The sequence below is a fragment of the Lucilia sericata genome, unplaced genomic scaffold (assembly GCF_015586225.1).
Source record: "Lucilia sericata isolate MDLA Ls3-8-SP2 unplaced genomic scaffold, ASM1558622v1 Contig000295F_arrow, whole genome shotgun sequence".
In the NCBI taxonomy this organism is placed as follows: domain Eukaryota; kingdom Metazoa; phylum Arthropoda; class Insecta; order Diptera; family Calliphoridae; genus Lucilia; species Lucilia sericata.
Genome location: NW_023994320.1, coordinates 10,387 through 132,282, shown reverse-complemented (window position 1 = coordinate 132,282; position 121,896 = coordinate 10,387). Strand labels below are relative to the sequence as shown.

General features: G+C 30.9%; 3 protein-coding genes across 3 annotated transcripts; 1 reads left to right on the top strand and 2 right to left on the bottom strand.

Annotated features, from left to right (window-relative positions):
• Nucleotides 1-743: 743 nt before the first annotated feature.
• LOC119603351 lies at nucleotides 744-100,844 on the top strand (the record flags this gene model as incomplete). Its single annotated transcript, XM_037955359.1, has 10 exons — nucleotides 744-1,894; nucleotides 14,107-14,244; nucleotides 20,136-20,249; nucleotides 25,370-25,566; nucleotides 26,063-26,237; nucleotides 26,337-26,474; nucleotides 28,223-28,354; nucleotides 34,934-35,077; nucleotides 61,115-61,830; nucleotides 100,570-100,844. Coding segments are annotated over exons 1-10 (2,527 nt in total), but the record flags the coding sequence as incomplete, so codon positions are not given.
• LOC119603354 (glycine-rich protein DOT1-like) lies at nucleotides 76,473-77,163 on the bottom strand. Its single transcript, XM_037955361.1, has 2 exons — nucleotides 77,075-77,163; nucleotides 76,473-76,998 (listed from the first exon to the last, which is right to left on the bottom strand). The coding sequence occupies exons 1-2, from the start codon at nucleotides 77,087-77,089 to the stop codon at nucleotides 76,540-76,542; spliced, it is 474 nt and encodes a 157-aa protein (XP_037811289.1). The 5' UTR covers nucleotides 77,090-77,163; the 3' UTR covers nucleotides 76,473-76,539.
• Nucleotides 82,188-82,812, bottom strand: LOC119603355 (antifungal protein-like). The gene is made up of 2 exons (XM_037955362.1): nucleotides 82,614-82,812; nucleotides 82,188-82,538 (listed from the first exon to the last, which is right to left on the bottom strand). The coding sequence occupies exons 1-2, from the start codon at nucleotides 82,626-82,628 to the stop codon at nucleotides 82,266-82,268; spliced, it is 288 nt and encodes a 95-aa protein (XP_037811290.1). The 5' UTR covers nucleotides 82,629-82,812; the 3' UTR covers nucleotides 82,188-82,265.
• Nucleotides 100,845-121,896: the final 21,052 nt, after the last annotated feature.

Below are 121,896 nucleotides of genomic sequence, written 5' to 3'. Positions count from 1 at the left end.
ACTAACTAACTAACTCACTAACTAACTAACTAACTAACTAACTAACTAACTAACTAACTAACTCACTTACGTAGGTGTATGACCCTATAAACACTTTTGATTGTGTAAGAGACAGCATTTTCACTGATTTTTATTAGAATTAGAATTTAGCAATTTTATTAGAATTAAAGAAATCATTTTATTTATTGTATATTGTAACAAATTTACTTATTATTCTTAAATGGGTAGATTGTAAAAAAATAAATTATTTATACTTACTATACTTACAAAATCATATACAACACATAAATTTATTTACATAAAAAAATTTTAATATACTTTTTTCTCTCTTATTATTTCAGATGCAATATTACATTAAATGATCAAATGTCACCAACTTTCATTCAAAGGAAAAGAAAAAATTGAAATAAAAATACAAAGAAAACCTTTTACTATTATTAAAATAATCAAACGAAAATATTTTATGACACAACATACAAATCTGCAAAAGAAATTTTCTTTTATATTAAAAAAAAATCCAATGATAGTGAATAAAAATGAAAAGTAATAATATTTTAAACAGAACTAGGAAAATCAATAAACAAGAAAATTAAAATTTGTAAAACTATACTTGTTGAAAATGATGATAGAAAATAACTTAAGACTCTTTCAGAATTGCTCAAATTTAATTTTTTTCATGTTCAGTTTTACAGTTTCATGCAAAATTATAAGATAAAATAAAAATCAGACAACATTATCATAATTTAAGAACGTGGTATATTTAATTGACATTCGATTACGTGTCTCATGAAATAGTGATGAGAATTCAAGTAAACTACGTGCTGTCATATAACGATTTGTAATCTGAAATTACACAAATAAAAACAAGTAAAACAAAATTTTATCTAACGTCTAACAACTAACACCACGAAACCAAACCAACAAAATATGTATGTACTATATAAACATCTTTGTATAACACATAGTTAACGTAACGGAAACGCAAACGTGCTTAAAGTTTAGACCAAGGCATGAGTGTGTATGTCTGTATACCATAAAAGTTTTGAAATAAAATTTGACTACCAAACCAACAATCAACGAAACCAAAGTAATTCGTTAGTGAAAATCCAAAACAACAAATACCATGATATTAAAGTGAAATTGTTGCTAACTTGCAACAAGCGTACCAACCTACAATAAAACTCCCCCCTAAAAAAATCAAAAATGATTTTAAGAATTCTACAATTGTAAAGTAAAAAATCTAACGTTCGTTTCGGTACCTTTTTTGGTTGTCCTTCACCTTTTTTTTCAATTTATTTTGCATTTAGTGTTTTTTGGCATCTAAATCGAATTTTACCTAGTTCTTGACATCCAAATGTACCATAAAAGTGCGAGTATTTTAACCAAAACGTGACACATGGCTATGTACTATTATGCTAGTAAAATATCAGCCATTGCTTGTGGTACACGTTGTAGACAAACGGTTTTACAAAAATCTCGCGGTCAACGTGATCGTGATAAAAATCATCATCACAATCATACACAGCACCTCCATCATCATCATCCACACCATAACAATCGCCATCATGCCGGTTCGTATGGTACCGATTGTACAACAGATACCGATGATGAATTGGACTCCGATGGCATTTGTATTCGCATGCAAACGCGTAGCGATAACAATGAATATAATGGCAGTGGTAGTGGTATGGCTTCGGATGGCCGCATTTATGTTACTAATACAAATGATAATGGCACGACGGAAACATCGGTGTCCACACTGGTGGCTGCTGCAAATGGTACGACGAATGTTAGCAGCGGCACTAACAACAATACGGATGGCATCCGGTATAGAAGGCGTTATAGTGAACAATTGGATGCATACGATATTGAGCTTGGGTTTCAAAAGTTTGAGGTAAGTTATACTATTGTTCATATAAAATGTTTTGCCATTTTGTTTTATGAAAACAAAAGAAGAATGTTAAAGAACGAACAAGATATATGAAATTTAAACTTCTTAATATTAGTAGCGAATAATTTAGATAAAATTGTACATACAATTAATATTCTTTAACCGGTGGGTTCTGTCGGGTCATTTCTTTTAGATTCTTACAAAGGTGAAGCAGAAGGTACCAAAAAGGTAAAAGTAACATAAATCCCTATGAATTTTTACCATTTCATGATACTTTTTTTTAAACTTACTACAAGTTTTATATAGAAAGACGGACGGACATGACTTAATTGACTCAGGCTCAGACATAACTTAATCTGGACAGACGGACATCGATAAATCGGCTTCACTATCAATAAGAATTCAAAATATATACACTTTATAGGGTCACAAAATTGGTGACCTGCCCTTTCCTACCAGTGTCATTTGACATCTGATCTGACTAGAGAACCTTACCTAAGTGATATCTCGAGAATCGGTGGCCCGCAGGGCATTAGAGAGTTTCTTTCGGATAGTTATGGTTGAACCCAAATCACGGGAAGAGAGTGTTGATTTAAAAACTGATGAAATCTACGTTTCCAAATATTGAATATTTCTTTTTTTCTATAAGTCTATAATATCCGTCGGATGCATAAACATCATGGGAAGAGAGTGTTGATTTAAAAACTGATGAAATCTACGTTTCCAAATATTGAATATTTCCTTTTTTCTATAAGTCTATAATATCCGTCGGATGCATAAACATCATTAAGTGGAGTGAACTTAAACACAAATTATTACACGTAGTTAAACAATTACATAATTTCAATCAACCATTACGATTCATATTAAATCAATTTAAAGCATATTCCGGAAAAAATGTTTCTTTTTTTTGTGCCTTTTATTCAAGTGAAATAAAATACTTTTTTGCTTCAATAACTATTAACCTTCGAAATAATATTATATTCTTAATTAAACACATTTGTATTTGATGATGTGTAAATTAACTTGTAAACATGAGAACATTTCCATAGTGACTAATTAAACACATTCAAACAAGAATATTTATTTACACATAAATATATACATACATACATATATATATTTTTACAATTACAATAATTTGTATTCAAGAAAGTGTTTACCGTACAGAAGCTAAATGTAATAATTAACCATGAAAAACAATTTTCACTATTGTACAAGTTTACATACATATATATCTACACTGAACATAAATATTTAATTGTACTTAAAAGTTATTTTTATTGTATTTCTTCTTTAATGGAACATGAAAAATCTTAATATATAAATATTTGCCAATGTCTAAAAAATTTTACATGTTTGTCTAAAAAAACCGAAAAAATACGTTAAATAAAAAATGTGTTCTTCAATATTTGAAAATCAATAACTCATTCATTTCGTATTCAAACTCTTATGTCAATAATAATAAAAAATCTACTACGATTTGTTTGTCACGCTAAATTTTAGTGTTCTTACACAGCACACTACTAAAGGAAATAGGATATGATTCGTTTATGCCAATATTAGTACCTATCATAGGTTATACTAAGAGACAAATAACAATTTTCTTATTTGTTTTAACGAAACTGTCCGTAAATCGAAACCCTGAGACCAAGTTATACTTTTCTGAAGCTGTGCTGAATACTAATCTGATTTTCTCCAACACATCTGGGATTTGAGATATCGTGTCCTGAACCTACACCACTTTATTGGGAAGGGAATATTGGGTTTGTGCTGATGTATGTTATGCATAAAAATATTGAATCTATACCCACCTAAAGGTATACCAATAGGATTATAATAATTTTCTGAATCGATTTAGCTATGTCCGTCCGTCTATCCATCTGACCGCCCGTCCGTCCAACCATGTAAACCTTGTAATCAACAGGTCGCAATTTTTAAGATAATTTGATAAAATTTTGGCACAAAAGTTTCCTTTGATCCAAGGACGGAGCCTATTGAAAATGGTTAAAATCTAGTCATTTTTTCACTTAGCCCCCAAACAACCGTACCTCCAAAATAGAGATTTTAAGCCCATTATTATATTAAATGTTCCAGTATCTCTGCAAAAATCAGCAAAACTTTGTTTAATATAAGTCAAAATAATACTGTCGGTTTTCGTAAAAATCGGGATTCATTTGAATCTAGCCCCCAAAATATTTCGGAATTAAGGTATAAACTATAAAAATAATCCTATTTTTTAACATACACACTGTTGTAGGATAGCATACGGTCGGCCATGACATACTATACATTCTCACTTGTTATAAATTCCACTACCATCAGTGGTGATAGAGGGTATATATAACCTTGTCATTCCGTGTATAACACCAAGAAATATTCATCTGAGACCCAACAAAGTATATATATTCTGGGTCCTTATCAAATTCTGAGTCGATTTAGCTATGTCCGTATGTCCGTCTGTAGGTGCAAAACACGCTCACGATAAAACGAAGTAATAAAGTTTAACCAAATTCACCCAAAATGTTCTTCATTTTCCTAAGTTGTTTGGTATTGAAAATGGGCAAAATCGGTTCACACCGGGAAAAGCTATGAATCAAAATTTAAAACAACCTCGAAAAAAATAAGCGTTTTTTACACATTCTGATGTAATTTTCTCGAAAACTATGCAAGATAATTCCATGAAAATCACCGTACATCCGTTTCTACACAAGACCTTGATACCTGCTGAAAATTGCTAGAATCCGTCCACAATTTCATATACCTCCCATACAAAAGTACATATTCCCGGAAAATGGTTTTTTGTTAATAACTTCCGTTTCAATGTCCATATCTTCACAAAATTTCACAAATTAAAATCTTATATCAATAGAATTCATACAAAGAAAAAATTTTTTGCATCGGTCCATAAATCACTTAAACGCACATAATTCATCACTAAATTAAGATATCCATATTTTTATATTGGTACAAGTATTGTTCCTATATACACAAATATTCCGATCGGTCCATAATTGGTCATAGCGCCCATACAAGGTCCTCTTACGAAAATCTTTTAAACGCATATTACTCATTAATAAATAAAGCTATATTGATACAAAATTTGGCACAAATATTAATTTTATATACAAAACTTCTATTTCAAGATTTTTTTTACGATCGGTTCATAGTATGGGTGCGATACTTAAAGAATTTTTTACGATCGGTCTATAATTGGTCATATTTCCCATACTAGGTCCTGTCCCGAAAATCACTTTAACCGTATTTAACTAGTTGCATTATCAATTTGTGTAGAACAATATTATATATATTTTTTACGCACATGCAAATTATTAAATATTGCTAAAGCATATTTTAGGGCGCTATAAAAATATAAAAGAAAATGGAGTCTCTAATATTGGAATTGTAACAGATTTTAGCTGTTTAAATCTTGGGGTTTTTCTATTTAAGACATGAGAAAACTTATTTCTACAAATATTTGATCAATTAAAAAAGTATTAATATAAAAGTAGCTGGTGGAGGATATTTAAGATTCGGCTCAGCCGAATATAGCACTCTAACTTGTTTTTGTCAATATTTTACATTTAAGTATTGTATTTTATTACACAAACACATAAAAGTACGTACTTCAGTTTATGCATGGTTTTGACAAAAACATTTTTTTTATGATAAACATTTATCGTATTGCGTCAATTACACGTCGTATCATTAAATTAAATTATATTAGTAATATAATATTATATGGTTTTGTTGGAAAATCGAATGATTTTTTTGTAGTAGTAATTCTAGATCATAAAATATTTATCGATTTAAGTAGACAAAATTGAAGATTTTTTGTAAAGTGTGTGGTAAATATGAATTGAGACATACATATGTTAGTATTTATATGATTATATCACTATTTCAATTTTAATAAATGTTACAATTATCAAACTAATAATATTTTTTATACCTCACACGCTTGTGCTGTTATTTGTATCGCACAAATACAACACAAATTGGCATAGAATAAATTTCTGTGTCGATTATAACTGTCAGTCAATCCATGTAAATTTGCAGCCAAGGATAATTAGAAGTACTACTGTGTAAAAACTTCGCCAAATTTGGAAAACAACAACTCATGTAGCCTCATCTTTCTAACTCCATTTAAAAACATAAAATCGTTTGTACGATTACACCGATCGTGCTAGACCATTTCTGGTATTAGTTGAAAGATGTATGTATGCGAAAAAAGTTCGCTGGGATATGTTTTCATCTTTCTCTCTAACAATTTAAACATTTGTACATGTTGTTGAAATATTATTTTCTTTCATATACATATATGATTAGTTTTTAATTTATATTTAATAAACAATCAATAACAATAAAAACCATAAAATAATGACATAATTTTTGGTAAAAAAAAAATTGTGAAATATTTAATTAAAAAGTCATCATACGCCAAATTTTAATCGTTCATTTTGATGTCCAAAACAAATGTCAATTTTTTCATTATTTTATAATTGGCAATTACAATTGTAAATGACATGAAATAAATAGATTTTAAAATAAACATTAAATTTTATTCTAAAAATATCTACATATGTATATATATGTTATTATTTAATTAAAATTTTATTGCTTTAATTAAAATTGTGAAAAATATAGCATTTGCATACATAGATATTTATGTACATATTTATTACATTATTCTAAAAATTCAACTTATTTTTCCTGCACTTAAAAATGTATTGTATGTTTGATTGTGTCTTATTTTTGGCTAAAGGCTGGCGGCATGGAGAAGCTTTTAATTACATATGTATATAAAATTGAAATATTTTTCAAAAATATACAAAGGTTTTTCAGATAACCAACCCATTACAAAATGGCCCAGTCTAATGTACATTGATACTCTAGACCGTAAATAATTAAAATATTAAAATGTATGTATGTATTGTCAACTGATAAAATACAAACATAAAGAAAAAATATATTATTCAGAGTCCTTATTAAATTCTAAGACGGTCTAGCAATGTCCGTCCGTCCGTCTGTCTGTCTGTCTGTCTGTCTGTCTGTCTGTCTGTCTGTCCAAAGCATGATAGAGTCCAAACGGAAAGAGCTAGAGGGTTGAAATTTTCCACAAGTATTCCTTATAGGTATGGTGTATTTGGTTTTGAAAATGCGCAATTTCGGATAACATTTTCGTATAGCCCCCGAATAACAACTTTAACAGCATAATTGCTTTAAAAGTAAGATTATGGCGATGAAATTCGACACAGATAAGTTTCATATGAGCCAAAATCTTTTTACCAAATTATATGAGGATCGATCCATAATTGAACCTACCCCCCATAAAAGGACTCTTTCAGAAAATGAGTTTGACTATCATTACTGGCTAAAAAAAACGAGTATCGCAATGAAAATTGACATATGTAAGTTTCTTAAGAACCAACACCCATATAAGGTGCCCTCCATAAAAAATGACTATAACGCTCACTACTGGCCTAAAAATTATAGTTTCTATTGATATAAGTAAGTTACTTAAGAACCACACCTTTCTACTAACTTTTATGAGAATCGGCCCATAATTGGCCCTTCCCCCCATATAAGGTCTCCTTCAGAAATAGACTTTAACGCTCATTACTGGCCTAAAAAATCGAGTTTCTTATAAACCAAAACCTCTCTACCAATTTTATTAAGGATCAATCTATACGCCCATAAAAGGTCTCTTTCAGAAAATGAGTTTAACGGTCATTGAAATTTGACATAAGTAAGTTTCTTAAGAACCAACACCTCTTTGCTGATAAATGGCCCATAAATGACTCTATCCCCATATATGATCCCCTTCAGAAAATGACTTTAACGCTCGTTACTGGCTAAAAAATACGAGAATAGCGATTAAATTTGACATAAGTAAGTTTCTTTCAAGTCAACACGTCTCTACTGACTTTTATGAGAATAGGCAAATAATCGACCCAACATCCCATATAAGGTCCCCATCAGCAAATGACTTTATAGCGAGTATGGCGATAAAAGTCGACATAAACAAGGTATATAAGATTCGACATACCCAAATATGTATGACACTCTTACTTGTTCATCTTTTTTTTTTATTGCCCATATTTCTCATACATATACATAAGTAAATATAAATCTATCAATTTAATTCCCATACAGTTTACAAATATACCCATCACTTAAATTTTATAGAAAAAATGTTCAAAAATATGCAATATATTTTTTTCATGTTTCATTTATTATAATAAATTTTGCAAAATTTTTGTCTACATATTTACATGAATAGCAATTTCTTATACCTCAAATCCATTATTTATCTATAAGAATATTCTGTTCTTTATATAATACGTTACCAGTAAATTTTCTTTGAACATCTCTTTTAATATTGTAGGTATATCATGTGTAAAGTAAAATATACACACGTCATAATGCTTACAAATACATCGAAAGGGGTTTAGAACTTGACAAATTCTCTGTTATTTGTAAAATATTTGATATATAAAAGAATTTAGGTAAATATTTTTCTTATAAATATCTATTAACTCTTAACATGACTTTGAGGTATTTTTACTAGTTATAGAATTTGGCAATTTGTAAAATTTATTTACCATGACTGGTATTTATTAAAAGAAAATAAATATTCTTGAATATAAATAAATATAAGCTAATATACATAGCTTGAGGTACAATTTTTCTAGAGTTTGTGTACTATTATGTTTTATAAATAAAAACCAATAATTTTTCTTCAAAAACCAACAAATTTTTTAAATTCTATGAGATTATCCATTGATAATAATTATACCCTACACCACTATAGTGGGATGGGTATTATGCGTTTGTGCTGATGTTTGCGACACCCAAAAATATTGGTCCTACACCACCTTAAAGTATACCAATCTGCACAGAATCACTTCCTGATTGGATTAAGCTATGTCCGTCAGTCCGTTTGTCTGTCTATGTAAACCATGTGCGCACTCTACAGGTTGCAATTTTTGATTGAGATATTTTGATGAAGTTTGAAACATGCGCTTCCAAACACGAACGCTATTGAAAATGGTTAAAATCGGTCCTTTATTTCACCTAGCCCCCATAAAACCGGACCCCCGAATAGGGCTTTTGACCTCATAATTATGTTAAATGTTTTATATAAGTGTTAATAATTCAAGCGATTTTCGTAAAGATCCAGCGTTATTTGATCCTAGCCCCCATACAAAGTCACATTCAGAAAATGATTTGAACGTCCACAGTTCACTTATAAACACAAGTATATCGATGAAATTTGGCACAAATAAGTTTTATATAAATATAAATCCCGACATTAAATTTTATAAGGATCGGCTAAATTTCTGCCCTAGCCCCCATACAACCGGACCTACCGATTTAGGTCTTTTAGCTGATAACTTCGATATACTACTATATTTCCAAAAATCATTATAAATAAATTTGATATAATTATACACTAATACTGTCGATTTTCATAATAATCGGGCCTGATTTGACTGTAGCCCCTTTACAAAGTCCCCTTCTGAAAATGACTTGAATGCCCACAACTCACTTATAAATTTAGCAAAAATAAGTTTAATGTAAACATAATTCACGACAATAATTTTTATAAGGATCGGCTCAATTTCTGTCCTAGCCCCCATACAACCGGACCTTCCGATTTGGGCCTTTTATCTTTTAACTATGTCTAATATACTACTATCTATCCAAAAATCAGCATAATTAAGTTTGATATAATTAAAAATATCACTGTCTATTTTTGTAATGATCGGGCCCCATTTAACCACAGACATTCTGAAAATGACTTGAATGTCCACATGTCCATATGATGAAATTTTGCAGAAATAAATTTTATACAACCGGAACTTCCAATTTGGGTCTATTATCTCTTAACTACGTCTAATATACTACTATATATCCAAAAATCGGCACAATGTGCCGATGTATGTAACACTCAAACCTATTTGTCCTTATGTATACCAGTCGGTTCAGAATCACTTTCTGATTCGATTAAGCTATGTCCGTCTTTGTGACCGTGTAAACCTTATGTGCACGCTAAAGCTCGCAATTTCCAATATAATTTGTTAAAATTTGTCACATACTCTTCTTTGGATCCAATGATGAAGGTTGTTGAAAATTATTGTAATTGAATTTTAATTTCCCCTAGTCAGCATGCAACCGTACAAACACTATTTGGTAAGATTCAACATAAATGCTTTAATATTCGCAATTGGTGTAGGGTATCATATGGTCGGCCACGCCCGACTATAGTTTCTTACTTGTTTTTCATATTTTTTAATGTTTGTATATTGATTTCTCAGATATACGAATTTTTGTATTCAATCCGTATGGGTGGTGTCAAGATCCCCTTATGAAAATTCGCACATTTTTCCCCTAAATATTCTCATAGATGCTAAAGGTCTTTGTGCAAAATTTTAAGATTTCATCTACAATAGTTTCCCAGATATGGGAGGTGTCACGCCCCCTATTTCTAGTTTAGTGTGCTAAACATTCATGTTGATTCTAAAGTGTGTCTTGAGAGGAATGAAGGCTCTAGCTGTTATATCGGGAATAATGACATCTAAATATATTTAAGCCCGAATTCGGAAATTTTATATGAAAACTATTCAGTTTTTGTTATTGTTTTTCATACAAAATTTTAAATATTCTTTCTGAATAGGGTCCTAAAAGGGATAAGATTTGATTATTTAATTTATCATATTATATCGTATTATTAGTTTAGATTTAAATTATTTCAAATCTGTAAACAAACTAACTAATTTATTACCAAACATTCATTTATATTTCATGAAATACATAAATACAAGTTTAAACAAGTTTAATAATATTAAATTAAATTGCAAAATTCGTACCAACAATTAATAATAGTTTTTCCAACGAAACATTCCTCTTGTAACAATTACGCAAACATTTATTTAAATCATAAGAATTTTTCACTATAATATAAACATAGAGGAGACAAAAACAAATTTTAAATATCATTTAATCTGATAATCTTACATATATAATGTACAATACTGTACATTCATCTATACACAAATGCATTTCTGTTTTTAGTATAACCAGGTCTGTCTATCTAATCTAAAATTATGGAAATTCCATTATTCAGTTAATGCAAAAATGGATTTCTGCACTTAACTACATAAATTCCAAAATAAACACTGTCCTCTCTCATACAAAATTTTCAAATAGAGTAGATTTTTAATAACAATTTTACTTCCTTTTCTATAACAACAAATACGGAAATGGAAATTTTCATTGTGTAATGGCTTTTAGCATGTAAAGGACATGATTGCAACTGTTCATACTAGTAGCACAACCACTATATATATAAAATGGTTTACATACCTACATACATAAAGAGTTAAACCATAACTAGTATTCCAGCATAGTTTTTGGTAATATAAAGAGTAGTTTTAGCTATACTGGGAGTATACATATGAATGTATGTATATAATAGCAGAAGAAATCTTCTTAAGATGAAACTGTAAAATTCATTTAGCTGTGCTTACACAAACGAAAATACATACATATACTATATGAAAAGATAGAAATAAATGAATGTTATAAAGATAAGAAGACAGGCCAATTTACAAGAACATGTAGTTGATGACAAAGCCACAAACTGTATTTTTCTTTTATTTTTGAAATTCTTTTACTACCACACTACATCTGCTCTTAGATTTCAATTCATGACAAAGTTATGCACTCTTGCCAGTAGTAGCGTTAGGAAAAATAATTTAATTTTATGCTTGTGTATGTATGTATTATGTTGGCTGTAAAATTTAGATTAAACAAACAAAAATGTTATATTCGTCTATTCCGAATTTTATATACCCACCATCAAGGCGTCTGATAATTAACAAGTGAAAGAGTTACAATCGGCTAGTGGGTATATGAGATACGCCGAACCGTATGCCGTAAAAGGAATGCCCCCTATAAACATCAGGGTAATATTTGGAATATGGATTAAGTCAATTGTAAACCGAACTCTTTTGAACTAACAAAATATTAATTTTTAAAAACAAAATATTTATTTCAATTTTTAAACCGTGAGCGTATGAGTAATTTTCTGATATGCATCAATTATGAACCGATACTCATAAAATTTTGTGTTTGTTTGTATAGAATTTAAATAAGCAAAACCCTTTCCTAAAGGGAACCTTTTATAAGGTCAGTTAGAGATCATTCCTCATTAAATTTGGAATGAAGAATTATGTTCTTAAGTAAGTATAAACTTTTTATGTCGATTTTCATCGCTGTACTCGTAATTTTCTGAATCCTCCTCATCAAATTTTCTGAAGAGGACCTTATATGAGGGGTGGGGTCAATTATTGACCTATCCTCATAACTTTTTGTAGACCGATTTTGGTTCATATAAAACCTGTTTACATTCAATATCTTCGCTATACTCGCATTTTTATGCCAGTTCCCTAAAGGGAACTTATATGGGGGTAGGGTGAGTTACCGACACTTTCCGCATGAAATTCGGTAACAAGATTAACGTTCGTATAAAAGTTTCTTACGTCGAATTTCATAACCGTATTTCTTAACTCGCATATTTAAGCCAGCAATGATCGTTTAAGTAATTTTTTGAAGGGGACCTTATATGTGGGTAGGGTTAATTATTGACCGATCCACATACAGCTTGTGTCGTATTTTTTAACCATTAATGAGCGTTAAAGTAAATTTCTGAAGAGGACCTTGTAAGGGCGGTAGGGTCAATTATGGACCGATCCTTACTACATTTGATAGAGAGATTTAGTGGTGAGATTTTGGCTTATATGAAATTTATTTGTGTCGAATTTCATCGCTATACTCGTACTTCTAAAACAGTTATGCCTGTTAAAGCTGTTTTTTGGTCCACTTGTATGGGGTCTATCCGAAAACGTGAACCGATATATCTTATTTTCAATACCTAAAAACCTTATCAATAGACAATATTTAAGCAAAATTTCAATACCTCTAGTCTGCTGGGATTATAAACTGGTGTTTACAATTCATTGCCTGGCCTAGTCCTTGCATGAATTGAAAAGAGGTCTAGCCAGAGCAGCACATAATCTAGTACTACTGGTGGCCAGTTGCTCACCGGACTTTTCCTGGCTGGTCAGTTGATTGAGTTCCTTTGGGATCCACGTAGTGGCTGTGGTTGAAACCTAAATCGCAGTAAGGGGGTGCTTTGTAAAAAGACTGATACACGGTGAAAAATAGTTTTCATGATGAATTTCTGCTATCGTTCCTAGATGCTAGGAGCGGTACAAACTACAGAGCATGACAGTGGATTAATAAAATGATGGATTTGAGCTGATAATGCAAAGATTGGGTATTCGAAGTGGACTTTTTCTGGTGATTTCTGATGTGTACTCTGATTCGATAGAGCGAATGGAGTAATTGATGGATTTGACGGATGGAGTGATTGCTGATAATGCAAAGATTGGGTATTCGAAGTGGACTTTTTCTGGTGATTTCTGATGTGTACTCTGATTCGATAGAGCGAATGGAGTAATTGATGGATTTGACGGATGGAGTGATTGGTGGCTTAGCAAGACATGAGGCAGAATTGTGGTGTAAGGTCATCACTGCCCTTTCTTTAATTTATCGGAGATTTTCCTTCATGGTTGAGTGTATTAAAGTTTACTCTAAAACATGCTCAACTTATCACAGTGGGTCTTTGTGGCCCCTGAAATAAAGCTTGTCATTTAAAATGATCCGTGTTTCGGACTACCAATTACTTCCCCTAGATGCTGTTGCCAAATCAACAGAGCCATCTCAGAATGTGGTTGAGCGACATATAAGGTTTTTCCTTTGTCGGGTTTAGATTGAGCTTGGTCATGACACCTGTTCTTCCTCAACTGGACTACTATGGCAAGAGATTAGAAAGACTAATTAATTTATTATAATTAAATAAATGTTATCAAGATTATCATGCCTTCAATAGATAGACAGACGGACATGGCTAGATCATCTTAGAATCTCATAAGCAGCCAGAAACTATAAATTTCCGTGTTACAAATGGAATGACAAAATCAATGTACCACCATATTTTTTGAGGGTGAATAAAACCTAAACTATATGTTTAACAAATTTATATAAATTTAAAAATGTTTTTAGTCCATAGAAATTAAGTCGTTAGTATAAATATTTATAATAATTTTTTACATATAAAACAAATTGTTTCTTCTTCTTTCTTGTAGGTTTCCTCTACAAACACAACTAAAAATTCTATCAACGGTTACGGTTTGGGTTACACAAATCTGGCCAATAATGATTTAGTACAGTATGATGTACCCAAGAATACACACAAACGTAGTCAATGTGATGTCAATTTTGAGGTAGGTTTCTATAATTTAAATACGTATACAACAAGTACGAAAGTGTAGTTGGGAAAGCCTAAGTAAATGATAAATACAACAACTGAAAATGTATATCTAAAGTAAACTTTAGGACGGTTGTGGTAAATATTTCTACTGTATTTTGACTAAGGTATTTTCTTCATCAACTAAATATGGTTTATGAAAAATATTAAAATTTCATAATATTTTTTTATTAACTCTTAAAATTCTTTATTTTCATTGTTTCCGTTTGTCGTATAAAGCGAATTAACGCCAACAAAGTAAAACTTATCCAACTTATTAAATAATATGTATCACTCAAAATTAAGTGTTAAAGTGTGAAATATAAAAAAATGTCACACACATTTTTATACCCTCCACCACCATCAGTGGTGATAGAGGGTATATATAACTTTGTCATTCCGTGTGTAACACCAAGAAATATTCATCTGAGACCCAACAAAGTATATATATTCTGGGTCCTTATCAAATTCTGAGTCGATTTAGCTATGTCCGTCTGTCCGTCTGTCCGTCTGTCCGTCTGTCTGTGTAAAACACGCTCACGATAAAACGAAGCAATAGAGCTTAACCAAATTCACCCAAAATGTTCTTCATTTTCCTAAGTTGTTTGGTATTGCAAATGGGCAAAATCGGTTCACACCGGGAAAAGTTATGAATCAAAATTTAAAACAACCTCGGAAAAAAATAAGCATTTTTTACACATTCTGATGTAGTTTTCTCGAAAACTATGCAAGATAATTCCATGGAAATCACCATACATTCGTTTCTGCACAAGATCTTGATGCCTGCTGAAAATTACCAGAATCGGTCCACAATTTCATATACCTCCCATACAAAAGTACATATTCCCGGAAAATTGGTTTTTTGTTAATAACTTCCGCCACAATGCCGATATCTTCACAAAATTTTACAAATTAAAATCTTATATCAATAGAATTCTTTCAGAGGAAAAATTTTATGGATCGCTCCATAATTGGACATAGCTCCCATACAAGGTCCCCTCCCGAAAATCACTTAAACGCGCATAACTCATTACTGAATTAAGATATCCAAATAAAATTTGGTATAAGTATTGCCCATATGCATAGAAATATTACTGTGAAATTTTTTTCCGATCGGTCCATAATTGGTCATAGCTCCCATACAAGGTCCCCTCCCGAAAATTAGTTAAACACGCATAACTCATTTCTAAATTAAGATATCCATATAAAATTTGGTGCAAGTATTACTCGTATGCACAGAAATTTTACTGTGAAATTTTTTTTCGATCGGTCCATAATTGGTCATAGCTCCCATACAAGGCCCCCTCCCGAAAATCACTTAAACGCGCAAAACTCATTACTGAATTAAGATATCCATATAAAATTTGGTATAAGTATTGGTTATATGCATAGAAATATTACTGTGAAATTTTTTTCCGATCGGTCGATAATTGGTCATAGCTCCCATACAAGGTCCCCTCCCAAAAATCACTTAAACGCGCATAACTCATTACTAAATGAAGATATCCATATAAAATTTGGTATAAGTATTGCCCATATGCATAGAAATATTTTATTTTTTTTCCCATCGGTCTATAATTGATCATAGCTCCCATACAAGGTCCCCTCCCGAAAATCACTTAAACGCGCATAACTCATTACTAAATTAAGATATCAATATAAAATTTGGCACAAGTATTACTCATATTCACAGAAATATTACTGTGACATTTTTTTTTCGATCGGTCCCTAATTGGTCATAGCTCCCATACAAGGTCCCCTCCCGAAAATCACTTAAACGCGCATAATTCATTACTAAATTAAGATATCCATACAAAATTTGGTATAAGTATTGCCCATATGCATAGAAATATTACTGTGAAAGTTTTTTCCGATCGGTCCATAATTGGTCATAGCTCCCATACAAGTTCACCTCCCGAAAATCACTTAAACGCGTATAACTCATTACTTAATTAAGATACCCATATAAAATTTGGTTCAAATATTACTGATATGTACAGAAATATTACAGATAAAATTTTTTTCCGATCGGTCCATAACTGGTCATAGCTCCCATACAAGGTCCCTTCCCGAAAATCACTTAAACGCGTATAACTAATTACTAAATTAAGATATCCATATAAAGTTTGGCAGAAATATTGCTCATATACAGAGAAATATTACTCTGAAGTTGTTTTCCTATCGATCCATAATTGATCATAGCTCCCATACAAGGTCCCTTTCAGAAAAACACTTAAAGGCACATAACTCATTACCAAAAAATGATATTAATAAATACTATTTTTGTTCATAAATACTATTTTGCAATGCAAAAACCCTTAATGTCATTTCAAAATTTTTTCACAATCGGTTCATCCTTGGTCATAGCTCCCATACAAGGTTCCTTCCCGAAAATGACTTAAACGCACATAACTCATTACCAAATCTTGATATCCATACATTTAGCAAAAATATTGCTCTTATATACATAAATTAAACTATAAAATTGTTTTACGATCGGTCCATATTTGGTCATAACTCTCATACTAGATCCCCTCCAGAAAATCGCTTAAATGCACAATATTCATGATATAAATACAAAATTTTGAAATTTTGTCTTTATATACTTAATTGGTCATAGCTCCCATACAAGGTCCTTTTATGAAAAGCTCCTAAAGGCACATTTCTCATTACCAAATAAAGCCATTGATACAACATTTGGCACAAATAATAGTTTTGTATACAAAAATTATATTTCAAGATTTTTTCTCGATAGGTTCATAACATGGGTGCGGTGGGTTCCATACAAGGTTCCCTTCAGAAATTGACTAAAACGCACATTACTTATTACTAAATTACGATATAGATACAAAATTTTACTGAAATATAGTTTTTATGTACAGAAATTTTGCTTAAAGAATTTTTTACGATCGGTCTATATTTGGTCATATCTCTCATACTAGGTCCTGTCCCTAAAAGCGCTTTAACCGTATTTAACTATTTGCATTATCAATTTGTGTAGAACAAAATTATATATGTATGTATTTTGAAAATCCTTAAATCTTTCACACACATGCATACATGTAAATACTAAATATCGCTAAGGCATATCTTAGGGCGCTATAAAAATTTAAAAGAAAGTGGCGTTTCTAATGTTCAATAAATCTTGGAATTGTAGTAGATTTAAGCTGTTTAAATCTTGGGATTTTTCTATTTAAGACATGAGAAAACTTATTTCTACAAATATTTTATTAATTAATACAAAAGTTGCTGGTGGAGGGTATTTAAGATTCGGCTCAGCCGAATATAGCACTCTAACTTGTTTTTACAAACTTTTTACTACCTTCATATGCATAGGAGCACGGTTGTGCACAAATAACATATTTTATTTTAACATATTTACCACTGTTACAATGTGGGAAAAATATGATTAAATAAAAGAACATGTTTTAGCTGTATGAGTATACATATGTTATACTCATACAGTTAATACTGTGATTTAATTTAATTAAAACACCACATAATCAGTCAACTGTCATATACATGCATATACTTCTTCCATAAAACATTTGTATATGTACATTAGGGTGGTTCTAGAAAGATAACTTAATGTTATTTCCAAATAAAATTACATTTTAATTCAATCTAATAATATGATTCTTGTTTGTCTTTTTATCAATATTTCAATAGCTGTATCAAAGAATATTTCTAAAGATCCTTTTTCGAGGAGTTTGTTAACTTTAGTAGCTTTATATGTTACGTGCTATGCCTGCTTTATTTAGTTCTCATAAAAAATATACAAATACAGCAACATATAACATAACAAATTTATTTTGTGGTTGAGTTCTAATTTTTTTTATATATTTTCATGGTTTTTTTCAGAGATTTGATCATTTCTTACTTATATTATGGGTGCTTACTGGATTCTAACACTGTCTAATCCGTCTGTCTGTCCGTTTGTCCCTACCCCCATGTAATTTTATAATAAAAAATCAAAAAATACCAGTCCTAAAACGAAAAGGTACCAGAATGTCTAATTTTAAAGATTTCAAACCAGGGTGCATAAAAGCCAAAAAGTACCAGTCATAGAACGAAATAGTACCAAAAATCCTTTCCTGCAGATTTTCTCTAACTTAAGACTCTTAATATTTAATTTTATGTTTCTAGGTTCATGAAGAAGGAAAAAGTACTAAAAAGTCCCCTTTTATATGTTATCGCTCATTTAATTTTATGTCTATATGTTTAATATGGTAGTAAATTCAAAAAGTATTTTTTGAAGAACGAAAAAGTACCAAAAAGTCCCCTTTTATAGGTTCTCACTTAATCCGGGTTCTACATTTTTATTTCATATTTCTAGGTTCAATATTATTGAAAATTAAAAAAGTACCTTTTGAAAAATGGACCGAATTTTCTGATTTTAAATAGCGTTCTATTCGATGAATTATTTAATTATTGAATATTCGGACAACCCCCGGTGCATGTTTCCTTGATGTACGACCCGCATCTTGGTGTATTGCAATCCCGGTTGGAGCGGCGGGAGAGATGTGCTCAACTGAGGTTTGGCAAAACGGAGTGGGGCGATTTAATTTATCAGCGATTTTCCTTCATGATTTAGTGTGTTAGAATTCACTCTAAAACATGCTCAACCTTTGATAGTGGGTTTTTGAGGCCACTGAAATAAGTCTTGTCAATTAAAATGTGTGTCCCCTAGGTGCTGTTGCTGAATCAACAGAGCCATCTCAGTGTGGTTGGGAGACATATAAGGTTTTCCTTTGTCGGGGTTAGATTGAGCTTGCTCATGACACCTGTACTTCCCCAACGGGACTACTATGGCAAGAGATTAGATAGCTCGAGTACTTCAGCAAAAAAAGTGTGGCCTCCGGTAGGTTAGTGGTTAGTGTTCTAGTCTGTTAGACCGGAGGTGGTGGGTTCGATTCCTACCTGAGGCACTGGTTAAGGAGCGCACAACAGGCCCGATAGAGGCCTAGGTGTATTTCTTCAGATTTGATGTATATACAATGTATATATACATCCCCCTTTCAAAATAACTAACTAAATAACTTGAGCAAAGTACATGTGTACTGGACCGGAACTTCCATAAGAAACACAATAGCGGTGTGAGTCGTTGCAAAAGCTCACCCAGTGGTTGAAAAAGACCAACCACTGGCTGAGCTTTTGCATTCATACATACGGACAGACAGATACTTGAAAGCAAACTTAACTAAAAAAGTTGGTATATGTATATCTCACGAAGGTGAGGGGTACAAAAATCAATCAAAAATCTGCTTAAAGATGACAATAAAATTTAAAATAAATTTAATAAATAAGTAAATTGTGGGTACAAATAAGGAAAGGATCGATTCATATTAATATTTTAAATTGGAAGATCTCGGCCAATAATTTATCCAAGCCCACATTGATTATTATAAAGTATCGATGATATATGTGACAATAAAATCACTACTTACTTGCTTTATTTGAATCTCGGAAATATTGGTGTACTGGAAAATTAATTTCAACTATCATACAGAGAGAGACAGACGGAAATAAACATCGCTATATCTACATATTTTATAGGGTCGGAAAATTACAAATAGAATAACAAACCTATATGTACTATATACACCACAAACGTTAAAGGTAAAAATCACAAAGGTTTTTTTCCTCATTGTTATAATTTTGTTCTCGTCATACAAATCGGCTAAAAATGTGTAAATCATTATGATCGTTTAATTGAGCGATATGATCCTTTCAAAAAATTTAAAAAAAATCATATATCAGAAATTTATATCTTATTTATTGTCCCCATTTCAATCCCCTTATAACCCGTTAATAAAATCCTATGTATTTACTTTAAAATATAAAGAAATTTTTTATATATCTTTTCAGAGTTCTGTACTGGGTTCCGGTGGAATAATGTATATAAATGGTAGAATAGTTTCTGGCCCATTGGAATCTCTAGTTGATGTTTTAGTGCCAAAAAATATAATAGATTTGGATAAGGTACGAATATATATTAGTTATAAATATTTTACAGAATATTCAATTTACGATACACACACATAGGTATTTTGGGAAAAGTTTTTTCCATTTAAACTTAGTGTACGTTTGTATAACAATTAAGAGTATGTATACAATATTTATTGAAAGTATATTGCTACTATTTTCATAATATTGTACTATAACTATATGCATATATTTTTTAAAGGTTTTTTTATTAAACCAATTAAAATTTCCGCATTACTACTATAATTTAACAAAAAAATTCATTTACTTTTTCATTACATTTTGAATAAATTTATTAACAAAAAACATATTTTTACTTTTTTATGAATTTCCCTTTAAACTCTATATGAACAGAACGTATGATTGATATTTATTTGCCAATAAACTTTTTATAAAATTACTCATACGTACATATGTTCAGCAAATTTGATATAAATTTTACTGGAATTTTTTAATTGTCTGGCACTTGGAAAAAAAAGTTGAAAAAGCGGAAATAGTTTTAACTTTATATGCTAAATTTGCAAAAATATAGTAAAGCAGTAAAGTTTGAATTCAAATAAAAAAAAACTTTTTCGTTAAACTTTATGGGAATGTTAAACGCAAAGTTAAACTTGTATAAAGTTAGAAAAAAAAATTTTGTTGCCTTGTTATTTTTGGTCATTGAACTTTGTAAAAAAATAAGATAGAAAATACAATCGGACATGTTTGACCCTACATCTGCTATAAGAAGAAAGATATTCAAATAAATAACCTTTATCAATATACATATTCATTATTTTCTGTTTCTTTTTATATATATTCCATAACCTCTTTTTATTATAATTAAAAATCTGGCAAATTATGGTATACGTGTAATTAACTTCTACCATTCCTACTTCTACATATCATTTACTAATGAACTTCTATATTATTTGCCTTTAAACCCGCGTTTAATTTAATTGTATGATAAAATACAAATAAAACAAGTAAGAAATTATAGTCAGGCGAGGCCGACCATATAATACCCTACACCTTTGACAAAAATATAATGTGATTTAGTTGCCATAATAAAGCATTTAAGTTGAATTGTACCTTGCCTTAGATATACATACTTAAGCCGTTTATTGTTGAATAAAATTGTGGACATTTAAGTGAAATTTTGATGGGGGCTTTTCATAGGGGCTAGGGTCATATGAGAACCTATTATTATGGAATTCATGGGGGTCGTCAGGTCTTGTATATAACTTGGTTATTGCTGCTTTTTGTAAAGATATGAGTATATTAAACATAATTATGAACTTAAAAGCCCTATTCGGCGGGTTCAGTTGTATGGGGGCTAGGTGAAATAATGGACCGATGTAAACCAATTTCAACAGGCTTCATATACGGTACCATAAAACATCATGTGCAAAATTTCATTCAATTATCTCCAAAATTGCGACCTGTAGTTTGATTACAAGGATAACAAGACCTATTTTGGGGTTCAGTTGTATGGGGGCTAGGTGAAATAATGGACCGATCTTAATCATTTTCAATAGGCATCGTCCCTGGGACAATAGAAGATCATGTACCATTGAATTATCTTCAAAATTGCGACCTGTAGTTTGATTACAAGGTTTACATGGACGGACGGACAGACGGACGGACATAGCTAAATCGACTCAGAAAATGATAGGACCAATATTATTGTGCGTTACAAACATCAGCACAAATCCAATATACCCTCTCCACTAAAGTGGTGTAGGGTATAAATACTTTACATTTATTATATTTATTTAATTTTATTTTTTTAAGGAAATGCATAATATAATACTTCCTTTAATTTACATAAAATTTTAATTAAAAATTTGTAACAATATTGTTGTTTCCCTAGGGATATAAATATGTTGAGTGGATGTATTATTTTGATGTTTACACTTCAAAGAATAAAAAAAAACATATAATTTAGGGGCATAAAAATATATGAGAGATATAATACATAAAGCGTGTTAAAACATCACTTGCCTGCAGCAGCGAATTAAAGCGACATAATAAAACATTCACTTTGTTAAAATTTATAAATTTATAGCCAATAATAATCTATTGATATACTGTAGCTTCATTAAAAACTAGCTTCTGGCCCTTTCCAAAGGCGGAAAATAATTACTTTTGTTAACAGGAAATAATTTTAAAATTTTTTATTGTATTTATTAAGTAGTTTCATTAAACAGTAAGGACCACATATTCCAAGGCGGGAAATCGAAAATCTAATTTTGTTATTATCAAACCTTGATTTGTTCATGTACCTCATTAAGCAACGTTTAAACACTGAAAAAATTTTAATAAAAAAGTATTAACCTTTTTTCTAATATTAAAATATTTTGCATCAACAATAAAATTTCGGAGATTTTTAAGTGTAAATATAAATATTTACATATTACCAAAAAAATATCTCTCACACGCAAAAGTATTATACATATTTAATACACTTTATTACTAAAAACAAAACTTTTACCAAAAAATTATTCTCAACATTTATATATGTAAATGAAATCATTTATGTATTTATTTAAAAATTACAGTTGTAATTTTTAATTAAGAATTTCTAACCACAAAGAAACAAAATCTAGTAACCATAAAATATGCATAAAAATGAAGCATGCACAAACAAACCAACCAAAAAACGGAAACATTTTTATGGGTAATTGTGTTAAAACGGAGATAAAATTCTAAAGCATTACCACAAACACCCATAAAAGGCAAAACAGAAAACTATGAAAACCTAAAAGGCCAGAAAAAAAAAATTATAAAAAAACATAAATTAGTTGAATATTTTACTAAGGACAAGTACTAAAGAAAATAATTTACTAAGTATATGAACTCTTGCCAAAATAGAAAAAAAAGGAAAAAACCAAAGACCAACCAATGCCAAAGATCTTTTCACTTTTTTTTCCATAAAGCTATGGTGTGAGTAATAGTCAGATTCACACATTCACAAAATAAAAGGGGAAATCCTGCATAGTGATACTTAACCTAAAATAAATTGGCTACATAAAAAAAATTAGAAAGAAGTGTTGAAAACTACATACATACACGTATTCAGAGTGTATTCAGTAATTTGATGAACATATACTTTAAGGCATAATACAACTATACTTACAATAATACAGACTAACTTAATGGCCCATTTAAATATATTTTCCTAACATTTTGTTTTAATAATCTTATTTTACTTACAACGATGCTGAGTATTAAGCAGAACATATTTAACCAGAGTGTAATCATGTTAATAATTAATTTGCTACTTTATGAGTAGTTATATTAGGCCATGGCTCATAAAGCCATATTAACCCAGGAAAATAAGAAATCGAGGGAATTTTAGTCAGCTAAATGAACGTTGGTGTAGGACTAAGATTGGAAAGTAAAGATGTGATACGATTTGTATCGGAGTTGAAAATATAAAGATTTGAAAATATTATAAAATACTAACTAACTAACTAACTAGCTACTAACTAACTAACTAACTAACTAACTAACTAACTAACTAACTAACTACTAACTAACTAACTAACTAACTAACTACTAACTAACTAACTAACTAACTAACTAACTAACTAACTAACTAACTAACTAACTAACTAACTAACTAACTACTAACTAACTAACTAACTAACTAACTAACTAACTAACTAACTACTAACTAACTAACTAACTACTAACTAACTAACTACTACTAACTAACTAACTAACTAACTAACTAACTAACTAACTAACTAACTAACTAACTAACTAACTAACTAACTAACTAACTAACTAACTAACTAACTAACTAACTAACTAACTAACTAACTAACTAACTAACTAACTAACTAACTACTAACTAACTAACTAACTAACTAACTAACTAACTAACTAACTAACTAACTAACTAACTAACTAACTAACTAACTAACTAACTACTAACTAACTAACTAACTAACTAACTAACTAACTAACTAACTAACTAACTAACTAACTAACTAACTAACTAACTAACTAACTAACTAACTAACTAACTAACTAACTAACTAACTAACTAACTAACTAACTAACTAACTAACTAACTAACTAACTAACTAACTAACTAACTAACTAACTAACTAACTAACTAACTAACTAACTAACTAACTAACTAACTAACTAACTAACTAACTAACTAACTAACTAACTAACTAACTAACTAACTAACTAACTAACTACTAACTAACTAACTAACTAACTAACTAACTAACTAACTAACTAACTAACTAACTAACTAACGAACTACTAACTAACTAACTAACTACTAACAACTAACTAACTAACTAACCTAACTAACTAACTAACTAACTAACTAACTACTAACTAACTACTAACTAACTACTAACTAACTACTAACTAACTAACTAACTAACTAACTACTAACTAACTAACTAACTAACTACTAACTAACTAACTAACTAACTAACTAACTAACTAACTAACTAACTAACTACTAACTAACTACTAACTAACTAACTAACTAACTAACTAACTAACTAACTACTAACTACTAACTAACTAACTACTAACTAACTAACTACTAACTAACTAACTACTAACTAACTAACTAACTAACTACCTAACTAACTACCTACCTAACTAACTACTAACTAACCTAACTAACTAACTAACTAACTAACTAACTAACTAACTAACTAACTAACTAACTAACTAACAAGGCAAACAAGATTTTTTATAAAAACACTTTAATTTCATAGAGTTCGTTATATAATTGGGGTCCATAGTAGGGTCTCTTACAAGAATCGAATATATGATATAATAATCAATATATCGCTCATTTACTACAAGACCGACCTAATCTACAAATACACAAATTCATTTCGAAAGGATTAGTCACAAATACATAGATATGTTTTAATGGTGGTATATACTTAATTGCATATATTTTGAGTCTACTACAATTTTTGCTTACTTTTTAGATTCACCAGACATAATTAAGTATAAACATATGTATGTATATATTTTCATAGAATAAATAAAGCAATTACCACGAACTCACATAAATATAACATTTATTTACTCAATATAGACTAATTAATTTAACATATTAACATTTTTCTTATTCTTTCGTTTTCTAGGAATTTATTTTTTCATTTTTACTATCATCACGTTTATATTTACGACCCCATGAATTGTTGGGTAAACTATTATCCTCAGTACCTGATAGTGAATCATTAGAATCATTGGTAGCATTATTAGCTGAATGGACAAATAAGTTTCCCTATGATTATCGCGATGAACGAATGATGAGCCATGTTAAACATATCGTTGCCAGGTGAGTAAGCACCTATAAATATGTACATTTAACAAATACATAAGAAGATTAAAAATTATACAATTATTACTGTTTATTGTATATATCTTGTAATATATAGGATATAATTTCATACGGGGTGGGATTTATACTTATTCTGTCACATTCAAAAATATTCTGAACAATTGTGATACATTTCAAAAGTCCTTATGATCAATCCATTACTATATTCGCTACACGTATATAGCATAGCATAGTATCACAATCTTAAGCTGATGCTTTAGAAATGAGCAATTCATTACTCTGTTAAGAAAGATTTTGCTGGGATAATCACTAACATTAATGGTGTGTGTTCATGGTGTCCGTATTCAGACATATTTGTGCATTTTAGTATGAAAGTATAAACAGTTTTGATTAAATTTTCTTTATACTTATTTTCTTAGAATCTATTATTTAAGATTTTCAACCATTGTAATAGTAACATTTTGTTTGATTATAATTTAACTGTCACACACAGATGTTCCAATACACGTTTAGAAGCCATTGTTTCGGAAATATTGAGTGCCTTGTTAAAACGTTTGACTGATTTGGAAAGACACGAAGAAGAATTACGCTCCTGTCAAACATCAAATAATGTAGCAGCAACAGCCACAATAGCAACATCAGCGGCAGCAGCCACATCAACGGAAAAGGTAAATTGAAATTTTGTAAATTATTGTTGATTGTTATATAATTACATTTACGGTTAGGACTGTTGAAAACACTAATAACATTTGGTATTCTCATTATAGTGTGATGCCAAACTATTTGAATGCCCTACATCTACACAATATGCACAAATTTTATGCCGCATAGAAAAAAAGTTAGCCAAACATATTGGACCGGAGGAATTCGTACAGTGCAGTAGTAATGTTTTATTAGATAAGCAGGTGAGGTGCTGCTTAACAAATAACAGATATACAAAGAATAATTTATTATTTCTAGTTTAATTTATTTAAAATTTGATTTAAATCGACTAACCTTATCCACTTTCAATTCTCAGAATGTTAAAGAATATTATGCATTTAATAATACGTAGAGCATTTACAAAAATATCACTTTATTGTCAGTGGGCCAGAAGAGAAAATTTTTGGAAATAAATTTTGTAAACGTTTGCTCCGATCAGGATAAAATTTTACACGGACGTAAGCAAGAAGCATATGAGTTTATGTTTTTCAATAGGGGTTTCCCATCCGACATATTTTTATACCCTACACCACTGCAGTAAGAAAGATATTATGCGTTTGTGCTGAGTCTATTAAGCTATGTCCGTCCTGTCGTCTGTCTGTCCGTCTATCCGTCTGTCTGTCCGTCTATCCGTCTATCCGTCTGTCCGTCTGTCTGTCTGTCTGTCGGACTAAAGCTATTGAAATTTTTGAAATCAGTCCGTTATTTCATCTAGCGAGGAAATTTGGCGCAAATAATTTTTACAGAAACATAAATTCCACATAAACATAAATTTTATAAGGATCGGCATAATTTTTGCCATAGAACCACACAACCGGACCTTCCGATTTGTGACTTTTAGCTCATAACTACTTCAACAACACTTCCAATTTTCGTAGTGATCGGTTCTCATATGACCATAGCGCCCATATAAAGTCCCCTTCAGACAATGACTAAATGTCCACAATTCACTAATTACTTCACAGATTCACAGAATTACTTTTTAATTCGATTAAGCTTTGTGTCCCAGTAAACCTTGTCCTCACGCTCCAGATAGCAATTTTCAATATAATTTTATAAAATGGTTGAAATAGGTGCATTATTTAACCTAGCCCCCACGGTAAATGGCTTTTAAGCTCACAATTATGTTGAATAGATATATTTTTATCTCGCCAAAAAGTAGCTCAACTATATTTTATACAAGCCTTGATGACCTTGCAGAATTTCATAATAATTGAGCCTCATTTGGCCTTAGCTCTCATACAAATCCATCCACCAAGTTTTATGGCTTCTTTAAGTTTTTTGCCAATATATTTATTAAATATCTTGGAACCAAGGTAAACTTCAACATAAATGCTTTATTATGGAAAATAAATCACATTTAATATTCGTATTTGGTGTAGGGTATCATATGGTCGGCCACAGCCTTAGATACAAAATTATTGGACATTCAGCTAAAATATAGGTAGCAATTATGAAGTTCCCTGTTATACAAAGATCTGTTAAGTTTATGATAATTGGGATCAATTCATTATCATTTAAAAATATCAATAACATTTCTTTATGGCTGTAGCGTAAACTAGTACATGCGCAAATATTCCGTTATACTACAACAAAATCTCGTTAAACAGTTGACAAATTAACTACATACTTTTAAATTACAAACATTACAAAAGCAATAAAGACCAAATAAACACAGTAATTATGGCTTTTAAATGAGTACATTCAACATTTAAATATTACTTTTTCATGATTTCATATTCCACATTAAGCCCCCCAGTAAATAACAACAGCAGAAATAAAACACTCTTGCTCATAACATAAAAATATTTTAATTAAAATGGACAATATTTATTCTTCTTTTAATTTTCAAACAAAGAAGTCATTAAAAGTTATTTATGCATTTTGTTTTATATGTATTTCTTTTTAAAATAATTTTTGTTTATTAAAAAATTTTTCTTTATTGAAACAGAAAAAATGGGACCAACCATCATCCTCGGGTGGACCACCAGGCGTACAAGATCCCAAAAAGACATGTAATTTGGAAACATATCTAGATTGGTCAGCACGTCTACGTTTATTTGTATGCAACGAAATACTGCAGGTGAGTAAATATGTGTGTATGTAGCAAAAAGAAAAAAACAAACTACAGCATAATTTGCAAAAATGATGAAGCTATAAAAAGTAATGAAAAAATGCAAGAAAGGAGAAGAAAAAATCTCAAACTAAATTAAGAAAATAAATTGTATCCCTTGAAAAGCGTATCTTGTTATGTAAAAGAAAATTAACATGTGTAAAGAACGTAATGTAAATATTATTCATTAACCAAATAAAACAGCTGTAGATGATGACCAGTTCATTACTACCTTAGGCAGGTTCATGAAAATAATTTTGTTTGTAGAATGATTATATACTAGGTATATAATTCTCATTCAGTTTAAAATATTTTACATACTTAATTAATTTTTTTCCAGGCTAATTTTATAATTATTTTTTTAAACACTAATCTTTGTATCTTTTCCATACAAAATAGCATTTTCCGCGAGCCAATCTAATATAGAAATGTACATACTTATATATAAAAAGATGTAGTTTTTGTTGATAATTATCAACATCCTTTTTCGCATACTCGAAGAAATAATATAAGGTGTATCTCTTAAAATGAACAACTACACAGGCCGACATATTTTTAACCCAGAGACCGAAGTGTACTTGAGCTATTCAGAATTCGAATCTGTCGTATTCATCACATGTAGGATTGGAGATATCATGTCCTGAAGTTTGAAAAAACACTATTATTGGCTGTTTTTGAAACGTCAAGACAACTTTATGCATAAAATGTTGTATCTAAAGGTCTATTCTGTCAGCATTAAAATAAAGGCTTAACATCTGACATATTTTCTTTCTTCTTCGAGATATCTTCACATAAAGCTTGATACAAGAATAAATTGACAAAAACTGAATTCTTTCTTATACTTGTATTTTAATCGTGGTATAAATACCATGAACATACAGAAAACCATGGTTTTTCAAGCTTTAGGTGAAGATATCTTGAAGGCTAAAGAAGATATGCTTATATTTTAAAGCTAACAGAATGGACTTCCAGATGAAATACAGCATTTTATACATAAAGTTGCCTTGGCGCAGTTATAACGTCTCTAATAGGGCCAAAAATTGTGTTTTTTTTCAAATTTCAGGACGCGATATCTTAAATCCCAAATGAGATGAAAAAAATCTGAGGTAAGATTCGGATTCAATCCACAGTATATCTTGTTCTCAGGGTTTCGACTTTTTTCAAGTTTTATCGGCCTGTGTTATTATTCCCACCATCAAATGCTGAGGCATACTGATTTTTATACCCACTATTTACATATAGACGTAGACGATTTATAAAATCTGTTTAAATTTTCCACAAATATGAACAAATATTGTATCAAGCTTTATGTGAAGATATCTCGAAGAAAAAATAAGATATATCAGATATTACCCCTTTATTTTAAAGCTGACAGAATAGACTTTCAGATGACATAAAACACTTTATGCATAAAGTTATCTTAACGCTGTTATAACGTCTCAAAAATAGCCAATAATGGTATTTTTTCAAACTTTAGTACTTGATATCTCGAATCCCACATGTAAAGCTGAATGTTGTTTGGTATTGACAATATCGGTCTACGATTTTACATTTATAAAAAACACAAAAATTCTACTAGCTTCCTAAGTACAACTTCTCTATAAACCTACAACTATGTTAATTTATTCATAATGTATACTGAATCTCTGACATTTATGTTAGTATGTCATTGAATTTTAATAACTAATAAAGTGTGTGTAGTAAAAACTTTATTCACTTCTACCAACTTTGAAAACTCAATACTACAAAATCACTACTTTTAATATCTTTAATAACAACAAAGAAAAAAGCTAGTCACTCTAAAAAATCACAAAATTTACTTATCAAGAATTCTCATCAGCAACATTTTTGTTGGCATTTCATTTATTATTTATCAGAAAGAAAAAAACATGTAGAAAAGAAACCTAAAACTTTGTCAACACATGTCCAGTTATGACTAGCTGCATGAAAATATTTTGCCTTCAGGCACGTAAATTTATCTAAAACAGGTAGATGTATGTATGTGTGTATTTCCGGTACAGGAAAAAAAAAAATTTGGTTAGAAAATCTCTAAGTTATTTTTGCATGTTTATTTTATTAAAATTGTTGACTAAACGTGTCTATTTGTTGCCGTTACGATTTACAAATTACCAAGCAACATGAATTATTTATAAAGAAAATGGATGCTGTAAGTTTTTATATGATAGTCTGGATCTATGTATAGTACGTATGTATGCATATATTTTGCAATTATTTAATTGAGAGGACGAGCCATTTTTCGAAAGAGTTTATTGACTTTTTCGATGAAATGTTAAATATTAATTGATGAATGTGGTACATTGAACTCGATTAATTAAATCGTATTTGAATACAGAGTTTTATTATTTTAGATAACATTTAGTGCACTTCCTTGTGTCAGAGTTTTTTAAAGTACAAAAAAGTGCAATAGACTAGTCTGTTCTATTTACTATTGACTGGAATTGACTATCATTTTCGGTTAGTCCAAATGCTTGGCTATTAGCCTATTTATTGGTTTATTAGCTAATCTATTGACTAGTCTATGGTCTTCTTAAATTTCATTATCGTATATGAACGTCAGGGTGATAGTAGCATTTTATAGAAATAATAACATTTCTCTGTGTTCATTTCCATCGCTAATTAACTTAGAAGGTACCATATTTCAAAAGCAAGAGTATTATATTTGGACTTGAATCGATTCTTTTGTTATTGATTACAGCAATGTACACCTTCATTAGTGTTTTTTTCTAAATTTTAACTATTATCGTATATGAAAGTCAGGGTAATATTTTATATTAATAAAATCTTATTATGAATATTAGGATTTTCTGTAAAGGCAGTTAGTCAATACTCAGTTCAAACGATACAAGTAATGAGAGTGTTTGTGTGATTCAAGTCAAGTACTTTACAGTGAGTGAATCGAGCGAAAGAAAAAAAATTTAAGTTCGACCAATTCACAGATTTTTCGAATATTACTTCGAATTTTCGAACATAATTTCTAATTTTCGAACATAATTTCGAATATTCGAAGATAATATGGTAGCGTCATCAACTGTACTTAACACTGCCAAGTTGCACAGTCATTTTGAGCGTTTGAGTATAACAATGAGTCACAAAGATATGAGCCACTCATTTTGTGTAGCAAATAATATGTATGTATGTTTATTTAAGTTGGTTAAGTTATAACCAGAGAATCCTAAAATTAGTAAAAATAAGAAATTAAATTTTTTTTTAATTTTATTTTTATAATTTTTACGACTGTTTGTTGATAGGAGGATGTATACTACATCAAATCCGAAGAAATACACCTAGGCCACTATCGGGCCTGTTGTGCGCTCCTTATCATGAAAAAAAAAAGAAAAAAAAAAAGAACTGAAAAAATTATTTTTCAGTGTTCAGAAACTCAGTTTCCTGAACGTAATTCCTAAGAATCTTCCATTCAGTGTTAGTCAGGAATGTTATTTCCGGAATAACATCACTTCCATGATACTTGGTTCTAACTTCGACGAATCCCTGGCAGTGGCAAAGAAAGTGCTCCAGAGTTTCACTGTCCTCTCCACATGCTCTACATTCGTCTGAATCCGCACGTCCAATTTTGCAGAGATGTGCTCCATCATACTAACTTCAGACTTGCTCATTTTGAGAAGATTTTTCGTCTTGCTCTCATCAGGGTTACCCCATAGGATCATTGTGGTTCTACCCACCATATTTTTCTCTCACCATATTTTTAGTTCAGCTTCTGTTGCGTCGAATGGTTTTGCGTTTGTCAGGTTAACTGCCTCGAGCTCCCTTCCCTTTAAAGCTATTACATTCGCCCTTAGATTTAGTTCTATCGCCTGATATCGCCCTAATTGCCTTCTGGCTGTCGGTAAATATATTAAGCGCTGTGGGCGCCATATTTATTCTAATCCAATTTACGCATTCCGTTATTGCTTGTACTTCTGCCTGGAAGCTTTTGTTATGATTTGGTAAACGGTGGTATATTTCTGTTTCTGGGTCTTCAATATAGAAACTCAGCCAACAACGGATTCCTAATGGTATTTGCTCTAATGTTCCGCTTGACCAAGACATTCTACCTGGGATCAGGGTTTCAAAGTTTCTGTGTCTGGTATACGATCAGGCACGTCCGATGATTGTGTATAACCTTCCAATGTGTCCAGTATACATTGATGACGTGTCCTATAACCGCTTTTGGTCAGTTCGCCCAAAGTAAAGAGGTGTTTGGCTGTAAGCGCTGCCTCGTATCTTAAATATGTTTCAATGTGTGGAATATCTAGCAACGTTTCCAGAGCCTTGGTTGAAGTAGTACACATGGCACCCATGTGTACTACATACACATACCCAAGCAGCATGTACGCTGAACTCCCTGTAGTAGTTTGATATTTCACTTTTTGTCTAAAGCAGTCCACCAGATTATTGAAGCATAAGCTAGAATTGGTCTAATTACGCTTTTATAAAGCCAATTTATCATAGTAGGACTAAGACTTCATTTCATGCCTTTAGTTCTCCTACATATCGCCCAGCACCGATGTGCCTTGTTGATCCTATCCTCTATGTTAGATCGAACATAAAATCGATAACTTTGAATTATATGCAACTAATGCATTTTTGTCGTTTCTTAAACTAATAACACTGTGATACAAAAGTGAAGAAAAATAAAATGCAGGCGTTCTCATAAATCAATTCTATTTCGTTATGGTCATTAGAGTACGAATATATTTTTAGTTTTCCCCTATCACTTCGTTAACTTACTTTTTAAGAGCAAAAGATGCGAAAAAGAGCCATTTTTGAAGTTTTAAATTTGAAAAATCATAAGTTTAGTAGTTTTCATCCGATTTTCAAATCCGATATTTTTTTTAATGATACAAGTGTTGGCTTTTAATCCAAAAACATAAATCCAAAATTTATGGTCAAATGTCTGAGTTACGGTCGTTTAAGTAAAAAAACTCACACCTTGTTTAAAAATTTTCATCATGCTCATCTTTTATTACTTTCTTGAAGAATCACATAAAGGAAAGTTTCTAAAACTTGTTACTTCATAAAAATCTATGAAAAACTGGATGATTTATGCTAATTTTTCTAATAGCATGTTCCTCGAATTTTTGGTTTTCTCCATACAAATTAATTTTTGTATAAAAATGTTTATAAACATTTTTTAAACTTGTTACAAAGAAAACCAGAAACATGAACATTTTTGTATGGAAGAAATATGCAATATTTTTATAAAACTTAGCACAACTCATAACCTTTTTCATCGATTATTATAAATTGACCATCATTGGAAACCCAACTTAATGTGCCTTTTTTCAAATGTAATAAAAGCTAAAGTTACTGCTTCATGGCCAACGTAAAGCAGTATGAAAATTAAAAATTTTGAAAAAAGTGTGAGTTTTTTTACTTAAATGGCCGTAACCAAGACATTAATCATAAATTTTGGATTTATTTTTTTGGGTTGAAAGACAACACTTGTATCTTTAAAACAAAATATCCAATTTGAAAATCGGTTGCAAACTACCAAACATATATTTTTTTAAAGTTAAAACTTCAAAAATAGCGCTTTTTCACATCTTTTGCTCTTAAAAAGGAACTAAACGAAGTGATCGGAAAAAATTAAAAATATATTCCTACTCTATGGACTATAACGAAATGGAATTGGTATATGAGAACCCCTGCATTTTTTTGTTGTATCATTGTGTAATTGAACGATTGGATTCTATGACAACCACGATTAAAACATTAGTTTAAAAGCTATTATTTGTGTCCCTTGTTATACGGTACCCTCACAAAAAATGTTGTTAAATACATACAAAAGCGTCACTTTCACGCGTTTCGAGATTTTAATATTGCAAAAGTAATTACAATTTCATTTGAATTCCAAAAACGACCATATTGATATTTTGTAAATACACTATCACATTTGTTTCTCACTATATCCATGCACATACATACATATATACTTCAGTATATTAGTTTTACTATTTCCATATTCTGCTTATAATAGTAATGTGCAACTTCCATAAAGTTCTTTAACCACAAACCCAAGACCAAGTTAAATGTTGTTTCTAACAAGTCTTTTACATGACTGAATTCTATTTACCATTTACTAATATGCCTCAATGCTTTCTTTATATTGGTAAATATGGAATTTCAATTATTTTCTTAGCTTGACTACATTTCAAAATTATATGTTACAGGTATTATTTGGAAATTCTAGATGAATATGTTTTTTGTTGTGTTCATACAGACTATTCATGGAAATGATATAGTCCTTAAGTTCAATATTTCAAATAATTTCAAAATTTACTTATAGCAAAAAAAATCATTTTAAATTAGAATATAATATAAAGATAAATTTCTTGAAGATTCGTAGCTTTCAGAACTTCTAAGTATTAAATAAAAATCTAGAATATAAACATTCATGGTACATATACATATATACCTAAATATGTATGATTTCGCTTAAATTTACATACATACATTTAAACAAATGTATTTACACAAATCAATACCTTTAATTGTTTTCCTGCAATTTGTTTCCTTTCTTTACTTTAGTGTGGTGGCATACAAGAGCGCAGCAGATGTGTTGAACTGTGGAGTGGTGTGGCACAATACTGTTTGTTGGTTGGAAATTACAATAGTGCCACAGCTATATTGGAAACATTAGAATCACCGCCAATAGCACGTTTAAAAATCACGGTAAGTATGCAAGAAAAACTAATTACGTGAAAAATTAGCCCTTTGTAAGTTATTCAAGTTAAAGCAAAGCATAATTGCAAAACACTTGAAAACAGGTCTGGTAAATATTTACACAAAAAGTTTTAAGCAAACATAATATTTGTTGCAAGTAGTGTTTTTTTAAATGAAAATAGGAATATATTTATATATCATTTAGTTTTCCATTTAGCTACTTATTTCATTTGAAAGCTTTTCTACCATGTCTGACTCTCTACCTTTCCATATCATAGTATATAACCACATTCATTACCTCAAATATGAAAACATATTGTAGTGTGGAAGAAAATTCTATTCGAATTTATAAATTCACAACATGTCCTTGTTAAAAAAGGGGGAATATTTTTAACATATTCCCAATTTACATATATACAATGCAAATCGTTGCAATAATTAGGAATTAGGTAAAGTATGATGAAAAAACGTGATAAAACTTAAATAGTTTAAAGGAAAATTTTAGGTTAGTAATATATGGTAAAACAATATTAGTGTTTCCATTTTAAATCAACGAATATTTTAATGGGGGATTTCAGATTTTAGGGAAATTTTATAATAACGTTTCATTTCAAATGTTCCCTAGTGTGACAAGTGTTCAAGTTATTATAATTCATCATCTAAAATGCAAACTATCACAACGTTTTATGGACGAGGGGAGAAATCACTGAAAAATAGAAAGTATTTTTCAACAAGTATATATAACATAGTAAGGAGGGTATATTGCATATATTCAGATTTTTGTAACGCCAGCTTTACCTACACATATCCATTTTAGTTTTTCTTTTCATACACTTTTACATTTGCCGTCTAGACATTCGTTTACTGGAAAAAGTAATTGTCGCGAAATTTGACAGATAGGAAATCGTACTCAACAGAAACAAGTAAGAAATTATAGTCGGGCGAGGCCGACCATATAATACCCTACACCTGTTACATTTAGTTTTCATAATAAAGCATTTAAGTTGAATTGTACCTTGCCTCAGATATACTTAGGCGATTTATTGTTGAATAAAATTGTGGACATTTAAGTAGAATTTTGAAGGAGGCTATGGTCAAATGAGACCCTATAATTAAAAAATTCATGAGGGTCATCAAGGCTAGTATAAAACTTGGTTTTGCAGCTTTTTGTCGAGATACGAGTATATTAAGCATAATTATGAACTTAAAAGCCCTATTAGTCCAGTTCAGTTGTATGGGGGCTAGGTGAAATAAAGGACCGATGTTAACCAATTTCAACAGGCTTCGTCTACGGTAGCAGTTACAAAAAAATGTGATTAAGTTTTCATAATAAAGCATTTAAGTTGTATTGCACCTTGCCTCAGATATACTTGAGCCATTTATTGTTGAATAAAATTGTGGACATTTAAGTCGAATTTTGAAGGGGGCTTTGAATAGGGGCTATGGTTAAATGAGACCCTATAATTAAGAATGCATGAGGGTTATCAAGGCTAGTATTAAACTTGGTTTTGCAGCTTTTTGTCGAGATACGAGTATATTAAACATAATTATGTACTTAAAAGCCCTATTAGTCCGGTTAAGTTGTATTAGGGCTAGGTGAAATAATGGACCGATGTTAACCATTTTCAACAGGCTTCGTCTCCGGGGCCAAGGTTTGATTACAAGGTTTACATGGACAGACGGACAGACGGACAGACGGACGGACATAGCTAAATCTATTCAGAAAATGAGAATCATTGGTATACTTTAAGGTGGGTATAGGAGCAATATTATTGTGTGTTACAAACATCAGCACAAACCCAATATACCCTCCCCACTAAAGTGGTGTAGGGTATAATATGGAACAAACTTCAGCGGCAATCCCTTATCGTACGAATGGCTATAAACTACAGGAGTAACGGGTTCAGAGATCTATATATAAAACCACGACACTTAATCACAATCACAATAAAATGTTTAAATATAAAATACCGTAGTATTGGACCCTAAAAGAGTTATGACGGAATCTTCGTGTGATAAGTTGTATATCATACAAAGGTATGGCTACCAAGCCATTCAAGGATAAACGGCGGGGAAGAAACAATATGTATTTGCTATAAAGAAAAGGACAATCTCAACTATACAAAATTAGACTAACATATTTAAACGAAGGGGGATTATGTGAAGAAAACAGTAAAATGTTTGAACACTTTCTCTGTTATTTTTATGCTTTAATAAAAATATATATCTTAGTATCGATAATATTCCAGATTCAGGAAATTGGGGAATTATAAGGAAATTCAACCAGAAAACTAAGTTTCTAAACATTGGATGATATTTTCTATCATAGATCACTTTGAAATTGGGGAATTATAAGAAACTACAACCAGAAAACTAAGTTTCTAAACATTGGATGATATTTTCTATCACAGATCACTTTGTAATGTTTTAAACACTAAAATTTTCCATGAGAAATTAAAGCACAAAAGACCTAATGTGTATTTTTCGTATCTGATATATACTACTTTCGACCTAACCAAGCTTCTCTTACACGCTTGTTTTTACATTACCTGTTAACCACAAAAAAAAAATTGGCAAAATATCATGAAGTAAATTTACACATATTTATGAGCCCATGCCACCATTGTCGAACTGTATTCATAGTATGTATAGAAGAAAATGTAAGCTTACCAAAAACATGACTTTTAATTTAACGTACAAAAACCCAGTGTAACTGAGACAAAAAAATCTTGGCACAACCAAAAAAATTCCATTTACACTTTCACTGAATTTTTAGTACATACGTATGTATGTACATTAGAGTGCTCCAAGCTTGTATGAAGGAAAAAAAATTTTATCCGACAGGCCGTCCCCCCCTCTGGAATTGTTCTATGGGTTGTAAAACTATGTCATGCAAAAAATTAGGCTGATAGGATAACGTTAACAGGTGCCGCAACGGCTCAGAAGTTTCCAAGTGCATTTACAAGGGGAAAAAATCGATTTTTTTCAGTTTTTGCTCAAATTTTGCAACTTAATAATAAACTTTGCACTTTATTGTAAAGGAATCGTAATGTGCACAGAATAAGCATTTCAGAAAGATATAAAACACAAAAATTGGTTGAAAATTTTTAAAGTTATTGCAAATTCCCCAGGCCATTAACGTGTCTCACAGCACATGAATTCGAAATGTGACAAAAAAATTAAAATTTTTTTGGACATATTGTAAAAAAACCATTTTGTTACTTAAAATATACTAAAAATTACTTGAATACTAGCTTTTGTCCTTATACGATAACGCAAACTTGTTCTCAGCTATGGTCAAAAAAGTTTGATTTTTTCAACGGCCGTTTCAAATCTCCAATTTCAGTTTTTTTGAAACTTTGTTAAACAAATTTTAAAATTTTTAGAAGATCTCATGGGGATTTATGGACAATAGATAAGGGAATAAAACGGTAAAAAAATTAGATCAATAATTCTTACAGTTTAGCTGTACCTGCGATTTGAACTCGGCGGATTTCGGGAAAATCGCATTTTTTTGTAATATATTAGAGAATACGTATTAATTTTTTACTGTTGTACATTTTAAACAAAGTATTTTCAGAGTATTATAGACCAGATAATATAAAATATATATTCCAAGTTTTATTCAATTTGGACATCCTTAACCCATAAAATGTGGAGTTCAAAGGTCAAATTTTGCTATATTTGGGAATTCTCAGTGTACCATATCGAAATATTATGTATTTGTCGGTCATATTTAATAAAGATGACTTGAATTTTTAGTATAAAGTCTTATGTTTAAAATAGCAGCGAAAAAAAGTAAAATTAACCCTTTAAAACACATGGGAAAAATTTAACCCCGAAGATCAAAAAATCGTAAAAACACTATCCATTTGAATAATGCTCTATATAATTAGAGGAATAACATAAATAAAACAAAAAAATATATATTAGGTACAAAAACTTATGAATTAACCCTTTTTGAACCTATAAAGTTTGTATTTTTAGACATATTATGTCGAAAATGGTCCGAAAAAATGGACTACATAAATTATCAGTTTTAAAAACAAAATTTTTCTTTTAAAAATGTACACCTATAGTTTACTCCATAGTCGAAAAGGGTTAAAGTATAATTTTTTATACTTAATATATACGTTTTTGTTATATTTCTGCTATTTCTCTAATTATATAGAGCTTTATTCAAATGGATAGTGCTTTTCAAATTTTTGAACTTTGGTGTTAAATTGTTCCCAAGTGCCTTAAAGTGTTAATTTACCTTTTTTTCACTCTATTTTAAATATCGGACTTTATACGATAAATTCCAGTAATTTTTGGTAAATATGGCCAACAAATAAATAATATTTTAATATGGTGCACTGAGAATTCCCAAATATAGCAAAATTTAACCTTTGAACTCCACATTTTATGGGTTAAGAATGTCCGATTTGAATAAAACTTGGAATATATATTTTATATTATCTGGTCTATAATACTCTGAAAATACTTTGTTTAAAATGTACAACAGTAAAAAATTAATACGTATTCTCTAATATATTACAAAAAAATGCGATTTTCCCGAAATCCGCCGAGTTCAAATCGCAGGTACAGCTAAACTGTAAGAATTATTGATCTAATTTTTTTACCGTTTTATTCCCTTATCTATTGTCCATAAATCCCCATGAGATCTTCTAAAAATTTTAAAATTTGTTTAACAAAGTTTCAAAAAAACTGAAATTGGAGATTTGAAACGGCCGTTGAAAAATTCAAACTTTTTTAACCATAGCTGAGAACAAGTTTGCGTTATCGTATAAAGACAAAAGCTAACATTCTAGTTATTATAGATATATTTTAAGTAACAAAATGTTTTTTTACAATATTTCCTAAAAAATGTTAATTTTTTTGTCACATTCATGTGCTGTGAGACACGTTAATGGTCTGGGGAATTTGCAATAACTCTGAAAGTTTTCAACCAATATTTATGCTTTATATCTTTCCGAAAAGCTTATTATGTGTACATTGCGATTCCATCACAATACATTGTAAAGTTTATTATTAAGTGGCAAAATTTTAGCAAAAACTGAAAAAAATCGATTTTTTCCCCTTGTAAATGCACTTGGAAACTTTAGTGCCTTTGCGGCACCTGTTAACGTTATCCTATCAGCCTAATTTTTTGTATGACATAGTTTTACAACCCATAGAACAATTCTAGAGGGGGGGACGGGCAAAATTCGCAACTTCGTTTTTTTGGAGCACTCTAATGTACATTGTTCATGCGGGTAGTAATAAACTGTGCAGTTTATAAGCACTTGGACGATGTGTTTTTGCGGAATCACCAGCAAAAGGAAAATGCTCATACATACATACATTGTTGGTTTTTAGATCATTCCGGTATGACCATAAAGCCATACGGTCAAACCAAGTAACGCAGCAGCAATATTGTGGTAAATCTATGCGTTTAAGAATCGTGTACATATTAAGGCACTATTAAATTAATTTATTTCAACTGTGTAAATAAACGGAAATACATAAAACAAAATTACAAAGGAAGGTTGAATACATACCTACCCCAGTTCTATTACCAGTCGATTAAAATACTTCACTACAGTCGATGTTTTTGTGCGTTTCATACTGACGCCACAGTGGTATAGGAAAAAAAAGAGGGAAATAATTCGGTAACTTCTAAACGGTTAATCCGATTTTGATGAAATTTGGTATGCACAAAGAGGAGGTGTTGTCGAGTTTAGGTTTTGAATTTGGACCTTATAGGCCAACCAGGGGCCCGGCGGGGGGTCCTCAAATTAGGACACCTCGGCTATGTTAAATTTTTAAAACGATCCTATTTCTTCATTTGAGTTCCAATTTCATATATAGAATCTCCTCATCGAGCACTATAAAAAATGTCGTCGTAGCAGTAAATTATCTCTTATAGTTTAGGAGATATTCGCATTTGAAAATTAAAATTTTTAAATTTTTACCGTCCTTACTAAAGTTTTTTGATAATAGCGGGTCCAAATATTCCCGATTTTCGCCATTTTTTTTTATTCGCTTAACAACAAGTGTATATATCAAGCAGTGAAAGAATTATGTAAAAATCATGACTGAGTCCAAAGTTATAGGCATTTTAATTTAAAAAATTAAAAAAAGGCGATTTTTTGTAATTTTTTTGGGAAAAAAGTATATTTTTCTTTTTAAGTTATCTAAAAAGTTTCTAAGAAGATGTATATAGAATTTATACTTTTTGGAAAGCTGACTTTTCATAAAATACGATAAATGAAACAAAACCTAAAACTTTTTGCTACCGAGGGGACCAGGTCCATCCAAAAAAACCCTATTTTTTATGGAAAATTCAATTTTGAGCAAAAATTCTCAAATCGCATAGTCGATATCAAATTATAGTGACCTGTTTTATATGACCCAATATGTTCTTAATCATTTTGTAACGGGTTTCGATAACCCCGCCTCTGGTATGGATATAATAGGCAAAAAACCAAAAAATCCCATTTTTGGGATTTTTTAAAACTTTTTTGGGAATTCCGGGATTTCTAATAAGAAAATTCGAAATTTTTATTTAATTTTGGATTTTGAGTAAAAAAAAATATTCATAAATAAAATTTTTATTGCAATTTGAAAAAATTGTATCTTCGCAAAAACTGAATAAAAAACATTTTTTAATTTTTAAAAAAAAAAGTATTCCGCGAAATTATATACAGTTTTGAAAAATAGACAAAATTACCTTTCCATTGATATATAACATGCCTACCTAATGTTTTTTAAGTGACAAATTAATTAGGGAAAACTCAACATCTTTTAGAAAATTTACCTAGCACTATTATTTTCATCCATAAGGTTAACTCTTAAATTTGTTACATATATGACATTTTTATAGTGCTCGATGAGGAGATTCTATATACAAAATTTTTTTTTAATCGAAACTCAAATGAAGAAATAGGATCGTTTTAAAAATTTAACATAGCCGAGGTGTCCTAATTTGAGGACCCCCGCCGGGCCCCTGGTTGGCCTATAAGGTCCAAATTCCAAACCTAAACTCGACAACACCTCCTCTTTGTGCATACCAAATTTCATTAAAATCGGATTAACCGTTTAGAAGTTACCGAATTATTTCCCTCTTTTTTTTTCCTATACCACTGTGTGACGTGGAGTAAACACATACATATGTATATATATACATATATGTATGTATGTCTCATTTTGAATTAATAACGAACATCGACGTCAAATTTTAGTATTGTCTTCTGTAGCGTACTATTTATATCTCTGGTCTTGACAAACTTAATGACATTACTTAATTTTGTACAGTGTTACGATTTTTGTTCAACAATAATTATCAAAACATTTTTACAAATTTAACTCCAAATAAATTTAAACATTTTCAAACACTATGGATTGGTATCCTTCCCCATGTAACTCGCATGCTAGATATTTTATTTTTCTTTTACATCTTATTTTAGTTCTCACGCTTTATATATACATATGTGCGTAAGATTATGTATCAAATCATACACATTACTGAATATCAATCTCATTTTTTTTTTTTTGCAGAAATACTTTTGTCTTTTTTCCACAAACGTAAATCCAATTGCATTTTTTTTATCATTAATGTCTCATTGGAAATTAATTGCGCACTTATTAAATTCTTTAATTACGCACTTTACTTATGATCATCTTACTTGGTAACATTCGATTTATTCTCGAATTAAAAGTTGATATAGTAAGACGTGTTTTAAAATCTATAGTGATTAAAGTGTGACAAAGTTAAAAATTTTCCATGTGGAGTTTTGACAATTATATAATATTTTATAATAATTTAATCTATATCCACATATATCCCGATCTCAAAAGACAAATTTATACCAAATTTCATAAATTGGAGATTTTCCTCCAAAATCCAAATATATATCACAAAAGGACCACGTGTGAGTCCACCTAACTAAGGTGAAATTCCATACAATTCCTAATAGCAACATATTAAACCTCCAAGTAAATAATATTTTGACTATTGGTATCACAGTGCCAGAGTTTACTCCTTAACATCAATATTGATACCTCATGATCCACGTGGCCAATAATATTAACCAACATTAAGTCAGGAACTACACAATTCCGGGAGAAAACCAATGCCTTCAATTTATTAAATACTAAATATTACTATTAATGGAAATCACATGTTGAATAGTTCATAAATTTATCATAAAAGGAAAAACTTAATCTAAATTCCTAGAATTGAATATTTAACTTAAATTTGCAAAGAAAATCACAATGTAAATCCAAAAAAAAAATTAATCTTAAATTGTCTAGAAAATTTAATTGAATTACATTAACAATTATTACACCTAGAAATTTCCTAAAAACAGAAAAAGTTCCTAAAAATCTAAATTGGCCTAAATATGTGTATTAAAATACCTTAAATCTATACTGCACTTCAAATTTGTTAAAAGTTATTAAAACACTTACTAATTATATTGCACATTCAAATATTTCTAAAACCTAATCTAAATTGCATCTAAATTTATATAAAAATTACTAAAACTCTTCCTAAAATCTATTAAAACTACTTAAAATGAACATAATGTCTTTAAATTAAACATTGTTGCAAATTTCTTGAACTTATAGTAATTCTTAACTTTTATATGCAATTTATATTATAATTATTTTTTTCCTAAAAACTCTTGTTAAAATTTATCAATTAAACTAAATTTAAATCGAATGTAAAATTATAGATTATAATTATTATACTTAAATTTAGAAACCAAATTATAAATTAATTTAATCGTATTAAAGCGTTAATCTAAATTATATTTCCTATTAATCTAAATTCAAAAGCTTAAATGTAAATATTTAATTTTAATTTTCATTCATTTTCATACTTTGATACCATGGAAAAAAGTGTTAAATGGAATCTACTAATATTTTTTCATTAGTGTATTAAAATATCTTTTGCTTATTTTTATCGTACTCTATTTTTTTTGTCACTTTAATTATTTTAATTCATGTTTATTTTTCATTCATAATCTCAAAATCATTGTAATGTATTTTTAAATATTAATAACAACAACAACTTCATCGTGTACTCCTGATTGCTGGGCCCAACATCAAAGAGACAACATGAATTGGAACATCATTACTAAATGATTTTGTGAGTAACAAGTAAAAGAATTATTATTTAAGAGTATTAATTACTTATTATATTTTATCTGTCCGTCGGTCCGTTTCAACTTTGTCCCCATGCGTATTGATTAGTAATTTTAATTTCTTTCCATTTCTTTATTACTTCTGATCATTTTTCTCTTTGAGTAATGATTTTACATTCTTTCATACATATTTATGGTTGCATAGAATATCATTATTATATATATATTTTTTTGCTTTACTTTACTTTTTTTCAATAAATTAAATATGTTGAATTGCGTAAAATGAATCATCATTAACATTTCTTTTTTAAATGGGAAGGATAGCCAAAACAAATTGTAAAAATATGTAAGTAAAAGTCATGTTTTATTAGGGACAGAATTAAAATTAAGGGTAATCTTTCTGTCAAGGTGTTTACAAATTGGGTGGGAGAATTGTACCCTACATGACATCTCATCTCGTCATGGTTCAGTTTGTTCTTTTCAAATATTTGTTATTCTTTTGCTAAGTATTTAGACTTATTCAAGATTTTTGCATACTCTGTGGTATTTTTAAGGCATGACATGAGTATGTTATATGCTTACGCTTTCGGGATATGGGTTAAGAGTTACTTCTACCAAATAGCTAGCAGGGAACATCATCTTCATGCCACTTAACCACTATTGTCCATTTCGGTTAAAAAAATGTAAAAGCCAACAATTTTTATTATTAACAAATACTAGCCGAGCGTAACATATATGGCGCCCAACGAAAAGGCCCTCGATAAGGCCCAACGTAAAGCTTAGATAAGCTCAACGTAAAGGCCAATTTAAGGGTACTGTAGAAAATAATCTAATTAAAAAAAAAAAATAACTATATTAATATATTTCTCTTAGATCTAGCAAAAGACAATAAGACAATTTGAAAGTGAACACATCAAAATATATAGATTAAATCAGGTTAAACAGATTGTTTACATTTACAATAACAACACCTTTTATATACATTTTATCCTTAGAAGTCTTAGCATTCTTATGAACACAATAGTTCTGAATCTAAATGTGCTATGGGAAGTGCATATAAAATATTTATCTTTAACCTATTTTAAATCTTGTTTTCCATTTAAGAGTCCTAATTCTGAATCATTAATTAAGTTCAGTCTAAGTTGCATTAAATGAAGACAAGAACTATGTGTTATTAATTTCTTTCAAGTCCATTATTGAGATTATAACAAAAATTTCTTGATGTTGTAGATAGAAATTTCTGATACATTTTAATAATTTGTATATATATAAAAAGGAAGTAGTCCGATATTTTTTTAATATAAATACGAAGCACTTCTGATTTATTTTAAACATGACTTATATTTGCAAAAATTTTACATTTGTTAAGGTATATTCTTCCCAGAATTAACATAAAATTGATCTTTGAATACTTTTACATATCGTTTTTTGCCTGCTTTTCATATTTACAGAATAAAATCATATCGCTTATTTTAGGAAGACAAATAGATTTAGACAAAAGTTTTCCATTTTATTAAATTTTCGTCAAGTAATTTTAATTTATGAGATTGTTGTTAGATTTTTTTTTGATTTGCTATGGAAACTAGAAATTCTTCAAGAGGCAATAGAAATAGTTCATTTGGACAAGGTCGAGGTTCTTCTGCTACAAGAAATAATGTATCTGCAGAATTACAGTCTAGTACAAGTAGTCCGAAACCCAGAGTAGTTCATTCTCCAGCAAATAGACAACCACCTACACAACAGATTCATAGGCCACAAAGTTCAAATAGCTTACCGTCATCGACATTATTTCAGGACATACAACTTCTTAGTAATCAAAACTCCGCTTCAGAACCACACGTTAACATTTCTTGTAGTGAAAGAGCTCCCGTAGAACCAACAATGAATCCGGTTAATGAACAGTTTTCTCTTCCGAGCATTAACGCCCCTTTAGTCCCGAATAATTCCGCATCTTCACTTGACTCATTAATTGCCTTAATGCAGCAAACAATGAGAAATACTCAAGAGGAATTTAGAAAAGAGTTAACGTCAATAAGAGCTAGTATAGCTCAAATTGGTAGTGTTCCTACATCAAATGTCAACAGACAACCAGAGTTTTTCACAAATTTTACGGAGTCAAATACTCCTGTTTCCAATAGTAATCGTCCTTCGGATAACCAGAGCAGATATTCTGCGAATAGTGAAACTAACATAAAACTTGAGAAGTGGAAGATAACTTATAATGGATCTGGATCTGTTTCAGACTTTTTGTTTAAAGTGGAAACACTTTGTGCCAGATCCAGATGCCCTGATGACCATCTCCTATCGAACTTTCATGTTCTGTTGGAGGGCAAAGCAGAGGAGTGGTATTGGCTTTTTACAAAGCAAAATAGAAATGTAACTTATCCACTTTTAAAACAAGCCCTTACCAAAGAGTTCGGTCATTTGGAATCAGACCATGATGTGTTATTAAAGATTTCGTTGCGTAAACAACAATTTAAGGAAAGCTATGACGATTTCCATTCGGTTATAGTTTCCATGAATTTGCGTTTGCAGAACCCATTACCAGATGTAACTTTAATTGAGATAATGAAAAGAAACATAAACTCAAATCTTAGATTTTTACTATTTAACACAGAAACGCAGAATCTGAATGAGTTTAGAGACACTGCTCGCAAAGCTGAGAAAGTTATTAGGGAGACTAAGTTTCAAAATCCAAATACAGCGAATTCTCGAAATGTTAACGAAATAAATCTTCCGCTCTCTGATGAAGAGGACTCGGAAGGCACAGATCCACAAATTGATGCGATTCAAGTTTCTAATAGAAGAATTAGATATGATTATTCTAACATAAAGTGTTGGAATTGCATGTCACTTGGCCACTCATATATTTATTGTACCCAAGAAATTAAACAACCCTTTTGCTTTAAATGTGGTTACAAAGGTGTATTTACACCTAATTGTCCAAATAAGCACAATTTGCAGGGAAATCGCAAAGTGGGCGAACTGGCGACCGGGGACACTCGTCCACCCCCTCATACCCCGAGTTCGACTTAAGCTCCAATAGGAGTAGTAATTTAAATCTCCCTGATATTTCTAAAACCTTATTTGCTAATTCAAAGACAAACTTAATTTCAACAAATACTATTTCTACACAAACTAAAACGTCTCAAAGGTCTTTTTGTAGTGATAATTTGCCCTTTATTCCCTTAAATAAAACTCTTCTTAATAAACCAAGCCTTAAGATAATGAAATGTAGAATACGCTATAAAAAGCGTCGGTATTTTCGTAAAATGTTAGAGTCATCAATAATTCACGGCTCCGATGATAGGCCTTTTGCCAGGGTTAGAATACTAGACGAAACATTAGTTGGTCTTTTAGACTCTGGTGCCAACGTCTCAGTATTGGGAAAAGATTGCTTATCATTTTTGAAAAGAAATAACATTTCATATAGAAAACTAGATTCTACACTTCGCACTGCCAATGGTGCCAGGCAAAATGTTCTCGGTTTTTGTAAATTGCCAGTTATTTTTAAGGGTGTCCAGAAAGACATTTTATTCTATTTAGTACCAACATTAAGTCAAGAGGCATATTTTGGTGTCCATTTTTGGCGAGATTTCGCACTTGCCCCTGACATAATCCCTGTTTGTTCCACTAGTCCAAATATTTCAGAAGTTGCATGTGATTCAGAATCGAATGATAATTTTCACGATCTCACACCAGAACAGAAATTGATCTTAGAGAAAACAATATCAAAATTTCCATCATTTGAGGTTCTTGGCTTGGGTTGTACCGATTTGCTCGAACACCATATTGATACTGGTGACGCCACACCAATAAAATGTAAACATTACCCCTTGTCTCCACCTAGACAAGAAGAAGCGTACGCAGAAATCGAAAGATTACTCAATATGGGTGTTATCGAAGAATCAAACTCTCCCTGGTGTTCTCCTGCAGTTCTCGTAAGGAAACCAGGGAAGATAAGACTCTGCATCGACTCTAGGAAGCTTAACGCTGTTACCAAGAAAGATTCCTACCCCTTACCCCACATTAATGGATTGCTCAGTAGGCTTAAAGACACTTTTTACATAAGCGGTATAGATTTAAAGGACGCATTTCTGCAAATTCGTCTGTCTGAGACCTCAAAAGAGAAAACTGCGTTTGTTATTCCCGGCAAGCCTTTGTATCATTACAAATATATGCCGTTTGGTCTATGTAATGGTCCACAGACAATGAGTCGTCTTATGGACAAGGTAATACCTTCACGGTTGCGGGAAAATGTTTTTATTTACCTGGACGACTTATTGGTCTGCAGCTCGGATTTTTCATCACATATTGAACTCTTATCTGAAGTGGCCTTGTGCCTTAAAAAGGCAAAACTAACCATAAACGTCTCCAAGAGCAAATTTTGTCAAAAACAAATTCGTTATTTGGGTTATATCGTAGGTGAAGGATGTCTTAAAGTAGACCCAGAAAAAGTTGACGCGATTAGGAACTTCCCATTACCAAAAACGCCAAAACAACTAAGAAGATTTGTCGGAATGGCTAATTGGTATAGAAGTTTTATAAATAACTTTGCAGATATATCAGGTCCCCTGACTGATTGCTTAAAAAAGACTCAAAAACCTTTTAGCTTAACAGAAGCCGCAAAAACTTCATTTGAAAATCTAAAGCTAGCTCTTTCTACTGCCCCTGTCCTTGCACAACCAGACTTTAACAGGGAGTTTGTCATTCAGTGTGATGCGTCGAAAATAGGTGTTGGAGGTGTGCTATTCCAATGCGACGATCAGGGTAGGGAACATCCCATCGCGTATGTGTCCCAGAAATTGAATGGTGCACAAAAGAATTATACGGTGACGGAGCTTGAATGCTTGGCGGCCATTGTGTGTGTGAATAGGTTTAGGGCTTATATTGAGGGGCTACCATTCCGTATAATTACGGACCATTCTTCCCTTAAGTGGCTAATGTCACAAAAAGACCTTAGCGGAAGATTGGCGCGTTGGAGCTTAAAGCTACAACGTTTTGATTTCAGGATTGAGCATAGGAAGGGAACCCTAAATACAGTGCCAGATTGTTTGTCGAGAATTGAGGTAGACGAGCTAGATTCTATATCCCCTTTTTGTGAAATCGAATTAACCTCTGCAGAATTTGATGATAGCGATTATCAAGATATTAAGAAAACCATTACGGAAAATAAAGAGTCTTTGCCTGATCTTCGTATATCAGATAATGTTGTTTTAAAACGTGTACATTTTAGACATGGTGTTGAAAACGAAGAAGACACTCTTTGGCGAATATGGGTCCCAAAATCTCTCACTCAGAAAGTAATAGAATTAGCACATAATTCAGATTCCTCTTGCCATGGTGGTTTTGTCAAAACCTTATCTAGGATTCGCAATAAGTACTTTTGGCCATCGATGTCAAATGACATTAAGCAATATGTCAATAACTGTGACGTGTGTAAGAGCATTAAGTCCACAAACCAAGTTTCTAGGCCAACCATGGGCAATCAGTTTATCTCCAATAGACCATTCGAGAGATGGTATTGTGATTTTCTCGGCCCATATCCGTTTACCAAAGTCAAGAATTCGGTTATATTCATATGTGTAGACCATTTAACGAAATTCGTTTTTCTGAAACCTATGAAATCCGCAACTACCGCAAATGTTATTTTGTTTTTTCAAACGGAAATGTTTCCTACATTTGGAGTGCCTAGGTACGTTCATAGTGACAATGGCAAGCAATTCGTGTCCAAAGATATGAGAGAGTTTTTTGAAATGTACGAGATTAATCATGTAACCACAGGTTTTTACGCTCCCCATTCGAATGCGTCCGAACGTGTAAATCGTGAAATCGTAACGAAGATTAGGTGTTTTCTACAGGATCACAAGGACCATAGGGATTGGGACAGATATATCCCCCAAATTTTGAGCATATTACGTAGCGATTTTCACACCTCGATTCAGTGTTCTCCATATTTTGCCGTATTCGGCCAAAATATGATCCAGCACGGATCCACCTATAAAATTTTGGATAAACTTGGTTGCATACCTGGCGAGGATTTCAATGTTATTGATCGATCTGATAAGCTAGCAAAACTTAGAGAAAGACTGCGTGAAAATTTAAATGTCTCACATACGAAGGCTATGAAAACCTACAATCTCAGAAGTAGGCACATCGAATTTGAAAAGGATGAAATCGTATTCAGAAAAAACCACTTATTAAGCGATATGTCCAAGCATATTAATAGAAAATTCTTGCCCAAGTTTATAAAATGTAGGATTAAGAGAAAAATTGGAAATAATCTGTACGATATTGAAGATATGAATGGTAAATATGTAGGGAAATATCACACATCGGATTTAAAGCGTTAATCTGTATTTGCCCGGCTTACGTGGGTCGTGCCACACGTTATTTTAATTATTGTTAATAAAAATTGTTGTAATAAATTTCAAATATACAAATATGATCATTCTTAATCCCAATTCCAGAAACAGGAAAAAGGAAAATTTTAATCTAAATTAAGAAAAATCGGATTCCTGTTCGTTTATCAAATTAATTTTCAAACGAAACAGTTTTGTTACGATTTTTGTTCAACAATAATTATCAAAACATTTTTACAAATTTAACTCCAAATAAATTTAAACATTTTCAAACACTATGGATTGGTATCCTTCCCCATGTAACTCGCATGCTAGATATTTTATTTTTCTTTTACATCTTATTTTAGTTCTCACGCTTTATATATACATATGTGCGTAAGATTATGTATCAAATCATACACATTACTGAATATCAATCTCATTTTTTTTTTTTTGCAGAAATACTTTTGTCTTTTTTCCACAAACGTAAATCCAATTGCATTTTTTTTATCATTAATGTCTCATTGGAAATTAATTGCGCACTTATTAAATTCTTTAATTACGCACTTTACTTATGATCATCTTACTTGGTAACATTCGATTTATTCTCGAATTAAAAGTTGATATAGTAAGACGTGTTTTAAAATCTATAGTGATTAAAGTGTGACAAAGTTAAAAATTTTCCATGTGGAGTTTTGACAATTATATAATATTTTATAATAATTTAATCTATATCCACATATATCCCGATCTCAAAAGACAAATTTATACCAAATTTCATAAATTGGAGATTTTCCTCCAAAATCCAAATATATATCACAAAAGGACCACGTGTGAGTCCACCTAACTAAGGTGAAATTCCATACAATTCCTAATAGCAACATATTAAACCTCCAAGTAAATAATATTTTGACTATTGGTATCACAGTGCCAGAGTTTACTCCTTAACATCAATATTGATACCTCATGATCCACGTGGCCAATAATATTAACCAACATTAAGTCAGGAACTACACAATTCCGGGAGAAAACCAATGCCTTCAATTTATTAAATACTAAATATTACTATTAATGGAAATCACATGTTGAATAGTTCATAAATTTATCATAAAAGGAAAAACTTAATCTAAATTCCTAGAATTGAATATTTAACTTAAATTTGCAAAGAAAATCACAATGTAAATCCAAAAAAAAAATTAATCTTAAATTGTCTAGAAAATTTAATTGAATTACATTAACAATTATTACACCTAGAAATTTCCTAAAAACAGAAAAAGTTCCTAAAAATCTAAATTGGCCTAAATATGTGTATTAAAATACCTTAAATCTATACTGCACTTCAAATTTGTTAAAAGTTATTAAAACACTTACTAATTATATTGCACATTCAAATATTTCTAAAACCTAATCTAAATTGCATCTAAATTTATATAAAAATTACTAAAACTCTTCCTAAAATCTATTAAAACTACTTAAAATGAACATAATGTCTTTAAATTAAACATTGTTGCAAATTTCTTGAACTTATAGTAATTCTTAACTTTTATATGCAATTTATATTATAATTATTTTTTTCCTAAAAACTCTTGTTAAAATTTATCAATTAAACTAAATTTAAATCGAATGTAAAATTATAGATTATAATTATTATACTTAAATTTAGAAACCAAATTATAAATTAATTTAATCGTATTAAAGCGTTAATCTAAATTATATTTCCTATTAATCTAAATTCAAAAGCTTAAATGTAAATATTTAATTTTAATTTTCATTCATTTTCATACTTTGATACCATGGAAAAAAGTGTTAAATGGAATCTACTAATATTTTTTCATTAGTGTATTAAAATATCTTTTGCTTATTTTTATCGTACTCTATTTTTTTTGTCACTTTAATTATTTTAATTCATGTTTATTTTTCATTCATAATCTCAAAATCATTGTAATGTATTTTTAAATATTAATAACAACAACAACTTCATCGTGTACTCCTGATTGCTGGGCCCAACATCAAAGAGACAACATGAATTGGAACATCATTACTAAATGATTTTGTGAGTAACAAGTAAAAGAATTATTATTTAAGAGTATTAATTACTTATTATATTTTATCTGTCCGTCGGTCCGTTTCAACTTTGTCCCCATGCGTATTGATTAGTAATTTTAATTTCTTTCCATTTCTTTATTACTTCTGATCATTTTTCTCTTTGAGTAATGATTTTACATTCTTTCATACATATTTATGGTTGCATAGAATATCATTATTATATATATATTTTTTTGCTTTACTTTACTTTTTTTCAATAAATTAAATATGTTGAATTGCGTAAAATGAATCATCATTAACATTTCTTTTTTAAATGGGAAGGATAGCCAAAACAAATTGTAAAAATATGTAAGTAAAAGTCATGTTTTATTAGGGACAGAATTAAAATTAAGGGTAATCTTTCTGTCAAGGTGTTTACAAATTGGGTGGGAGAATTGTACCCTACATGACATCTCATCTCGTCATGGTTCAGTTTGTTCTTTTCAAATATTTGTTATTCTTTTGCTAAGTATTTAGACTTATTCAAGATTTTTGCATACTCTGTGGTATTTTTAAGGCATGACATGAGTATGTTATATGCTTACGCTTTCGGGATATGGGTTAAGAGTTACTTCTACCAAATAGCTAGCAGGGAACATCATCTTCATGCCACTTAACCACTATTGTCCATTTCGGTTAAAAAAATGTAAAAGCCAACAATTTTTATTATTAACAAATACTAGCCGAGCGTAACAACAGTTTTCCCCTAATTAAAAAAAAAACGACACCCACAAAAAAAACGACACCCACATTAAGCAGTTGACCCAAATAATTAACAATTTTTCCATTAGTAAATGGATTTTGGCATAAACAACATAAAAACACCAACAACAATAAGTGCATAGGAATGCAAAAATGAATTTTTTTTGATTAAACAAATTGACTGCAAATTTTAGCTTGTAATTATACCAAAAAAAAAAAAAAATCCAACATCTATGTATGTTATGTTAGACTCTGCCAAACTTTATATACCTACCATCATAATATGTGTCATAAATTGAAAGTGAAATGTTATCTTACTCTAACTATGGCACAGTGACTTTATAAAAGAGTTTTTAAACCAGTTTACTCTTGCATAATCATGTGGACGAAAGGTAGAGTACAGGGATTTCTATGAACATCTTGCTAGGCTATACTTACACGTTTGGTCATTAGCACCATATCGATTAAGGCTTTAGAATCGAATATATAAGGCAGAGTTTACAGAAGATCCGGTCTTATGTAAGCACCGCCAATTTGCTTATATAATGTGTTAGACTAAAGGTAGAGTACATGAATTTCTGTGAACATGTTGTTTGACAACATGTATGGGCACATACCTCGATCAAAGCTTTAGAAAGAATATATAACACGGTGCTTACAGAAGACTATATTCTTTAGGAATATTGTCCATTGCCGGTTCAACCGGGGACATGTTACCTTGATGAATGACCCCATATTGGTGTGATTGCAATCCCAGGCAAAAGGGTTGTACCAGTACCTCTAGTCTGTCAGGGCTATCAACTGGTGGTGATCAAATGTACTCTCAGCCTTTCCTTGGAATGATTTAACAGGGCGTCGAAGCAGAGAACTACATAATGTGGTACTACGAGAACCGGTAGCCCGCAGGCCAGAATTTCGGACTTTGTCTTGTTCTAGCTGTGGTTTAAACCCAAATTCGAGGGAGAAGATAAGACTAAAAGACTGATGCAAGCTAAAATCTATAATTTGGGATAAGTTTGGTGCTGTTGCCGAAGTCAACAGATACCCCACAGAAGAGTGACTGTGAGGCTAAGCATTGGAAATATGTTGGTATCAAATGTATGTATATGGTACAGAATGAATATACGAGTATAGGGCTCTTCCCCTCCCTAGATTGAGTGTGTCGAATGTTGTTCTCTATTAGTGTGTCGAATGAATGAGAAGGGTGCTGGGTTGAATGGAGATGGATGAATTGTATCTTATACAAGTGATACTATTGAATTTTCCTTCCTTGTCCAGGAATGTTCAGGGAAAACTCTGTTCATAGCAGATTTACCACAGCATGTTCTCTGTGAGTAAGAATAAAGTCCTCGGCTTATTTGATGGATGCAAAAGTACTACCGTCAAATAAGGCTGTACATTGCCGGTTTCGGAATACGTCATCAATGTGAATTAATATGAATTTAATATAGAGCTATAACTTTTTGCAAGTAAAAAATGTCTGTAATTACAATTATAAATAAAATTTAACTTTTTCGCATCAATTAACTAATACAATTTCTAAATTAATAAAATTGTTACATAAAATAATTTAAAAATTTTAATAGAGAATAAAAAAATTACAATATGGTTGAAAAGTTATAATCCTATTTTACTTGTTTTTCAAATCATTCTCTATTCTTTCAGCAAACTATATAAGTCAACAAGCAAAATAAAAAAAAAAAAAAATATTTACAAAGCAAATGCTGCAAAATCATTTTAAAATAATTTTCTAAGTATGTATACTAAAAAAACAAATGAAATAAAAAACATTAACATCAAAAGGAAAATAGTCTAAAACACTAATGGATTTCACCTAATTGCATTCTTTGAGCAAAATACTTGAAAAGACTATAAGAAAACTGAAGAAGAAGATTATATTTCTATGTCATAAATATTAAGCTGAAAGTGTTTCTTATATACATATTTGCAAACTTCTTTAAGAGTTGTTTGTATTAAGATTTTAAAAGTATGTAAATATTATGAAAGTATTAAAAAACTCTATTTTTCCTTTAAAAAAATAACAAAATAAATAGAAAAACAATATTTGCAATCTTGGTTAAAAACTGTAAAAGAAAAAAAATATAAATTAAAATAGTTTTTATGTGAGTATGTATATTGATACTTTACTTAATACATTTTTTATTAATGTATTTTAATCAACTTCGATGGAACTATGTTCCCACAATGTTTGAACTTTGCTAAACATTTATGCACAGCGCTTTTCAGAAAATGACTTAAACGTTTATACTCTTATTAACGCTAGAATAACTATAAAATACGCTATAACTACCTTCTAAGTAAACATATATCCTTTCACTATCAATAAAACGCGTTAATATATCACAGTTAAAGCCAAATTTAACATAAATTCTTTATGGTGTAGGGTATCATACGGTCGGCCAGGGTATCTCAAACTTAATTTTTGTACAACTTTCTTAACATTTTCCCCAAAAGTTTGTAAAATATTTAGTTTAAATACTTATGTTTTACTATACACTGGGTGGTATGAGTAATATTTAATATAATAACATAAATAACAATCATACGCCAACGTAGGGATGTTGGAGTTTTGCTACAGATTCCATTAAAATTTAGTGTGATTTAAACTCAAGTAATTTTAATCTTAAATGCATAATAATTATTCACTATGAGCGTTAAAAATTTTTAATTGTGATTTTTTATACAAAAAAATTCTATATTTAAAAATTTTAAACAAATATTTGACTTAAATTTTATCTAAATAAATTTCTCAATTTTAATATTTTGTTTTAAGTAATTTTCAAACTTTTTATAATTATTACATTAGCAATAAACTAAAACTATCTAACGAATCATTTTCTCACTTTCTTTAGATAGACTGAAAATAACATGTATTTTTAGTTTAATTAAAATATACCTCATTAATGAAGTCCTGCAAACTTGTTTATCATCTTCAAGTTTTTTAACTTATGTTACATAAATAGGAAATCACATTAGAATTCATGACAAGGGTTTAATTTAATTATGTGGCCATACTTAAAATAGGGTAGTCTGGTATGGTCAAGCCAAAAGTTTATGTCAAAATTCAACAAAAATAATAAAGTACTATTTCTTATATACAATTTTGTTATAAATTGAGTGGTTAGTTTTTAGTTTTACAGTTCAATAAACTACCCTAATAGAAACTAATAAAAAAATTCTTCATGTACCACAAAGACCAAACTATTAAGTAGAGTAGTGCTTGAAATATATACTTAGTTATAACTACAAACTTTTTGTATATATAAGAGTATGATCTAAGATTATCAAACCGTGGTCAGCATTTATAATATTGTCATGTGCCAAACGTACAAATGTCAACTGAAAGAAAGCATATACATCCCTGCAGTTCTATACTATATGTATTGATGGTTTATTTTATCCTGTACGTTTTCTAGTGCAAAGTGATATAAATGGAACAAAAAAACTTTCGTAAAGCAATACATTGTCATTACAAAAACTTAAGGGATACTTAGCTATGATAAACAAAACGCAACTCGCATATTAAGTTAAAAATAAGAAAACTAAAATAATTTATAACAGCGCAAGGTGAGCAGTAGTCAGATTTTCACATGAGATTTTTTTATTTTTGAATGTAATGTGATATATCAGAAGTTCATTTAACCTCAAGTTATGTCCAAATTAATTTGTATATATGTATGTATAAGTTCATACAAAAATTATATCATACGTGACAGGTATAATATCAAAAATTAAGCGGCCTCGATATTGGTACTTAAATTAAATGAGAACTATAGACCAACTTATAGTATTAACTCCTACTCATAAACTATAAACAATAGCCTTCTTTGTTTAAACTAAAGTATATAATCGTACAGCACTACTGCCAAAAAACTAGCTAAAATATGCAGAACATTTTATGAAATTCCTAACTATGTAAATAACACAAAGAAGATACTAAAACCTAAAACTAGACACAAAGGTAATAAGAATTTATGATAATGTTGGTGACAATGTATAAAAGCCTTAAATTCATTTGTTAGTACATAAATAAAAAACTAAAAATTTTATATCTCACAGCCATTTTGCCAACTAAAGAAAAGTCCTTTGTTTGTATGCAAACAAAAGTGAAAAAAATAAAGCATAAAATGAAAAACTACAAACAAAATATACATATATTTAAAGAGCAGCTTGGCAAATATCCGGTCATAAAATCATTTGTGTAAAGTGCATCAATAAAAACATGATGAAGACATACAAAACAAACAAAAAATATGTATAACAAAAGAAGAAAATTAAAAACAAACAGACGAAAACTATGTAATGGAAGCACCGAAGAACAAACGTAAAACAAGATGAAATTACAAGTAAAAATAGCAAATATGAAAAAGCAAAAAAAAAAAATGTGTGTCTTCTATTACATCATGAACTTTTGAAGCGAGAACGTGATGAACATAAACAGCTCTAGGAAAATGTTACAATGTTGTGTTCATATGTAACGGAAACCGTTGTTAAAAGAATTCCTAACATACACATGTATCTGAAGGATATACTTAAACCTATATAAGTATATGTTACAATTTCGTTATTTCTATTTGTGAGTTTAATGCATGGTTTGCCATTAAAATAAAGTCTCAAGTATCATAAATGTACAAAAGTAATTTGGGTCTGAAGGTGACACCTTCGCAAACATTAAAAACAGCAATAAAACTATGTACTTAAAGTTTTAAAATTATTATATAATTCTGTATTCAAAAGAAATTCTAAGATTTTTGTACCCTCCATCAGTGGTGATAGAGAGTATATATAACTTTGTCATTCCGTGTATAACACCAAAAACTATTCATCTGAGACCCAACAAAGTATATATATTCTAGGTCCTTATCAAATTCTGTAAAACACGCTCACGGTCAAATGAAGCAATAGAATTTACCGAAATTCACCCAAAATGTTCTTCATTTTCTTAAGTTGTTTGGTAATGAAAATGGCCAAAATCGGTTCACATCGGGAAAAGTTATGAATCAAAATTTAAAAACAACCTCGAAAAAAATAAACATTTTTTATACATTCTGATGTAATTTTCTCGAAAACTATGCACGATAATTCGATGGAAATTACCATACATTCGTTTCTATACAAGAACTTGATCTCAACTGAAAATTACTACAATCGGTCACAATTTCATGTAGCTCCCATACAAAAATACATATTCCCGGAAAATGGGTTTTTTGTTAATAACTTTCATCAGAATGTTGATATCTTCACAAAATTTCACAAATTAAAATCATATGTCAATAGAATTCATACAGAGAAAACATTTTCTGTATCGGTCCATAATTAGACATAGCTCCCATACAAGGACCCTCCCTGAAAATCACTTAAATGAGCATAACTCATTACTAAATTAAGATATCCATATAAAACTTGGTATAAGTATTACCCATATGCATAGAAATATTACTGTGAAATTTTTTTCCGATCGGTCCATAATTGGTCATAGCGCACATACAAGGTCCCCTCCCGAAAATCACTTAAATGCGCATAACTCATTACTAAATTAAGATATTCATATAAAATTTGGTGCAAGTATCGGTCCGATCGGTCCATAATTGGTCATAGCTCCCATATAAGATCCCCTCCCGAAAATCACTTAAACGCGCATAACTCATTACTTAATTAAGATATCCATATAAAATTTGGTATAAGTATTACTCATATGCATAGAAATATTACTGTGAAAGTTTCTTTGAATCGGTCCATAATTGGTCAGAGCTCCCATACAAGGTCCCCTCCCAAAAATCACTTAAACGCACATAACTCATTACTAAATTTCCATATAAAATTTGGCACAAGTATTATTAATATTACTGTGAAATTTTTTTTCCGATCGGTCCATAATTGGTCATAGCTCCCATACAACGTACTCTCCTGATATTTGATCAATAAGAAAAGTATTAATATAAGAGTCGCACTCTAACTTCTTTTACGCTACAATAATATCCGCTCCAACTTCTTAGTAGACACAAATAGTGGTTTTTATACTATTTTATACATATCATTAATCAACTGTTATCTATAATTTTTTTATTGTTAGTTAAGTAAATATAATAATATTTGCATTAATCATAATAAATAACCTATTGTATTCAAATTGATTTGTTTATGATAACAAAAGATTTTTACAAATTATGTGGCAAAATAAATATATATATATATAACCTTCAAATCAATAAAAGAAAAACAATAATAATTTATTCAAAATAATAAAACAATAACATGGCAGTGGTTATGAAAGTGTTCTAAATCTTTAGCTAGCACTACTACATATAGAATATAAATCTTTACATCCGCCTTAAAGTATACTAGTCAACTCTGCATTGCTGATCTTTTGACGATCACTCAACTACGAAAACATATACCCATTACATATACCCATTTAACAATCCAAAATTTTACTATAACAATCCAATTTAAGAGTAAATCTTACTTATTCTTTCCTGTCAGTTATGACATTTGAATATTAAAACCGTCTTACATATAAACAAAAAATATAAACTTGTAGACAAAATAAACAAAAAGTTGTTTATTGAGAAAAAAATTCGTCTATATGTAGACGCCTTAATAAGCGATTAATAAATAACATTACTTTAAAACAAAAGAAAATATATGTATTATATATAAACAAAGTCTTTTTGTTAAACACAATGACAAAGAGCTGCCATGACGGCGTTAAGAATGATAGAGAAAAAAATGACTGAGATGATGAAATCATCACCGTCATCAATGCTATAATACAATGAGCAATGAGATTTTAGTCTTGACGAAGAAATGCCATGACGGCGTTAAAAATGATGAAGAGAAAATAACTGTGATGAGGAAATCATCACCGTCATCAAGGCTGCTATATTACAATGAACATCAATTTCGTTTTCTGTACCATTTTCTTTCAATAACTTTTCTTTTGCTTCACACTTGGTTTCTTTACGCTGAAGGAAACCTTTATTTTTTTTATATAAATGTCAATCATAAAAATATGGTGTTATGACGATGGGAGTCAACAAAATAGGAAGAAAAAATACTGAATGATATCAGAAAGACAACTACAATTTGATTGAAGTTAAAATGACAAGGTTGCCGTTTGCATACTGGGGTTAAGGAGTAGAGAATTGGTAAAAATAACACATAAAACACATTCATACGTATGAGTAATATTAATTACGTATTTTATTTATATGTATACGTATATGTATATGAAACTGCTTCCGGCTAAGGGAATATTCGTAAAAAAGGGATGAAAATTAAAAATGAGTTCATGTCTCTAGGTTCAATATTATAAAAAAACTCTATATGAAATGTATGGAGAAAAATAAAGCGTGATCCCATAGAAAAGTTTGGTTCCTTCTAAGATCTAAATTTTTGCTGTGGGGTCTATATTTTTTAATCTGGGTTAATGGATAAAATCCTTTTTTAGGATTTTTTTAATTTTTGGTATAATTTGAAATGTCTTTGAGAGGGCCTTCCAATATACAAATTTAGATAATAATTTTTCGGTAAAATGTTAAGTTTTAAATTTAAATTCTGTCTAATTAATATAAATGAAAAGCGTATTATTTATTATCACTGCTAATTGCATTTTAAAATAAATTTACCAACGCACAAGCGAAAATTCTAAAATCCGTTCAATTTAACTTTTTAATTTAATAATATGATATTTTTGCCATTTAATTACATTTTTCAATATTTCACACCTCTTTTGCATGCTAATGACATTTCAATAAAAACATGTACAGTGGAGTAAATTACAAGTGACATGTCAGCAATTGGATTGTATGCAACGTCATGCCGAAGGCCATGGAAATTTGTGGCATAAACAGGCAATCGTCTTAAATGAAAACCATCATCAACAACAATTGCACGAACAGCAGAGGCAACAACAGCAACATCAACAGCAGCAGCAACAAATGCTACAACAAAAGACTGATATAAATTTAGCATTAGCAAACCAACTTATATTATCGACATCATCATCAACGGCAACAAACGTAACAGCATTAACAGATACAACAACGACTACCACAACAACAACGACAGCGGAAGTGGAAGTCGAAACGGAAACATCCTCAACAGTGTTAAGTGCGGTTTCTCATGAAGAAGCGGGCATGGCAACAGCAACAACATCACCATCATACGGCTCATCAATAATAAAGGGGGCAATAACAGCATCAACACCATTGTCCTCATCACCTATACCACCACAACTACAACTGCCACAAACCACAGAAGATGTTGCACAAAAAACATCACCCAACATCTCTCCCATCGTCCATCTACAAACGCCATCAACAAATGCATTAAATTCTTTTAACGTCATACCATCAGCGCATAACGTAACGACAGCAAAGGCTTCTTCCTCATCCGTCAGCAAACCTAATGATTGGGTTGTAATTCCGGTGTTTGCGGATATTGTTAAATTAGCTCTGGCAGGACGTGAAGACTGTTTGCAACGGTAAGTGAATCACTTTGTTTACTTAGTAAAAACCAAAATTGTGAGAAGTGATAATGATGATAATAAGTATTACTAAACATACATTGAAAACTCTCGAACAACAAAGGCGGATGCAACACTTAACTCCACCCCCTTGTTGGATGCCACCTTTAATAACAAACATGAATATAATCTCATATCATATGCTCTTCTACAGAGTTCTTAAGTACATGAATTGAAGTACTGTGTAATATAATGATTTTAATTAAAATGACAACGATTGATGCTGAAATATAGCAAACTAATGATTAAGGATAATGTTTAACAACACCTCCTTATAATAGAGTTATTGAAATTAATTTGGTTTTAAGTGATTTTCTTAATCAAACATAAAATAAGGTAATAATTTAATTTTGTTGTTAAAAGGAATTTTGTTTTTAAAGCAGCTGTGCCGCGCATTTAATGTAGTGGGTTCAAAAATAGAACAATCATACTTACAGAATCTTCTACTACATGCTTACATACATATGTATGTATGTATATCAATTTTATCACAATATCGATAATATTTATTATTAGATTTGTTCACGTTAGAATCCTTTTCTGAAGGACTTTTAGGGCTTTAATTTAATGTAGACCGTAGCTCATTTCAAATTTCATTATTATAACGTATTGCACAGGTGCATAATACCTTAATGAACCTTCCTCATCTTGGTGTGATTGTAATTCAGAGGAAAAGTGGTGCTATAAGTACCTGTAGTCTGCCGGAACCATAAACTGGTGGTATCAAATGTACCCTCAATTTGTCCTGTTGTCGAACAAAAGAACATACTATATCTGGTACCACAGGAAACGGAAGTCTCTGTACATTCGGGGTATACGTAGTGGCTGTGATATAAACCTAAAGAGAAGAAAGAAGAGAATGTTGGTTAAAAGACCGATATACAGTGGAATCAATATTTCGGCATAAGTTCGGTTCTGTTGTCGAAAAGACAACACAATTGGCTAAAAAAGTACCACCGTTTGACAGGTGTTCACATTAAGCACTTCTTTTATATCGTGTTTTAAGCTATTTATTAACATTATATTCAGATTTCGGAGCAGACCTTATATTGAGGTCACATATTGTATCGTTATTATACCCTCCACCACCATCAGTGGTGATAGAGGGTATATATAACTTTGTCATTCCGTGTGTAACACCAAGAAATATTCACCTGAGACCCAACAAAGTATATATATTCTGGGTCCTTATGAAATTCTGAGTCGATTTAGTTATGTCCGTCTGTCCGTCCGTCCGTCCGTCTGTCTGTCTGTCTGTGTAAAACACGCTCACGTTAAGACGAAGCAATACAATTAAACCAAATTCACCCAAAACATTCATTATTATCCGGTACAGTTTGGTATTGAAAATGAGCAAAATCGGTTCACATCGTGAAAAGTTATGAATCAAAATTTAAAACAACCTCGAAAAAAATAAGCATTTTTTACACATTCTGATGTAATTTTCTTGAAAACTATGCAAGATAATTCCATGAAAATCACCATACGTTCGTTTCTACACAGGATCTTGATCCCTGCTGAAAATTGCTAGAATCGGTCCACAATTTCATATACCTCCCATACAAAAGTACATATTCCCGGAAAATGGGTTTTTTGCTAATAACTACCGTCACAATGAAGATATCTTCACAAAATTTCACAGATTAAAATGTTTTGTCAATAGAATTCATTCAGAGAAAAAATTTTCTGGATCGGTCCAAAATTGGTCATAGCTCCCATACAAGGTCCCCTCCCGAAAATCACTTAAACGCGCATAACTCATTACTAAATTACGATATCCATATAAAATTTGGTACAAGTATTACTCATATGCATAGAAATATTACTGTGAAACTTTTTTTCGATCGGTCCAAAATTGGTCATAGCTCCCATACAAGGTCCCCTGCCGAAAATCACTTAAACGCGCATAACTCATTACTAAATTAAGATATCCATATAAAATTTAGTACAAGTATTACTCATATACATAGAAATATTACTGTGTAATTTTTTTCCGATCGGTCCAAAATTGGCCATAGCTCCCATACAAGGTCCCCTCCCGAAAATCACTTAAACGCGCATAACTCATTACTAAATTAAGATATCCATATAAAATTTGGTATAAGTATTACCCATATGCATAGAAATATTACTGTGAAAGTTTTTTCCGATCGGTCCATAATTGGTCATAGCTCCCATACAAGCTACCCTCCCGAAAATCACTTAAATGCGCATAACTCATTACTAAATTGAGAAATCCATATAAAATTTGGTACAAGTATTACTCATATGCCTAAAAATATTACTGTGAAAGTTTTTTTCCGATCGGTCTATAATTGGTCATAGCTCCCATACAAGGTCCCCTCCCGAAAATCACTTAAACGCGCATAACTCATTACTAAATTAAGATATCCATATAAAATTTGGTACAAGTATTACTCATATGCATAAAAATATTACTGTGAAATTTTTTTCCGATCGGTCCAAAATTGGTCATAGCTCCCATACAAGGTCCCCTCCCGAAAATCACTTAAACGCACATAACTCATTACAAAATTAAGATATCCATATAAAATTTGGTATAAGTATTGCCCGTATGCATAAAAATATTACTGTGAAAGTTTTTTCCGATCGGTCCATAATTGGGCATAGCTCCCATACAAGGTCCCCTCCCGAAAATCACTTAAACGCACATAACTCGTCACAAAATTAAAATATCCATATCAAATTTGGTATAAGTATTACTCAAATGCACAAAAATATTACTGTGAAATTTTTTTCCGATCGGTTCATAATTGGTCATAGCTCCCATACAAGGTCCCCTTCCCAAATCACTTAAACGCACATAACTCATTACTAAATTAGGATATCCATATAAAATTTGGTACAAGTATAGCTCACATATACAGAAATATTACTACGAAAGTTTTTTGCGATCGGACCATAACTGGTCATAGCTCCCATACAAAGTCCCCTCCCGAAAATCACTTAAACGCACATAACTCATTACTAAATTAAGATATGCATATAAAGTTTGGCAGAAGTATTGCTCATATACAGGGAAATATTACTGTGAAATTGTCACAGCTGCTACAGAAAAACACTTAAAGGCACATAACTCATTACCAAATAGTGATATAAATAAATATTATTTTTATACATAAATACGATTTTTGTACACATAAATGTTAAATTTTTTAACGATCGGTATATCCTTGGTCATACTTCTATACAAGGTTCACTCCCGAAAATCACTTAAACGCACATAACTCATTACCAAATATTGATATCCATACATTTAGCAAAATCATTGCTCTTATATACATAAATTACACTATAAAATTGTTTTACGATCGCTCCATATTTGGTCATAGCTCTCATACTAGGTCCTCTCCAGAAAATCACTTAAATGCACAGTATTTATTACCAAATAATGATGTAAATACAGAATTTTAAAATTTTGCCTTTATATACATAATTGGTCATTGCTCCCATACAAGGTCCTTTTACGAAAATCTCTTAAACGCACATTAATCATTACCAAATAAAGCTATTGATACAAAATTTGGCACAAATATTAGTTTTGTATACAAAAATTCTATTTCAAGATTTTTTTCACGATCGGTTCATAACATGGGTGCGGTCGGTCCCATACAAGGTTCCCTTCAGAAAATCACTTAAACACACATTACTTATTACTAAATTACGATATAGATACAAAATTTGACTGAAATATAGCTTTTATGTACAGAAATTTAGCTTACAGAATTTTTTACGATCGGTCTATATTTGGTCATATCTCACATAGTAGGTTGCATTATCAATTTGTGTAGAACAAAATTATATATATGTATTTTGAAAATCCTTAAATCTTTCACACACACATGCATACATACAAATTACTAAATATTGCTAAGCGCTATAAAAAGAAAATGGCGTTTGTAATGTTCAATAAATCTTGGAATCGTAATAGATTTAATTTGTTTAAATCTTGGTATTTTTATATTTAAGACATGAGAAAACTTATTTCTACAAATATTTGATCAATTAGAAAAGTATTAATATAAAAGTAGCTGGTGGAGGGTATTTAAGATTCGGCTCAGCCGAATATAGCACTCTAACTTGTTTTTACAATCAAACCGTTTGCCGTATAAACATCAGGGTGATATTACTCATCAAATTACCTCCAGAGGACCCTTTATGAGAGGTAGGGTCAATTATTGAGCTTATTTGGGCGTCAATCATTTGCAGATTCTCTAAAAAGTCCGTAGTAGACTAGTAAGAAACTTACTTATGTCGAATTTCATCACTATTCTCTTAATTTTAACCCATTAATGAGCATTAAAGTAATTATCTGAAGTGGGTAGGGTCAATTATGGACCGATCCACATAAAATTTGGTAGAGAGGATTTTGCTCGTAAGAGACTTACTTATGTCAAATTTTATTGCTATACTCGTTAAAGTCGTTTTTTGAAGGAAACTTCATATCGGGGTAAGGTCAATTATGGACCGATCCACAGAAAATTTGATTGAGAGATTTTGGCTTCGTGAAACTTTGGTGTGTCGAATTTCATCGCTATAATCGTATTTTTAAGGCATTAATGAGAGATAAAGTCATTTTTTGAAGGGCACCTTATATGGAGGGTAGGGTCAATTATGGACCGATCCACACAAAATTTGATAGAGAGATTTTGGCTTGCATAAAACATATGTGTCGATTTTCATTGCTATTCTCGTATTTTTAAGCCAGAAATGAGCGTTCTAGTCATTTTCCGAAGGAGACCTTATATGGGGGGTAGGGTCAATTATGGACCAATTCTCATAAAATTTGGTAGGGTGATTTTGGCTCATATGAAACTTTTAAAACAGATATACCCGTTAAAGCTATAGTTCGGGGTCTACTTGTATGGGGGCTATGCGAAAATGTTGACCGATATTGCCCATTTCCAACACCAAATAATATTTGTGGAAACGTTCAACCCTCTAGCTCATTCTCTTCGGAGTCTATCATGCTTTCAACAGACAGGCGGACGGACGGACATGGTTAGATGGTCTTAGAATTTAATAAGGACCCAGAATATATATACTTTTGTGGGTGTATGACCAATATTTCGATGTGTTACAAACGGATTGACAAAATCAATTTACCCCCGATATGGGTATAAAAATAAAATTAAACTAACTAATATGATATTTTTAATAAACTATCAAACAATAATAAATATTATTAATTAACCTCAAGCCGCAATCTAAATAAATTTATCATAATACATATTCTTATTTTATTTTATTGATATAATAAGATTTATATTATTCATACATTTGTATATATAGATCTAAATGTAGTATGTTAGTAATTGTAATTAAATTTAAAGTTTTATTTAACTTAATAAAATAACAAAATTGACACATATTTATTTAATTAAATATTAAGCAAATATTTATTTATTTGTCAATTATAATACAATTAAAAACAAGTAAGAAATTATAGTCGGGCGAGGCCGACCATATAATACCCTACACCTTTGACAAAAATATAATCTGATTTAGTTGCCATAATAAAGCATTTAAGTTGAATTGTACCTTGCCTTAGATATACATACTTAAGCCGTTTATTGTTGAATAAAATTGTGGACATTAATTGACATTTTGATGGGGCCTTTTCATAGGGGCTAGGGTCATATGAGTCTAGTATACAACTTGGTTTTTGCAGCTTTTTGTCGAGATATGAGTATATTAAACATAATTATGAACTTAAAAGCCCTATTCGGCGGGTTCAGTTGTATGGGGGCTAGGTGAAATAATGGACCGATGTAAACCATTTTCAACAGGCTTCATAAACGGTACCGTAAAAGATCATGTGTCAAATTTCATTGAATTATCTCCAAAATTGCGACCTGTAGTTGGATTACAAGGTTTAAAAGACCTATTCGGGGGTTCAGTTGTATGGGGGCTAGGTGAAATTATGGACCGATGTTAACCATCTTCAAAAGGCTTCGTCTACGATACCATAAAATATCACGTGCTAAATTTCATTGAATTATCTTCAAAATTGCGACCTGTAGTTTGATTACAAGCCCTATTGGGGGGTTCAGTTGTATGGGGGCTAGATTAAATAATGAACCGATCTTAAGCATTTTCAATAGGCTTCGTCCCTGGGACAATAGAAGATCATGTACCAAATTTCATTGAATTATCTTCAAAATTGCGACCTGTAGTTTGATTACAAGGTTTACATGGACGGACGGACAGACGGACGGACATAGCTAAATCGACTCAGAAAATGATTCTGAGCCGATTGGTATACTTTAAGGTGGGTATAGCACCAATATTATTGTGCGTTACGAACATCAGCACAAACCCAATATACCCTCCCCACTAAAGTGGTGTAGGGTATAATTATATTTGAATTTAATTTAGCTAGCAAGGTGATGATAACCAATTGTTATTATAAAACAGACCAGAGAATTTTAAACTTGTACCTAATTAAACTACAAACTATCCTAATGGCACATCTTATTTAGAAAATGTATAGTTCAGATTAGTTAAAATGGCTGTTACGTAAAACTTTTACGTGCTGAAAATATTCGAAAACCTCTTATCGATTCAAGAATTATTATAATCATGTACTAAAATTCAAAGGAGCAAAAATTATATTTGTTTACAGGACTGTGTGATTAACGAAATAATTATTTACATATGAATGTATATCGAATAGCAAAAATCATTAAAATTATTAAAAATTTAAAACACACGTAAACATTGAGAACTAAATGTGTAAATTTAATATTTGTTTTATATAATAATAAAATTAGATAATAATTTTATACTATTTCTAATAATCGTACGGGGAGCAAAAAATTTAAATATTTTAAAACTCTATGTTATTTTGTTTACCATCCACCGCCATCAGTGATGATAGAGGGTTTGTCATTCCATATGTAACACCAAAAAAATATTCATCTGAGACCCAACAAAGTATATATATATGTTCCTGGTCCTTATGAAATTTTGAGTTAATTTAGCTATGTCCGTCCATCTGTCTGTCTGCGATCAAATAAAATATGCAAATAAAACAAAAAACTCATAATAAAGTACTTTCATATATGATTATATGTAAGGCATTATTAGAGTGCTTAAATGTAGTAAAGACGGTATGTAGTAGTCATTAAAAAGAAAGTTGTTCTGTAAGTATAAGTACGAAGTTTTTGCTGGGCATATATAAATATGTATACATCAGAATTCTTCAAGCTATCTTTTAATTTGCGCGCAATATTTTGCACACATGACCATTAGCTCCAAACTCTGGTGTCTCAGAGAAATAAACCCCCCCCCCCCCCCCTAGTATCACAAAAAACAGCAATAAATATCAATAAAATTCAATTCATTTAATAAAAATTTATTATATGTATGTTAACATTGAAAAAATATCCAACATTATACAATTAAATTTTAATTGCAACCAATAAATATTTTATAACAAAGCTTAGCATAATTTAAAAATAAAATAAAGAATTAACAAATTTTTTGTTTAATACTTAAACCTAATCCTTTAAAAAATACAACATTTTAAAACTATTTTCTTTTTTCATTATGCCCTACACCACTTTAGTGGGGAGGGTTTATAGGGTTTGTGCTGATGTTTGTAACGCACAATAATATTGGTCCTATACCCACCTTAAAGTATAATAATCGGCTTACAATCATTTTTTGAGTCGATTTATCCGTCCGTCTGTCCGTCCTTCTGTCCATCCGTCCGTCTGTCCGTCCATGTAAACCTTGTAATCAAACTACATGTCGCAATTTTGAAAATAATTCAATGAAATTTGACATATGATCTTCTATTGTCCCAGGGACGAAACCTGTTGAAAATGGCTAAGATCTGTTCATTATTTCACCTAGCCTTCATACAACTGAACCCCCGAATAGGACTGGTAAACCTTGTAATCAAACTACAGGTCGCAATTTTGAAGATAATTCAATGAAATTTGGCAGATGATCTTCTATGGTAACGGAGACGAAGCCTATTAAAAATGGTTAACATCGGTCCATTATTTTACCTAGCATCCATACAACTGAACCCGACGTATAGGGATTTTAAGTTCATAATTATGTTTAATATACTCATATCTCGACAAAAAGTTGCAAAACCAAGTTCTATACTAGCCTTGATGACTTTCATGGTGTCTCATTTGACCGTAGCCCCTATACAAATCGCCTTCAAAATTTGACTTAAATGTCCAAAATTTTGTTCAACAATAAATGGCTTAAGTATAATTCAAGACAAGGTACAATTCAACTTAAATGCTTTATTATGAAAACTAAATCATATATTATTTTTGTAACAGGTGTAGGGTATTATATGGTCGGCCTCGCCCGACTATAATTTCTTACTTGTTTTTCGTGTTTGCATTTGAAAGCAAATAAAAATTGAATTTTTATAAAATTAAAGTAGTGCAGAAAATAACAAAAACAATAACATATTAGGATAATCCCAAGTCTGGAATCAATAGATTTTATAATGAAAATATCGAAGAAATAAAAACCAAATAGCTGATAAAGAATAAAATTGCATCAATCCAAACAATTAAAAATAATTTTTAAGGGCAGTTCTAATATGTATAGTAGTAGAATTATTTTAATATAATTGTATTTTCAGAGTACTTGTACATATTAGTACATAACAAGTTTAACTCCACAATATGAATGCGTGCTTGTATGTACGTACTTATGTAGATGTTTACCAATTTTATCCTTTTGTGGTAATAATTTGCATGTACACTATTTATTTGTTTCATTTGCAAGTTTTGTGCAATAACCGTTAATTCATATGGTATTATTTCAGATTATTATATTTTATATAGATTTTCACTATATGAACATATATATATATATTTCTGTATGCATGAGTTTACGTATTTATTTTATTGAATTGAACATTTTTGTGTAGCGTAATGGAATAATATTGTATAATGTTCATAAGTATTTTTTGTTCATTTGGACGTTCATATAAATTGTTTGTATTTTATGAAGGTAATATGTACCACATTCATATATGATCAGCATACTAGATTTGTCCATCATATTGTTTTTTTGTACTATATATATTTTAGTATACCATTCGATTCTCAATAACTTCCCGAGTAAAATTGAATGACATTTTTTAATAATTTCATCTGGCTTCAAAATTTTAACCAATTTCATACTAAAACTGTAAAGTATGATAAACAAAGTATATATATTCTGGGTCCTTATCAAATTCTGAGTCGATTTAGCTATGTCCGTCTGTCTGTGCCTAAAACACGCTCAGGTTAAAAATAAGCAAAGCAAATCAACCAAATTCACCCAAAATATGTATTATTATCCTAAGCAGTTTGGTATTGAAAATCAGCAATGTAAAAAGTTATGAGTAAAAATTTCAGACTACCTCGAAGAAATTACGTTTTTTTCATAATTCTTTTAAAGTTTTCTCAGAAAGTATCAAAGATATTTCGATGAATTTTGTCACACATTATTTTTTCAGGCCAGTGATCATTTACAATCGATCCAATATTTCCCATAGCCTCCATACAAAGGTATATATTCTCGGAAATTAGTTTATCGTTAATAACTCCCTCAAATATATCGGTATCAACGGATCGGTCCATTATTGGTCATAGCTCCCATATAAAGCCCACTTCCGAAAATCACTTAAACGCACATATTTAATTTAAAATTTAAAACAAAGTTATCTTGATAAAATTCGACACAAATATGTTTTGCCTATCAATTTTTTCCGGATAGGCTCCCATAGAGGGCCTACTTACGAAAATCGGGATAAAGTACGACTTGAATATGTTTTGTGAATCATTCAACCAAATTTTTTTCCGGATTAGTCCATATATGGTAATAGCTCCTATATAAGGTCCACTTCAAAAATATAACTTAAATAAAGATATCTTGTCAAATAAAGATATCTTGATAAAATTCGACACAAATATGTTTTGTGTAAGGTCATATCTCCTATATATATAAAGTCCACTTCCAAAACGCACATATTTCATTAATTAATAAATCTATTGTCGTAAAATTCGACTTGAATTCTTTTTTTTTTTTTGGCATATAAATCACGAAATTTTTTTCTTATCGGTCGATAATTGGTCTCAACTCCCATATAAGGACCATTTCCGAAAATAACTCAAATGCACATTGACAATCAAAGTTATCGAGATAAAATTCGGCATAAATGTATATATAAATCATTCTACGGAATTTTTTTCCGGATCGGTCCATAACTTGTCTTAGCTTCCATATAAGGTATACTTCTGAAAATCACCTAATACCACTTAATTCGTTATTAAATGATTATATATCATCGGATAGAATTCAAAATGAGTATGTTCTGTGTATAGATAAATCATTCTATTAAAATGATTTCGAACTAGCCGGCCAGTGCCTATTAATATAAATTTTTCTGGACCTAATTAAAATTAGTTTGACATATGCATAAATGTTAGTACCCTCAATACGGAAACAAAAATTTTGCCAAGTTATCTAAAGATTAGATAGTTAAATGGGTTTTAATAAAAAGTAGCTTGCTGGTGGAGGGTATTTAAGATTCGGCATAGCCGATTATAGCACTCTAACTTGTTTTTCATTAAATTTAATTTTTGATATTATGCGTAAAAGCCCAAAATCAGAGTTATAAACCAATATTTTACATTGCAGTGGTATTTAATTTAAAGATTTATGAGACTTTTAAATTCTATTGGCTCAATTGGATATGTATATATACATATTTACATGTACGTATGTATAAGTTTGCATCATGGACATACATACATATGTATGTATGTAGCTCCAATTATATCTATGCATATATGTATTTGCCCACGTATGAATAATTTCAATAAATCTATAAAATATTGAAAAATGTTAACCAAAATTTTCAACATAATTAATTTTTATGGATTTTATGCGTAAATAAATACAAACATATGTATGTATATTGTTATTTATATTAGGATTGCTTTAAAATAAAATGCAATTTCGCTTCACTAAATAAAAGAGCAAAAAAAAAGTTAATTTTTATGTTTTTTATATTTGTTTATAAATAATTTTATATAAAAATCCCTTAAATGGCATAACAAAATATTTTGTTTAGGTCCCATATGGAAGTTCGATATGATATAAAATGGAACTATGACTCATACTTATACTATTGTAATATAGTAATATTTTAAATACCTTTCTGAGCATTAAACTTTCATTCATTTGCTTTAAAATTAATTTGTTGTTATTTATATATATATAAAAGAGTAGCGTTACTGACTGACTGATTCATCATCGCACAGCCCAAACGGCTGAACCTAGAATCATGAAATTTTGACAGTAGATGTGTTTTTGGATATATAGATCCACTAAGGAGGGATTTTTGGAAATTTGTACATTTAGGAGTAAAAAAGGGAAAAACGGGTAAAACAGGAATTCTTAATTATCTTACCTAATATTAGTGATACAAGAAAAATTTTAAATGCACATGTATCTACTCTTAAAATAAGCAGATGGGTGTCTGGTACTTTTTTGAAATTCGGACTTATAAGTGGTGAAAATGTGTAACAAAGGTGATTTTGGTACCTTTTTTGACCCTTTATAACTTTTTTAATAATAAACAAATTACAATCTTTGTAAATATATTGAATATATCTCCAAAAATTAGGAGACACCTGTTTCGTACTTTTTTAAAATTCAGCCCTTTTTGGGTGTAAAAGGGAGAAAACTGTATTTTTGGTACTTTTTTTAGCACATTAAGAAAACTTTTTCGATTTATTCAAGTATTCCTATTAAATTACGGACTAAATCTGTAATATTTGTTGAAACAAAATATTTGCTATTTCACTGGGGAAAAAAGTACCAAAAAGGGGAAAAACGAGAAATTAAATTTTATTCAAACTCATTAAGCCAATTTTTATAAAATTCGAAAAAGTAGTTTATTTACTCAGACAAAATAAGCTATTGGTATATTATTTTGGAATTCGAGTACTAAGGCCTATATAGGACCAAATTCGAGTAAATTGTTTGGTACCTTTTTGAAAGCATAATTTTTCTGGAACAAATGAATGCAGATTTGAATCGTTTGAGTTTTATCTGTGATATATAGTTTTACATAAGTACGGAACATTTTGTAAACTTAATTCTCAAAAAAGTATATTTCTAAGCGAAAAGTGGAAAAATTGTTCTATTCTTATTAGTACTTTCCACTAAGGTAGAATTTATTCCACTTTTAGTACTTTTTCTTTCTTCAACTGATACTCTGTATGTTTTATAATATGAATTCAAAACACTTGATTATTAAACATACACGGTCCTCATTGAAGATTCTTTAAGAAAGAACTTTTTAGTAACTTTTTATCTCATAAATGGCACTTTTTGAATTTTCCAAAATATTCAACCTATACATTTTATCGTACATGGTCATGACTGAATAATATTCTGTAAGTGGGTACTCTTTGCTACTTTTCCATTCTTCAAATGGTACGTTTTGATTTCTCTATAATGGTAAACAGTAAAACATCCTTATTAAATGATAATTTATTGAGAGAGATTTTTGTACTTTTTCGTTTTTCACGTGATATTGAACGTAAAAAACATGCAACATTAAATAATTTTTAAATCAATTTTAATTTTCTATAAAAGTAAACAAAATTGTGTATGTATTTAATTTTGGTTAGGGTAGCGAAGCACCCAGGGTATTCTAGTATACATATAAATGCACTTAATTACATTTTCTATGTAAATTTTGTGTTTTAATTACATTTATTATACACTTTTGCGAACACTTAAGTCTGAGGCATTATAATCTTTTACAACAAACGATATTATATTATAATTTGTAAAAATTTACGCACTACTTATACTATATTTACTTACTTATACTATATTTATTCATTGACAGCTATATGTATATTAAACACTATATTAAAGCACGGTTGTGTATTAGTTTTATCATCGTTCCAATTATCCTAGTTGAAATTAAATTATTTATGCATAATTAGCATTCTTTTGTATAAATAGTTTTCCTCATAAGTATGTAAATGTAAACAATACATACAAATACAAATATAAACGTTCTCTTCCTTTTGTTGCGATTTTATTTACATTCATAAATACATACATATTCATGGGAATGTTATTAATTTTAAACATGGCGCTGAGAAAGATGGTGGGTAGAATAAAAATTTAATAGATTTTTTTAAAGACTCCCTTTCTTCTTGTTCTTTGTTGTTATATGCGAGTGCTGATAACCACAGGTTTATTATATACATATGTACACTCCCCTGGTGAGCTTATCGAAATTGATGAATGACTAGGCTTTGAGAGAGATGGTACTCAGGTGATCAAATGTCACCACCTATGGAATATTCAGACTGCTCTGACAAAGTATCATTTAGCAAGAATTCGAATAGGATTCTTACGGGTATATTTAGTGGGCACTGTATGTTGGACATATGTAATATGTGGGAACGTATGGACTACAGCTATTGAAGAAATTGTTTGGATGAAGAAGAAGAGGAATCGGTACAACATCTTCTATGTGCAGTAGGTAGAGCTCTTTTCCATGATCTGGACTGTCTCAGTGATGTGTCACTAGTAAATATGATCGGATTTATTAGAAGTACCGGCTGGTTCTTACCAGAACTACAGGAACCATAAAGACAACGAAATTATGGATTTATGTATTAACTCTCAATATAATAGAATAGAATTCTAAGGCTAACACAATGGGTCACAAGACTTCCGAGTGAACTCGTTAAATAGCAATCAACACACGTAAACTAAACTAATGCAATATGTGCTTTTGCGTGTTATCAAAAAAGGGACTTATATGGGAGCTATTATATCTTTCAATATCTTTATGTCTTACTTAAATATATGTATTTAAGTGATTTTTTTAGAAGTGAACCTTATATGGGAGCTATGACCATTTATGGACCGAGCCAAGCCATGGCACTCTTTACTAACACTTCAAGTTAATTCATTAATACGATAATTCCAAAACTATTCTACTCTAAATATTTCTCACTTCTTCGAGTTAAATTCTTTGAAGTGGTTCATATTACTGAAGTTTATTTACTTTTTAACAGTAATGAGCGTGTAATTTATTTTCTGAAGGTCAGTTATCGACAGATCCTTATGAATTTCGTTAGAAAGATTATAGTTCCTTTAAAACAAGTTTATGTCGAAATTCATCGCTGTACTCAGGAGTTAAAGTCAATGTCTGGAGGGAACCTTATATGGGAAGTAGGGAAAATTAGGGGCAGAGATTACAGATCGTATAAAACTTATTTAAGACGAATTCCTTCGCTGTACTAGTAATTCTAAGACGGTATCCGAAGCGGTTAGGGTCAATTATCAGACCAATCCTCATAAAATTTGGCAGAGGGATTTATATGGGGAGTAAGGTCAATTTTGGACAGATCCTCACAAAATTTAATAAAAAGATTTTGGTTTGTATAAGACTTGTTTATTTATGGTAATATCGGTATTTTTAAAAAAGTTATCTCTGTTTAGTTTCCAAATTCCTTTGTTTTTGTCATGCTGAATTTAAATTAAGCAAACACTATTTTAAAGAACAATATCACTTAAAGTTTTTTTTCGTTTTATTTACTAAGTAATACCTAAATCTAAATGTTTAACAAATCACAATTTTTAATATCCATGTTTGCCATAACCACCATGACCGCCGTGACTGCCATGTCTACCATGACTGCCACCATAACCACCTTGGGAACCACCATAACCGCCTTGGTGACCTCCCAAACCACCTTGGTGACCACCCAAACCACCTTGAGAACCTCCATAACCGCCTTGGTGTCCACCCAAACCGCCTTGGTGTCCACCAAAACCGCCTTGGTGACCACCCAATCCTCCTTGGTGTCCACCCAAACCACCTTGGTGTCCACCTTGATGTCCTCCGAAACCACCACCAACACCATGACCACCACCATGACCAACACCATGTCCACCACCAACACCATGTCCACCACCAACACCATGTCCACCACCATATCCACCTCCCACTTGAGGGGCATGACCGCCATTACCATAGCCGCCACCATAACCACCGGGATAGGCCAAAGCAATGCCAAATAAGGCTACAAAAACAATCTGTAATAATAAATTACACACATTAAATAAGTTGTTATAATTTTTTTTTTAATATTACGAATAATTAAATATTTACCATAAGTTTTGCCATTTTATTGTTTATTTAAATATTTATGAATTTTTTTTTTTTTTACTTGTCACTTGTTTAATTAAAAACTTTGTACTAATTTGAAATTCTAACGCAATAAGTATTTATACTAAAAATTATACAGTACAAATAAAAACAAAAACATTTAGTTTAAGTTCTATGAATCTCTCAATTAAATAGAATTGATTAAACAATTATGTAGACATACATACTACACTTACAGAATGGTATAATCCCTTATCAATAAAACTATTTTATGCGATTAAAATTGAGATCAAAAACAATCCAAACATAAACATGGACAAACATATCTGTGCACGAGTAAACATCTGCTTGTTCTTTTTTTAGAATGACCGCAATTATACATAAGTACACACATATTGATTTAACATAGAAATCAGATTAAGAATAAAGCTTTTATTTAAATTGTGTTTACATATATGGAAATTTACAAACATAAGTATATTAAATATTTTTAAATGATTTAATTTTTTTGCTTTTAGTTATTTAAAAAAATAGTTTAAGTTCATTACTTACGGAATTATGTACTTTAACATTGTTTATGGTTTTAATAAAAACAATAAAAATTTACAGTATTCCATTTAAAAGCATGTAACATAGATCTAAATTTATTTACTATTAAATAATATAAAAACCTAATTAAAGCATTTTAATACTAAAAGAAACAAATCTTCAAACAAATACATAAATCAAATTTTAGCTGTATTTTACTGTGTTTTATTAGAGTCTTCTGTATATTATCTGTGAAAAAATATGTTTTTGTGTAATTAATTTATGGATTTTCCTGATATGTTTCACACAGTTTAATGGTTCTAAGAAAATATTCATTAATTAGAACAAAGAACCCTCGCATCGCCGTCAAAGTTTGGTAATGTGTTTATATGGGAAAAATTGGACTTTTGAGTTTCATAGAAAATGAAGCATTAAGTATAAGTAAACCTGAAGACAAAGGTCCGTCTGTCTGTCTGTCTGTCTGTCTGTCTGTCTGTCTGTCCGACTGTCTGTCCGACTGTCTGTCCGACTGTCTGTCCGTCTGTCCGTCCGTCTATCCGTCTGTCCGTCCGTCTATCCGTCCGTCCGTCTGTCTGCCTGTCTGTCTGTGTGTCCGTCTGTCTGTTGAAATTATTTTCGGGATCCAAATCTTCAATAATTCTGTCAGACATGCTTTCGTAAAGTTTAATATTTAAAATCGGCAAAGGCATCCATAAATAACGGAAATATGAGACAACTTCCTAAAATTTTATTAAAAAAGACAATTTATTGCTTGCATTGAAAAAAAGCAACACAACGCTGATTACAGGCTTAAACATACGAATATAGCGATTTCATGCCAGCCAATATCTCTCCACTAAACTATATGTGGATCGGTCCATAATTGACCCTACCTCCCATATAAGGTCCCCTTCAGAAAATGACTTTAACGCTCATTATTATCGCAAAAATAAGAGCATAGCGATGAAATTTGACGTAAGTAAGTTTTATGCGAGTGAAAATCTCTCCACCAATTTTTATGTGGATCGGTCCATAATTGACCCCACCCCCCATATAAGGTCCCCTTCAGAAAATGACTTTAACGCTCATTATTGGCGTAAAAATACGAGTATAGCGATGAAATTTGACATAAGTAAGTTTTATACGAGTGAAAATCTCTCCACCAAATTTTATGTGGATCGGTCCACAATTGACCCTACCCCCCATATAAGGTCCCCTCCATTAAATTACTTTAACGCTCTTTACTGGCTTAAAAATACGAGTATGGCGATAAAATTTCACAGAAGTAAGTTTTATATGAGCCACAATCTCTCTACCAAATTTTATGTGGATCGGTTCATAATTGGCCCTGGTTGGTCCCCTTTTGAAAATGACTATGACTGCTGATTAGTGGCTTAAACATACGAATATAGCGATGAAAATGGACACATAATTGACCCTACCCCCCATATAAGGTCCCCTTCAGAAAATGACTTTAACGCTCATTTTTGGCGTAAAAAAACGAGTAAAGCGATAAAAAAAAGCGATACGAGTATAGCAATGAAATTTGACAGAAGTAAGTTTTATATCAAAATCTCTCTACTAAATATTATGTTGATCGTCCATAATTAACCCTACCCGCCCATATAAAGTCGCCTTCTTTAACGCTCATCTTAGAAGCTAAAAACCTTTCCACAAATTGTATGTGGATTGGGTCTTAAATGACCCTATATCCCATATAAGGTCCCCAACAGAAAATTACTTTAACGCCACTTTAAGGCCACTAATGGCCAAAAAAAACGAATAAAGCGATAAAATTCGATATAGTTTTTTATGAGCTAACAACATCTCTCTACAAAATTTTGTGGGGATCGGTCCATTATGTCCCCATCAGAAAATCACTTAAACGCTCATTACTGGCTTAAAAATGCGAGTACAGCGATGAAATTCGACACTGATAAGTTCTATAGGAACCAAAAACTCTCTACCAATTTGTATGCGGATCAGTCCATTATAACCCCACCCCATATTAATTCCCCCTCAGAAAATGACTACAACAAGAAAAATACGAATACCGCAATGCAATTCGACATAAAATAATTTTATGCTTAAATCTCTCTACCATACTTTATGAGAATTAGTCCATAATTAACCCTAACCCCGAATAAGGTCCCTTTAAGAAAATGACTTTAATGCTCATTACTAGCTAAAAATACAAATAAATCTACGAAATTTGAAATAAATAAGGAACTGAAATATTCGTACCGACTTTTATGAGAATTGGCCCATATAACCCTACTCCCTATATAAATTAACATATTTAATTCGAAAGAGCGCTGTCAATAGTTAAACCCCCATTTATGGACCTCTTTCAAATATTACCCTGAGGTTCTCATTAATATAAATAGTCTATGGACCAGACGCTTTACTAGTCTATTAATTAGACTGTGGACTGGTATATTGACTAACCTGTTGAAACCTGTTGTGGTAGAAAATAACAAAGAGATCATTTGATAGAATCAAAATACACTACACACCGAAATTTACTTTGCATTTATGGGGCCTTCGTATATGGAAGGTATATACAATTATGTATAACGGTTTATAACAATATTAATTGTTTAGTTTACAATTAATGAATTCTCATAAATGTTTAAGTAGGAAAAGAACTAAAGATCGTTTAAGAATTTTTATACCCACCATCAAAAAATATGGTCGTTTTGTCATTTCAGTTGTAACACATAGAAATATTGGTCATAGAACGAAAAATGTTTTTGGATCCTTATTAAATTCTAAAACGATTTAGCCATGTCTGTCCGTAAGTCCCTCTGTCTGTTGAAAGCATGATAGGGTCCGAACGGAAAGAACTAGAGACTTGAAATTTTACACAAATATTTTACATAGGTCCAATTGAGTAACGTCTGTGAAACAAGGGTTAATGCAAAAATTTTAATATTTCATCTTTTTGGAAAAACCCGTCTCCAAAATTATATTGTTTTGTGCCTTCAAAGAGTCTACTGTACAATGATTGTAAAAAAAAATGTTTATGTTTACGCAAATTAAAATTGAATATTATGAATCGCACGCTTTTTTGAAAACAAATACTGAGAAAATGAATAAGGAAATAATACTATAGATAATTTACAATTATATTATATATTAGCTTTATCACCAAACAGTGAAGTAAAACTATTAATTTATAAATAGAATAAGCAAATTAAAGTTATTTTCTAAACTTTCACGAATTATTTTCTCCTTCACTTTACCAAATAGAAAACCAGTAAGAATTTATAGTTGGGCGTGGCAGAAGATATGATACCCTACACCAGTGATCATGTTAAAAATGTTGATTTTTATACCCTACACCACTATAGTGGGGAGGGTATTATACGTTTGTGCTGATGTTTGTAACACACAAAAATATTGGTCCTACACCCACCTTTAAGTATACCGATCGACTCAGAATCACATTTTGAGTCGATTGCGGCATGTCCGTCGGTCTGTCCGGCTGGCTGGCTGGCTGTCCATGTAAACCTTGTGTGCAAGGTACAGGCCGCAATTTTCAAGATAATATGATGAAATTTGGATCAAGCATGTTTTTTGGCACAAGAACGAATCCTATTTAAAATGTCTGAAATCAGTTCATTATTTCACCTAGCTCCCATACAACCGTACCTCCCGATTTGGGCTTTTTATGCCATAATTACATCAAATATACTATTGTCTCTCTAAAAATTGACACAAATAAGTTTTATATAAGTATAAATGACACTGCAGATTTTCGTAATGATCGGCCCTTATTTGACCCTAGCCCCCATACAAACCCCCCTTCAAAAATGTCTTAAACGTCTAAAATTGACTTGTAACCATTTGTATCGCAATGAAACTCAACATAATTAACTATTATTTAAAAATATATCCTTTTCCAAAATTTAATGAGGATCGGGCCATGTTTGACCTATACTCCTTTATAAAGCCTCATTTAGAAAATTTGTTTTTATCAAAAAATTGCTTAAATACTTTGGAATTAAAATTCAACATAAAAGATTTTTGTGAAAAATATAAAAAATACCTCCTTATGGTGTAGGGTATTATATGGTCGGCCATGCCCGACTATACTTTCCTACTTGTTTTTTTAATAATAAAGTATTACATTTTTAATTTAATTCAATTTGTTGACAAAAATAGGAATTTTGACCATCAAGTCATTTTCCGAAAGGGACTTTGTATGGGGGATATGATCAAATGAAGCCTGATCATAACAGAAATCAGATGTATCATTAAGACTTATATAGAACTGAGTTTTGTCGATTTTTGGAGCGATACAAGAACATACAATATATTTATGAGCTCAAAAGCCATTCGGTACGGTTTTATGGGGCTATGCTAAGTAATGGACCGATGTTTTTGCTACCTGTAGCGTGCGCACAATGTTTACATGGACACATAGACGGACGGACGGACGGACATAGCTAAATGGACTCAGAAGTGATTCTGAGCCTATTGATATACTTTAAAGTGGGTGTAGGACCAATATTTTTGAGTGTTACAAACACAAACACCACTATAGTGGTGTAGGGTATAATAATAAATATATAATTGAAAATTAAATTTGTATATAAAAATTTGGCTTTAAGCGAATTTCTTTTTATTTACTTTTGTGGTTAAATTGTTATTTCGAATATACTTAATAACCATGACTTTTATAACCATGACCTTGACCATGAACTTGTTGACCAGATTGTTCATGATGACCAGCTTGCTCATGATGGCCAGCTTCATGATGATGCCCAGCCTGTTGTTCATGAACATGACCACTAAAACCTTGTTCACGGCCAACATGTCCACCTTGGGGAGCATGACTGCTATGTTGGCTACCATAGCCTTGTTGGCCATGGCCACCGGCACCATAACCGTGTTGAGCCAAAGCAACGGCGATTAAAGCGAAAAGAACAATAATCTGAAATGAAAAAAAAAAAATATTTTTAAAATAAATAAATTTTCTTATGCCAAAAAAAAAATGAATTTTACTTACAAATAATTTTGCCATATTTGTGTTGTTTTATTTTCAATTTTCAGTTTGTTACTACATAAAGATGTGAAAATATTTGTGTTTTTATACCAGCAAATTCTGCACAAAATGTTTGCATTTTTTTACAAAACTTATTAATTTATTTTTATTACTTTTTTTTTTAATATTCTGCTTAGACCTTAAGGGGGGAATTAAGAAAAACAATAAACAAACACAATTGTGTATTATAGTATGTCTTGCAATTTAATTTGAAATTTCGTTCATATTGATATCAGTTTCATAAGGTTTAAAGGTGAATAAAATTGCATATTGATAATATTTATGACAAAAATACAAATTAGTAAAAAACAAGTAAGAGTGTTATATTCGGCCATGCCGAATCTTATATACCCACCATCAAATCATCCTTATAAATAAACTTTGATATTATCAATCTATGTTGAATCATATGTCGATATTAATATGAACACCAGGGAAATATTTGGTAGAGGGAATTTAATAAGGGCTTAAGCATGGACCGTGCTCTTCCGAATTAAAAATATTAATTTTGTTTGATCCAATATTTATAACCATAAACTGTTTTTTTGTAAGAGTGGTTATATGGAGGGTAGAGTCAATTATGGACATATCCTTGTCGGTTTATACAATAATTATTTGTATCTAATGTAGCTGTACTTGTATCTTTAATTCAGTCATGAGGTTTAAAATAATTATCTGAAGGGAACCGAAAATGGGTGTTTGATTAGTTATCCTCATCAAATTCAGTTGAAAACTTCCAGTTCCTATAAAACTACCGTAATTTGGAAGAACTTTTGAGCCATACATGAGCGTTAAAGTGATTCTCTGGAGTGAATCGTTAAAGGCGCCCCTATACGCCCACCCCCGTGTAAGTCAATTATGGATCTATACTTCAAAAAATTAAAACGATTGTATCGCATTTTTGAGTCAGTAATGAGCGTTAAAGTCATTATCTGAAGGGGACCAATTACAGACTGATCCTCATAAAATTTAGTGGGAGATTTTAGCTAATACGGAAATTGTTTATGTCGAAATTCATCGATGTACTCGCAGTTTTAAGCTAGTAATGAGCTTTAAAGACATTTTCTGAAGGGGCCTTTACAAGTGGGATAGGGTTAATTAAGGATCGATCCTAATAAAATTTGATAAAGAACTTTTGGCTTGGACAAAACTTGTTTATGTAGAATTTTTGAGTCAGTAATAAGCCTTAAAGTCATTATATGGGGGGTAGGGTCAATTATGAACCGATCCTTATAAAATTTTACGAAGAGATTTAAATTCTTATAAAACATGTTTGCGCCGAATTTCACCTCTATTGATGCTTCCTTTAGCCAGTTATGTGCGATAAAGTCATTTTCTGACGTGGACTTTATATGGGCGGTAGGGTCAATTATGGACCTATCCTTTAGCCAGTTATCTTAGTCTTATTTTCTGAAGGGGACTTTATATGGGGGGTAGGGTCAATTATGGACCGATTCTTGTAAAATTTTACAAAGAGATTTAAGTTCTCATTAAACATGTTTGTGCCAAATTTCACTGCAATTGATGCTTTTCTTAGCCAGTTATGGGCGATAAAGTCATTTTCTGAAGGGGACTTTATATGGGGGGTAGGTTCAATAATGGGCCTATCCTTATAAAATTTTACAAAGAGATTTATGTTCCCATAAAATTTCCGAATTTCACCACTATTGATGCTTCTCTTAGCCAGTTATGGGCGATAAATTCATTTTCTGAAGGGGACTTTATATTGGGGGTAGGGTCAATTATGGACCGATCCTTATAAAATTCTACGAAGAGATTAAGGTTCCCATAAAACATGTTTGTGCCGAATTTCACAGCTATTGATGCTTCTCTTAGCCAGTTATGGGTGATAAAGTCTTTTTCTGAGGGGACTTTATATGGGGGGTAGGGTCAATTATGGGCCTATCCCTATAAAATTCCACGGAAAGATTTAGGTTCCCATAAAACATATTTCTACCGAATTTCACTGCAATTGATGCTTCTCTTAGCCAGTTATGGGCGATAAAGTCATTTTCTAAAGGGGACTTTATATGGGGGGTAGGGTCAATTATGGACCGATTCTTATAAAATTTTACAAAGAGCTTGAGGTTCCCATAAAACTTGTTTGTGCCAAATTTCACCGCTATTGATGTTTTTCATAGCCAGACGAAAAAGTCATTTTCTGAAGGGTACTTTATATGGGGGGTAGGGTCAATTATGGGCCTATCCCTATAAAATTTTACAAAGAGATTTATGTTCCCATAAAACATGTTTGTGCCGAATTTCACCGCTATTGATGCCTCTCTTATCCAGTTATGGGCGATAAAGTCGTTTTCTGAAGGGGACTTTATATGGGGGGTAGGGTCAATTATGGACCGATCCTTATAAAATTCTACGAAGAGATTTATGTTGCCATAAAACATGTTTGTGCCGAATTTCACTGCTATTGATGCTTCCCTTAGCAAGTTATGAGCGATAAAGTCATTTTCTGAAGGGGGCCTTATATGGGGGCTAGGCGAAATCGTGGACCGATATTGCCCATTTTCAATACCAAACAAACTGCATCAACTAGAAGTATCTGTGCAAAATTTCAGCTCGCTATCGTGTTTTCGTTCGCTATCGTTTGGACTCTATCGTGTTTTCAACAGACAGACAGACGGACAGACGGACGGACATGGCTAGATCGTCTTATAATCTAATAAGGACCCAGAATATATATACTTTTATGGGTCTTAGACGAATATTTCAATGTGTTACAAACGGAATTACAAAAACAATATACCCCCCATCTTTTTTGATGGTGGGTATAAAAATTATTATAATATATAATAAATTTATTATTTAATTATATAATAAATATTTGAAAGCATTATGACGCATTATTTTTGAATTGTTTGCACCAAAATTAACGAAATAAATTTGAGGAAAATACATACTTCAAAAATCATTTTATATACACCTTCAAAAAACCCGAATTTTGTATAATGCGATATCAATTTTGTGTTCTTGTGATATTCTAAAACGATACACAGTGGGTCAGAATGGAATTTTTTGGGCTAGTTCGATCTGGATAAAATTTGACAAAGGCGTAGTCAAGAAGTATGATCATGATACCCTACTTTAAGCGCCCATAACCCCACCCCTGGAGTATTTGTGGATCCATTTTCAAAACTTAAACTCTAATACTCCTTTAACCTGATCGAACTAGCCGTTTAGAAAGGACATATTTATTTCCAAAAAAAAAAAAACAATTCTGGCCCACTGTGCAATATAGATGTGTCCGTCCATCTGTCTATTTGCATGTTAACGCGCAATAGTGTCCACAAAAAAGAGCTAGAAGATGAAATTCTTGTTATTGATCATAAATGTTGAGCACTAAAAAAAGGTAAAAATCTGACCACGATTTTAATTAACTTCCAAGTAAATTTCCCCTCGAAATACATTCTAAGCATACATTCATAAATACTTCGATCAAATTTTGCACAGGTTTTTAAAAACTTAAATATCTCATTCTCAAAATATTTTTGAGAATCGGTTCATAATTTTGTCATAACGATTTTATGTAAAGTTAAATTTAGTCGCATATTATTGACAGTAAATTTCATATTTAATAAGTATATTAATTTTGACATTATTCTATTGGTGACAAATATCACAGACAGATTGCAAATAAGTTCATTATTCTTTAACATAAACAAATAAACAAATTGTGACAGTAAATATTAAATCATTTTTTATGTTTGAAAATTTTTATATATTTGTTTGGAATATTATTGAGATTGACGTCAAGTATATTCAGGAGAAATTTAGGTTTTCAAACATTCATTAACAACTTTTAATTTCACTAGAAAAGACTCATAGTAACATTCACAGTGCGGATCTGTTTCATTCTAAAATACGATTTACCATATTAGTTAATTAGTGTAATATACTGTATTAGATTTCAGTTATTTCCTAGTTTCGTTAATTATCGTTAATCAATTGACTCAGTATCAATAACTCAACCATGTCTGTCCGTCCTTATAAATTATATGATAAAATTATATGACATTATTTAATCGAGAAGATCAATTAACATTAGATTTTAATATCCATTAGAAATTGATGTCCATAAATAAATGATTATTTTATAAACTGTTTATAAATGAAATTTTGTTTTATAAACCTTTTATAAAACAAAATGTTATTTCTGAATAAGGGGGTTAACATATAAGGTGTCACGGCCGCTATTGGTTATCCACCCATTTTTGTAAAGCTAAGTTCAAAATTCACATGAGGGGTATTCAATCAAAGTCAAAGTTAAGTTATAAAACAAAATGTTATTTCTGAATAAGGGGGTTAACATATAAGGTGTCACGGCCGCTATTGGTTATCCACCCATTTTTGTAAAGCTAAGTTCAAAATTCACATGAGGGGTATTCAATCAAAGTCAGCAGCCTTTATTTTGTTCATGAATTTAACAAAAAACTTTGAATCGAATTTGCCACAAAACTTCTGTGTTAATTTGCTTCAAACTTCATTTTATTTTATTATGCTAAGTAAATGTAAATGGAACTTATGGAAAAAAAATTTTTTTATGAATATTTGCTTTATAAACTATGGATAATTTTTTATGTCCACTATATGTATCAAGTACTATTTTTTTTGGTCAAATATTTTATAAACTTTTCCATTAAATGGAATTTTGTTTTTTTTTTCAATTATTTTATATTTTTTTTATTTTTAATCACTAATTGTTTAAATATTGGCAATAATGAAAAAACTAATCTATGTATAGAAAAATTTATAATTAAACAAAGTTTAAAGTAAAATTGATTATTTCAAAAAGGTAAGCAAAAAACTAAACAATACAAAAGTTTTTAAAGTTTTTTATTACTCTCTTGAATAGAACGAAAAAAGGATGTTATAAAAACAATTAAGACAAAGCACAAACATGATAATAGTATTAAAGGAAATAAAGTGTAAAAACAAACACTAATTACACAATGTAAACTTTTAGAGAGAAAAAAAAATATTTATAAAAAAACAACTTAGCTTAACTTATACTGCACTATGGTTCTACAATATCAAACCTTGAAAAACGACAAACACTTTATATTCACGTAATTATTATATTTCGTTCTTTTTTATAATATTTTTAAAATATTTCTTAACACATTCTTAAATATAAGCATTTTTATTATTAAAAAAATATATGTAGTTTCTAGACCATAGTGCAGCGATTAATACATCAATAGTATTATTTTTTTTTTCTGCTAAAGGTACGTAACTACGAAAGGTGCTAGAAAAGCATTTAACATCAATTCAACAAGGACCATAAGACCATTAAGTAATAAACATACAGAGTGATTATCCGACACACACACAAAAACACGAATTTACCGACATCCTGATGAGAGTTTTATTGCGTTTTATAGAATGCAGCTGGTTCATAAATAACAATGGATAAGAAAGAAAAAAACAAATAAAACTTTATTCTTATTGGAGCTCGTTTTTTTAATGTCTTAATATCATTTTTCTTCTTAGACAAACTGAAAACATTAAAAAAATTTAAGTTGAAAATAATGACACACATACATATAATAAAAGAAATCATATTGAATCACAAGACTTATGAAAGCTTCTCTGCCTTTCGTTGCTCGTACTCATTTCCTCGTTTCTTTATTATTTCTTATTAATAGCAGTTTTTGCAATGATTTTTGTTAATAATGCTTAACATTGGATTGAAAGAATTAAAAACTGTTAAAAAGATTTTATATTTTAAATTAAAATCAAGTGTTCAGTTCTAGTTCAGTTCTAGTTCAGTTCTAGTTCAGTTCTAGTTCAGTTCTAGTTCAGTTCTAGTTCAGTTCTAGTTCAGTTCTAGTTCAGTTCTAGTTCAGTTCTAGTTCAGTTCTAGTTCAGTTCTAGTTCAGTTCTAGTTCAGTTCTAGTTCAGTTCTAGTTCAGTTCTAGTTCTAGTTCTAGTTCAGTTCTAGTTCAGTTCTAGTTCAGTTGTAGTTCAGTTCTAGTTCAGTTCAAGTTCAGTTCTAGTTCAGATCTAGTTCAGATTCGTAATGACTTTAAAACCACTGTACATTATATTACGATGCTGCTTTCATGCTTTACTTCATTACTTACCCTAAAAATATATTTACTTGAATGTAGAAAACAAGGACACAAATATAGTAAGGAATAACGTTAATCAGATAAGCCAAGAATTACAGTAAAACAGCACAGCTGTGCTGCGAGGGGAAATGAGCATACGAAAAGGATGAATGTGAATAAAATTTAAACTATGTACTAAAAAATAGTACATGAAATACAAGAACAACTACAAGCACTTTAACAACAATATAAATACCAACATAAAAACAAGTAAGAAAGTATAGTCGGGCGTGGCCGACCATATGATACCCTACACCAGTTATGAATATTAAATGTGATTTATTTTTCATAATAAAGCATTTATCTTCAATATTCCCTTGTTCCGATACATTTAAGCAATTTATGGATGAAAAACTAATTTTCTGAAAGAGGCTTTATATGGGGGCTAGGGGCAAATATGGACCAAGCCCGATAAAATTTTGCGGATATATTTACATTTACATAATATTTTATTGTACTGAATTTCATTGCGATATTTGTGTTTATAAGTTAATTTGGGACATTAAAGTAATTTTCTGAAGGGGACTTTGTATGGGAGCTAGGGTCAGATGGGGCCCGATCTTTATGAAATTTGGGAGGATCATCAAGACTTCTATAAACTTAGTTGTGCCGTATTTTATCGATATATCTGTATATTTAACATAATTATGAGCTCAGAAGCCCTTTTCGGGGGGACCTGTTCTATGGGGGCTAGGTGAAATAATGGACCGATTTCAACCATTTTCAATAGGCTTCGTCCTTGGGTCAAAACGTGCGTGCCAAATTTCATCCAATTATCTTGAAAATTGTGACCTGTACCTTGCGCACAAGGTTTACATGGACAGCCAGCCAGCCAGCCAGCCGACTGACGGACGGACATAGCTTTATCGACTCAGAAAACGATTCTAAGCCGATTGGTATACTTTAAGGTGGGTCTAGGACGAATATTTTTGTATGTTACAAACATCAGCACAAATCCAATATACCCTCCCCACTAAAGTGGGGTAGGGTATAACTAACAACAGGAAAAAAGACAAAGACCATGAATGAATAAGGGAATGGGTGAGACGACGAAGAAAAGGAACCAACAACAACTAACAGCAATTAAGCTTTAGTTCTTGAATGGCAAATTAATTAAGTTTGTTAGTGGTTGAAGCGTTAAAATTGCTATTCAATAAATTTCTTCAGCACAAGGCACTTTTTTTTCATTTTATGGTCGTAGTATCATTGTCAACGTTCGTCGTTACCATCAGTCAGTCAGTCAAGCAATGTGCTGTTACGCCACTTATACTTTTCTTTTATTCTTTTTTTTTTAGTATGGTAAAAATTGTTAACGGAAATCTAGAAAAAAAAAACATTATGTACAACAAATGATAAACATATTAAAAACTAAACCAAGAAAAAAGTCGACAATAAAAATAGCAAGTAAGCAAGTTGAAATATATTGAAATGAAAGGAACAATACAAATTAAACAATTAAAATCTAGAAATTATGTACGAAAGTTTTTGGGGAATAAATCCCAATTAATTGTTTCTATGTTAAATTGAAAGATAAGATGAAATGGTGCTATAAAAGTACAGATGAGCGGAAAATATGATTTGAAAAAATGTCCTAATTAAAGTTTTATTGAAATATTATTACCCAAAGGAACAATTATGTGTATATAAAAATAGTTTGTAGCAATATAGTGAAAAATGTATTAAAATTGCTTTGGCTACACTTAATTTGGATAACAAGAAATACATTTTGGTTAGAGTCTCAAACCGACATCAAACTTTGGGAAAAATTAAAAAGTAGAGAAAAAATCGGTTACTTATAAGCGTCTAGTACGACTTCGTATTGAATAATTATTGTACAAATTTAAATTAGTTTGAAAAAATTTAAACCTGTGGGGTTTTTCTTACCCAAATAAATCCTTGCATTAATTTGGATATATTTTAAAATTTAACTTGAATAATTTTCGTATTAATAGAAAAATGTTATTGCAATTTTGGTTCTCAAGAAACTTGTTTATAACGGTATATTTAAGCAATTTACAAATGGGACAATCGTTACAATTTTCAGTATACAATACCCTACTTGTTTATGCCTTATTGTGTCTACTACAGTAGGGTATAAAACAACAGTTGAATAAGTATGCAAGAAGTTATAGAAAATTGTCTTCTTTTTAAAAAGTTCTTCTATTATATATTATGCAAAATTCTTAAAACAAGGAAATAGTGAATTAAAACAAGTAAGAATGCTATATTCGCCTGTGCCGAATCTTATATACCCTTCACCGCAGGTTTTTCATTTACGCCACTGACAATGATAAGTTTAAATAGGATACTTCTCGAAAGCATGTCCGGCAGAATTATTATAGATTTTGTTCGCAAAGATATCTGGGGTCTTCAGAAAACTGATTTCAACAGACTCACAGGCAGACAGGCAGACAGACGGAGAGATAGACAGACAGACAGACAGACAGGCAGGCAGAGAGACAGACAGACAGACAGACAGACAGACAGAGAGACAGACAGACGGACAGACAGACAGACAGACAGACAGACAGACAGAAAGACAGACAGACAGACAGACAGACAGACAGACAGACATATAGACAGACGGACGGACTGACAGATGGAGATGGCTATCAACTCCGCAATATATAAGGATCCAGAATATATATACTTTATGGGATCGGAAAATTATATTGTGTAAATTGCAAACGGAAAGACAATCTTATATATACCCTTCTCACGATGGTGAAGGGTATAAAAATACATGAAAAAGAATTCCAATATAAGAAAACTTGTTTGTCATTCTAATAAAACTGCAGTTTATTTAGTTATAAAAACCCCAACTCTATGGTATCCGTACAAATGAACAACAACATTGTATGCTTGTTAACATGTTCCATATCGTTGGCATACTCAGTCATAACGTTGTTAGACAGACAACAACTTTACAACTATACTATTTGTACTACCAAACTAATTTCTAAACTAAAATGGCTGCAAGTAAAAAATGTCTTTAAAAAGTCAGTATGTTTAAATGGTGCAAAATTAAAGAGTTGCATTTATGTTTAAACATTCATGATAGCATCCAAGAAGTCATTAAATTGGTAGCTTCACAATTAAATTTTAATTTTTGGTTAAGTGATATCTTTCATGGTAAGCCTATCTTTTAAAAATGATCATAATAAAATCGTTTTCTTTTGAAAAGTTAAACACCTGTCAAACCATAAACTGGATTACTGGTGACTCTGATTTAAACAACAATTTCATTTCAATCTGGCCACAGCTTTAACCATTCTATGTTAATCATGTAAAAATCAATTGTTTAATATCTATTATAAATTAACATAAAAGAAATTTTTGCACAAATCAATTTCTTCTATAAATAAAACTATAAAAATCTTCAATATTTAACCCTGCAAACATAATTTTTATACCCACCAACAAAAAAGATGGGGGGTATATTGTTTTTGTCATTCCGTTTGTAACACATTGAAATATTCGTCTAAGACCCATAAAAGTATATATATTCTGGATCCTTATTAAATTCTAAGACGATCTAGCCATGTCCGTCCGTATGTCCGTCCATCTGTCCGTCTGTCTGTTTGTTTAATACACGATAGAGTCCAAATGGAAGTAGCTAGCGAGCTGAAATTTTGCATAGATACTTACAGTTGATGCAGTTTGTTTTTCCATAATTGATCCTACCCCCCATATAAAGTCCCCTTCAGAAAATGACTTTATCGCCCATAACTGGCTAAGAGATCAATAGCGGTGAAATTCGGCACAAGCATATTTTATCGGAACATAAATCTCTTTGTAAAATTTTATAAAGATAGGCCCATAATTGACCCTTCCCACCATATAAAGTCCCCTTAAGAAAATTACTTTATCGCATATAACTGGCTAAGAGAAGCATCAATAGCGGTGATATTCGGCACAAACATGTTTTATGGAAACATAAATTTCTTCGTACAATTTTATAAGAATAGGCCCATAATTGGCCCTACCCCCATATAAAGTCCCCTTCAGAAAATTAGTTTATAGCCCATAACTGGCTAAGAGAAGCATCAATAGCAGTGAAATTCGGCACAAACATGTTTTATGGGAACTTTAATCTCTTTGTAAAATTTTATAAGGATAGACCCATAATTGACCCTACCCCCCATATAAAGTCCCCTTCAGAAAATGACTTTATCGCCCATAACTGGCTAAGAAAAGCATCAATAGCAGTGAAATTCGGCACAAACATATTTTATGGGAACGTTAATCTCTTCGCAGAATTTTATAAGGATCGATCCATAATTGACCCCACTCCCCATATAAAGTCCCCTTCAGAAAATGACTTTATCGCCCATAACTGGCTAAGAGAAGCATCAATAGCGGTGAAATTCTGCACAAACATATTTTATGGAAACAAATGTTATGGAAACTGAAATCTTCCTGCCGACATTGATGAAGATGGATCGATAAATGACCACATCAGTAAAATTACTTTAACTCTCATTAGTTGCTTAAAATTACGACTTAGGCGAAGAAATTCGAATAAACAACTTCTTTACGAACATAATTTATGTACAAAAGTTTATAAAAATCGGTCTATAATTGACCCTTATATAAGATTCGCTCCAGAAAATCACTTTAACGCTCATGTATGGCTCAAAAGTTCTTCCAAATTACGGTAGTTTTATAGGAACTGAAATTTTTCAATCGAATTTGATGGGGATCGGTCGATAACTATCAAATCTCCATTTTCGGTTTTCTTCAGAAAATTACTTTAAACCTAAATTAAAAATACGAGTACAGCGACATTAGATAGTTAGTTTGAAAAGAGGATGTATATACATCAAATCCGAAGATATACACCTAGTCCTCTACCGGGCCTGCTGTGCGCTCCTTAACCAGTGCCTCAGGTGGGAATCGAACCCACCACCTCCGGTCTACCAGACTAGAATACTAACCACTAACCTACCGGAGGCCACGACATTAGATACAAACAATTATTGTATAAACCGACGAGTATAGGTCCATAATTGACTCTACCCTCCATATAACCACTTTTACAAAAAAAACAGTTTACGGTTATAAATATTAGATCAAACAAAATTAATATTTTTAATTCGGAATAGCACGGTCCATACTTAAGCCCTTATTAAAGGCCCTCTTCCAAATATTTCCCTGATGTTCATATTAATATCAACATATGATTCAACATAGATCAATAATATCAAAGATTATTAATAAGGATGATTTGATGATGGGTATATAAGATTCGGAATGGCCGAATATAACACTCTTACTTGTTCAATTTGTTCTTTTATAAATAAAAATTGCTTGGATAATACTTACTATGTGAAACTGTTTTCATTTATGTCAAAGGAATCTAAAGAATGAACAAAAATACTATTCTATGAAATAAACTACACATAAAATACATATATGTACATACAATTTTTGTTATAAAATTATTTTATATTATTGTTATGAAAATGCTTTCAACATGATTGCACGATTTCTGCCAACCCCCCCCCCCCCCCCCCCCCCCCCTTTCCATCACACAACTGTTCCTATTTAATGTAACCACATCCATAAGTACTTTTTAAAGTTCAATAAAATCCCACAAAGGAGTACGTGTTTTGGTTATTTACCTTGTATTTACTTTCAAGTTATACAAAGTTAAAAGAAACAAGTTAGAGTGCTATATTCGGCTGAGCCGAATCTTAAATACCCTCCACCAGCAACTTTTGTATTAATACATTTCTAATTAATAAAATATTTGTAGAAATAAGTTTTCTCATGTCTTAAATAGAAAAATCCCAAGATTTAAACAGCTTAAATCTACTACAATTCCAAGATTTATTGAACATTAGAAACGCCACTTTCATTTAAATTTTTATAGCGCCCTAAGATATGCTTTAGCGATATCTCGTATTTGCATGTATGCATGTGTGTGAAAGATTTAAGGATTTTAAAAATACATACATATATATAATTTTGTTCTACACAAATTGATAATGCATATAGTTAAATACGGTTAAAGCGCTTTTAGGGGCAGGACCTAGTATGAGAGATATGACCAAATATAGGCCGATCGTGAAAAATTTTTGAAATAGCATTAAGTGCTTTTTGCATTACAAAATAGTATTTATGAACAAAAATAGTATTTATTTATATCATTATTTGGTAATGAGATATGTGCCTTTAAGTGTTTTTCTGAAAGGGACCTTGTATGGGAGCTATGATCAATTATGGATCGATAGGAAATCAATTTCACAGTAATATTTCTCTGTATATGAGCAATATTTTTGCCAAACTTTATACGGATATCTTAATTTAGTAAAGAGTTATGTGCGTTTAAGTGATTTTCGGGAGGGGACCTTGTATGGGAGCTATGACCAGTTATGGACCGATCGGAAAAAAAAATATCTGTAATATTTCTGTGCATATGAGTAATATTTGTACCATATGGGTATCTTAATTACGTAATGAGTTATGCGCGTTTAAGTGATTTTCGGGAGGGGACCTTGTATGAGAGCTATGACCAATTATGGACCGATCGAAAAAAAATTTCACGGTAATATTTCTATGCATATGGGCAATACTTATACCAAATTTTATTTCGATATCTTAATTTAGTAATGAGTTATGCGCGTTTAAGTGATTTTCGGGAGGGGACCTTGTATGGGAGCTATGACCAATTATGGACCGATCGGAAAAAAATTTCACGGTAATATTTCTATGCATATGGGCAATACTTATACCAAATTTTATTTCGATATCTTAATTTAGTAATGAGTTATGCGCGTTTAAGTGATTTTCGGGAGGGGACCTTGTATGGGAGCTATGTCCAATTATGGACCGATCGGAAAAAAATTTCACAGTAATATTTCTATGCATATGGGCAATACTTATACCAAATTTTATATGGATATCTTAATTTAGTACTGAGTTATGCGCGTTTAAGTGATTTTCGGGAGGGGACCTTGTATGGGAGCTATGACCAATTATGGACCGATCGGAAAAAAATTTCACAGTAATATTTCTATGCATATGGGCAATACTTAAACCAAATTTTATTTGGATATCTTAATTTAGTAATGAGTTATGCGCGTTTAAGTGATTTTCGGGAGGGGACCTTGTATGGGAGCTATGATCAATTATGGACCGATCGGAAAAAAATTTCACAACAATATTTCTGTGCATATGAGTAATATTTGTACCAAATTTTATATGGATATCTTAATTTAGTTATGAGTTAAGCGCGTTTAAGTGATTCTCGGGAGGGGACCTTGTATGGGAGCTATTACCAATTATGGACCGATCGGAAAAAAATTTCACAGTAATATTTCTATGCATATGGGCAATACTTGTACCAAATTTTATTTGGATATATTAATTTAGTAATGAGTTATGCGCGTTTAAGTGATTTTCGGGAGGGGACCTTGTATGGGAGCTATGTCCAATTATGGACCGATCCATAAAATTTTGCCTCTGAAAGAATTCTATTGACACAAGATTTTATTTTGTAAAATTTTGTGAAGATATCGATATTGTGGCGGAAGTTATTAACAAAAAACCCATTTTCCGGGAATATGTACTTTTGTATGGGAGGTATATGAAATTGTAGACCGATTCTGGCAATTTTCAACAGGGATTAAGATCTTGTGCAGAAACGAATGTATGGTGATTTCCATGGAATTATCTTGCATAGTTTTCGAGAAAACTACATCAGAATGTGTAAAAAATGCTTATTTTTTTCCGAGGTTGTTTTAAATTTTGATTCATAACTTTTCCCGGTGTGAACCGATTTTGCCCATTTGCAATACCAAACAACTTAGGAAAATGAAGAACATTTTGGGTGAATTTGGTTAAGCTCTATTGCTTCGTTTTATCGTGAGCGTGTTTTACACAGACAGACGGACAGACGGACATAGCTAAATCGACTCAGAATTTGATAAGGACCCAGAATATATATACTTTGTTGGGTCTCAGATGAATATTTCTTGATGTTACACACGGAATGACAAAGTTATATATACCCTCTATCACCACTGATGGTGGTGGAGGGTATAATAATAATAAAAATAGAGCAACTAAAAGAACCGAAGAGTTTGAATAGATACATTGTTCATTCTGTTTACAAGTAAGAAAAATAACATAAAAAACTCCTAGAAAAATAACATAAAAAACTCCTAAGAAGCCAACTATCAGCAATATAAATTTAACATACCATCGAAAGATAGTCTGTTGTAAGTAGATACAATAGTTACATATACATATGTGTTCACTTCTGGTCAGTGTGCTATAAATTGAGGTCAATTTTATTTATAGTTTTTTATGCAATAGTTGATATGGGAATTTCTATTATAGGATTGAATACAAAAAAATGCTACTTGCATTATTGTTTTTTAATGACTATAAATACCTCTGTGATCACAATCAATAACCGTCTAAGAAGACTTTAGAATGAATTCTACAATATTTGTCTAGGAAAACATTCTGTTATTTCTTTTGATTACAGATAATTTACAAAGTTTTGTTTACTTAAGAAAATCAAATCCGAATAGCTGCGAATATTAAAGCGAATCAATTTGTTTGAATTTCTTCGCATATCAGATAGATTTTTCATTAAACACTCCATTCCATTGAGGATCAACTACCAAAATCTTATAAATACTTAGTTCACTTTCAACTTGATTTCAGGAATATTTAAGATTCACTTGTGGAATGACTTTTTTTCAAATTATGTTCGTGATTTCAAAAATTATACTCTCATACTTATTTTCTGAATTAAAGATTTATTACAATTCTATAAAAATAAACTTGGTTTATTATAACTATAAATTTAAAAGCACGTGACTTTTTTATGCACAAGTAAAATGAGATGTAGTAAAAATTATTCATATGTACTTGTGTAATAAATATTTTCTCATTAAGTAGTAGTATTTTTTACCCTACATCAATACAATGAAGCAAGTGCAATAAGTTTGGAATAGGTATCTAGAAATAATTACTTTTTATTTAGAGCTAGCTTTTTTCAAATTTCTTTTTTTAGTTCCGAGAGGACTGTTGTATGGGGGCTATAAAAAAACCACACGCTCATCAAATATTTAAGTTTGATAAAAAAAAATTCATGGACAGATGGACGGACATGTATTTTGAGTTGGTATTGAAAAACTGCATCGGAAATTTTGATTAAAATTTATTGACCATATATTATATTTTTGAAAATATCATAACATCAAAACATTAATCTAAGAACCACAAAAGTTGTATATGTATATTCAGAGTCCTTACAAGGTTCAAGCCTTTCTGTTCAAATCACGCCGCAAATATGACCAGAACTGGGTCTATTCCAATTTCATTAAACGGCATCTGCAAAACCTGTTGTGATGTATAGATTCTAAATTCAAGTTTCGGTTCAACTTTTTTAAAATTTTGGTAACGTCGGAATAGCGAGAAAATTCCATGCAAACAAGTTTTACTTATAGCGCATATTCCGAAAATTTTCCGGCCAATTATGGACTGAACTATATAAAATTTGACAGAAGAATTTTAATGCCTATAAAACTTGTTTATGTTGTTATTTATGTATATGCTGAAATTTATCACTCATTTAAAGTCTTTTTCTTAATTGAATTATATATGGGATAGGGTCAATTATGGACAAATTCTCATAAACTTTGTATCAACATATTTATGTTCGTATAAAACATGTTTGTATCGAATTTTATTGCGACACAGATATTTATACCCTACACCACTACAGTGGGGAGGGTATATTGTGTTTGTGCTGATGTTTGCAACGCACAATAATATTGGTCCCCACCGTAAAGTATACCAATCGGCTCAGAATCATTTTCTGAGTCGATTTAGCTATGTCCGTCCGTCTGTCCGTCCGTCCGTCCGTCTGTCTGTCTGTCTGTCTGTCTGTCTGTCTGTCTGTCTGTCTGTCCGTCCGTCTGTCCGTCTGTCTGTCCGTCTGTCCGTTCGTCTGACTGTCCATCGTCCATGTAAACAGGTCGCAATTTTGAAGATAATGCAATGAAATTAGGTACCTGATCTTCTATTGTCCCAGGGACGAAGCCGAGGGCTTGTAAACCTTGTAATCAAACTACAAGTCGCAATTTTGGAGATAATTCAATGAAATTTGGCACATGATATTTTATGGTACCGTAAACTAAGCTTGTTGTAATTTTAGGGAGTGTTAAATTATTTTTTTGAAGGGAACCTAATATGGGAGGTAGGGTCAATTATAGGCCAATTCTCATAAAGTTTTAGTGTGAAATTTAAGTTCCTATAAAACTAGTTTGTATCGAATTTCATTGCTATACAAATACTTTTAAGCCAGTAAAGAGTGTTAAAATAATTATCCGAAGGGGACCTTATATGGTAGGTAGGGTCAATTATGGACCGATTGTCAGAAAATTTGATCGGGAGATTTAGGTTCCTATAAAAATATTTTGTGTCAAATTTCATTGCTTTACTAGTATTTGTAACTTATTTATCAGCATTTAAGAACCTTAGACGGGGACTAGGGTCTAATATGACCCGATGTCCGCCATACTATACCATAAAATTTCTGGGTGTATAAAACTGACTTGTGCTAAATTTCTGGGAAATTGCTTCAAATTTAATGTATTTAAGGCGAAATCTTCAAGCGATATTGCCCTTTGTCAGTACCAAACAAACCTTATCTATAAGAAATATTTGTGAAAAATTTCAGATGTTTATTTAAAGAAATAAAGAAGTTATAGATTTCTGGCCAAAATATACCACCGTTCAATGTTTCAAAAGAATTAATTGGATTTCAGTAGATCATAACAAATGTCATTAAATTAGCGCCATGAATACTTGGCTTTAGTGTCGACCTTGCTAGTAGTGGAGTTTTCATGATTTATCCACTTTTTAGCTTCCAGGCAGCATCAATATTGTCTTTCAAAGTTTTACTAATAGTAACCAAAAAATCTCTGTTATCCCAGCAAAAACATGTACTTACATACATAACGACTTATTTTTCAATTACTACTACTTACCGTCTGCATAACTTTTAAGTATTTTTATAATGACTTACATATAATCAGATTTTGAGTTTTGCCATTTTACTTGCGTATTTTATTGACTATCACGCTAATAATAATAAAAAAATAGAAATATTGTTAGTTATGTACATCTAAGTAAATTTTGGAAGTTGATCCTATATTTTCCCGGAATTTTTTGTGGTTAAAAGGTATTTTATTTTCTATAGTGCCATTAATAACACTTCAGCTCTTGTTTTGATATCATTCTTTACTTGTTTATTTTCTTTTTCTCTTCATTTACGAGTAGTAACAGTTTTTTATTATAATCCATAACAAAAGAACACCTTGCAGTCATAATATTTATTTACCATCAAAACGAGTAAAATGGGAGAGTTATACTTGATGGTAAGAATTATTGTTGCTACATCCTTCTAAAGGATATTTATATATAATATAAAATAATATCCTTGTGGCTACATTCATATAATTTAAGTGTTTATTATGAAAGCTTTATTTTGTTATAAAAAAAACACTATTTTACATAATCATACAGCGATTTTTTTTCTATAAAAGTAATACCTAGAATTAAACTAGTATTGTTTAAGAAAGTCCTTAATTAATATAATTAAGAATATATTATTAAAGAAATTGAAATTGTTTTCAAATTAAAGTTAAGTAGTACTTATTTTGTATTCTACAATACTTTAAACATTTAAAATGGAGTATAAAATGGTACAAAAAGAAACCTTAGACAGACTATTTTGTTCTCAATTTATTTTTATTATTATTTTTTTGCAGTTTACCAAATGGTCACATAAATATTAATGCTTTTGATCGCATGGCAGCCATAGTGGGAGCTTTTACCAAACACATGCAATCTGTTAAAACAACAGATGCACCAACAGCAGCCGTAGCATCGTCACCAACACCAGTCACAACATCATCCGCATCAACAGCAACAGCTATGCCAGCCTTACAGCCACCAACAAATTCTATAGCCATTGCAACACCAGCAGGTGAATACGAAATGTTTTGTCGCCATATGCAGAAAATAACAAAACTAAGTGAAAACGGTAAGTTTTAAAATGTGAATTGAGTAATAAAACAAGTTAGAGTGCTAAATTTGGCTGAGCCGAATCTTAAATACCCTCCACCAGCTACTTTTATATTAAGACTTTTCTAATTGGTCAAATATTTGTAGAAATAAGTTATCTCATGTCTTAAATTGAAAAAATCCCAAGATATAAACAGAGAATTCTTGAAATAGAATTTTTGTATACAAAACTAATATTTGTGGCAAATTTTGTATCAATAGCTTTATTTGGTAATGAGTAATGTGCGTTTAAGAGATTTTCGTATGAGAGCTATGACGAATTATATATAAAACAAGTTAGAGTGCTATATTCGGCTATGCCGAATCTTAAATACCCTCCACCAGCAAACTACTTTTTATTGAAACCCATCTAACTATCTAATTTTTAGATAACTTGCCGAACTAATTTTGATTAGGTCCAGAAAAATGTATATTAATACGCCAGTTTGAAAACATTTTAATAGAATGATGTATCTATACACAGAATATGGGAGTTGTGACCAATAATGGACTGATCAGGAAACAATTTCGTATAATGATTTATATGCAGACAAAGATCAGGTCTAATTTTACTCCAATAGCTTTATTAGGTGACTTTAGGAAGTGCACAATATATAGGAGCTATGAGCAATTAAGGGCCTATCCGGAAAAATTTCGCAGAGTGATTCATATGTGCACAAATCATATTTTATCAAGATATCTTTATTTGATAATTAAATATGTGCGTTTAAGGGATTTTTTGAAGTGGACCTATTACCAAATATGGACCGATCCAGAAAAAATTTGGTACAATGTTTTATATGCCTATCCGCAAAAAATTTCGTAGAGTGATTTATGTAAAGACAAAATATATTTGTGTCGAATTTTCTCAAATTAACTTTATTTGACAATGAAATATGTGTGTTTAAGTGACTCTCAGAAGTGGACCTTATATAGAAGCTATGACCAATAATGGACCGATCCGAGAAAAAAGTGGTAGAATGATTCATATGTACACAAAACTTATTCAAGTCGAATTTTACCCCTATAGCTTTAGAATTCAATGAATTATATGCGTTTAAGTGATTTTCAGAAGTGGACCTTATATGGGAACTATGACCAATTATGGGCCTATTCGGGAAATATTTCGCAGAGTGATTCATATTTGGACAAAACATGTTTGTGTCGAATTTTATCAAGATAGCTTTATTTGATAATGAAATATGTGCTTTTAAGTGATTTTCGTAAGTGGACCTTATATGGGAGTTATGACCAATAATGGACCGACAGGTAAAAAATTTATAAAATGATTTGTACGTACACAAAACATATTCCAGTCGAATATTATCCCAATAGCTTTAGAATTCAATGAAATATATGCGTTTAAGTGATTTTCGGAAGTGGACCTTATATGGGAGCTATGACCAATTATAGGCCTATCCGGAAAAAATTTCGTAGAGTTATTCATATTTACGCAAAACATATTTGTGTAGAATTTTGTCAATATAGCTTTACTTGGCATTGAAATATGTGCTTTTAAGTGATTTTCGGAAGTGGGCCTTATATGGGATCTATGACCAATTATGGACCGATCCGTAAAAAATTTTGTAGAATGATTTGTATTTCGACTAAACATATTTGTGTCGAATTTCATCAAAATAGCTTTAGTTGACAATGAAATATGAGCTTTTAACTGATTTTCGGAAGTGGGCTTTATATGGGAGCTATGACCAATAATGGACCGATCCGGAAAAAATTTGGTAGAATGATTTGTATGTACACAAAACATATCCAACTCGAATTTTATCACAATAGCTTTATTCATCAATGAAATATGTGCGTTTATGTGATTTTCGGAATAGGACCTTATATGGGAGCTAACACCAATTGTAGACCGACTGAGATCTACGTCGACAGTATGATTTCTGTTCATATTATATTTACATGTACAAAATTTCGTGTTGATACCGTTATATTTGAGGGAGTTATTAACGATAAACTAATTTCCGGGAATATATACCTTTGTATGGGGGCTATGAGAAATATTGGACCGATTGTAAAGATTTTGAACATAATTGATCACTACTCCGAAAAAATAATGTATGACAAAATTCGTCGAAATATCTTTGGTAGTTTCTGAGAAAACTTCAAAAGAATTATGAAAAAAACGTAATTTTTTTCGAGGTAGTCTGAAATTTTTACTCATAACTTTTTACGTTGTGAACCGATTTTGCTGATTTTCAATACCAAACTGCTTAGGATAATAATAAATATTTTGGGTGAATTTGGTTTATTTCCTTTTCTTAGTTTTAACGTGAGCGTGTTTTACACAGACAGACAGACAGACAGACAGACAGACAGACGGTCAGACGGACAGACGGACAGACGGACATAGCTAAATCGACTCAGAATTTGATAAGGACCCAGAATATATATACTTTGTTGGGTCTTAGATGAATATTTCTTGGTGTTACACACGGAACGACAAACTTATATATACCCTCTATCACCACTGATGGTGGTGGAGGGTATAAAAACAAAATTTCAAAATTCTGTATCTATATCATTATTTGGTAATGAATATTGTGCATTTAAGTGATTTTCTGGAGGGGACCTAGTATGAGAGCTATGACCAAATATGGACCGATCGTAAAACAATTTTATAGTGTAATTTATGTATATAAGAGCAATAATTTTGCTAAATGTATGATATCAATATTTGGTAATGAATTATGTGCGTTTAAGTGATTTTCGGGAGGAAACCTTATATGGGAGCTATGACCAAGGTTGGACTAATCGTGAAAAAATTTTGAAATAATATTTATGTGTACAAAAATAGTATTAATGCCAAATATTTTATGGGTATCACTATTTCCTAGTGAGTTATGTGCCTTTAAGTGTTTTCTGAAAGGCACCTTGTATAGCAGCTATGATCAATTATGGACCGATAGGAAAACAATTTCACAGTAATATTTCTCTGTATATGAGCAATACTTCTGCCAAACTTTATAGTTAGTAATGAGTTATGAGCGTTTAAGTGATTCTCGGGAGGGGACCTTGTATGGGAGCTATGACCAATTATGGACCGATCGGAAAAAACTTTCACAGTAATATTTCCGCGCATATGTGCAATACTTGTACCAAATTTTATATGGATATCTTAATTTAGTAATGATTTATGCGCGTTTAAGTGATTTTCGGGAGGGGACCTTGTATGGGAGCTATGACCAATTTTGAACCGATCCAAAACAATTTTCACAGTAATATTTCTATGCATGTGGGCAATTTTTATACCAAATTTTATATGGATATCTTAATTAAGTAATGATTTATGCGCGTTTAAGTGATTTTCGGGATGGGACCTTGTATGGGAGCTATGACCAATTTTGGACCGATCAGAAAAAACTTTCACAGTAATATTTCTATGCATATGGGCAATACTTATACCAAATTTTATATGGATATCTTAATTTAGTAATGAGTTATGCGCGTTTATGTGATTTTCGGGAGGGGACCTTGTATGGGAGCTATGATCAGTTATAGACCGATCGGAAAAAAATTTCTCTGTAATATTTCTGTGCATATGGGCAATACTTATACCAAATTTTATATGGATATCTTAATTTAGTAATGAGTTATGCGCGTTTATGACCAATTATGGACCGATCGGAAAACACTTTCACAGTAATATTTCTATGCATATGGGCAATACTTATACCAAATCTTGTATGGATATTTTAATTTAGTAATGAGTTATGCGCGTTTAAGTGATTTTCGGGAGGGGACCTTGTATGGGAGCTATGACCAATTTTGAACCGATCGGAAAAAATTTCACAGTAATATTTCTATGCATATGGGCAATACTTATACCAAATTTTATATGGATATCTTAATTTAGTAATGAGTTATGCGCGTTTAAGTGATTTTCGGGAGGGGACCTTGTATGGGAGCTATGACCAATTTTGGACCGATCGGAAAAAACTTTCACAGTAATATTTCTATGCATATGGGCAATACTTATACCAAATTTTATATGGATATCTTAATTTAGTAATGAGTTATGCGCGTTTATGTGATTTTCGGGAGGGGACCTTGTATGGGAGCTATGACCAATTATGGACCGATCGGAAAAAACTTTCACAGTAATATTTCGGTACATATGGGCAATACTTATACCAAATTTTATATGGATATCTTAATTTAGTAATGAGTTATGCGCGTTTATGTGATTTTCGGGAGGGGACCTTGTATGGGAGCTATGACCAATTATGGACCGATCGGAAAACACTTTCACAGTAATATTTCTATGCATATGGGTAATACTTATACCAAATTTTGTATGGATATCTTAATTTAGTAATGAGTTATGCGCGTTTAAGTGATTTTCGGGAGGGGACCTTGTATGGGAGCTATGACCAATTTTGAACCGATCGGAAAAAATTTTCACAGTAATATTTCTATGCATATGGGCAATACTTATACCAAATTTTATATGGATATCTTAATTTAGTAATGCGTTATGCGCGTTTAAGTGATTTTCGGGAGGGGACCTTGTATGGGAGCTATGTCCAATTATGGACCGATCCAGAAAATTTTTCTCTGAAAGAATTCTATTGACATAAGATTTTAATTTCCAAAATTTTGTGAAGATATAGACATTGTGATGGAAGTTATTAACGAAAAACCCATTTTCCGGGAATATGTACTTTTGTATGGGAGGTATATGAAATTGTGGACCGATTCTGGCAATTTTCTGCACGGATCAAGATCTTGTGTAGAAACGAATGTGTGGTGATTTTCATGGAATTATCTTGCATAGTTTTGGAGAAAATTACATTAGAATGTGAAAAAATGCTTATTTTTTTCGAGGTTGTTTTAAATTTCGATTCATAACTTTTCCCGATGTGAACCGATATTGCTCATTTTCAATACCAAACTGTACCGGATAATAATGAATATTTTGGGTGAATTTGGTTAAATTATATTGCTTCGTTTTAACGTGAGCGTGTATTACACAGACAGACAGACAGACGGACGGACGGACGGACGGACGGACAGACGGACATAGCTAAATCGACTCAGAATTTCATAAGGACCCAGAATATATATACTTTGTTGGGTCTCAGATGAATATTTCTTGGTGTTACACACGGAATGACAAAGTTATATATACCCTCTATCACCACTGATGGTGGTGGAGGGTATAAAAACAACAAGTAAAATTTATTATCTCATAAAAATAGGATAAAAATGTAGAAAATATAGAAATAAATACTAACTTCTTAATGGTAATAGAATTATTGCCACTCATATCAGGGATTTAACTTCAAGCAGAACTAATAATTATAAATGGAGTGGTTGAAAATAAGGTATTAGTATGGCACTGTGGGTGAATTAAAAAAATTAATTTATAATTTCTAAATGGTTGAAGGTTAACGGATCAATGAAACAATTTTAAATATTTAAAATTTTTCTCATACTCGAAGTGACCTAGTTGGGAGAACCCTAGATCCTTTGAAGAAAGGTTTCAAATTTTAAAATGGCTTTACAATATGTACAGCTAGCTAATTCATTTACCTTTTTCATTTCATTTAAAAGCTTTCAGTTTTAATATCGAAGCCTAAAAGTATGTTATGAAAACAGATGAATCAAATATTTGTAGCAGGGCGGTACAAATAATATATAATATATATTATATATATATATATATATATATATATATATATATATATATATATATATATATATATATATATATATATATATATATACAGTGGACGTCCACTAGTACGAATTATATAGTGTCAGGCCCTTTCATAATACCGAAAAATTCGTATTATTGAACAACACATTTTGTATGTTTAAATTCAAATAATACACATAAAATATTGGATTTTATTTATTTTTGTTATATTTTTTATGAAAAATTACATAACGGAACAAAATATAATAAATGTGTATTATTTTAAACAAATTTCTTGTACATAAACAGGCATAAAAGGGACATATTTACGTATATGAATTGTTAATTTTGAAAGTATCGTGAGTCCAATGGTTGAAATGAGATATATGTAGAAGTTTTAAAATTTTAATGTTTTTAAAAAGATGTGTGCCAAAGACAATTTGCAATTTACATATGTGTTCTAAAATGTATTAAAATGTTCAGATTACATAAAACTTTTATTAGAAACTTGAATGGAAAAAATTAGAATAGTTATCCTTAAACCCATTGTTTGGAATGTGGAGTCACACTACTTTCAAAATTAACAGTTCATACATACATATGTATATAAATATCATTTTACTTATTAAAAAATCCATCATTTAACATCGATGTTTATTACATTGTAAAATGATTCTTACGGCTTTTTCAATAACAGCACTTTTGAGGCTTTAATATTGTTGTCAGCAGAGTTATTTTCGGGAACTTATAAAATACTTTCCTCATTGGCGTTATCATCCAATTTAATTTCTTCTCTTGGGTCATCAAAATTCCAATAAAATAAATTAATAACACTAAATAATTGTTGATTTGTAAATATACATGCAGTAAATTGAGTGTATAGGATTTTTAAAAATACAAAACACTTGTAATAAATTCAAAAAAACTTCAAAATTACTGAGCTTAAGGTGAATGATACCGAAATAATAAAATAACAAGTAAGAGTGTTATATTCGGCCATGCCGAATCTTATATACCCACCATCAAATCATCCTTATAAATAAACTTTGATATTATCGATCTATGTTGAATCATATGTCGATATTAATATGAACATCAGGGAAATATTTGGTAGAGGGAATTTAATAAGGGCTTAAGCATGGACCGTGCTCTTCCGAATTAAAAATATTAATTTTGTTTGATCCAATATTTATAACCATAAACTGTTTTTTTGTAAGAGTGGTTATATGGAGGGTAGAGTCAATTATGGACCTATCCTTGTCGGTTTATATAATAATTATTTGTATCTAATGTAGCTGTACTTGTATCTTTAATTCAGTCATGAGGTTTAAAATATTTATCTGAAGGGAACCGAAAATGGGTGTTTGATTATTTATCCTCATCAAATTCAGTTGAAAACTTCCAGTTCCTATAAAACTACCGTAATTTGGAAGAACTTTTGAGCCATACATGAGCGTTAAAATGATTCTCTGGAGTGAATCGTTAAAGACGCCCCTATACGCCCACACCCGTATAAGTCAATTATGGATCGATACTTCTAAAATTTAAAACGATTTTTAGTTTTTGGCTAGTACAAAACTTGTTTACGTAGATTTTCACTGCTGTAATCGCATTTTTGAGTCAGTAATGAGCGTTAAAGTCATTATCTGAAGGGGACCTTATAGGGGGATAGGCTCAATTACAGACTGATCCTCATAAAATTTAGTGGGAGATTTTAGCTAATACGAAAATTGTTTATGTCGAAATTCATCGATGTACTCACATATTTGAGTCAGTAATAAGCCTTAAAGTAATTTTCTGAAGGGGACCTTATATGGGGGGTAGGGTCAATTATGAACCGATCCTTATAAAATTTTACGAAGAGATTTAAATTCTTATAAAACACGTTTGTGCCGAATTTCGCCTCTATTGATGCTTCCCTTAGCCCTTTATGTGCGATAAAGTCATTTTCTGACGGGGACTTTATATGGGGGGTAGGGTCAATTATGGGCCTATCCCTACGAAATTTTACAAAGAGATTTATGTTCTCATAAAACATGTTTGTGCCGAATTTCACCGCTATTAACGCTTCTCTTATCCAGTTATGGGCGATAAAGTCATTTTCTGAAGAGGACTTTGTATGGGGGGTAGGGTCAATTATGGACGGATCCTTATAAAACTATACGAAGAGATTTATGTTATCATAAAACATGTTTGTGCCGAATTTCACAGCTATTAACGCTTCTCTTATCCAGTTATGGGCGATAAAGCCATTTTCTGAAGGGGACTTTATATGGGGGGTAGGGTCAATTATGGACCGATCCTTATAAAATTTTACAAACAGATTTATGTTCCCATGAAACATGATTGTGCCGAATTTCATCGCTATTAACGCTTCTCTTATCCAGTTATGGGCGATAAAGTCATTTTCTGAAGGGGACTTTATATGGGGGGCAGGGTCAGTTATGGACCGATCCTTATAAAACTCAACGAAGAGATTTATGTTCCCATAAAACATGTTTGTGCCGAATTTCACCGCAATTGATGCTTCTCTTAGCCATTTATGGGCGATAAAGTCATTTTCTGAAGGGGACTTTATATGGGGGGTAGGGTCAATTATGGGCCTATCCCTACAAAATTTTACAAAGAGATTTATGTTCCCATAAAACATGTTTGTGCCGAATTTCACCGCTATTAACGCTTCTCTTATCCAGTTATGGGCGATAAAGTCATTTTCTGAAGGGGACTTTGTATGGGGGGTAGGGTCAATTATGGACCGATCCTTATAAAATTCTACGAAGAGATTTATGTTCCCGTAAAACATGTTTGTGCCGAATTTCACCGCTATTAATGCTTCCCTTAGCAAGTTATGAGCGATAAAGTCATTTTCTGAAGGGGGCCTTATATGGGGGCTAGGCGAAATCGTGGACCGATATTGCCCATTTTCAATACCAAACAAACTGCATCAACTATAAGTATCTGTGCAAAATTTCAGCTCGCTAGCTACTTTTCTATCGTGTTTTCAACAGACAGACAGACAGACAGACAGACGGACAGACGGACAGACGGACGGACATGGCTAGATCGTCTTAGAATCTAATAAGGACCCAGAATATATATACTTTTATGGGTCTTAGACGAATATTTCAATGTGTTACAAACGGAATGACAAAAACAATATACCCCCCATCTTTTTTGATGGTGGGTATAAAAACATAATAAAATCTTCATTCATACGTAAATAAAACCAAAATTCCCATAAAAAATGCGTTATTCGTACTATCGAACAGAAAAATTGTGACTCTATTCGTACTATAGAGTAGACAATGCAACAATTTTGCCATTCGTATTATTGGATATTCGTAATAAAGAGTATACGTACTATTGGACGTCCACTGTATATATACATATATATAATTTTGTTCTACACAAACGAATTGCATCGTTAAATACGGTTAAAGCGCTTTTAGGGGCAGGACCTAGTATGGGAGATATGACCAGTTATAGACCGATCGTAAAAAATTCTTTAAATAAAATTTCTGTACATAAAAGCTATATTTTAGTCAAATTTTGTATCTATATCGCACAGTGGTTTTGAATTTGGACCTTATAGGCCAACCAGGGGCCCGGCGGGGGGTCCTCAAATTAGGACACCTCGGCTATGTTAAATTTTTAAAACGATCCTATTTCTTCATTTGAGTTCCGATTTAAAAAAAATTTCGTATATAGAATCTCCTCATCGAGCACTATAAAAAACGTAGCAGTAAATTATCTCTTATAGTTTAGGAGATATTCGCATTTGAATATTAAAATTTTAAAATTTTTACCGTCCTTACTTTAGTTTTTTTGATAATAGCAGGTCCAAATATTTCCGATTTTCGCCATTTTTTTTATTTGCTTAACAACAAGTTTATATACCAAGCAGTGAAAGAATTATGTAAAAATCATGACTGAGTCCAAAGTTATAGGCATTTAAATTTAAAAAATTAAAAAAAGGCGATTTTTTGTCATTTTTTTGGGAAAAAAGTATCTTTTTCTTTTTAAGTTATCTAAAAAGTTTCTAAGAAGATGTATATAGAATTTATACTTTTTGGAAAGCTGACTTTACATAAAATACGATAAATGAAACAAAACCTAAAAATTTTTGATACCGAGGGGACCAGGTCCATCCAAAAAAACCCTATTTTTTATGGAAAATTAAATTTTGAACAAAAATTCTCAAATCGCATAGTCGATATCAAATTATAGTGACCTGTTTTATATGACCCAATAAGTTCTTAATCATTTTGTAACGGGTTTCGATAACCCCGCCCCTGGTATGGATATAATAGGCAAAAAACTAAAAAATCCCATTTTTGGGATTTTTTAAAACTTTTTTGGGAATTCCGGGATTTCTAATAAGAAAATTCGAAATTTTGATTTAATTTTGGATTTTAAGTAAAAAAATCTACCTAACTGTAAAATTTCATCAAAAAATATTCATAAATAAAATTTTTATTGCAATTTGAAAAATTTGTATCTTCGCAAAAACTGAATAAAAAACATTTTTTTATTTTTTTTAAAAAAAGTATTAATTAAGGAAAACTCAACATCTTTTAGAAAATTTACCTAGCACTATTATTTTCATCCATATATGTAACAAATTTAAGAGTTAACCTTATGGATGAAAATAATAGTGCTAGGCAAATTTTCTAAAAGATGTTGAGTTTTCCCTAATTAATTTGTCACTTAAAAAACATTAGGCATGTTATATATCAATGGAAAGGTAATTTTGTCTATTTTTCAAAACTGTATATAATTTTTGAAAATTAAAAAATTCGCGGAATACTTTTTTTAAAAAAAAATAAAAAATGTTTTTTATTCAGTTTTTGCGAAGATACAAATTTTTCAAATTGCAATAAAAATTTTATTTATGAATATTTTTTGATGAAATTTTACAGTTAGGTAGATTTTTTTACTTAAAATCCAAAATTAAATCAAAATTTCGAATTTTCTTATTAGAAATCCCGGAATTCCCAAAAAAGTTTTAAAAAATCCCAAAAATGGGATTTTTTGGTTTTTTGCCTATTATATCCATACCAGGGGCGGGGTTATCGAAACCCGTTACAAAATCATTAAGAACTTATTGGGTCATATAAAACAGGTCACTATAATTTGATATCGACTATGCGATTTGAGAATTTTTGCTCAAAATTTAATTTTCCATAAAAAATAGGGTTTTTTTGGATGGACCTGGTCCCCTCGGTATCAAAAATTTTTAGGTTTTGTTTCATTTATCGTATTTTATGTAAAGTCAGCTTTCCAAAAAGTATAAATTCTATATACATCTTCTTAGAAATTTTTAGATAACTTAAAAAGAAAAAGATACTTTTTTCCCAAAAAAATTACAAAAAATCGCCTTTTTTTAATTTTTTAAATTTAAATGCCTATAACTTTGGACTCAGTCATGATTTTTACATAATTCTTTCACTGCTTGGTATATAAACTTGTTGTTAAGCAAATAAAAAAAAATGGCGAAAATCGGAAATATTTGGACCTGCTATTATCAAAAAAACTAAAGTAAGGACGGTAAAAATTTTAAAATTTTAATATTCAAATGCGAATATCTCCTAAACTATAAGAGATAATTTACTGCTACGACGACATTTTTTATAGTGCTCGATGAGGAGATTCTATATACGAAATTTTTTTTAAATCGGAACTCAAATGAAGAAATAGGATCGTTTTAAAAATTTAACATAGCCGAGGTGTCCTAATTTGATGACCCCCCGCCGGGCCCCTGGTTGGCCTATAAGGTCCAAATTCAAAACCTAAACTCGACAACACCTCCTCTTTGTGCACACAAAATTTCATTAAAATCGGATTAACCGTTTAGAAGTTACCGAATTATTTCCCTCTTTTTTTTTTCCTATACCACTGTGTATCGTAATTTAGTAATAAGTAATGTGTGTTTATGTGATTTTCTGAAGGGAACCTTGTACGGGACCGACCGCACCCATGTCATCCGATCGTGAACAAATCTTGAAATTGAATTTTTATATACAAAACTAATATTTGTGCCAAATTTTGCATCAATAGCTTTATTTGGTAACGAGTAATGTGCGTTTAAGAAATTTTAGTAAAAGGACCTTGTATGTGAGCTATGACCAATTATGTATATAAAGACAAAATTTCAAATGTCATCAGATCGAGAACAAATCTTGAAATTGAATTTTTGTACACAAAACTAATATTTGTGCCAAATTTTGTATCAATAGCTTTATTTGGTAATGAGTAATGTGCGTTTAAGAAATTTCCGTAAAAGGACCTTGTATGTGAGCTATGACCAATTATGTATATAAAGACAAAATTTCGAAATTCTGTATTTATATCATTATTTAGTAATGAATATTGTGCATTTAAGTGATTTTCTGGAGGGGACCTAGTATGAGTATTTAAGTGTTTTTTTTTTTTTTTTTTTTTTTTTTAAGCGACCTTGTATGGGAGCTATGATCAATTATGGACCGCTAGGAAAACAATTTCACAATAATAATTCTGTGCATATAAGCAATACTTGTACCAAATTTTATATGGATATCTTAATTAAGTAATGAGTTATGCGCGTTTAAGTGATTTTCGGGAGGGGACCTTGTATGGGAGCTATGACCAATTATGGACCGATCGGAAAGAACTTTTACAGTAATATTTCTGTATGTAAGAGCAATACTTGTACCAAATTTTATATGGATATCTTAATTTAGTAATGAGTTATGTGGGTTTAAGTGATTTTTGCGAGGGGACCTTGTATGGGAGCTATGTCCAATTATGGACCGATCCAGAAAATTTTTGCTCAGAATGAATTCCATTGACATGAGATTTTAATTTGTAAAATTTTGTGAAGACATCGACATTGTGACGGAATTTATTAACAAAACCCCATTTTCCGAGAATATATACTTTTGTATGGGAGGTATATAAAATTGTGGGCCGATTCTGACAATTTTCAAGGGAGATTAAGCTCTTGTATAGAAACGAATGTATAGTGATTTCCATGGAATTATTTTCATAGTTTTCGAGAAAATTACATCAGAATATGTAAAAAATGCTTATTTTTTCAAGGTTGTTTTAAATTTTGATTCATAACTTTTCCTGGTGTGCACCGATTTTGCTCATTTTCAATACCAAACAACTTAGGAAAATGAAGAACAATTTAAGTGAATTTGGTTAAATTCTATTACTTCGTTTTATCATGAGCGTGTTTTACACAGACAGACGGACATAGCTAAATCGACTCAGAATTTGATAAAGACCCAGAATATATATACTTTGTTGGGTCTCAGATGAATATTTCTGGGTGTTACACACGGAATGACAAAGTTATATATACCCTCTATCACCACTGATGGTGGTGGAGGGTATAATAAAATTTGTATGAATATCTTATATTATGCTAGTATAAGAAAATTATAAATATTTTGAATAAAATAGATGAACTTTGCCTTAAGCTTTTGTTTCCTTATTATTCTTATGAAAATTATTAATAGGAAAAAATCCTGCTTTGTTTGCATTTTCATTCCTTAAACTTTTCCATACTTACTTGAAGTTATGATTCAATCGTTGAAGTTTTTTCTTCTGCTCTTTATAATGCTCTTGAATTATGAATTGTTTCTGTTTATTATTAAGTATTTCATTATTTATTAAAAGTAAAATAATAAAAGAGCGGAGTAAGAATGTTTCTTAAAACAGGTAAAATGAAAAATTGTTGAAAAAAGCAAATGAAATGTGAGTTGCTATTTTTATATAGATTTCAAAGAAAGGAAATACTTTATATAGGGGGTGCCAAAAATGTAATTAAATATTTTCAATGACTGAAATTTTATAAAAAATCGCTCTATCTTTTTAAAAATATTAATCACTCATCTCTCTCTATGTGTGTGTCTTGAGGACAAAAACAAATGAAGTAATTTTCTGCATCGATCAAAACCCGACAATATAAAGTGTTTACTATATAGCGGTTGAGGCATGACTTTACAATCATTTCATTCTAAATAATTTTTAACTGGTATTGCAACATGTGGTCCACGTACGTATGATTGACGTAAAATAATTATATAATACTCATACGCACTCGTATCAACTGGCTTGCAAAACTGGTGAATATAAAGAAATCTCATCAGTGATTTACAATCACAAAAAGATTCTACAAATCTTTTAGAAGATTTAAATATTTTTGAGTAAGCCTTATAAGAAAGAAATATTATGAAATCTGAAAATGAATCGACTTTTTTATGTAACATTACAATTATTTCCTATACACTTTTTCTATAAAATAAATGTTATCATAGCGATATACTATAACACTGTAAATAACAAAGGAAAAATATCTTATTTATACATATTTAAAAAAAGAGCACAAAAAAAATGCAAAATGATTTCATTAAAAACTATTGCAGTGAACTCCGGATGTAATAACTGTTATCAGAAAAAAAACCCATTCTACATTATTTGTTTAGCATAGTTATATTCAAGAAATATTTCCCATTCCGTTTCTTTATATTTAAAATTTTATTCTCAAGTAAAAAAAGTGTAGGTATACAAAAACAGATTCCAGTTTGCATAGCATGACAAATGATATTCAATGAATAGAAAAACCCCAGGAAAATTTCTGCACTATAAACACACAAAAAAAAAACAATGAAACAAAACTTAAATAGCAAATTGGTAAATTGCATGTAATTGTGTAGGGTTAGAGAAAGAACCATTAATATTGAGGGTGATTTTGTATATACATATTTGTCTTCAAAAAAGAAACGGAAATGTATTTATATGCAATAGTAGGAAACATTGAATAAAATAAGGTATAAAACACATTTCCTGCTGCATAGTGATTGTGCTGCATAGATACAGTACCAGAAGCCACAACAATAGATCATGAATTTCATTAAATAAAAGTAAGATTAAATTGCGGCAATGTAAAAAGTTGCAATTTAAAACAAATATTTATTTAAGAACTATAAATTTAAAGTATTATAAGTATTTAAAGTATATTTAAAGTAAAGAAATTTACTAAAATTTTTAAGTACCTATGGTATTAAATTTAAAATTTTATTTAAAAGCAAAACTTACTAAAGCATAAAAGGAATTATATTTTAACACAAAATCAAAGAAAATTTAAGTTATATAGCGAAATCAAATATTTTCACTTTTATTGTTTATATGGTTAAATCCAGAAAAATGTTTAATTTTGGGATATCCATAATGTCCTGATATGCCGGTAAAGGTACATTAAAGTTATCGCTTTTTACACTTCTATACTGAGGAGTATATTATACGTTTGTGCTGATGTTTGTAATCTGCAACCAATTGCCTCATATTCACTTTATGAGTCCATTAAGCTACATATGTCCTTCATTCCGTCAGTCTGTGTATCGAAAAAATTCAGAAAAAGGTTTAATTTTGGGATATGCATAATGTCCTGATATGCCGGTGAAAATTTTGAAGAGGGTACATATTCACTTTATGAGTCTATTAAGCTACATATGTCCGTTATTCCGTCCGTCTATATGTCCATATAAACATTGTGCGCATGGTATAGGGCGCAATTTGATGAGATCTAACATATACTATCCTCTTGATTCATGGAAGAAGCCTATTGAATCTGTCCTAGTCTCTATACAACCGTGCCCCCCTAATAGGGCTTTTGAGCTCATAACTATGTCTCTAAAGAATTTCTGCATAAATAACCCTAATATGAACGTTAATCCATCTACCGAAACTTATAAGGATAGTCCCATATTTAGCCTTGCCACCATATAACCCCTCTTTAGAAACTCACTCCTTTTGTGTCAACAAATTTTTCGGAATTTTTATACCCTACACCACTATAGTGGGGAGTTATTGGAGTTATATATTATGGAATTAAAGTAAAATTCAACATAAAGGTTTCTTTATGAAAAATAAATAATTATTTTAAATATACTCATGGTGTAGGGTATCACATATTCGGCCAGGCCCGACTTACTTTCTACTTGTTTTACATAGGTTGTGTAGGTTATCATATCCTCATAGAATTTATTAAAAATATTCGATGTATAACTTAAATGCAGGAATGGAGATTGAGACAAGGAAGACATAGATCGTCAACACACCATCCAAAAAAGTTTGATGGTCAAGAATTGGAGGAAACATAAGCTTTCAAAAGCATGGGCAGCAGCAATTTCGATCAACTGGATTCATATAAAAGCAGGAAAGTTGGGTACCATACGATTCAATCCGAGAGACCTTGAACGAAAAATTTTGTATGTTTGAAAACCTGTTTGAACTTTATAAAAGAAAAGCATTTAAACACCGAATCACTGATTGTGATAAAAAATAATATATTACGATAACCTGGGCAGCAATAAATCATATGTGAAGCACAACTTATCAGTTAAATTGACACCAAAGTCAAGTACAGTATTTGGTGGAGCCAAGAGGGTTCTATCTATTATGAGCTACCGGAATTTGGCCATACTATCACAAAGCACCTGTACCGAATGCAACTGATTCATTTAAAATGAAATGCGGCGAGAGATGAAAGCCTAACATTCCATCATGGCAATGTAGAAAGAACTGGTTTGAAAGTGTTGTCCTACTCATTGCATGGTCCAGACCATGCCTTATTCGACTACTATTTCTTTCGATTCGTACACATCTCTAGAACAAGCTCTAAAACAGAGTTTAATTCGAAATTGACTCGATTCAATATTCGCCTCAAATAGTATGAAGTTCTTTTGGTGTGGAATCCATATGTTTTCAGTTAGAAAAACACACTTTTATTTATACACTTAGTATTTTTAAAGAAATATCAAAAATACATTTTTTGAATTATTAAAAAAGAATTTGTTAATGGTGTTAGTTAATAATCATTATCATTTCCCTTGTATATTTTACAAAAACTATTGCTGATAATTGGATATTTTTTGGTAACAAATCACACTCACGATTTTATCACTCATCAGTAGTTCGGGAAAAGAGATCTGTTCAAAATTTTAGAAAAAACTGTATTAAAATATTGAGACCTCAATTCTTCAAAGAATCTTTGTTAATGACAGGAAAATAGAATGCATCTTGATATAAGACAGTTTCATCGTTATGAAAAATAATTGGGATATGACGATATATTAAAATATAAAAACACATTCTACAAATTTAACAATTTAATATGCCATATTATATTATATATATAAATACAGATTTAAAATAAAATTGCTTTTATAAATGATTTTCAAAAAAATAATAATATTCCATTAAAAAGCCCAAAAGCTAAAAACATTGAAAATAAGAAATAAATGAAATAAGTTATATAAAAAAAATAAAAAATTCGAAAACAGAAATACATATTTCTTTAAATATACAACCATTAACATTTCCATGTAACTGACTGTTTGATAGACATACCCTTTTCATAAAAATTGGTTAAATAAATATTTTGTTTTCGTTGAGTAAATATATATGAAAGCAAATAGTTTTTATTTTTTTATAGTAAGTAACGTATAGGAAAGATACAACATCTACAATGTAGTAAAAGTAAAGCCTTAAGCCATTGCTTAATTTTTTCGGTTTATATAGACCAACAGCAATTTCAACAAATAAACAGCAAAAATAACAACAACAAAATACAAGATATTAAAACTTTGTTTCCAGTTCACAACACATTCATTACAATTGCACTGAAATCCCCAAAAAAAATATAAAAACATTACACTTATATAGGGGAATATGTAAGTATGTATGTATATAGTCATGGCCACAAAACACAGATTCTATAGTATATGTTTATACTCTTAATATGAGTGTATATACATATGTAAGTATGAACAGATTTTTCTATTTATTTTTGCTAACACACAGAAAAAATTTAGGTTTATAAGAAAGGTGGATTTTCTAGCAACATTTTAAATGTTTACCTATTTTTTATGTCATCTACTTAACATGTTGTGTTTTCTGTATGCGAAAATATTTACTCGTATTTAATGTGACCATCTGAAATTGATGGCAAAGTTATAGCATTGAATTTAATTCAGATTTTTTCCGTCAAACATCACATAAGTAAATACTATTTAGTTCTCAAAAATGGTGGAAGCCTATTAAGCAATCGTCTTATAAAAGAGTTGTATATTTATCACATTCTGTGTGTTTATATATGCAAAGCCTACAATGAAAGTTTCTTTAATAATTATAAACCTGCTAGCTATAAAATTTCTTTAAAATTGTATCAAGTCTCGTAAACGATAGTATTTTATATTGTACTTGGACGCTACTACATACCTACCAAAAAGCCTCATAGCTACATTAAATAATTAGTTTTATTATACCCTACACCACTTTTGTGAGCACAATAATATTGCTCCTATATCCACCTTAAAGTATACCAATCGGCTTAGAATCATTTCGATTTAGCTATGTCCGTCCGTCTGTCCGTCCATCCGTCCATGTAAACCTTGTAATCAAACTACAGGTCGCAATTTTGAAGATAATTCAATGAAATTTGGTACATGATCTCCTATTATCCTAGGGACAAAGCCTGTTGAAAATGGTTACGAGCGGTCCATTATTTCACCTAACCACCATACAACTGAACCCCCGAATAGGGCTTGTAAACCTTGTAATCAAACTACAGGTCGCAATTTTGAAGATAATTCAATGAAATTTGGCACACGATCTTTTATGGCACCGAAGACGAAGCCTGTTGAAAATGGTTAACATCGGTCCATTATTTCACCTAGCACCCACACAATAAAAGTTCATAATTATGTTTAATATACTCGTATCTCGACAAAAAGCAGCAAAACCAAGTTTTATACTAGCCTTAATAACCCTCATGCATTTTTTAATTATAGGGTCTCATTTGACCATAGCCCCTATTCAAAGCCCCCTTCAAAATTCGACTTAAATGTCCACAATTTTATTCAACAATAAATGGCTTAAGTAAGGACTTAAGTAAGGTACAATTCAACTTAAATGCTTTATTATGAAAACTAAATCACATTTTTTGTAACAGCTACCGCAGACAAAGCCTGTTGGAAATGGTTAACATCGGTCCATTATTTCACCTAGACCCCATACAACTGAACCGGACGAATAGGGCTTTTAAGTTCATAATTATGTTTAATATACTCGTATCTCGACAAAAAGCTGCAAAACCAAGTTTTATACTAGCCTTGATGACCATCATGAATTTTTTAATTATAGGGTCTCATTTGAGCCTCCTTCAAAATTCGACTTAAATGTCCACAATTTTATTCAACAATAAATGGCCTAAGTATATCTGAGGCAAGGTACAATTCAACTTAAATGCTTTATTATGAAATCTAAATCACATTTTTTTGTAACAGGTGTAGGGTATTATATGGTCGGCCTCGCCCGACTATAATTTCTTACTTCTTTTTTATTGTAAAGAAATAGTAATGTACACAGAATTACCATTTTGCAGCTAATTTATGTATTGACTTGAGATTTTTTGGTAAGAACGAAAATTAACTTATGTTAGGTTAGGTTGTTAGAAAGATGTACACTACATCAAATCTGAAGAAATACACCTAAGTCACTATCGGGCATCTTGTGCGCCTATTTTCATGAAAATTTATTCTATGTAAATGTATTCCGATGTTCAGAAACTCAGTTTCTTGAACGTACTTCTCATGAATTCTCTAAACGATGTTCACGACAGATGTTATATCTAAAATAATATAACTCCTAAGATATTTGGTTCTAATTCCGACGAAAGCCTGACAATAGCTAAGAAAGTGATCATAGTTTCACTATCATTTTCGTATGATCTAAATTCGTCTGAATCCGAACATCCAATTTTGTAGAGCTGGGATCGTAATCCTGTATGTTCACTCAGAATATATACCATCATGCTAACCTCAGTCTTGATCATTTTGAGGAAGCTTCTCGTCCTTCTCTCATTAGGATGTTTGTGATTCCACCCACCGTTTCTTTATTCCAAGAGGACTTATGAAATTCATCATCATATTTTTAATTCAGCACTCCTTGTTTCCACATCCGAGAAGCCTGATACCCATATGATGTAAACCTTACCTCAGTCTTAGTTTTATCTTTATCATATGATATCCCTCTAGTTGCTTTCTGGCTGTCGGTAAATATGTTAAGCTCTGATGGCGTCATATCTATTCTAATCCAGTTTACATATTCCACTATTCCGCTCTGACTGCAAGCTAGTATTGTGATTAGGTAAACGGCAGTATATTTTGGTTTCTGGGTCTTTAATAAAGAACTCCAGGACCACATTATCCCCCAATTTGGAGCATTTTTGTGTGGCAACGGATTCCTAAGGGTATTTTGCTCTAATGTTCTGCTTGACCATGACATTCTATATGGGATCAGTGTCTCAAAGTTTCCGACATGTTCTGTGTCTGGTATGCGATCGAGCACGTCCGATGATTGTGTATAGCCTTCCAAACTAACCGCTTATAGTAAGTTCGGCTGTAAGTCCCGCCTCATATCTTATATTTGTTTCAATGGGAGGAATATCTATCAACGTTTCCAGAGCCTTGGTTATCTTAGTTCTCATGGCACCACTTTTACTCAAGCAGCATGTACGCTGAACTCTCTGTAATAGTGCCTTGTTAAACTTGCCTCTATGTGGTGTCTCCATATTAATTTCTGGTCAATGATTACACCTAAGTTCTTAACATGGTCGGCAACCGATATCTTCTTGCATAGGAAACAGGGTTCAATATACTTTCAAATTTTTGTCTTCCTTGAGAAAAGATATGTTGCCATCTTCGCCGAGTTAACATTGAGCCATCTCAAGGCCGTATTCAGAGCCTCTTTAGCCCTTGTACGCAAGTAATAGGATCCTTTTCTTTTAGTAATAGTAATACGATATCGTCTCCATAGCAGACAGTTCTAAATCCTTTCTCGGTTAAGGTCCTTAGGTCAAAATGCCTCCTTGTGTAACGCGAAATACCCTTTTGTTGATAGTTATATCGTAAATCTCGCAGTTTAACTTAACTAAATAGTTAGTAATTTGGGATGAATTTAAATGAAAATATTCTTGATGTTGGCAAACTTATAAAAATTTGTACACAAATTTTCATTTTAAAAACTCATGAAAAATTGTCTTAAAATTTTTGAAAAATTTGTTTCTGGGTATAAATATGCCATGCCATAGGTGGTCTCATTAAAAAAATACTGTGTGCCATCAATATCTTCAGAAAAAGAAAATGATATTAAATTTTCCGTATTGGTTTTCTTGCTGTTGTTATATTTTTTCAGCTGTCAGTTTCGTAAAATAAATGCAAAAAACACATCGTTTATTCTATAGTGTAAACAGCAGTGTTATGCTATTTCATCGTACTTGTAGAGCTACAGGTGCATTATAATAATCATACTGCTCGATTAC